The 136,638-nt window shown below is 44.4% G+C and overlaps 4 protein-coding genes and 2 long non-coding RNA genes across 11 annotated transcripts; 2 read left to right on the top strand and 4 right to left on the bottom strand.

The window, feature by feature from the left end:
• Window positions 1-22,055: 22,055 nt before the first annotated feature.
• On the bottom strand, window positions 22,056-22,812 carry LOC111853051 (uncharacterized). Its single transcript, XR_002840377.2, has 2 exons — window positions 22,439-22,812; window positions 22,056-22,206 (listed from the first exon to the last, which is right to left on the bottom strand). It is a non-coding gene; the product is annotated as an uncharacterized lncRNA (long non-coding RNA).
• A 21,525-nt stretch (window positions 22,813-44,337) lies between these two features.
• On the top strand, window positions 44,338-48,141 carry LOC140582999 (uncharacterized). Its single transcript, XR_011985792.1, has 2 exons — window positions 44,338-46,728; window positions 47,772-48,141. It is a non-coding gene; the product is annotated as an uncharacterized lncRNA (long non-coding RNA).
• Window positions 48,142-71,465: 23,324 nt separating this feature from the next.
• Window positions 71,466-79,217, top strand: fabp2 (fatty acid binding protein 2, intestinal). Of its 2 annotated transcripts, none has more exons than XM_023829729.2 (4): window positions 71,466-71,564; window positions 77,997-78,169; window positions 78,366-78,473; window positions 78,989-79,217. In XM_023829729.2, the coding sequence occupies exons 2-4, from the start codon at window positions 78,005-78,007 to the stop codon at window positions 79,037-79,039; spliced, it is 324 nt and encodes a 107-aa protein (XP_023685497.1). In that variant the 5' UTR covers window positions 71,466-71,564; window positions 77,997-78,004; the 3' UTR covers window positions 79,040-79,217. The 2 variants fall into 2 exon arrangements, with proteins under 2 accessions (XP_023685497.1, XP_023685495.1); XM_023829727.2 differs by lacking the exon at window positions 71,466-71,564 and adding an exon at window positions 77,267-77,689.
• A 161-nt stretch (window positions 79,218-79,378) lies between these two features.
• Window positions 79,379-110,668, bottom strand: usp53b (ubiquitin specific peptidase 53b). 4 transcript variants are annotated; one of them, XM_023829724.2, is made up of 19 exons: window positions 110,639-110,668; window positions 109,213-109,555; window positions 106,458-106,787; window positions 104,976-105,559; window positions 103,829-103,921; window positions 103,427-103,561; window positions 99,767-99,880; window positions 97,905-97,987; window positions 97,700-97,805; window positions 96,462-96,608; window positions 95,197-95,346; window positions 93,800-93,968; window positions 91,181-91,327; window positions 86,487-87,141; window positions 86,026-86,093; window positions 82,520-82,598; window positions 81,475-82,253; window positions 81,177-81,271; window positions 79,379-80,651 (listed from the first exon to the last, which is right to left on the bottom strand). In XM_023829724.2, the coding sequence occupies exons 4-18, from the start codon at window positions 105,117-105,119 to the stop codon at window positions 81,195-81,197; spliced, it is 2,946 nt and encodes a 981-aa protein (XP_023685492.2). In that variant the 5' UTR covers window positions 105,120-105,559; window positions 106,458-106,787; window positions 109,213-109,555; window positions 110,639-110,668; the 3' UTR covers window positions 79,379-80,651; window positions 81,177-81,194. The 4 variants fall into 4 exon arrangements, with proteins under 4 accessions (XP_023685492.2, XP_023685494.2, XP_072563211.1 ...); XM_023829726.2 differs by having other exon boundaries at window positions 106,549-106,787; XM_072707110.1 differs by lacking the exon at window positions 110,639-110,668 and having other exon boundaries at window positions 109,213-109,678.
• A 1,493-nt stretch (window positions 110,669-112,161) lies between these two features.
• Window positions 112,162-119,955, bottom strand: myoz2b (myozenin 2b). 2 transcript variants are annotated; one of them, XM_023829526.2, is made up of 6 exons: window positions 119,914-119,955; window positions 118,367-118,483; window positions 117,292-117,458; window positions 116,319-116,445; window positions 114,331-114,514; window positions 112,162-113,497 (listed from the first exon to the last, which is right to left on the bottom strand). In XM_023829526.2, the coding sequence occupies exons 2-6, from the start codon at window positions 118,446-118,448 to the stop codon at window positions 113,272-113,274; spliced, it is 786 nt and encodes a 261-aa protein (XP_023685294.1). In that variant the 5' UTR covers window positions 118,449-118,483; window positions 119,914-119,955; the 3' UTR covers window positions 112,162-113,271. The 2 variants fall into 2 exon arrangements, with proteins under 2 accessions (XP_023685294.1, XP_023685295.1); XM_023829527.1 differs by lacking the exon at window positions 119,914-119,955 and adding an exon at window positions 119,770-119,907.
• A 3,586-nt stretch (window positions 119,956-123,541) lies between these two features.
• LOC111853121 (synaptopodin-2-like) lies at window positions 123,542-136,341 on the bottom strand. The gene is made up of 4 exons (XM_023829723.2): window positions 136,155-136,341; window positions 135,432-136,033; window positions 131,775-133,810; window positions 123,542-126,677 (listed from the first exon to the last, which is right to left on the bottom strand). Exons 1-4 carry the CDS (start codon window positions 136,208-136,210, stop codon window positions 126,234-126,236), a joined length of 3,138 nt encoding a protein of 1,045 aa, XP_023685491.2. The 5' UTR covers window positions 136,211-136,341; the 3' UTR covers window positions 123,542-126,233.
• Window positions 136,342-136,638: the final 297 nt, after the last annotated feature.

Raw genomic sequence — 136,638 nt, 5'->3', positions numbered from 1 at the left:
TCGGAAATCGGAAGCCCCATGTGAGTCGCTTGTAAGCTACCGTAACGTGCTCTCTCTGCCCGATTGACACATTTCAGATTTTTCGGCCTACGGAAGGCCGCCAATTGTGGGTTACACAATTCTTGTAGCGGTAAAATGGTGTGTCGGGTAGCATGAGTTATTTGGGTGGTATTTCTTAATTTGTGGTGGTGTGGAATGTCAGTCAAAGCCGTTCCGAGTGGCTGTAATGTGACTGCTCACTTCGGCGCACTGCCAGTTAATACTGTACGGAAACCTTCACGATGTACTTCCCCATGAACTGACATAACCGCTACCTTGTGCCTCCGGTAGAAACGGTCTCGGGGAGGGATATTGTGGGCTTCCGAGGGGGGATCAAGCTTCAGGCTGTAACGATGGGGAAAAACTCATATATTGTGTGTTTTCGGCCTCCGAAGATAGAAAAGAGAAAGGTCATTATGGTCGGGGCTTATGTGTGCTGTATAATTTACTTTGAGCAAATGGCGCCAGTCGCTGATCGGTACCTGTTTCTGATTGGTCGAGCCAGCCATTGACTGACAGCACACGGTAATCCCGCCCCTCACCAGCATGTGTGTGAGCTCAGATCATCTACACCCACTATAGCTATCTATTGCCGCCGGGAAGCCGTAAAGGCTCCCGGTGACATCCGGGGGTGCAGCACAAAGTTATATCACTGCCTTGCTGACACCGTTCATCCAGAACAACTTACAAATTGGGTCGTTATTCCAGGGGAATTTTCCAGGTGCCGCCACAGCCAGGCAGTCAAGGAACAACGACTCCGCGGGATGCCCCCTACCCCCCCCCCAGCCCCCTCCCCCCCCCCGGTCTCGTCGAGGCGAGGTGAGCCGTACGCCGGGGTGCCCGGCTCGGTCCCTGCTGTGCCGCGCGGCCGTGGCGGATGACGGTATCCGGGAACAGGGATCACCGGCATTGTCACCTGTCACCTTCCGCGCTGTGCCGGTTCTGTTAGGTTCCCAGGCAGTGCTGTGGACGGACTCGCACCGTGCTCTGGTGACTCACACCGCTCCCGGAGTCTTCTATAGAGGCACCCTGCCGGGTGTGGTACAGGGCCCCAGCGTAGTTACTCAGCCCCCCCAGCGAAGAAAAGCCTCCACGCGTCCCACCCCAAATGCGATCGTATCTTGTGAGCCAGCATTATTGTGTTTTATGAGGACATTTATTTCGAAATTGTTGCATTTTTTTTCAGAATATTAATTTCAAGATTGTAGTGGTTGCCCAGTGGTGCCCCCCCCACAGCCCAGAAACACACTAAGGTGAATCAGAGTTACCAAATTGCCCATAGAGGTGCATCTGTGTGAATGTCGTGTGTGTGTCTGCCCTGCGATGAATTGATACCTTAGCCCTGGCTTGTTCCCTGTCTTGCGCCTGTAGTTTTCAGGCTCTGGACCCCTGAGACACTGTGTAGGACAAGCAGGATGGATGGATGAATGAATGAATGAATCTCAATATTGTTGTGTTTTTTTCTGTAAAAGACATTGCAGTTTTCAGATTCTCTAAATTCTAGAAGCGGAAATTTCGCTTTCAGCGAGAATCCGCAACAGAGGCTCGTCAGACTTCTTTTTTAAAACCTTTTTCTTTTCTCTTTTTTTCTGTGTTTGGAGCCTCTGCATAAGTGAATTCCTCCCAGGTGGTGGCGTCATCCTAAAGGACTCGTTCAGCCCTGTCCCCTGCGTGACAGATGCATAATGACATTTTTGGTATACATTTCTGTGCCTCTGAATCATATGCCCTGACGGGAGGCGGCGGGAAACTGAAGGAGAATATTTTAGCCCTAAAAATGTAGGAGCAGGCAAGGAACTAAAAACCTAGCCCCCCCACCCCCCGACCCTCGCTATCCACTAGTTTGCTGTCCTCGGAGTAGGAGTTGACAGCTTCACAAGAAGATGCGACATTAGGTGGCCAGGAACAGAGGCACCCTCTGCAGACCTGATAGGGAAGAGAATTTAAACAGGAACATGTTCACTCTCACCGCGCATGTATGGTCTTCGAATTATCAGTATTTTTGTGAAGCTTTTTGAAATATTTTTAACATTCTGCAAATTTGATGTTCAGATGAATTTCAGTGGCAATGAACAGGTAAATTAAGCAGGGAGACCCACACACACACCAAAGTGTGGTGTGTAAATTTGCACATCAGATGTCATTTTTTTTCTTCTACATAACCCATCACCGGAGCCTCCTGGTGTGTCTCTGCTACCATGCTGTCTTCTGGAACGATTTGGCATACGGGGCTATCGATGCCGTCACGACCACTTAGAGACAAATGTTGGACATGACGAGTTTTGTTTGTTTATTACTTACCTTTCGATTAGCTGTCCCTTCAGGTTCAGCATAGCCTGGGTCAGATGATGTAACATCTTATTTAATGCCATCCGGGGGGGGGGGGACTGCTCAGCCTGGATGTGTGGGTGACTTGCCGGCAACCCCCACCCCGCCAAACTCCAGAAGCGGATACAGACTGATCCCCATCCGATGAACGAATCGCGGATCTGGAGAGGAGATCCCAAGGTCAGCTGATCGCGCTCATTTGCATCTGCACGCCCGTCTCTGTTTCAGGTAATTAAGTGCAAAATTCACCATTACATGCAGTACTGTCTGCTTCCTGTGGAGCGCGTCGTGTTTCAAGTCTGATGGAGACCCATTTTTCTTTGGAGGAGTACAGCATAAGATGATATCCATCCATCTTCACTGCTAACCATGGTCAGTATTTTTTTTTTGTCTTAATGTTTTTTTTAACTAAGTGGGGGATCCCAGGACCCTGATGAGGAGGTTCGATGGGGGTATATGTAAGGAATCGTGAAGAAAGACGCTAAATCTCCATCGATGGAATCATTGGGGTGTTCCACCCCGTGCATGAGCGTGAAGCCCAGCGTTTGGCTTCAGGAAGCCATCTCCACCTCCAAATACGAAAGCAGATTCCAAGGGAAAAAAAAATACATTGAATTCTGAATCGCAAAATGAGGTCGTCCCGCTGCCGATGCCGCAAAGCATTATGGGACAGGGGCACCTTGCCACGGAATTCCCCCCCCCCCCCCCCAGCTGTTCCGTCTTCCTGTGACGATGCTTTCTCCTTAGCCCATAGCTGAGGACCTGTGAAAACAGCACGGTGATAAAGCACCGACTGATTGCAGCTGAGAAAGTTGCAGCAGACGTAACCTGGCCCCAAGACTTTCTTTGTACTTATTTATAATTGAGGATCCCCCCCCCCCCCCCCAACCCTCGGAAACCCGCCAGCGATGGCCCGGTGCTGTCACCTCACGGCTTTTCCCCGTCTTCGTGTCCCACGCTATGTCGTGGGAGGCTGTTGCCGTCCTCATGCCTGTGCATACAGTACCTCCATGACGTGTAGTCTGGAGAATGGCTTCATTATTTCCAGTTTCGGGTGCGTCCATTTGGACTCTCGCTCTCAGACCACATGCCTAATTTCCCCCTAAGACATTTGGGGCGACATCCCATCCGCACAAATATTTGAACAATTAAGCACCGGCATCGTGAGTAAAATGTGAGCCCGGGGTGGAGGACAGAGATCTCGCATGGAGTAAAGGTTTCCGCAGTTGAGAGTCATCGCAAAAGCTGTCACGCTGGATGGTACTTCATGGTTTCAGCTTACGCAGTCACACAGGGAAGTGAAATCTTGCGGTGAGATCACATACTCATTCACTTGCACTTTTTGTCTTTCTGAAATTAATTTGCCAGTCTAATGGTGGAGCTGAATGCAAGATCATTCGGTCTTTTGTGCATGGGCAGTGCACTCATTTTCAGTGTGTGTTTTTGTGTGTATGTGTGTGTATACTTTATATGTCCTGTGCTTCCGTAGTAGACTGTGGATGGATAGATTGGGAGAGTGGATGGATGGATGGATGGATTGTGAGAGAGGATAGATAGATAGATGGATGGATGGATGGATGGATTGTGAGAGAGGATAGATAGATGGATGGATGGATGGATGGATTGTGAGAGAGGATAGATAGATAGATAGATGGATCGATGGATGTATGGATAGGGAGAGGGGTTGGATGGATGGATGGATGGATGGGGAGAGAGGATAGATGTGTGGATAGGGAGAGGGGTTGGATGGATGGATGGGGAGAGAGGATAGATGTGTGGATAGGGAGAGGGGCTGGATGGATGGATGGGTGAATAGGGAGAGATGATGGATGATGGATGGATGGATAGGGAGAGATGATGGATGGATGGGGAGAGAGGATGGATGGATGGATTGGGAGAGAGGATGGATGGATAGATGGAGATAGAGATGATTGATGGATGGATGGATGGATAGATGGAGAGAGAGATGATTGATGGATGGATGGATGGATGGAGAGAGATGATGGATGGATGGGAAGAGAGGTTGATGGATGGATAGGGAGAGAGGTTGAATGGATGGATGGATGGATGGATAGGGAGAGAGGTTGGATGGATGGATGGATGGATGGATAGGGAGAGAGTAACACTTCACCGGTCTGTTACCTGTGTAGCTGCCCCTATGTGGGTTTACATTGGATCTTAATCTTCTAAGCACTGAGACAGGTAGGAGAGGGAGGGCTGGCATGCTGACTGCGGGAAGGGAGCGCAGCCGGCAGCCGTCTGCATCACGCAGCCACTGGCAGCACCTGACGTTGCATAAGGGCCTGTGGTGAAATGTTCAGGCTATTCCTGCCCACATGCTGCGTTCAGGAGTGTTTTCTTCCTATCTCAGAACAAAGAGATCAGTGGATTTTTAATGGCATCCCTGTTGAAGCACAGTGTACAACAACAGCACTTTAAATATAGTCAGTATTAGGTATTCATGCTTTTGATGTGAATCTCTGAAGACTAGCACCCTGTAACAAGTTTTAATGAATCATCAAAAGACAAAATCAGCATATTTTTAACTGGACATTCATATCCTTTTTAGTACAGAATCATCAACTTAAATTCCAGTTAAGTGAATTTGTTTGTGTGTGTGTACATATATAAATAATAAAGGCCTGCAGATTTGTTCAGTACATTTGGAGAAAAAATGGCTCGATATCTCATTTACAAATGGAAACCTCTTGTACATAATAAATTTTAAGGGTCAATGGGCCCAAAGTGCCTCAGTGCTGCTCTTCAGGGCGAAGTGGCTTCGATACTTTGCAGGTAAATTCACAAGTGCCTTCCCTTTTATTAAAGGACTCAGTGTTTTTTTTTTTTTTAATTACTGCTGACATAGAACAATACAGGTATTAGTGCCTAATGACACGTGGACCCGCTGTCAAGATCCGGCAATTTTCACTAATCTGAAAGAAAAAAAACGTGGTTGCTGAGGGAACATTTTAGTAGCCGGCCGGTTACTCGTTCTTTGAGGTTGGATTGAATGCTGTTTGTTTCTTATTGGTTAAGCAGTAAATGCAGATAGGGTGGGGCCTGGGGGGGGGGGGGGGCGGGGTTGAAGCACCTGCCTGTTTTGCCCAAACTATTTAATGTGAATTTGTACTTACTGACCCTTTTTAAAACTTTCAGCACCTGCCCCTTAGAAAGTCTGTGCACAGCCCTGCTCAGAACCGTCACCTTTAGGGGAAGGAGAGCAGAGCTGCCTGTCTGAGAATAAAAACAGGCCGAGTTCTGCATCTCGCCCGGCGGTGTTTGCCCAAGAGCAGCAGGGTGAGCCGGGCGAGTCACAATGTCATCAAGACGGCAGAAGGACAGACGGCAGTAGGACAGCCGTCAACGCTGGTTCGCTCCTCGCCTCGGGTTGCAGCGCAGGGCGAATCTACAGGCCAGCCGGCGCTTTTGGAGCCACGGGAGAGTCGCCGATCCGCTCCGAGCCGGCGACGTCACTGCCGAGACCCCTTCCCAGAAGGCCGCTGGGTCTGCCGCTGGCTCCTGACGGCCCCTGACGAGGAGGAGGAGGCAGGGGAGGCTGTAGATGCTCCCTTATACACGCACCTCCCTTCCGTCACCATCCCGGGCATCGTACGGGCATAGAGGAGGCGGGCAGAGAAAAGAGCATCCAGGATTGTCAGGATGGGTCCATCCTACAGTATGCAGGTGTCCACTGCATTACCGTCAGAACAACACATGCATGTATAAAATATTCCATTTTCCATATCTGCTTACCCAAAGCAGGCTCGCAGCCCTATATATAGGTATAAATCCTCATTGCATCACTGGCTTGGGGTACAGGTGGAAAGAATGGAAAAAATAATCATCGCCATGACATTTTGAAGTGGTGTTCACAATAAAGTAACCACTACAAGCTTTTTTGGACTATTTAAACGTAGCTGCAGTTTCGATGATGCACACAATATCTAAAATACTTTTTGAGCTATATAATGTCAGCTCACTGGGCGGGAGCTGAGAGCTACCAGTTGATCTCAGATCCCCCAGAGTTTTTTAGTTATTCGTTTTCCATGAAATGACAGGGTTTCGTTTCCTTTCCTATATTTTGTTTTGCCTTTTATTCAGTATTTATTTTCACCATTATTACCCATTTATTTGTCAGTTACTGACACTCTTACTCAATTCTTTGTTATTTGCTCTGGAGAAACTATTAAGGGAATGATGTGAAGGTATATATGTTAGTTTATAGGATCTAGTGAGTATACTGAGCATCTTTATTTGCAGAGTAAAGATTTAAAAAAATATATATATATATTTAAATTATATAGCTGTGGACAATGATCCTTTGATGTTGAAATTAACTGCAAAAAAAAAAAAACGGTGTGGCTTGTTGCAGTCTCGTGGCTACGGTCTATGGCAGCCCCCCTGCCACCTCCCAGCTGCCTCTGGCCAGTACTAGGCCTTGCGCAGTGAAGCAGGGAGCCAGAGGTGTGGAGGCTCAGTATGGTGGGAGCTGCCAAAGGCTCGGCATTCACCTTTCATCTTCACTGAAGCCACATGCCAGGGCCTTACAGCAGCACCAACACCAGCAGCACTACATAGCTAAGATGCATGTTAGCAATGTTAACCTCATCGTTAGCGTTAGCCGTGTTAGCCTGATCAGCAACATTAGCCATGTTAGCCTCATCAGCAGTGCTAACAACGTTAGCCTCATCAGCAGCGTTAGCCGCATTAGCCTCATCAGCAGCATTGGCCGCGTTAGCCTCATCAGCACCGTTAGCCATGTTAGCCTAATCAGCAGCGTTAGCCATGTTAACCTCATCAGTAGTGTTAGCCATGTTAGCCTCATGAGCAGTGTTAGCCATATTAGCTCAATCAGCAGCGTTAGCCACATTAGCCGCGTCGCCCGCATTAGCCGATGCTAACGTGTCTGATATCAATAGCACTGAAAACCATCCATCACAAACCTTTGAACCTAGGCAAGCTATTATCTGTGACAAGAGAAGCTGTTAGCACCTTCATATATGTATTTTTATAATGACCATTATTATATAATGACGTTATAGGATAATCCTTTAAGAATTATTGTTGGTGTTGACAAGTCAAAAGGTTTACTTATTCACTAAAGTTTGGAACTAGAAGATGTTTTATTCAGCATGTATGGTACTATATAGCTGTACATAGTCACGAGTAAACTCCTGATTGCTCCCACAATGCAGTGGGACATGACCCGAGTTGGGAGGGTGACATCCCCTAGGTCACAAGGTCATTCATGCAGCATCTGTGCCATGGGAGGTGTGCCTCGGGATGTAAATGCAATTCTCTGCTATGGCCTCAGCCACCAGAATTAAACCCAACCAATAATTGGATTAGATTAGATTAGATTAGGTCTAATAGTAAGATTTCAAGTTCTCAAACCAGTTGATATACACGTGTATGTACACGCACACTAGGATGACAGGCTAGCATCCTATACAGGGGGTCCCCTGCTTTAAGCTCTCTGCTGTAAATGATGTACAGCATCTGATGTAAATCTAGAAACCCTCTTTCACCCTTGGTCTCTTATACGTTGGCTGTTTACTAGCAGCTGCAGACTACACACAATGGGAATTCTACGTTATTCCTTTATTTATCGCAATGAAATGAAAGGCAGAACTAGCCCTGGTCTGTCATAGCTATCTGCCATCTTCATATCTCATACCATATCTATTTAATATCCTAACAGCGAACATGGGGCGGATTTTATTAAATTTGCTGTTTCACCTACAACATTTCACCCACACGAACGCCGACGATCATCTGTATTCGCAATAACAAAAACTGGCATGAACGGTCATGATGGCGACCGATGACGTGGGCGATGCAGGTTCCCGGCTACCGTCAAGCCACACAGCGAGCGGCGTGAATCACGCCGGTGGCCCATAACGCGGGTTTTACGAATCGCGGTCCTGGCGGGCCCAGCCCTGCCATGTCGACTGCGATCTCGCTATGGGGGCGACTTGGACGGGAGCCGCGGAGCAGCGCGTTAATCAAAGTGCACCGGAGCGAGGAAATTAAAGCTGCAGCCAGGGCCCCCCCGAGCCCTGCCGGAAGCCAGGGGAGGGACGGGCTCCAGCAAGGTGTGAGACAGGCAGAGAGAAGCCCTATAATCCGGCAGCATTAAAATTACATGGTTGAGAAAGTTAATATGGAGGAACAAAACCAGATAGAGTTGCACAACAGATGATGTTGCATAGCGGGACTGAAATGAAATTCTGTGTTCTGTGATACGATGGTGTTAAATCACCGTCTACGCGAGATACAGAGTCAATGGCAGCATTGACACCATCGTACGGCACCAGCCATTCGCGCATTCATATGGTAGAATGAGATAAGTACGTTTTTATGATAAATAAGGGAGGAGCTGGATAGCTTGACTTTTTTGAGTTCACTGCTGTTGCTCTGAGGTTATTTGGTTTGTTGGGAGATGTGTGCGGCTCTGTTGGTAGGAAGACTGTCCCTCTGATCAGAAGGTCGCTGGTTCACAACCCAGGATCAACACCTGCCTTCATTATCATGCCCTTGCACAAGGCTGTTATCCCCTATTACACCAGAGACCGTCTGACTCTACTTTCCCAGTAGCACATCACTTTCAGATAAACGCATCACCTCAGTGAATATGTGTATCAGAATCAGGCCTTAAAAAGTGCTGTAAACACCTTCCTCAAATCACAACTGCATGCCGGTTCTTCAGATTTCTTAAACTACAGGGCAGTTTGACAGACGTTCAGTCACTTCACTTTTAGTATCCTGACTGAGAACAATTTATGAGGTTTCTGTTCAAGTCCTATCCATCGTAGAGCTAAAACAGATCATTTCAGCTGCCTGACCATCTCTGTTTACTGCTATAACACCATTTGTTAAACGATTTTCATATAAATCACTAAAAACATAATAAGATTTTATGAGACCTACTAACTACTTATGCGTCTCTTCAAATAATATGATTAGATAATAAAAGCAAAATCTTCACGTGTAGATGATAGGCTTCCATAGCTTATGGGGGGTACAGGGGGCCGCTGAGGGTGGAGATGCAGCTGCAGAACCTTGTAAAGTATGACAGTGTCCTCTTATGTTTGGGGATTAACCGTGACAGAGGGAGGAAGCGGCCAGGACAGAGTGTGCAGCCTGATAAACTCCCCCGTGAGCTGGGAGCCGCTACCAGCCAGTCCAGCGACGGAGCCGCTCTCCGTTTGGATACATTAAGATTAATGAGTTCCCAAAATGCCATCCCTCTTCACCGCTGTGTAGAGCTTTGAGCGTATCTGAGCTCCGTCAAACTGCAGGAAATTTGCCTGGAGACAGGACTGGGGGGGGTGGGGGGGTACATGGGTGAAGGTGCCTACTGGGATATTCCGTTCCTTTCCGCGCGCGCGAGATCGCTCTGGGGACAGGGATGTCAAGCCGTGCGGTACGGCGCGGCACCGTAGCGTTTCCGCGTGAAGCGAGGAAACTGCTTACTGCTGACTTAGCTAGTCCTCAAAAAAACAGAAAGCAACAACAAAAATCAACAACATGCTATATTGTGATGAAGAACGGTGCATTTTTCTCTGTCACAATCTGGCGAGTTTTGTGGTGATTTCCTGCAGTAGGATTATATAAATACCACATGTTATATTGTCAGTGAAATGATTGGTAAATAATTTGTATTTGTAGAGTCTGATTTTAAAATAACCCTGCCGGAGCATTCCTTAATTAGTGAAAACTCCCAAGTTCACGTTCTCTTATTGCATTGTGCTGGTCTCCACAGTTTCCATGTCATTGAGCACCTTGTACGTTGGCCTTGAAGAGTTAAAGTCAATCGGTGCCATTGACCTGCCTCTTGGGTGTCTGATACCGATGAAACGGTTCTGTTACAGTGATCAGGCCTGAATGCAAAGCCTTGCATATACGGTGTGCTTCCAAAATCTACCAGTCTGCTTACAGCAATTCCGTTTTGTGAGAATACTTTAAAAATTGTTCCTATAAGGAAAAGTAGTGTGAATGAGTGCAGTAAAAATAGCCAGAAAGAAATAATATAATTTTTCCAGTGGGAATTTTCTCAGCTCACTGTCAATTCATGTCCTTTGTATTTTTGGAGACTCTTATTCAACGTTTCTTTTTTTTTTTTTTTGTCTTTATATTATGTACTGGGGCTATTCAGTTATGGTCCTGTGGGACCTGTTCCTGAGGTTTTTATTCTAACCAGAAGCGGGGCTTTGTGATCCATCTAATCGCTCTGATCCAATCAAAACTGCTCCTGTTCTGAGCTCACAGTCTGGACTCTGACGTCTGGGGCCATGATTAGACAGGCCTGTTAAAACTGTCGGAGTACTGCAGTGTATGTTTTGCATCGCACAGCATAAGAGATGCATTTCAATAGTAGAATAAAAATGATTTATACTTTATGATGTCATACTGATATTGACAATGATTCAATAATATGATGTGTTATGGTATTTAAGGTACCAGGAGGTTCACTGCCACTCCAGTCATCACCTGGAAGGGTTAATAGGAATTGTGTCCGTCCGTCCCCCGTCCCCCCCCCCACCCCGGAAATGGAGACCAGTAAATAGAACAGGGATCTTGTTATATAGTTGGTAATAATGACAGGGACGGTTCTTCACGCAATCCCATAATTACCAATTAACAGCAGCTCGCAAATGAAGCATTCACAGTGGCAACTGGACTCCCGCGCACGTGCTCAGTGTTGGTGCGGCGATGTAAGCGACAGAAATATCGCCCCCTAACTGTCACCTTCGAGAACGCGACGCTGTCTGGATACTACAGGTCTGAGCAGGACTGAACTCTCCCTGCCGTCTCTGCGGCCGAGACGAGCGTGCTAGCTGGAAGAAGACAGATAAGCCTGGACCCAGATAAGAACCACAGAAGGAAACGACAGTATATAGTGGTCTCACAGTATGGATGAACTTTTGCAATGTGTCTAATTGGGCTGTCTTAGCTGTTTATTACCTCATCTTATGTTTCTGGAAGACTGCAGCCCACTGGATAACACATATATATATATATATATATATATATATATATATATATATATATATATATTTGTCCTACACTGACGTCATAAAAATTTGGTGATCCGGTCCTCAGTCGCTGAGCCCCTAAAGGTGAGATGTTGACGAAAAACAGAGGGACGTGTCCAACCTCACATCACTGCAGCACTGGCGAGATGCGGGTTCTCAAAGATACTCCAGGATACTCCAGGATACTCCAGATACACCATCTCGCACGAGTAGGTCACTTTGGACCTCGGCTTGGCAGCGCTGTTTACGTGAAGCCAATTAAAATCAATAACCAATCAGGAAGGCGAGAGGCCCGACTGAGGGAGATAAACGCGCGACTCGTCCACACCGTGCTGTTGTCTTTCAGAATCATCTCTCTAATATGCTTCTAGATTGTCTTTGTGACAATGAGAACGGTCCATGTGCATTTTTTTTTTCCTCTCCTCATAGTACTTTTTCCATTTTCGGCTTCAGTGAACTTGAAATTAAAGGAACTGATTGGTAAATGATATGCTGCGCAGGTTTCTTTTCAATGCGAAGAAAATTACAGCAAGTCTGATGCCACTTGGCGATCGGTGCTTTATTTTCATTAACCTACACGAGTGCAAAAAAAAAAATAAATAGCAGCCCCTAGAATGGCGGCAGTACCAACCCAACTTTAGAAATCTCACCGCACGCTTCAGCTTAAGCAACTTACAGAAACGGCAGAGTCTTCACGATTCTGCGGACCCGAGGAGGGAGGATTTGAATGTGCTTAACTGAGCGCGATGCATGAGTTGAAGAGCAATGGGTTTTTCTCTCTCTCTCTCTCTCTCTCGCTTTGAGGACAGACAGTAATGCTGAGTTTGGGATTTGCCGTGAGGCCTTGGGGTCTTCCTGGAGATGTTGAATTGGCACACAAACACGGCTCGCCCACGCGTGACTGCGCCTCCGATGGGGGAGCCCCATATCTCCACCCAGTCCCTTCATGTATAAATATGCCCAGGATGCGCATTTATTTCCAACGGAAATCAGCCGGTTTGAGGCCGTCGCGGTTCCCCATTCAATATCACCATCACGCTTCCACCAAGTGTCCTCATTTCAAAGGAAGTTAAATATTAGTTCAACTCAATATCCCAATCAAAACGGAAAAACTTATATGCTTTGCTGTTCCATTACTTCAGTGTTTTCATATAGTTCTGGCAATGTTCGATAGATATTGCAAGGAAATTTAGCGAACAAGACAAAATACAGCTTGCATATAACACAGAATTAAACAAATTACAGGGACCCTTTATCGAATGGATCATTTTCCGACTGTTAATATCCACTTAAAAAGAATTAAAATATGGACGTATGTCAATATGTGTACAGATAGAAAATGTTAAAAATTGCAGAATTTGATGGTAATTGACGGTTAACTTTGATGTCTTTCTAAATGACTTTAAGGCTAAATTTTAGCACAATGCTATCTGAGACGATACTTTTCCCCATTTGCGGCTTTTTCTTCCTCTTGACTGCGCTGGAACCCGGGTTCTCCTCTCAGTCCCTCCCTCACTCCCTCCCTCGCTGGCCCTCGCTGTATGCTACTCAGCCTCATACCGCAGAGCCAGCCCTGTGCCAATGATCACTTGTTCAAATCCCCACCTTCTTCACGAGGAGCACGAGGATATTGTTGCCGTGATACGACCCCTCCAGTAGGTGACTCCTCTAATGGCACCAAGTTCGAGAGAAAAAAAAAAACACACCCTTAACATTTACTACCCTCACGGTTTCCATAGCAACACTCTCATCCCATTCTCTCCTCGGAAGACAATTCATTCCCGGAAAAAGGATTCCCAGTGAGAAACCGGTAGTTCAGGTACTGTGTTTTAATACTGCTGTGAAAATTTCATGGCTAGTAAATAATTCTATAGTCTAGTTTCATGGTACAAAACAAGCACGGTAAACATCTTTCGGTAATCATTCAAAATGCAGAATCAAAGAAATGCCCCTAATATTCCTATAACCAGCTAAGAAAGGTTTTTTTCCTACAGAACTAAAGTGCACCTCTCCAACAATGATTGTACTGGCTTTTCATGTTTTGGTTGTATCCAGCAATATAGCATAAAATAATGTTGGTCCTAGAAAATACTAGCAGAACTTTATGCTTCTGGTTTCCATAAAAAAAGGTTGTACATTTAAACCCACAAAAAAAAAAAAGATTTTTGCAGAGTAAATATTAATGTTGCTGGAGGTAGACATTATCAAACAAAAAAAAGAATATATTTTTTCTGTGATTTGCTAGCACAGTTGAAATTCATCCATCTATCTTTTTGCTACTGATCTTGGATTGAACCCTGCTGATCAGGATTTTGGTATGGTGGGGTGGGGGGGGGGGCTGTACCCTGTCCTAGATAGCATAGAGTACAAGGCTGAGGTACACAACGGATGAAATACCAGTCCATCACAAGACATGTACACTCACACAGTAAAGTCAATTTAATTAGCCTAAAAGGATATTTTTAGACCGCAGGAATCCCCAGAGGAAGCCTACAAACTCCACATAAACAGAGCAGAAGTGGGATTTAAACCCGTCCCATGCTGGTGAGGTGTTTTGAGCCACCCTGCCTCCCTACAGAAATGTCAGACTAAAATAATCACATTTCTGCTGAGCACACTTATACAGTAATGAAGAGCAATTCATGAAGCCCACTAATGCACAGCCTTTGTTAATAAAGACTCAGTATTGACTAGTAAATTAATATTACTAAATGGGGAACAATTAAGCAACAAAAACAATATATAGAAGTTATTTACTACACTGGGAAAAGAAATAATGAAGATGAGTTTTCTATAATGCAATAATCTTCGCCACAGATGCTCATTCTGATACCCACAGTTCAGAGTGATAACACATATCAGCTTTTTTCATGAAATCTGAACGATTCCTTTCTGTTTGATGCAAGTCAGTTTTAAAATGTCCTTGGAGATACGAGGCTATCCTTCTTAAAGAGAATAGGCCTGACATCAGCGTGAAGATTGAGTGAGTGGAGAAGTCCAGCCGCTGCTTACCCATCGCTCCTGTGTGTTTTCCCAGCTGGCCATTTGGACAGGAATTGCTTACACAAGTGGAAAAAAAAGAGCTGTTCTCTCCAAAACCCTGCTGTGCTTGATTCAGCGTTTAGCTCTCTGCTATTGCTGGAAACATCCGGATCTTCGTCTTCATATCGGCCTTTGCATTGTTCACACAACATATAAGTCAAAAATGTATTTTATGTGAAGAAAAATAGACACAAATGCTGTTTCTCAACTATTGGAGCACATGTTGCATTTTACAAGGTAATGTTACATTCATAAGAATGCTGCTTTACTACAGTAACTATTCACTAAAATTTATACGCCAACCATTGTGCCATTTTAGTCTCTGTCAAGTTTGAGGGAGAGTGGTGTAGCTCACAGATATTGAGTCACTCACTGACTTCACCTGTGACATATTACTGGTTACACAAGTTTGGGGTCAGTTTTCCCGGCCCCCAGACCCCTTTGTAAGCATATTTCAAATCAATTTTATTCATTTACATCAGGAACTGCAGTACTTTTCAGCATATACAGTACTGTGAAAAAGCATTATGCAGTCAAAGAAAATTAGGTATAAATGATCTTCATGTTGGTGTAAAACTGAGATATAATGTCTGCCGAAGTGAATCAGATTTCATCACAGTATTTCCTGTGACCATCCAATACACCCATATATTTGCCGACCCGACCACTAACGCACCATGTTTAGCTAATCAATACCTCACTGAGTTATTTAACTAATGAAGTCAATTAAGTGAGCTGGCAGAGAAATTTAGCGCACCTGGAATGGCTTTGAGGAGGCATTTCCAAATCAAAGCAATGTTCTTGTAGCCACAAAATTAAGATACCTGTAACTTTTTGGCGAACAGGAGATACTCATGTTATTTTTTATCGTATTTATTTTGTCGATCATTTGCATATATTCTAATGTTAAATTGTGCTTTTTTTCTGAGCAAATATTCACTTACTACTCAGATTAATGTGTTTTAACATTTTTACACAGTACTGTATTTCAACTGGAGACTTTATTACAGCTGACTAATTATTAATGATGTGATGGATATGTTTTCCTCTTATATAGAACCTCACAGACTTTATTTGCTAAACATCCATCCATCACCTCTACATATTTGTTAGTGATCATCTAAATTGAGAAAAGGAGAGGTCATAATACTGGACCTTGAGGGACCCCTATTTATAGACAACCTAGTGGAGACAGAACCAGGCTTTCCTGGCTGAGTTCGGGAAATTGAAGGATTCAGTCACAGGCCAAGTCAAAAGCTGAAATTGTATAAGAACACAGTTTAATACATTGCTGTTACCGTATCACAATTACCATTTTAGTACTCTTTTACTGCATTTCCCTCCTACGACATGGTGTCACATCTGAATGCATGTTTTATTCATATAGAAACAGGAGAACATGAGTGTTAAAGACCTACTCGAGCTACAGGTTATGACTCATTACAGAATGATGACAGTTCTCAGAAGACACTGTAAAGTTTCATTTTTTACACCCACTTTTATCTAAAGTTCTTCTTCCCCAGTGGTCTCTCATAGCCAGCGATCCACCTTAAAGGGAAAGCATGCTGTTTTCTTTTTTTTTTTTTTACACAAAAAGCTACACAGGATTGTGAAATAGATGGAGGAGCAGCTATCAATCCAGAGGATGCCACCGGCCACCTGCCCGTCTCCGTCACACCTCAAGGGACATGATCTGTGCCTGAGATACAAACTCCTGGTCATAAATGGAGCATCGCAAGGCTATAATTTGAGGTGTGAACTGAGCTGTACACCTATAATGAGTACTTTTACCCTGTTTCCACTCGTGAAGCACTTATGTACTCTGAACCTTTCTCCTTTTTTCATTTCCTTTTTAAAAATCCTTTTTTTAAATGTCTGTAAGATACTTTGAGCTGATTGCTGAAATAGTGATTTTTTTTTTCCATATGTATAATGAATGTTGCGATTGCGACTTCTGGACAGTTTCTCGTTTTGATGATTTGTATTGCTAGAATTACAATAGACATCATGATTCCCTAAACCAGCCGGTTGATTTTGTTGATTCCAGCTGGATGTCTCGATCTGAGATGAACGGTTTGGCTTCTTGTAAATAGCAATCCAATGTGGACCAAGCAGCATTTCCCCCACGTGGCCGAAATGTGTATATTTGCATTTGAAACTTTTCTTGAGGTTTCATTGACTTCCAGATTTTCGGATATTTGGAATCCATGCAAAAATGAAGGTTTGCATCCATGTAATATTGAGAATCTATAAAACTGACAGCATTCCTATCATCTCACCCCCCAGTGGCTCACTATTAAAACTGCTTTACTAATTGCATTATGTATCTGCAGACCATAGCATAACTATGTTTTGCATGATATTTAACAACATATTTCTTTGCTACTTTTGCAAACACAACTTTCATTTCATACAGAAACAAAACAGAAAAACCTTAAATAAGAATAACATGGAGTATCTTATATTTTATAATGAATGGAATGTAGATTTATGCAATTACAGTATAAATGGAGTACTTTTTTGATGCAAATGGATTTAATCAGACTATTTTTTTTTGATTGTACACAGCATTGAAGCAGGATGAAAGCTAAAAAATGAAATTGATTGTCAGGTTGCAAAACAATGCCACACAATGGAAACATTGCCCCTGTTCACTTTCGATTATGCACTTAATGTCACTGGGCAGAAATGTACCCAAACGACACTCGGTGATAATTTTCTCTCATTCCTACCGAGTCACTGAGCAAGAAGGATCACTAACAAAGCACAGATACCTCTAATGTTATTAGATTATTCATTGCGCACCATATAACTTTAAGATCTATGCTGAAAATGCCCTCAGTAAAGATAATAAACACAGGCATGACATTTGATCAGACAAACAGCTATGGAATGAGAGGAATTAATGGTTTAAAAGGGGGTGGGGCCAATCAATTTGTATTTTAGTTATATAGTTTTGTTATATAACATTTTGTAGTTACAGTATATGCACACACATACTGTGTGTGTCTGTGTGTGTCTATATATATATATATATATATATATATATATATATTGGGAAAACAGAAGAATAGTCTTCCTGTAGTGCAAGCTAAAACCTTGGGTTCCTTTACATCAGAGCTAGATAAGATTTTAACAACTCTGAGCTATTAGTTAAGTTCTCCAAAAACGAGCTTGATGGGCCGAAAGGCCTCCTCTCATTTGTAAATCTCTTGTGTTCTTATGGCACTGAATATTGCCATCATTAGTAGCATATGTTAGTTATATACACTCACAGAAACATACATACATACATACATACATACATATGCGATTAGACAGCCTCACAAATGATGTCATGGTCACAGGTCCAAATCTCACTCTGAAAGCCCTTCTCAGTGTCCGCCACCTGGATGACACTGAGCGTTACTGTCATTAGTAGGTGAGTGGCCCACTTAAGAGGTGCTTTTGTCAACTGTAAACAAGCTATTTTGGTAAAATGCAAAATTGCACAATTATGCAGTCATTTGCTAAGTTCATTCATTATACTTCTGTCAACAGATGAAACCTTTTTTTTTTTTTTAAAATGAAATCACTGCAAATGCAAAATAAACAAATGCAACACATGGAACATTATGCCTGTGACGATGGGATTCTAAAATGCTGTTCATCAAAGGGTTAGTTTCTGAGTATGTTTCCTTATTGTATTGCTTTAGGTTATAAACACATTACTGTTTTAAAGAACATACCTGGGAAATTAACACGGCATTGAATTGCAAATGATTGTGGGTTTTATCCCAAGAGATGGCGTGATGCCACTCACTGGACAGGCATCATACTCAGGTATGTTTTGATAGCTCTGAAATTTCACTTATGGGATTTCATCATTGAAAACAGGCTTTCTTATCTTTGACTGTCTAATTATTATATTCCTTCCCTGGTGCCTGAAACCTCCCCTTGTTTGCCTCATTAATATGTAAGAACTACATCCTTTTTAAATCCAAGTGCTACAAAATCTCCTTAATAATTACAAAACCCAAACACAGACGTCGTGTATATCAACTGATATGGAAACACATAAAAAGCGAGAAATTCAGTTACTGTGCCCACAATGGAATCTAACCGAAGGTTATTCTCATTTTCTCTTGATTTGTGTATCTGACGCGATGTCTCCAGGCCCTGTAGCCAACGTTTGGGGGAACTCCACCGGCCACATGCTTCTGGCGGTTAAAGCATGGCATTTCCGAACACGGCGCACTGCAGAAAGCCAGCGCCAGGCTTTTCGGTGTCTGCGGGGGCTGAGATTACATTTCTATCATTTGTTTTCTATTTAATGCTGGACCTGGGGGCAGACCATAGGATCAGTGATCATGTCCTCACTGTCCCCTTGATTTCCCTCGAGTCCAGCCGACTTGGCACTCCCAGAAAACATTGCATTCCTCTCATTTTTAATGCATGAAATTCACAATGCTAATATAACACACAGCAGCTTCTGTAATAGTGTATACTGTATATATTCATACTGAAAACATGCACTAGTGTGTTTTTAGGACTGCAACAGCAGTAACAACCAATAAAAAACAGTATTAATTCACATTAATATACATTTATGCACTACATGGGCGTTTTTATATTAAACTCCACCTTCGTTAGTGACTGGAAGGCTTAAGGAAGACCGAGTACCTACCGTCTACAAATTTCCACTCTTGGTTCCAAGGATCTTATATCGGATCACACTGTTCAAACCAGAGGATGTGAGTGAGTCTGAGATGATTTTTTTTTCCAGGGAATGTAATTCACAATGATCCAAGTGAACCTGCAATTAAGGCAGTTTACTGGTGCAATCGTAGTCGCTGTGGACAAAAGATGTGTAATTTTTGTCAGATGTGTGTATAAATTGCTGACTGCCAGGCCGGGTCTTAAAAGCTCTCTCTTAGAGACGACAGATTGCTTCGTTGATGGAGGGGCCCGCTCGTGCTCTCTAAGGGTGGTTGCCATGGCAAGGTAAACTGGCCCACTGCTGAGTTTCGCGGATTTCATTTTGGGAAAAGGAACCTCGACTCTCCCTACCTCATTCTTGGCCATCATGGGCAGGATGGGTGATGAAGACGGATATATTCCACTCATGTTCATGCCCACCACATGGCCACTAGCGCATTTTAGCCCCTGATAATATCACTGGATGCTACATAACAAGCTATATTCCTCTATTGGCATTGTGTACTTCACGGCACAATAGTGTAAAAACATGACCAAGTAGATTCAAATTTCCTGCCGCAAACCATCAGAAGCGTATGCTCTGTAGAATCGGTATGAAAATGCTAACCATCCAATCAATGTAAGCTAAAAATAAACAAAAGCTAAAGGATAATCAGGTTCCGTTCAGTCCATGAATTTATATCAGGTGTGGTTTTGTTTTGTCACTTCTGCAGGTATGTGATTAATTCTGTGGATCAAATTCAAACCAAACTCCCCTTCTCGTCACATACACTGGGGAGAGGAGTCTATCTCGCACAGATTAATATGACTTTCCTCTGGTAATCTGCGCGGAGCCTCCTTGGCAAATTAACAATAGTCTGTCTGGACATAAAATTAAGTTCCGTCTGCTAGCTTATGATTCACACATCTCCTGCACTCTTTCCGAAATGCGTAGGTTCCATTGTGCCCCATTTGGCCGCCTTGCCTACCTCGAAACGATATTACTCCGTGTGTTTAAAACTCCCCTCGTACCCGAAGCTACTGTTGCAGTCAAGGTGCACAAAACATTCCAGATATTAAACAACTTTTCAGGCCTGCAGGTGTTTTGAATGTGGAAAGTTGTGCTTTGTTGATTACATTATCGAGCGCATGCAGTGTATGACTTTTAACCGGTGACCCTTTGCTGTTAAAGTTTGAAAGCTGAGGAACTTGGTGACCACAGCTTGACAACAGACTCCACAACTCAAGCTGGTAAGCATTTGTGGAACCAGAATTGTGACCAAACGTTGGATAGGGGAGAAGCAGCGTTTTACTCACGACATTTTCAGCGACGTCGAATACTGCGAGCCCGCCGGGGGCAAAGCAACACCAAGCTGATGGGCAGTGTCTCCATGACGATTGATTTGCACCCACAGGTTGACTAAGAGCCAGCTGGTCCTGATTAGACTCCTGGCCCCTTTAGGCTGTAAGCAGAGTCAACATGATGCTTGGGGGGGGGGGGGGTTTGGGTTAGATTATTATTATTATGGTATGGATGGTAGCGATGGTGCTAGCAATATTGAAACCAAACCTACGCCCCCAAATTATTATTATTGTTAACCATCCACCCGTCCATCCATCCATTCTCTATACCCGCTTGTGCCATGCAGGGTAGCAGGGGTCTAGAGCCTATTCCAGAAGCTACTGGCGCAAGGTAGGAAATATCCCAGGATAGGGCACCAGCCCATTATTAATAATAATAATAATAATAATTAATAGTTACATTGGGGCATAGGACGGGCATAAAGAAGATAACGATCCACTTGCAATTTTGTGACAAAAAGGGGGCAATGACAGACCAAGGAACAGGCACTTAAATACACTGAGCACAATGATTAACAAGGGGCAGGAGTGGTTATACTACACTAGGGGCAATAAGGAGCAGGTTATCCAATAAATTAATCAATTAAGGCACAGGACAACAGGTGGAATAAATTACAGACAAAGGAACTAGTGAACATTGTAAAATACTGAGGGTACACACTAGGAAGGACTAGGAAGCCAAACACAAGCAGAACAGAATTAAACCAGACGCAAGTTGGATAAACTAAAACAGGGAAGCAAAGATAACTAATAAACTCTAGGAAAAACAGAAAACCAATAAACAAACAAAACATGTGAAGCTGGTTCCAGGGCAGCCTCAAACCCAACACTGGCAGGTTGTCAGCCCATTTAGCTATGCAGGGAGCAAGGGCGACACACTAGGGACTAAGACAGAAGGAACAGCTTGGGCAGCGACACCTACTGACTAAACAGAGAATGAACACATAGGACAGGGATGGACAGGCACTAATCATATGTTATTATTATTATTATTATTATTATTATTTGTTTGCATGGAATTTTTCATATGTTGTGTGTATTTGCAGACTCACGTTGAATTTGTTTTTTTTCCCCCGAGTAAATATTTCTCTCAAACTACAAACTCTGCTGAATGTTCTTGCACAAACATTTTGAAATCTGAAGTCAGGCTATTGTCCTTGCTTTATGATTATTTACAATTTTGTTTTGTCTGCTTCAGTGCAAGCAGAAACATGATCACTAGAATTCTCTGTTTAATGCAGCTTCTGCAAACTATTTTTTTCTGTCTTCTTAAACCAGTCAGCATTTTTGTGATTCCTAAGCAATAATGTTTAGTAGTAGCAGTTTCTTCATATGTGGCTTAGAATTTCCTTCATATCAGTACTGATGTGACTGACGCTGAAAAGGAAATTAGAGGAAGATAAATATTATTAGAACATTTACACCGCAGACTGTCAACATTATTACATGAGATTATTTAGGGGAAGGGGAGTGATTAACTGTCTGTGAGTTGACAGTAAAGGGGATTAAAAACATAGCAGTATAGCCAAGCTGCATTTTCAAATTTCAGAGATGACAGGACTCATAAAAGCCAATGTATCATAAACATTTACTGAAGTATTCTTTTAACAATCACCATCCATCTTCCAATGACGTATCCTGCTCGGGGTCTTGGGAGGACCTGGACCCAGTATCAGGCAAGATAGGGCACCAGGAAGTCACCTTGCTGGACACGTGAAGCCTGAATGAGCAGAAATGTATGGCGATAATGAGGTGCTGTTTATTGTAACATGCATTGCACAAATGCATAATTTCAGGCTATGCAACAATGTCTATATTCCACTGTTTAAAAGAATTGCAGCCTTGTATTGCAAGAATAGATGGTACCACTTTGCAAGAATAATCATAGAAGTAATTCTAATTATGGTTGTAATATAGCAACGATACTAGGAAAGAGATGATTAAATCTGTACCCTTTTAAAATGAGTACGCGGCAGGCTTCTCATCTTGCAGCACGTCGCCGTCGGTAATTGCATCACTATTAGTTTGCACTATTGCTTTCCGCATGTCTCGCGGTGTCTCTAAGCGCCCGCGTGCCTGTGTTATAAACACGTTTGTTTTCCGTAAGCACGCTCCGCCAGCCATTCGTTTCACCCGACGACTTCCGCGCTGACAGCTCGTTCCCAGGTGCCACGTCTGGAAAAGCGGGTACACATCCAAAAAGACGGCAGGTCGGACCCGGTACATCGCAGGCAGAAGCCTGTGCAGTCAGCGCGCCTCCCGATTCGGAAGCACATTGGAGATTAGACCTGCACCCTTTAGTCAATCCGCTCCTCTATTACCAAGGCTTATATCAGACTCGGGATAGATCTGTTAATTATTTCAGCTACTAGAGTTGCAATAGTCTTTATTTACCACCTCCCACTCAGAGGCTGGTATGCACACTTCTGTCTCTGGAAAACCACTAATAAATATGCAGACATTGCAAATGATGCTTCCATTTTGTACAATTATATTTACTTTCATAGAGATCTGTTTTCTTCTGTCATCCTCCTGCATATGTGCCAGAATCATTTATTTACAGGAGTAAATTACCCAGATATGTGGTGCCCCCCCAGCCCATGCTGATACCATAATGGCCCAAAACCCATAAAGTCTGTGTTCCTGTCCACTCTAGTTCTGTTACACTATCCACATGACGTTTCGCAGGCCTCTGTTGGCCGCAAACAGCCACTATACCGGGCAATGGGGGGGTCCTGCAGTAACTTAGTGGGGGTCCCAGACACAACAAAGAACAGACCAGTCCCTGCCAATTAGAACATCCTTCTGGTCCCAATAAGTCACCATTAGCACTGAAATCCTGAAGGGGGCGTCTCACTCATGCATGTCTGTCATCACAGCGGCGCCGACCTGTTTACCTGAGGGAGGGGCGACGCTGTGAACAGAACTCGGCTGACCGATGAGAATCTGACGGGACGCGTAGCAGTCTTCGGCACGGGAGCGACGCTTCTGTTAGGGACCCAAGGTGACGGAAAACAAAATAGATTGAAAGGAGGTGATGGAGCTGAAATGGCAGACTGTGATGGGGGTGGTGACATCACAGAGGCTGGGAGAGTCAGAAGCTGAAACGAAGGGAGGGCCTTACAAGCTCGTCTCCTGGCTGCCTGTACGCTGCTGTCTGAAAGCTCTTTTTAATTTAATATTAACGCATATATTTCTCATTTGCTGACTCCTTCTGCCAGTAAATGAAACAAACACACGTGTAGATGGGCTCCCTCTCCTCCCTCCGCTCCTCATCACAGCCTAGCTGTTGTCGGGACTCGTCGCATCGTGTGATGTCGTGAAACAGGCCCGTCTGTCTGCCAGAGGCAGCGCCCTTACAAGAACTGAGCAGCGACTAAATCATCACAAATTGGATCTTTAGCGAGAAATGTTTGTTTGCAAATTGCTACGTCATGAAGCGCTACTGGATTCATTTTTAGTTTTCCTTTGTTTTGTCTGTCTTTTCACAGCAAAAATATATCATGTATACATAATGTTTTACTGTCCGCAATGGTTTGGTGCCCGGTCCTGGGTTGTTCTCTGCTTTGCACCCATTGATTCTGTGATAGTCTCTGGACCACCCCAACCCTGCAGAGGACAAGTGGGAACAGAATATGGATGGATGGTTTTAACAATATTGCAAATGAAAAAGTAACATTTTACTCAGTTTGCCGAAAGGTCTAAAGAACACCAATGGAGAGCTAACTGTGTTTCCATCTCAAGGTGCCGATAAACCTGTTAACAGCAACTGCAAGTTCAAGGAAAGCTTGTGTTTATATTATGTTTCATGACCACGCCCCCTTTGATTGGCCCTACCCACATCTCAGACCACACCCTTTGACTGACCACGCCCACATCTCGAACCGCGCCCCTTTTATTTGCCCTGCCCACATCTCAGACCACACCCCCTTCGATTGGCCCTGCCCACATCTCAGACCACATCCCTTTGACTGGCCACGCCTACGTCTCGCCCCCCACGCCCCTTTGATTTGCCCTGCCCACATCTCAGACCACACCCCCTTCGATTGGCCCTGCCCATATCTCACACCACGCCCCCTTTGATTGGCCCTGCCCACATCTCAGACCACACCCACTACAGGCACTTAAAAAACGGATTGGCAGTGCTCCACTTTCACATCAGGCAACACATGACGGCCACATGACTCTCTTCCTCCGAGGGATGTGGAGACATGCTCGCCTGTGAGGAGCATCTGAATGGAACATGACAGCCTAGCCAACGTCCTCCCCGCAGACACGACGCCCCGCGTCTGGCACTTCGCATCTGCCGGCTATGTGCTTGACGTTAGCATAATTCATCAAAGCTCTCCACACTGGACCATGTCGACCGTTAGGGCTTAACATCCGTGTGTGTTCGGTCAGGACCAGGAGCCCCCCGGATCTGTCTTGTCTCGTGGAGATCTGGCTCGATGGTCTAGAGGCTCAGTTCCACCATTGGGGGGGGGCGTCAAAGTGTTCTTCGCTCTTCGTCATGACGGTTTTCCTCAGGTTTTGTTTTGATGACCCGTCTAACTCTCTGTGGACTCGTTCACGTAGTCCCCGCGCTTGTGAAAGTGCGTATGTGAAATGTGAGTCCAGAAGCAGACACACTTATACGGCATGTGTAGATATATAGATATATATCTAGACGCGATATGTGTGCAGATGCAGAACATACTTACAATTACGCGATAAGGAATCTTTTGAGAATTTTGCAATTATGTAATGCAATAAAAGAATTTTCATTTTGTTCACTTAAACGCATTTGCGCTTAATATGCCAACATTGCAATAATGACAATGCAAGCAGTCTTTAGGTTTCTAGCAATTCAGACCAAAAGTAGGTCATCTTTTGAATCCATTTTCCAATGTGAATATGTACCGACACGTAAGTAATAAGTGACAAGACTGGGTGAGTGTGTCGCCCCCTCATGTAAGATGGACCATACATACTTTGACTGCCAATCTTAATCCTGTGTAGGTTAAGATTCTGAAAGATAAGATATTCTTTACTATAATTCCCTTCGTCTAGCTAAAAGAAATCCCTTAACCTACAGCATGCTAAACTCAGGCTGCAAATTCGGCCACAAACTGCTTGCTCTTGCCGTCTACGAACGAAAATCGCGAAATGCTTCCCGGATTCATTTTGAGACCTGTGGAGCAATTATGTTACTGTGATGTATGGTAAGGCACACAAAGCGCTAATCCGTCACCCCTAACTGCTTACCTACTTGGTAAGCCTGAAGTATCTCAGCTGAAGCAAAGGGGCAGGGCCACCTAGGATGGGATGCCAGTCTATTACAGGGAACGCACTCCGGGCAATTTACAGCCACAGATTCACCTAAAGGCACAATTTTTGATTGCAGAATGAAGCCCGGGTGATGGCAGGGAACGAGGGGAGAATATGCTAATTCCACATTCAGACATAGCAGGGGGCGGAGATTGAACTGATAAATTTTGGGGTGTGGGGCCGCTACGCTAACACCTGAACCCCCCCTCTATGCTATAGATGATGCTTTTATTTATATACTCTATAACTGTCAGAATGTTTCCTTGCTATATGCTATCAGACTCCTCCACAGATCCCGCCCCTACTTGTAATCAATCGATCAAAACAGTGTAACATATGCAGTGTTTAATTGTTTACAGTACATTTGCATCCACACAGAGCCCTGATAATCTATTAGCACATTATAATTGCACACTGCATCTGTTGTAGGTTTTGCACTGTATGTATGGATGCATGTTTTTGCCATTGTATTCAGTGGCGGAGCCAGAAGATTTTCAGTGGGGGGGCCAGGGTCGAGCAGAGGTCATTTTGAGGCGGCACATAAACCTAAATATGAACATTAGGCACCTAGAAAATAAGGGAATATTTAAGGTACCCAAACGCTATAACGCCACATTGTAATTCAGGCAGTGGTGGATTTATCAGATACACATTTAATGTATCAATTTCTTGCAGTTAAGGTAACAAACTTACACTAAGTTCAAGATTCTCAAACTTCTGCATTACTCCTGTTGTAAGAGGACACGTTTAGCTCAGCCGTACCATGAGCTCCTTCTGTACCACTGTATCGTCGGGGTCACAGACAAACAGTTATGTATTAAAAGGAGTTTTTAAAATCAAAGTCTGGTTTAACCATGAAAATGCAAATACAACGGGGGGGGGGAGGGCAGTAGGGTGGGCAGGTTTCAGTCTAGGGTTCAGTCGAGGGTCACCCCTTGCCACCCCCCAGCTCCACGGATGATTGCGCTACTGAAACTTATACAAACCTCCTTACCTGTTAAATACCTTGCTTTTACTCCTCTACGTTGTGTGTTTTATGTCTTGTATTTTTTCTCCGCCTGTAAATGTTCCCTATTGTCACATCGCTAACAGTAGCAAGCTGAGCCAGAAAAAAATTCCCCGGCCTCGGCCGTGCGGCAATTACGATTCTGATTTTATTTGCCGTCCACCTGCAAACTAAAATTATCTACTTATTAAAAATGCCGCATTTCTTAGCAGATTCTTGTCAAAGCTGTTTAACGCGCCAAGCGGCCCGCCCAGAATGAGTCCCACCACAGACGCCGAACCTCTTGATTTCACATTTTCACAACAGACGCGGATGAAATCTGCCAATTTAAATAATTCACCGCTGTTAGTAATATTAGCGAAAGGCGTCCGGCCGCTCCCGCCGCACGCTGAACCGCCTCGGGCTGCTCTGCACTTAGCTAGCTGCTCGCTCTCGGAGACGGAGCAGTTTAATCAGAAAAGACACATAAACACAGGGGACCTGGAGGGTTTAGTATTCTCAGGGTCGACACGACTGATTCAGTACAGTTTTTTTTCCTCGTTCTTTTATTCCTGTGAAGACGGCCTGTCCTGCCTTGTTACGGCGAAATGTTCCGAACCGAAGCGCACAGCCGCTCGCTCCTCTGACTGCGTCTGACACCCCCTGTCCCACCCGGGGAGGCATCACAGCAGTGCTGAGGGGCTCCTGGACCAAAACACCCCCATGGTGAGGGCTTGGGGTCAGGAGATCAATGGGTGCCGGTGGGGGTCACAGGTAGACCCGTGGAGTAACACCGTCTCGCTCTACTGATGCGCCTTGACGGTGTAGGGGCCCGCCAGCCTTAAAATGGCAGGCCGAGGAGCATGAAGACACACGTGCACACAGACACAGCTCGGAGTGTGAACCTGCACACAAAATAGCTTCCTTTGTGACCAGGTCGCGCGATATATGGAAACCATTCCGTAGAAACTCCGAAGGAAGGATACAGCCATCGTTTACCGTGTAATTAATAAGACAAACTGAACAAATAAAAAACGATCCGGTGGCATTTATAGAATTAGTGTGTTTATGACCTTGATTCAAGTTCATTTTCAGTGTATATATATGGGGGCGGAGCCAGGCACCTTGGGGGGCGGAGCCATGCAGCTGGGGGGGCTCTGATCTGGCCCAGAAGGGGGCGGAGCCATGCAGTTGGGGTGCCCCTGATCTGGCCTAGATGGGGGCGGAGCCAGGCACCTGTGGGGCCCCTTTTTGGGCTCAGATGGGGGCGGAGCCAGGCACCTGTAGGGCCCCTTTTTGGGCTCAGATGGGGGCGGAGCCAGGCACCTGTGGGGCCCCTTCTTGGGCTCAGATGGGGGCGGAGCCAGGCACCTGTGGGGCCCCTTTTTGGGCTCAGATGGGGGCGGAGCCAGGCACCTGTGGGGCCCCTTCTTGAGCTCAGATGATGGCCTTTCCTCTCTCTGCAGTCTGTAGCACTCTCACCTGCAAGCCTCAATGTGCTTTTTATTCATTCACACGAATCACGTTATCCAGGTAACAGCGACAGGCTTTTTTTTTTTTCTTTTTTCTTTTTCAAGCGAGATATGGAATCCACTTCGGGCAGGGAAGTGCTGATTACATTCAGGACTGACAGATGATGGATAGCGACCCCTGGAGGATCCGCGACCCCCGCCAGGCCCCCGGCTCCCTGCTCCCGGCATAGCTATCGATCTGTGGCTCTCGCGCATCCCCCGTCGACCCGGAATGAGGCGCTAAGCATTTACACGGGTCCTCTAACGGAACCAGAGATATGGATCAGACCTCCTGAATGGTGGAAGATGTTTTCTGAGGGGTTATAAGGTTGCAGCCGCTGTTCAGGGCCGCCGGCCGCGCCTGCGTGAGCCCTCTGCCTTTTTTTCTTTGCCTTTCCTTGTTTGTTATTTCCCAATTTTTTTCTCTCAAAAATGACATTCTCTCCTACACAAAGGAATCCTGTCATTACCTTATAAACGTGCAACAGGGTGACTTTAGGTAAAGACCAGACTATTCAGCTAAAGCACAATGCGGCACCAGAATGTGCCGAATGCATCTATTGGGACAGAATGAAAATTACTCCATGTGATTATTTTTAAACACTGTGGTATTTTTAAAAGTAGCTATCGCCTGCGATATGCACAGTACTGCTGAGGTCCGACCTTGGTTGCATGAAGATGTCTGCAGATTTTCTATGTCAGTGTTTCCCAACCTGGTCCTCGGGGACCCCAAGAGAGTCCATGTTTTTGCTCCCTCCCAAGTTAGGGAACTGGGTGGGAGCACAAATGTTGACTGTCTGCCAGTGAGTTGGGAGGAAGCAAAAACGTGGGCCGTTTGGGGGTCCCTGAGAACCGGACTGAGGAGCACTGTGCTATGCAGCGAGAGACCAATGAAATTTGTTAATTTTGGTCATGGGACCAGAGGGCCGAGATAATGTCCAGGGTCTCCTTGCTCTGGCACCTTCAAGTCACCAGTCCATCCCCATAATGTGCAACCAAGGGCTACCAGCCAAGTGTGCTAGTCTCAATGAATTTACACTCGCCCATAATGTATAATGTAATTTTTCAAGCATAAAGGGTGGATGAGGGAAAAATGGATGCATTAAATCTAATTAGTTTTCAATTTCTTTTCAATCTAGTTTCCCGATGTCTCTTCTTCACTCTGAAGAATCTAATGCCGATTCATGTTGATTGGCTAACTGGAGAGAGAGGTAAGGAGCATGCGCTGATTACATCACACGACAGGGATGAGACCCAAGGGCAGCCGTGCAGTCTGTGATACCGCAGCACCACCGAATGACGTTGGAGCACCAATCCTGCCACCAACCCCCAAATTATTCCCTGGAAGCTGACCTGCTTGCAGGGCTGGATGTAGATCAACATCATGCCCAGGATGAAGCAATTGCAGGTTAAGGGCCTTGCTCAAGGGCCCAACAAAGTGGGATCTCTCCTGGTATTCATAGTATTCAAACCAGCAACCTTCCGATTGCTAGTACAGATCCCTAGCCTCAGAGCCACCACTCCGCTAACTGGGACGAACCTGAAACTGGGATTGGCTAAGGAGACCCTACACACGTCATCACCCCGGGGAATCTTTAGACAGGCTGCGTTCTACCTACCTGTGCCGAGAGACGAATGCACAACATAATGTGGTTTTATGTTGCAGCCCGACAATTTCTTTTTGCTAGTTACCAGGTTAGTGTAATTTTTAGCACTTGCCCTTCGTCTAAATGACTCGCCTCAGGGGAGCAGATGAGCCTAATCTCCAGCCCTGCATGTGACACCTCCACGTTCGCGTCCGTGCCGCGTGGTTTGAGGCCTTCCCCGCTCTGATCTCCATCCCCAGGCGGGGCAGAGCTGACCCCCGGCTGACCTCTGCCTTCCCTGACGCCCAGGCTCCTTCCGGAACCTTCTCCCACTCTCGCTCTTTCCCTCTCCGCTTTCCACCTGCTCCCGTCTGTAAAAAAAAAAAAAGAAACAGCCGCTTCGCTGTTCGCCTGCGGGCAAAATCAGCCACCCAGCAGCCTGCTCTGCCACTCAGGATGTCGATGTACCAGAACATATGTCTGCTGCACATATTTATAATCCCCGCATAGCCGCTGCATAGCTAATGAAAGAAACTTTTAAGCCATTATTGCATTGCGTACTGAGAGAATCTAGTTCACCTGTCACTTGTATTAAATGTACACTTTTCTCTTAGCTTGTTATTCACTGTGACAGGAAAGGGTGCGGAGAAGATGTAATTATTATTTAAATAAGGGGCCTGCCAAGCCTCCAGGGTTTGGGATTCTCAAAAAAACGCTTCTACCTCCAGCAGGTGTGTATACAGGGGCGGGGCCACCGGGCCGCTGGTCTCAGCTGAAACCTGATTGGCCCCTGGAGTGCACCCTCCCCTGTCACTCATTGATTCAAAACATATCATTGGCCCCTTTGTATGCATTATGACCCCCGTCTTAAAAAATTGTGGAATAACCCCTGACCCCTAGTGTCCAATCTATTGATTGCGTGTATCAGTGGTATATGCATTTATGTTTATGTGTAATTCTTTAGAATTTTCAATATGTAAAGAATCAAAAGGACAGTGAGATTACCTGCAGGCAGTAATATTTCATCATTTACCTACGCTGCATCCAGAGGAAGTCCCTGTGCAGTTCCTGACTCATTTCAGGAGTGCAGATCTTCCAGCTGTGACCTATCTTCCATCTCCGCTTATTGATATATGTTTTCCTATGTGGGGCGGGGGAGGGGCAGTCGGTACGAACATCCGGATAGTTGGGTGCACTGGCAGTGTACTGACATTTGCACTGGAGGTAGCGGGGGGGTGTTCCTACTAAATATACAGAGAATAGCAGCTGATGAATGAGCCCCTAGTGGGAGCACAGCTCTTTAATGGTCACATGACACCTCGGCCTGCTAGGCAGCAGGAGCTCGGCATTCGGGGGCCATTTTGACGACGTGCCGCAAGACTGCGATCTGGCACCACAGAGGCGAGGATGCGCCGTTTAACCATGTCTGTAGGTCCGGACCCAGAAGCTGTCTCATACGGACCCGGACCGATAGCCAAAACAGAAAGTTATGATTTAAAACCTGACAGGCGCTTCTATTTTAACCGGCACAGCTTTTGTAGTCTTTTCGGTAATGGTTTAGCACTAGAGCCGCCGTTTCCCACGCTAATGAACGTCAAACGCCTTTGACCGCCAAGCAAGACGTAGTTCGGCGTTTGCAGCCCTTTGTTTGCACTAATGTGCCATTAGTGTTAATAGCAGCAGCGAAGCTAACACCCAACCAAAATGCCGTAATGTTCCTAATATAGTGGCTGCTCTGTACTGAAATCGTAAAGCTGAAAAGTTTTCAAACACAGTATGTATTATATACTGTAACATGTAGGATAGATAGACGTAGTTTATTGGTGATTTCATGTTCGTTGAAACTTCCATAATGTTGCATAGAACTAATAGGCTACTTTTATATATATATTTCACTAAATAGTTAGACATTATGATCTTCCGGACCTTTGCTTCAAGAAATTTTCTCTAACTGGACCTATTTAAATTTTAGTTGAATATCCCTCCTAGAGGATGCACGGAGTAGGGCTTGAGGAGCAGCCGCTCACTAGGGGCCAAACGTGACCCCATCGCCTGGCTCTCCGTTTTCCCCGAGCTCCCAGACGTGCCAGCTGGCACCTGCAGGCTGACTGCCGACGACAGGGCACTCCGAGCTGGCATGGGGCATAGGAAGTGGGGGCGGAGCTACTGCAGATGTGGGCGTGGCCAGACCTTTCAGGGTGCAAACCCCAGGGTTCAGACCGCAGCATCGCTGTTCAGATGCTTGGACAATCGTCAGCTGAGTTGGCAGAGTGTTTGTGTAGTTAAAGGTTCCTGGTTTGATCCCGGAGTCCAGCTCTCTGAGCAACTGATCGGCGACAGTATGCGGCTTAACGGATGTGGCCACTATGCCTGTTACCGGAAGGCTGAAGAGTTCTTAAGGGCCTATTATAATGCAAAGACACCAAATTTAATATTTTTTCCCAGGGGAAACTATCGGCCATCTGTATCTCCTATATAATGCACATATAATTGAATACCTAGGACAGGGTTACTCTGAGCGAAGGGCCTGTCTCCAGACGCAGAAGAGCATGGGAGGCCCAGGACACGATGACGGTCCGTCACATGGCACATACAACCACAAACTGTCCACACACAGAGCCTTTGTGGGATTTGAACCCACAACTGTGTCACCCTCCTTAGGGATAATCTGAGGAAAATAGTGTCCCTATTAATTTCATTCATATTAGTCAATGAATAATTATTTGACACAACATAAGGTTTAAATGTATTTAAATCATTTTTATACTAATAATTACTTACATATTTAAAGAAGGTCTCCTGTAAATTGCTTTCCTATTCCAGTTTATTTTTTATAAGTAACAGCTGCTTCAGTGTGACAGAGTGAAATATAAATGACATGTTGGCAACGGACGATTTCAAAATGAGACGTACGTAAATAAGATGTAAAATATGGAGGGAACGAAGAAGATTAGCATTTCCGTACGCTGTGTTTTTCATGCTGCTGAAATCCATTGCAAATTCATAAGTAACACTTTGCCATATTAGTAAAAGGTGATACCTGCAAAAAAATTTGCAAATAACAATACAGTAATCACTGTTTTTCATTTATATATTTTTCCAGCTATACTCAGTGGTCGAGCTGTAAAAATATTTCAAGGGGGGTAGTGGCATGCGGGGGTTTTCTGATGAGAAGGGGGATTGTCCGGTCCAGATTAAAATGTCTTTCGGTTTGGAGTTCGCCAGTTCAGTACCTCCAATATAGTGGGCATGGCTACATACTGTATAACAATTTAGGAGGACGGTATATTTTCAAAGTGGATGGTTTTGGGGGTCTCGTGCTGTGTGATGGATGGATGTTTTTGCTTTTCATTTAAATTACTTTTCAACAGAGATTCCATGTATAAAGTGTATGAGGTATAATGACGTTTGTTAGATTACTCGGAGCAGCTGTCCTGACAGGCAGCCGGATGGATGGAGTTGTGGAGCGGTTCGGGGTCCTAAATCCACCGGGTGACCTGCGCCTCCTGCCAGGCTGACACGTGCCCTTTTAGGAAGCGCCCTCTCTTAAGCACATTAAACACCTTCTGTTTGGATGCCATTGACCTGAAAGTCCGCTCTCATTGGCTGGGATTCAGGAGCTGCCTGGTTCTGCGTGTGATTGGGTGGTGGTACCTGCACCAGGACACCTGGCACTTCCACTACACACTCTATTGACTTTTTTTCAGGTAGTCATTTCCTGTACTTTACTTCTCCTTCGTATGTCGGATAGATATAGACATTTGGAACCTAGAGGGAGCAGAAGATTATGGAAAGTGAAATAACTGTTAAGGGATGATGGCAGATATAATACTAAATCCTTCTCTGTAAACACTTAACGAGGAGCCATGCTGAATAAAAAGATGGATTATGCTGTTAGCACCTCCTAGCATTTCCACCTTCATGACGTCCCCCCGGTCTTCTAAGGGAGTGTCTCACACGTGTCAGAATTAATGGACTGCGACGCGTCAGAAGGAGGGGACCTGATGCATGGAGAGGACTCAGTGACCCAAAGAGCTCATCCACGGTGGAGTATTGACATCGAACCCTTAACAATCAGGGCAAGAAGACATGGGTGGAGTTTATTTACAACTCGCCGCGGACTGAAGACGAGAGGAAGGGATGTTTGAGAGCGTATCTGAACCTGCACATTCGCCTGCAAGTTTTCCTACCCATGTGTGGTCCAGTAATATCATCCTGGTCACATGACTGTAGATCAGGGGTGGGCAATCTATTCTAGAAAGGGCCACTGTATATGCGGGTTTTTCTGCAACTCCCTAATTAGATTACTAATTAGAGGACTGTTTGGCTGAAGAGTCCTCGCACCTGGGTTTGAACAGCTGACCTACTGGTTATCCCAAAAACCTGCACACGCACCGGCCCTTTGCGGATAAGATTGCCCACCCCTGCTCTAGATCAACCAATGGCGTACTGGCCCCACACAGACAAGATTAAAAAGTCCATATTTATGGTTTATGAATTAGCTGCAGCTAGAGTGCTCAAATGCTAAAGTTCAAGTCATAAATAGTTCTTTAAAATGTGATAGAGACATGTATATATTAGCTACCACAGTTTAATCAAAAATGTGGGCAATCTATAGTAAAAAATCCAGGAATAGCGACCTAAAACATGCAGCAGGTTCGCTAATACACCAGCTTCAGACTGACAGCAATTATCTGCTTGCTAATTGTCATCGAGGAGGACAACTGCGCAATACAATTTGACCACGACGTTGTGGGGACCGTCGGTGGCTTTCGCCCCAGGTCCGGATAAAGATAACATCCCCGCCGCCTCAGAACTACTCAGCTGTCTGCTTGCCATTGATTGCTCTGTCTACAGCAATTAAGCACGATGGGATTATTTGATCGACTGACCCCTTTACCTGACCTGGAAAAAGCCCCCCCTCCCAGTGTGTTTGCACAAACAACATCAGGGCCGCGTTTCCCACTGCTGGTCGGGGTAAATCTCCTGCCCCGACAAACTGGGGTCATAAAGACCCATCTTCCTGATGGACGAGGGTTCATTTCACATTTCACTTTGGCTCCTCTGTAACTTGTGTGCTGGTCCCCTATATTTTCCATTGGCATGTGTTCTTAATGAGCTGTGGTGGCAGTTGGCACTATTGCCTCATACCTCTGGAGGGTTCGATTCCCCGCCCTGGCTCTATGTGTGTGGCGTTTACACGTTCTTCCAATGCTGTTGTGGGATTTGTTGGGGGTCCTCTGGTTTGCCGAACTATCTGTAGCTGGGTGTGACTGAGGTTCATGCCCTGTGATGGAGTGACACACAATACTGCCCTAATCCCTGCCTTGGCCTGCAACTTCTGGGATGGGTTCCTGACCCTCTGTAGGACAGGTGGTGTTGAATGATTGTGTTGTTAATGAAATGCAAGACATGACTGAAATGAGTCACACATTAATTTGGATTTTTTTAGCTAATATGAAGCTGTATCTATCTATCTATCTATCTATCTATCTATCTATCTATCTATCTATCTATCTATGTGGCCTTTATTTTAATAATGATGGGTCTTTCAGTTAAATAGTCTAAGCACTGTTACAGCCATTAGGGACAGTGCATCCACACGGACGTTGTGTTGAGTATCAGGGGAGATGGAACAGGAAGACAGGAAGCCTCTCTGGAGGAGACATCGACTGTGATCTCATCTCCGCATGGGGCTTTGTCACATGCACTGGGCCTAAAAAATCTTTTCACTTTGCTTAACACAGTCCACGCCCAGATGGTTGCTCTGTCGTGTGCTGGGAGGTGTAAATGGTTCTGTTTATATGCATGTATGTGTGAAATCCTCCACGGTAAACGGCGCAGCGTGGTCTCGCATTGTCTGAGTCTGTGAAGCCACGCCGAAGTCAAAAGGCCGAACCGCTTCGCCGTGATTCCACATCCCGATTCGCAGCTGAAGCCGTAGGGCGGGGCTCTTCAAATCTGACCCTGGGTTCCAAATCCAGGCCTTATTTTCAGTTCATCCAGGAACTTGGTGTAATAATACCTGACACTGATTGGCCAGAGGCTTCACACCTGACTCACAGGTAAAGGAGGGCTGGAAAATCAGCAGCCACTCAGCCATCAGGAACCGTGATTGGAATAGCTCTGCTGTTGGGTCTGCACCCCATTAGGTACAGCGAGAGTGTTTCAGTTCTCAATCTGCAACTCCTGGCCAGATGTTCCTGTACAGGTTGTTTAGGGCAACCATGTCTGCTCATATGCCGTATCTCAGCAAAGGTGTGCTTTGGTTTCCAAAGCGGAATGGAGACCAGGTACTCCCAAAACTCAAAGTATGTTACTCCCGGAGTTCCCCGATGGGCTTTGACAGCTGTCGGCACTCTGCAATCCGTCTTGGGGCACCAAAGGCTGTAAAACCCCTCACCTCAGGCTCTGGAGCTCGGATTGACAGCAGCGCACTGCCTGTTTGTAGCATCTGGGATGTGACGCATTAGCCATGCTTCAGTTGTACCACATTCATTTTGCACATCATTCTCTAGTAATTTGGAGATGTGATGTCATACATAATTCTTACTCTTGATGTCTGTGTGTGTGAGTGTGTATATATATATACACAGGTTCTGGTTCTAACCGACATACCACAATGCTTACGCTTCCCTGAGGCGATAATTGGTTACTGATGCAAGATTTTTACATTTCTAGCAAGTAACTTCTGTAAATAGCTTGAGAATAAAAGCCTTTTTAAATGTGCGGAGGAGGCATGAAAATCTGTTAAAAACAAAACCCTTTGTTATGTGACTTTCTGCTTGTGACATATGCAAAAGCACAATTACGACCAGAATTTAGTTTGCTTCCAAAAAACGGCAGGCAGCACGGAGAGCCAGCGGCGGCGGCGGCGCTGGGAGACCCCGGCTTTGTCACTGACGTGCGCTTTGTGGACTGCGGACTCCATCCGAGTCACGCAGAGCCTTTAGGGCATCGTCAGTACACACCGACGTGGTCACGTGATTCGGCTCTGCTGTCAAAGTAATGTGTGCATCACAAATGAGGATTTCCTTACTTGGATTTGGCTAGCCATCCACGCGAATGGAAACACTGCGTCTTTCCGAAAGAGGTCAACATTCACATTTCCCTGCCATATTTCTCGTTCCAAGTCGTTTCCCGTTAAGTATTTTCGACTTTCCGAGGACTAACTCAACCTAACCTTCATTATAAAAGCTCACCTCACACATGCAGCGATGTCTTAGGTGGTTTAATGGTATCCAGCCGGAAAGATGCAGTTTCTGCCAGCAAAATCTCAGCAATGGCCTGTAAAGTGACTACCTGTCTTGGGGTATGGGGACAACTTAACAACCTCCCATTACGAGAGACTATGGTGGCAGCCGACACAACGACTGGCGCTAAACAGCAACTTCGGCGAGACTATGGACGAGCACAGTCTCCATTAATGAGATGACTCCGACTCCGAGATGAGTCAGTAAAGGAGTTCAGTACCTTCTCAGGAAACTTGTTACGCTGCCAATTAAGAAATTAGCTAATTTTTAAGTGTAAGCCGTCCTCCGCGCCTACGTCCTTTCAGTCTACTCTTTCACAGGGTGTCAGTGATTTTAGTCTCTCCATTTAAGTGAAAAAAGCGCAGCATTTAATTAACTTGCATAACATCCTCAAATTACCGATATTCCTTCTTAACAGTCATTTTATGCCTTTATGAAAAAATAGCTACGTTCAGCTTGATACATGTACTGTTTTTAGGTATCCTCACCGAATGACTGCCATTAATATAAGATGATCAGTATTTTATTCCTTGTTTGAGAAAAAGAATGCTCTTACATATGTTTGTTTATTGTATTATTTAATTGGTTTTTTTTATAAATAAGCGTGCACAATTAAAGTATGTTTTTTTCCTTGTTTTTAGCTGAACATATATCTAAACATCCTCCTTAATGTAATCCCATTTTAATTAGAAAGGAGTAGCATGCATCCAAAACTCACAATCTTTACTCCCCGTGGTGATGCCACACTGGCAAGGAATCAATCACCAAGGCGCCTGTTGCCATGGAAACAGCTCCCGCTCCGCAAAATAAGCGGTAAATGATTGCTTGTGTGACACATTGTTCGCAGAGTGTGGAAAGTTTTTTATCGCTCCCTGCTCTAACTATGCAAGAGAGTTAAATTAAAAGCTGCCAAACAGTAAATAAATCTCAATCAGAAGACGTGAGGTACAAAATCAGTCCCGAAGCAGGAAGGGAAGAAACGATATTCATGTGACAGATGAAAGATGAAGACGACCAGTCCATGGCAAGAAATGTCAGCAGGTACTGGGAATGTGATTTCTGCTGGAAAAAGTGTAAGGCATAAATACGCAGTAATAATAACATGAATCACCCCAGATACCAAGAAAATAGTCTAATATGCATTAAGCAGTTATCTTTAAACCAAGATTCACAACAACTATTGAGAGGTTATAAGTAATAATGATAACATTGATACTTCAAGTGCTTTGCGTTCACCCTTTTTTATATACTATTTTATTCAAATGTATAAATGTAATTCACATGATTTAAAACCCAATGTCTGATTTGACCGCTTGTTAGTCATGTGATCTGACATTCAGTGACACTCAACATAGGAATTCCACCTTTGTGCATAATTAACCCTGATTTGTTTTTCTTTTTTTTTGCATGTTATACGTGTGTTTTATACATAGAGCAGTGTTTCCCAACCCGGTCCTCATGGACCTGTAGAAAGTCCACGTTTTGGTCCCTCCCAGCTCCAGGACCAAAAATGTGGACCGTTTGTAGGTCTCCAAGGAAGCAGGGGAACACTAGTACAGAGAGATCAGATTCAACCATTGTGACCCTTATTCTGATATAATCGATCTGTCACGCCCAGCTCGTCCGATCCTCGTGTGTGCCACGCCCACCTCGTTACCTCGTGTGAATTCCCGATTGTCATCACCTGTTTCCTGTTCCTCTTGGCTTGTCCTGTGTATTTAGTCCGTGTCCACGTCCGTATACACCAGATCTGTCATTGACGTTTCGTGATGTTTAGTGCTCGTTTTGTCTTGAGTGTCTCCTATCCCGTGAATAAACCCCGTTTGCCCGTATCACCGGCTCTGCTCACCTACTTCCCCGTTCGCCTGTCTGCACACAGCGTAACACGAGCATTATGGGAAACGACATCATTTATTTACAATGTGAATTAAAAGAAAAAGCTTTTTTTTGTATGTTGTTTTGAGAATCTACACACAAATGTAGATGCCAAAAGACTAATTATATTCAAGCGACAATGGCCTTCAATATGGCAGTATTTGGATTTCTAGGGTTTATAACTATGCTTGTATCATAAAATTTACCAATATTTATGAAGTATTACGGGGAAGAAAATACCACAACAGTATTATAAAAGATAAAAATTATGGGAAGTTTACAGTGATGGCTGGGTAAGGATTAGTATTGTGTAGTGAAGTATAGTAGAAAAATATTACATATGCTTAAAGAAACCACACGGTTTTTGTACCCAAAAGCCCCACAATCATACAGCTGGGAATAATTTAAATTGTGGCTTTTATGCAGTTTGCTTGATTGTTTGTTTGCTTGCTTGCTTGTTTGTTCAGGTCTAACAACAGCCAACCAAAAAACCCCAATTCATAACCATCCCTAAAAAATCATCATAATCTCATCAGCAACAAACAAGGAGATTTATATCCCTGCTTTGTTTCAACCTAAGAAAAAAAATACTTATTTGGAGATTCTAGAGACATGTCTAAATCACTATAACACTCGATAACAATGTACTTTATTCACAGTATAACGATTCTAGGTTTATAAAATTTGGTAATTCATCTTTAGATAATATTGCCATTTCTTAATGAGTGCACAAAGATAAAAAAATGGATTAATCGTTCAAATGACTACTCTACAAATCATGGAAATACTAAAAAAAATTAAAAATGTGCATCAAATTATTTTTAGATTGTAATTTTCATCTCATTTATAGTTAACAAGCTTTCACACCAAACACGACTAACCCAGAGTACAGAAGGCTGCATTTTATGACATGTGCGTTAAGTAAATGTATCATGTGTGTCTGTGCGCAAGAGCAGATTAAAACTCAACAATGACCAGTCGCCTGCCACAGGTTTCACGCCGAATTAAATCTCTGTCATAACAAGCGCGACATGGTCACATAATGTGTCAGACAGCAGACGGAGAGAGAAGCATTTTTTTTTTTATTTAGATTTTCTTTAGATTGATGAGACCGGGGAAGTTACATTATCGTTTTTTTAAAGCCCAATCACCTATTTTAGTTTTTGCAAACTGTTTTCTTTTAAAGCTGTGTAGTGAAAATCGTTCTCTAGGGAGGGTAAGTGAAAGAGGACCCTTAATTGATTACTTCCTCGAAAGAGCAAGTAAAAATCTGTAGAGAGAGCCATTCTCTTGCTAGGTACATCTATTATTTATGATGAAGGCCTTAAAAATGGATTCTGCCTAAATGATGTACCATTCCGGTTTAATACAGGTTAGCCAATAGCATTGAGAGAGGTACACTGTGTGATGGTAAGGGCATAGAAGAGCCCCATTCAGTTAAAAATAAATCTGATTATTTGTGTTATTGTTAAGAAGGTCTGGAGGAGCCTGATACACTTGTGCTCTGTCACAGACATCATCCACCTTCACGCTACTTCCCCTGGTGTGGGTCACAGTAGCAGCGTGTTGAGTAGGTCAGACCTAACCCCTCTTCCCAAGGCTATCGCTGTCTACTGAGTGATGCCCCAGTCCCTTGAGTGTGTCTCGTGTCTTCATGCAGTGGAACAGCTCTGATCTAAGTAACAACACGTTATTGATCCCTATGGGGAAGTTCTCCTTTCACCTACCCCGTCTTGCTCACCATGACATACATCGCATGTAGGTGAGAACAAGCTTGGCGGTGAAGGGCAGGCCACCTGCACCAGAGCACATGGAGGTGGGCGTTAAGGGCCTTGCTCAAGGGTCCGCAAACACGACTATTCTGCCAAGGCTGGGCTCAAACCGGCGACCTTCCAACGACAGGCACACGCTGAGCCAAACGCTGCCCCAAGGTCCTACAGAATGCCCTGACCAACTCGGCTGATCTTCTCGATCTGAAGGAGCAGTCGCTCTATTTCTGGGCCCCTCAGGATCTCTGAACTCCTCACCTTGTCGCGGACAGTGAGTCCAGGGACCCTGCAGAGAAATATGATGTTCCTGGTTGGACTCAAATCCTCATTCTTTTGGTCATTATCCACAGCAGAAGACCACAGGTGAGGGCAGGGCCATCAGGAAGGTGAAAAGCAGACATGATACAGGCTGTTGGTTTAAACCACGGCGTGCTTGTACTCCGTCGAGGTGAGACTGCTGCGAGAGCAAAGATCTCACTAATTTGTCGGAGATTTCTGAAGCCAAGCTGCCAAAATAAGCTCCACAAAAATACACTTTTTGTGGGTGAACACTGGGGCTGTGAATGACATCTATTATGGCGACACATTATTTCCGGCCTCTGTAGTGTGAGATCTCCCTGACCTTTATCGTAAGGCTCCCCTGCGTCGCAAGGTAAACTGGCTTCATGAGGGTCATCAGTGTGTCACCACATGGCAGAGTCACAGCTCAGGCTTCATTTTCTCCTTGGCTGAAGCTTGGTGATGCAGCCTCTCTCATTTCTATCCTCCCCTCATCCTCAGCTTGAGAAATATTTCTGGCCTTCATGGAAGTTATATTGTCTGTCAAGGCATCTCTCCTGTCAATTAAACTGGCCTGAAAACTCTCTGCATCAAAGGCTACTGGGCAACGTCTGGATTCTCCACAATTCCAAATTCTCCTGTTCACATAATACTCTACGCCACCGCTGATCACCGCATGGCCAAAAAATCCCGCCTAGACGCGTCACGATTGCAACAAACCAGGTTGCAACCGATTCATCTTAAGTCAAGCTTCTTCTTTAAATGAATCTAATAAACACCTTTTCTGCGGGGGTCGACCTGTGTTTGCCAGGTATATCCCATGTGAATCTTCCTTCTTATATAACAATAAATAAATGAATTAAACATAAATAGACATGGATAAATATACCGGCTTACATAAACATTCTGGCTCAATAAATAGAAATAAATAAAACCTGTTTATGCCTATGCACTGCCCTCCGAGATCTAGGAGATTAATTAAGTGGTCTGTGTTGCGTCCTTCCTGAGGGTTAATTGGAGTGCGAGGGGCCTTATATTCTTCAGGCTCATCCTATGGGAGCCATTGACTGCTTTGCTGACTGGGGGGGGCGGCTGGCCCAGTATCCGCATGCAGTGTGGCTCTTGTGCCACTGTCACGTCGTTCTCAGTGTTTCCTTGTGAGTCACTCCTCTGTCAACATTGGGGGGGGGGGGCTGAGCTTGGCTGGCTACGCTGTAGATGAGCAAGGCTACACCCGGTCCCTCACAAAACGCCACATCCGCGTGCGCCGACCGCCAATATCCAGGCGAGAATCGTGCCATCGGTGCTGATCCCATACGGACTGCCCACCTCCCCCCCCACCCCCGCCCCCAAGACAACATTGGCACTGAGCGTCGATCCTCCAGCATTCTGTAGCCCAGAGAACCGCACGGTTCTCCTTTAATAAATCAATCAGCATCAATCAGCCAACAGGTCCCATGGCAACAAACTGACACGCAGGACAAACAGGATGTGAGGCAAGGAGGACAACTGAGGTCGTTACATTGCAGGGAGCTGCTGTGCTTTATGATTTGAGTCATGACTGATACCGTCTGGAGAGGGACAATGGGTTTCCATAACATGTGCACTGTTTAGAGAATTATACCACGGCATTAATTCTCAAATCTGTTATAAATTGTAATTTATTGTGTTGTAGCCATTTTTTCCTCACTGGAACAATGTAAAGAACAAAGCAAACATGGGATTGTAAATAATAATAAGTCAGATAAGGTTATTAAATAACAAGGTTCTTTATGCTGTTCTTAAAGCTTTTGGGATTGCCAGGGTAGGCATGAAAGTTACGTCACGGCTGGAAGCGAGGTGGTAGATTTTGAATTTGGTTGGGCAAATGGGCCACTTTATGGTCAAGTTATATCCCGTTGATTGTTCATTTTGAAATAATTTTGGTTGAAACAATAGCATAAATATGTTTATACAAATATTGTCTATTGAACTGCGTGCAAAAATGACCACGGGCTCTGCCTTTCTGCAGCTTTTGTTTTGATTAAAAGGCCGATACGTATTGTAAACATTTATTGTAACTAACATTACTAAAAATTCCAGAATAATTCTGTTCGAAATTAATGGAAACAAATACACAATTTTTTATTTATTGGTGGAAGAAAGTAGTTTTACTAATCAGTGTTTTCCGCTCGTAAGCATGAAAATAATGCCTTTAGGCATCCAAATGAACAGTAACTGTGGTATAAGCGTGCATAAGCTGTGCATTAACCCTTACAAATGATCCTTTTATACTTCATGATATTCAGTCGGTGTAGCTAACCAGGAAGTCGGCCATTTTATTTTATTGTTTTGGTTTTAGTAGAATGAAGAGTTCTGCAACGAAAGCCATGTTTGCTCATCTGCATTGTGCACTGACTCCATTCCTTCATTTCACTCAGTTGTTTCCTTATTTCACGGGCTGAATCTGGGCTTTTTGGAGATACTTTGCATGTGTGAGATAAGCCCAGCTGACGTCCCCTCTGCAATGCATTAACCCAGCTCCGGAGGGCCCTGGTGTTCAGCAGGAACCTTCCGGCAGCCGCGAGGACGGTTCGCTCGGGGCTGATAACGGCGCCGTGCCGACTCCTGCCAAAGCGAGCGGGGCTCGGATTCCGCTGGGCCGGTCGGGGCTTGGGAGGGGGTCGTGACAGCGGAGGGGCAGAGGTGTCTCTACATCCCCGGCACGCGCTAAATAAAGCTCGATAAACCTCTTTACGGCTCCGCGTACATCCTTCCTGTCCGACGGAGCTGAGAGGAGCACGCTCTCTCTTGTCCTCCGGTGTGTCGGGCGAGCGCCTTGCCGGCTGCACAGACAAAGGCTCCCCGAAAGGGAGTGTATGAATATTCTGCATGAGTAATGCTGCACAGGCTTATTTTTGACACAGCCGGTTTCCGGGGGGAAATGGGAACGCTTATAATGTAGGAGAGCCATCTGTTATCTGTGGCTGCTGCTCGAGAGTAGCCCAGAAGCACACCAGGCAGACTCGACACTCCCCTACAAATTGAATACGCTTTTTTAATTCTCCCCGTTTCTCTGAATAGCGGCTAATCAGGCACGTGTTGGACTGAGGGCGGTCGGCCCTCTGTGCCATCAGCACACTTCAAGCCGGCGCTGACCGCATTGCTGGGAAATTGCGGGAATCAGGGAGGTTTCGGAATTTCGGCTCAAGCTCGGAGGTTATATTCGGGGGGGGGGGGGGGGGGGATTTTATTTTTCGCATGCAAAGATTTGTCTTTGTACACATTCATCAGTCTCTTACCCACATAGCAGACAGGTCTGGCCCAGATCTGGCGTCAAGCCGGCATTGCTGGCTGAGTTCTGGCATGGCAAGTGGTATGTCAACCAGATATGGGCCAGGTCTGGCAATGATGGCACTGTTTACATTATGGCATGCCAGATGTGGCCCGATTGTGGTTTGGTCTATGTGGCCCAGGCACATAGAAGACAGGTCTGGCCCAGATCTGGCGTCAAGCCGGCACTGCTGCCCAGTTAGCAAGCACATGTGGGCCGATTCTCGCTGAGTTGTGGCACATTCGGTTCACTGTCAGCAACGGTAAAAAATTGCGGGCCGATTGTGGGCCTAGCACGGCGACGATTCTGGCTGACTGTCGGCATTTTTAATCTGGGCCAGAACCATTCTGAGCACGGCGAGCGATTCTGGCTGACTGTCGGCATTTTTAATCTGGGCCAGAACCGTTCTGAGCACGGCGAGCGTTTCTGGCTGACTGTCGGCATTTTTAATCTGGGCCAGAACCGTTCTGAGCGCGGCGAGCGTTTCTGGCTGACTGTCGGCATTTTTAATCTGGGCCAGAACCGTTCTGAGCGCGGCGAACGATTCTGGCTGACAGTCGGCATTTTTAATCTGGGCCAGAACCGTTCTGAGCGCGGCGAGCGTTTCTGGCTGACTGTCGGCATTTTTAATCTGGGCCAGAACCGTTCTGAGCGCGGCGAGCGTTTCTGGCTGACTGTCGGCATTTTTAATCTGGGCCAGAACCGTTCTGAGCGCGGCGAACGATTCTGGCTGACAGTCGGCATTTTGCGTGTCGGACGACTTTGGCTGACAGTCATCCATTTCAGCATTGGTAACATGATTTGTGTCGTACCTAGCCCTCACCTGGCGTAAAATTCTGGCCTGATGTCAGATAAATATTCTCAAAAAAATTCGAACCAGAACTAGTCTTAACATGGAAGATCATTCTGACTACAGTCTATAGGAGGGGTCACCAACATGGTGCCCGTGGGCACCAGGGCGCCCCCAAGGACCACATGAGTTGCCCACGGTGACTGTTCTAAAAATAGCACAACTCACCATTGAGCATGGCGTCTAAAATTTAATTTTATCCTGTTGATATTCTTCTTTAATCACATTTGCATTTATATAGATTTGAAAATGGCAATATCTAAAAGAAAGCATTTAAAACGCTTTTATTATACATGATTTAAGAAAAATGTATCAAACTGGTAGCCCTTCATAAGGCTCAGTACCCGTGAAGTAGCTCCCAGTTTCAAAAAGGTGACCCCTGGTCTTAGTCTATAAGAACATAAGAAATTTACAAACGAGAGGAGGCCATTCGGCCCATCAAGCTCGTTTGGGGAGAACTTAACTAATAGCTCAGAGTTGTTAAAATCTTATCTAGCTCGGATTTAAAGGAACCCATGGTTTTAGCTTCCGTTACACTAGCAGGAAGAATATTCCATACTCTAACTACACGCTGTGTAAAGAAGGGCTTCCTCAAATTTGTTTTAACATGTTCTCCCGCTAATTTCCACTTATGGCCACGAGTTCTAATATTTAGACTAATACTGAAATAGTCATTTGGCTGAACAGCATCCAGACCCGTTAGAATCTTATAGACCTGAATCATATCCCCCCTTAGTCTCCTTTGCTCAAGGCTAAACAGATTCACTTCCGCTAACCTCTCCTCATAAGACATTCCTCTAAGACCAGGAATCATTCTCGTTGCACCTTTTCTAAGGCAATATATATGAGGTTCTCATTTCATTATGTTGTATATGTAAATCTGCAAGATGTCACCTGGGTCTGTTCGAGCATTGGTAATGCTTTGTCCCATACCTGACCCTCATCTGGCATAAAATTGTGGCTGAAGGCTCTGTTCTCTATTATATCATAACCACTGTCTGTTTGGGATAAAGCCTATACTAAAGATCATGAGAAACACAATAAAGGGCCAATGGCTGACATACAAAAAGACTCCAAGCACCAGCTGTTGACATAGTACAGTCCCACTGATATGATAATTTTTTTGTTTAACATTGGAAAACCATTAAAACTTATTGGATATTTTTTGTTAACTACGGTATATCGTCAATCATTATTTTTCATCTGACATGTTTACTTAAAAAAGGAAAAGTAAAAACAAATGAAAACATTAATTTATCTTCTCTAAAATCTTGTCTTTTAAAAATATAAACCCGTTTGGAATACTTTGTGTATAGGGCTTTTCTATTGACCGTTCGGTATTTGATCATCTACGCTGAACAACCAATCCTGAAATAAGTGGGCGTTAACGTTTCAGTTTAGACCAATCAATGTCCTTTAGACGTCACTGCAACTTCCCCGGACTTTGAGGCTGTTGACGGCGTCGATCGACTTTAGATGGCTGATTCAGTTTGAATAATAACGAGCGAATTGTGGTAAGTGAAATATTTCAGTTACTTTTAAAGTTCCATTTAACCTTTTTAGTCAGAGATTTTAGCTTAAGATTCTGTCGGAACGGTATGTTGGGAATGATCGTTCATTTTAAAAAGTCGGTTCAAACAAGTCACACGCCTTGACATAATATTAAATACAGGGCTCTCGAGTTTAAATCAGATGTTTAACGTTAGATTACATCTGCAGAGCTCTCAAGTCTCACGTATTGTGTGTGGGACACACGCATTTAACACAACAATCTACCACGCCAAACGACATTTCTCTGTCTGAGAAGTGATAAAGCTCGCGCCACAGCTAATCCAAACCTGCACCTTCTATTTTTTTCTTTTCATGGGGAACATGTCACTTCAGTCCACTGCTCCTTTGTTGCTGGTGATATCTGAAACTTGTTTGGTTAAAAATGAGCACCGCAAGTTCCAATTTACGACTTTGTGCATTTAATTCCTAGTGATGGAAATATATCCTTATATATATATATAAGGATATATTTCCATCACTAGGAATTAAATGCACATATATATATGCGTCTAATTGATCAATCGACAGATTTATCAGTTATGCATGATCATAAGTTGGTAAAGTTGTGTGTCATATTAAAGTCACAGTAAAAAAAAAACAGGGATGAAATTCATATGGAACAATCATATATTCTGTGCAGTATTGGATGTAGCAGCCTTCTGGACAGTTACAGTTCAGCAATGAGTGTTTTTTATGTCAGATCAGAACAGATATTACATTTCAGATTGCATACATATATGCATACAACTTTGACGTGTTGTGAATTAAATGGTGAAATTAACAACCCTGTTTAAATATTGTTTACTTGTTCATGATATTCTGTCATGGACATAATGATTCATATCTCCTTATTTGTGTACTACTGTATGTGTTTTGGAATTGTTTTATACTATAAATGTTGGGTGCTGTCTTGATCTTGATGGTATGATTTATGTTCTATGTCTTAGAAGCAGGTGGCATTAATAGTTTTGTGTTGTGTGTTGTGGCTGCAAAATTCCTTAACTAGGAGTGCAACGGACCAGGAGGCAGAGAAAAACATTCAAAGATGGCTTCAGTTGGCACCTGACAGGGATGGAGGAATGAAGGAACATGCAAAAAGGGCAAATGACACTTAATTCCATTGTTTGTGATGTATTTACTTGTTTTGTATTTGGATTTTTTTGTGTGTGTTTTTGACCACCCAAATTTCACATTTTATTAACCAGTTTTACAGGGCCGTGTTCTTAGATATTTTGTATGTTGTGAAGTGCTTTAAACGCCTCATCTGTCTGTTGATGTTACAAAGTAAAGTGTAATTAAATATCAATCAGTGGTTTGTTGAAAAGCATTTATATGTTGTTTATAGTAAAAGTAAAAATAAACTTTATTGATATCAATTGTGTATCCATTGTGCTTTATGATGTCACTGGGCCTGTTATAGCCCAAATCAGGTAGAACCATGTCTGGGCCATCACTGGGCCTGTTATGGCCCAAATCAGAAAATCCATGTCTGGGCCGTCACTGGGCCTGTTGTAGCCCAAATCAGGTAGAACCATGTCTGGGCCATCACTGGGCCTGTTATGGCCCAAATCAGAAAATCCATGTCTGGGCCGTCACTGGGCCTGTTATGGCCCAAATCAGGAAGAACCATGTCTGGGCCATCACTGGGCCTGTTATGGCCCAAATCAGAAAATCCATGTCTGGGCCGTCACTGGGCCTGTTGTAGCCCAAATCAGGAAGAACCATGTCTGGGCCGTCACTGGGCCTGTTATGGCCCAAATAAGAAAATCCAGGTCTGGGCCGTCACAGGGCCGTCATTCTTTGCGGTATCTGGGCCAAAGGAAAATGAATAGTGTGGGCCAGATCTGGCCCAAAAGAATTTTGCTATCTGGGTATCTGGTCCTTTGTTTGGGATCCAAGTACATCAGAGATTAGAAGCTATCTGTGTGGGGGGAAAAAAATAGGCATTGACTACTTATATCACTGGAAATAATTTCACACTCTAATAGTCTGAAGGATATAGATGTGAGCAAATATCCCGGGAAGGTAAGGTTACATAAAGCATGTAGCTGCCACTTCTAAACATGACAATTTCCTCAGAAAATAGCTTCAATAATGGCCTGAAATGACTGCTTTGCTGTGTGACATTATCTCCAAGGCTTCTGTCTCTGTCCCCTATTTGCATGTTAACAGAAAAACATTCTGATGGGCAACAGGACACATTCTCCTGTGCGCTGCAAAGAAAACTCACGTTCCAGCCAAAGAGAGTGTGTCACGCTCTTCAGTAAATATTACAGCCGTAAACACGGCAAGCCATGTAAGAAATTCAGCCATATATTAAGTGACAAATGCAATTAGGAAATGTATCCACCTATCGTCAGTACTGCCTTATCACTGTGGGATTACTGTGTGCCAGGAACATATCCCAGAATGCACTGGGCATAAAGCAGGGGACACTTTCGACAAGATAAATTAAGTAATACATGTCTCATGTAAACCCAGCATAGAAAAACATACTTCACACTCTGTACCTTTCGCCCGGTGACTTCAAAGCGGCTCAGATCACAGCGCAAAGTGCCAAAAAAAGCCAGAAAGTCCCAACATATTTGGGTCAACCACCGATATCAAAAGCAAAGTGTGGGGATTGAGTCATTTCCAATAACATCTCTCACAAAGTCTCCAGCAGTCCAAGTGTATAAGACTGCTAAAGTTTCACAGCACCACGAATCCTCACAGTATATAAAAAGTCAGTTCAAGGCTTGAACATCTATACAATCATTGCACTATTTCCATCGTAATCCGTGATCCACCTCTTGTCAAAGCAAGTCCTTATCTGCATAACATATTTCGTACATGGGCGACCTAAACGGGAAACCAGGCTGCCAATTGACTCATCCACATGAATCAAGAATGGACGACTGCCAGAATGCACTTCGGTCAGTGTTATTGGTGTGCACATCTCTGCAATCATTGGTGTGCACATCTCTGCAATCATTGGTGTGCACATCTCTGCAATCATTGGTGTGCACATCTCTGCAATCATTGGTGATGCAGCAGTGAAGACTGTGCAGCCTAAGCCTGACCTGGTCTCCCAAATTCTGCAGAAGGGAGCCATGTTTTGGCATCACAAGCCTGCTGCAACTGGATCGGCTGATGGGAAACTGACCGGGTACCGTCAGATGACATGAAGAAATGAATATTCAACATTTTCATTTCATTTTTTGCACATTTTTTTTTCTACCATAGTTGCCAACAACGCAGTCTGAAACAACATTTAGAAACATCACAAAAAGGAAACTTCCAGGCACATAGACACATAGTAACATTTCCGGCTTGTACCCCTGCCCCCCCCCCCATCTGAAATTTGTTTGTTAGAAGCAGCAAGTTATGAAAATGATGAGTTTGAATCTGTGGGCCTGCGTAGTATATATATTCATTTTAGCCAAGACAATGATAAATGCATAAGGATATTAAGCTGGAAGATCACAGATGCTGCAAAATATTGCCCGGACCTCCATGCAAACTGTGGCCCAAACCCACAGAATGGACTGAGCTGAAACAGATTGTGGAGAGTTGTATCTTTTATCTATTAGTATTGTCTGCAGTCCTTAGAGTCCAGAGATTACTAATCAAACCCAGACTGGAAATCAGTATGTGTGTGTGTGTGTGTGTGTGTATATATATATATACGTATATATACACAGATGCTCCTCTACTTACGAACTTTCAACTTACGAACTTTCAGATATATGAACTAAGAGGACTGTAAGTCCAAATAATGTTCGTTGGGCTTCCATTTCCTGTGTGCAACATAATTTTTTTTTCTTGTGCACCAGTTCCGCCTAGTATGACTTCTGGCCGCTACTCCCGCCGCGCAGCAGCGTAGCGTGCGGACTCCCAGCATCCTAGTCCTTTATACTTGCGTATACCCTTAAAATGATATTGAATAACAACTTGCGAACATTTCAAGTTACGAACTGCTGTTTGGAACATAACTCATTCGTAAGTAGAAGAGCGTCTGTATATTTATATATACATATATACACACATACATACATACATACATACATACATATACACAAGAGCATATAAAGAGTTATCATCAGTTTAGATTCCAAAAAGCGCCCTGTGTTACGGCACTTTGTGTAGCTGTAGCGCACGCGAGAATAGTGAGCGCCATCAGTTCAAGATGCACCTCCTTTGATCTCGCTGCTGCTGATGTGTAGATGTGAGTTTTCCCACCGTGAGATGGAGTCAGGAGCTGTGAGTCTCCTCATCGGCCTGCGGGAGGCTGAGCAGAACTGCCCCGTCAGCACATTTAAACAAGCGCCCTCCTGGGGGAGAGCTGATGCAGCTGTTAGTGTATGTATGTATATTAACAAAATGTAGTCCATCTGCTTAAACACCAGGAATTACTTACACACACACACACACACACATATATATATATATGTATATATATATATATATGTGTGTGTGTGTGTGTGTGTGTGTGTGTGTGTGTGTATATATATATATACACATACATATATACATATGTATGTATGTATTTATGTCTGTGTATGTGTCTGTTCATCTGTATACATGTGTGCGTACATGCCTATATATATGTGTGTGTGTGTGTGTGTGTGTGTGTGTGTATAGACAGTGTATGTTAAAGAAGCTCTTGTGTAATCCTGGGTGTTTGCATTGTATGTGTGTGTGTGTGTGTGTGTGTATAGACTGTTATGTTAAAGAACCTCTAGTGAAATCCTGGGTGTTTCCATTGTATGTGGTATAAAACAGGAGCTTATCAGGCACCGAAGTTAATTATATTCCCATTAAAATATGCTAAATCTGACGCCTTTTCTCCTTTTAATTTAGAATTTGATTTGTTGGTAAATGGGCCATGACACTTTTCATTAGAATAGAGATGGCACACGTCAAAGATCAATTAATACTATATTAACGTAGAGTAACGTGTGATATTATACTATAATGTACTGTGGAAACACATAATGGAGGGACTGAACTGTAGCTGTGTTAGCGAAAGCTGTTTGTGCATGCGCTGTTTATCTTAACATATCCATTCATCCATCCATCCATCCATCCAGTCTTAACATATCCATCCATCCAGTCTTAACATATCCATCCATCCATCCATCAAGTCTTAACATATCCATCCATCCATCCAGTCTTAACATATCCATCCATCCAGTCTTAACATATCCATCCATCCAGTCTTAACATATCCATCCATCCATCAAGTCTTAACATATCCATCCATCCATCCATCCATCCAGTCTTAACATATCCATCCAGTCTTAACATATCCATCCATCCATCCATCAAGTCTTAACATATCCATCCATCCATCCATCCATCCAGTCTTAACATATCCATCCATCCATCCATCCATCCAGTCTTAACATATCCATCCATCTATCCATCCATCCAGTCTTAACATATCCATCCATCCATCCATCCATCCATCCATCCATCCAGTCTTAACATATTCATCCATCCAGTCTTAACATATCCATCCATCCATCCATCAAGTCTTAACATATCCATCCATCTATCCATCCATCCAGTCTTAACATATCCATCCATCCATCCATCCAGTCTTAACATATCCATCCATCCATCCATCCAGTCTTAACATATCCATCCATCCATCCATCCAGTCTTAACATATCCATCCATAAAATTACCCAGTATAGGCTATGAGGTCCATGTTCACATACATAAATGGTAACATGGTGCTTCATTCTTAGTATGTCTCTGCACACACTTTCAGTCAGACTGACTAACTAGGCTTATAGGACATTTATCCGTTTGAAAGGATGAGAGTTTCAGTGCTTTGAAGCAGCAGTGAAGCTTAAACTGGCAACATTTAGTCCCTAATCCAAGTTTCTACCAGCCGGAGAGCCGTTAGACAGCAGTAAGGAATGTATTACAGCTGGGAAGCACCGAATGGCCCAGGCCGTAGCTGCCAAACTGCATTTCAATATTCAGGCACTTGCATTTTATATAAAGTTCAAATTTATCTAGTTATTATTATTATTACTATTAATCGCATGACAAAAATGATTTATTTCCTTTTTTCAATGCAAAATTTACACTTTGAACTGTTAAATCCATTCAGAGCACTTACATGTTCAAAGAAAAAAAAAATACATGCACACACACTCACTCACGTGTGCGTACACACACACACACACACACACGCACAAATCCATTTTTAGCCAGAAGATATGCTGGGATTTGGTGAAAATTAGCATTTAAATTAAAGTGTGTGCTGAGATAGAAAGTCATCGCGTTTATGAAATCCCTGGTGCCCTGCGGCGTGTTTTACAACGCAGATATACAACAGCGCACAAGGGCATGTCACAGCTGATTGACAAGCTTGTTCTGGTTTACAATTGGCTTTGGAGAGATGCCATTTTGTCCTTCTTTAGTCACTATAAGCAGCCTTTTAGAGGTCTAATAATATATATATATATATATATATATATATATATATATATATACTGTATATATATACTGTATATGTATATATATATATATGAGGGTTATGTAATATTTTACAATACACATTGAGTGCAGTCCACAAATTGTAAAAATAGAAATTATATAACATGATTTTCCTGCAAAATGACCTGTCCCAGGGCTAATTTAATAATGATGTAACGCCCCATCTTGATTGAGATTTAATTGTCTCTGCACCGCCTGGTAACCTTAATAGAGGCCAGATCACCCTTTCTGGCATGGGATGTCATGAAATATGGCCACACATACAACGTGTGTTTGCCAAAACGTTACCACATGGATTTGTTGTCCAACCTTGAAATAACTAGATAATGCAAAGATGGACGTGGCTTTTTCTGTTGTTGTTGTGATCGCCTTGTTCAGAGTGGTTTAATTTCAGTAAAAACATAAACAGACAGGATCAGATTAAAGATGTGAATGTTCACGTTTGTCTTACCACTTTCACTCTGCTGGTTTGCCTGCTTAGTAAAGCAAAGCTTATGTATTGCTAATAGAATTTGACCATAAAGCCACTGACCATTGTGGATACACACACACACACACACACACACATGTAGGGTAAACATATCCTTATGGGGACCGCTCATTCATTTCAATGGGAAAATGCTAACGCTAACTATGACAACCGTAACCCCCGCCCAGCCCTAACCATAACCATAAGTAACCTAACAAAATACAAGAGTTTTTGCATTTTTAGTTTTTTCATAGCAGTCACCGATTTTTATAAAATAGAGTTTTCCCTTATGGGGACCAGGAAACCGGTCCCCATAAGGGAAAAAAAAACAGATATTTATCACGTTATGGGGACATTATGTCCCCATAAGGATAGGTAAACCCGCTCACACACACACACATATATATATACACACAAATATCACACATAGCTATATACAAAGTCCGACAATTCCTGAAGACATTTTAACACACTGTAAATATTAATGAATGTTGGCTATGGATTGAAATCCCAGTTGACAATGTTCTTAAATTAACTGTAATCACCAGCACCTGACAGCCCCAGTGGCACTATGGGTAAGGCCCTAGTCTCCTAAGTTGTGGGTTTGAGTCCCATCTGGGCTGTGATTGATTATGGGCAGCATTCTGCTCCTGGGGGTTAGCTCTCTGCCCGGATGGTTGGATGGTCACTGGTGTAGATCTTGTAGTTGATGAAGTGATTTCACCCTTTGAGCCAAGCCCATAACCCCAGACCATGTTGCTCTGGATATAAGTCTCAGCGAAATAAATCACATCCCTTATTATTTGCATAATCTGTTACAACAAAGGTTCACCTTCACCATAGAAACTGTTGGCACTTGGAGTAAATTATATATTACATTGAATTTTTACAGTCCTGTAACATGGGAACAGCTGTGATTATGAGATCTGCATCAAGGACTGAAAGTTCGAATAGCCATGTCGCCTGAGTGAGCAGGCACAATCTGGATGCTTACGTAACCGATTTGTATAAAAGCAATTTATTAAGCAAAGAACATTATGTCACACTCGAGGTTCCCATGTGAAAAATTGTTACCCCCTTACACTCAATAGCTGGTTATGCCACCTTTAACGGGAATGACTCTGACTGACTGAAAGGCGCTTCATAGGCGGCATATAGTTTTAAAAAAGGGTTCAAAGTTTGAATTCCCCCTGTATGAAAACCTTTGCTGTGCCCTTCCTCAACCTATCGACCATAAAGTACAAGGTTGCCTCTCCTGACAAACACCGTTATTCTCAAGACGACTTTAAAAGCGAGATAAGTAGCGCTGAGCCTCAAAGTAAATGAATTAGCATTCAGCTTGATTCCTTAACCCAGTTTGCTTAGATAAATTGAGATTTAATTTATTAGACTTTCTGCCAGGACATGCGAATTCGCCTCCTCGGATTTCGACGTTACTTTGACACAAAAACAATATAAATAATGTAAATGCGAATGCATTATTAATGTCTCAGCCCCGAGAAGGAACACCTGTAAGACACGAGAACTGTCAGATCGCCTCACTCACGCAGAATTTCAATGTATGCGGGAGAGGGAAGGAAATCACAGCTGTCACCTTAAAATCAAACACAATCCAAGACACACTGATGAAGAAAACACACATAACGCTCCTTTTCTAGGGCGTCATGGTGGCATGATGCTTATTACCGCTGCCTCACACCTCTGGGACCTGGGAATAGAGTTTCCGCCGTGGCTCCATGTGCGTAGTGTTTGCATGATCTCCCCGTGTCATTGTGGGGATTCCCCTGGGTATACCGGTTTACGCCAGCCTGGGTTGTTCCCTGCATTGTGCCCATAGCTTCCATTACAGGCCCCGGACCCCCTGCACCCATGCATAGCAGAAGCGGCTACAGGGGATGGATGGAGAGATGGATGGATGGATGAAAGGCTTGTTTGCTCATTTTCTGCTGATGCAGTCAGACAAAAGCACAACTTGTAAGGAGCAGAAAGTTTGTGTCACTGCCGGGAATTGACAGCCTAAGTACACTTATAAATCAGCATCAGGATGAAGGTGAACTTTATAGTCCAATTCCACTGAAATATGTGCTTATAATACACACACACACATTATATATATGTAATGGATGCTGTACTGTAGATTATAGTTATAGATTAGATTATTAGAAGAGAAGAGGGGTGCACAAAATGCTTCTCTTAGTAACCCTAACCCTCAGACTAGCTGGGACATCAGCACTGGGATGAGAAGGGGGGGGGGGCATTATGTGGATTATTATATTCTTATTTTGCAGAACAAATTAACTGAGCAAGCTTCCATTTATTCAGGAGTGAAGACACAGCACCGGTCTGGGTTCATTTATATCTGCACCGCAGGGATCGTATTACACATTAACGGTTAATCTCCTTCACCGTGAACACGATGCACAGGTGAAGCCGGATGAGGATCGAGCTATTTTTATGACCGAGTCATATCTCCTGCCTGTAACTCCAAGGAGCCCTCGTACCAGAGGAATAAATCTTATGAAGGTCTTAGCAGCAATTTAAAGGACAACATAGACCCCCCCCACCCCCAGTCTAGTGATTAGAAACCTCGTACCCATAACTATTCCACAAAACTAATTAAATGAACTACATTATACTGTGAACCGGTGCATGCAGATGTAGTACTTTCTAAGTTTGCATTGATCGCTCATTAACATCAGACAGCCTCATTTACATCGTGCAGAATTCAAGCTTAAAACTTTGTCATATACACTATCGCACATTGTGCAGTAGTGTCGTAAAATGGCTTTCCATCTCTCCACAATCGTGCTTGAAAGGAAATATGCAATACAAAAAACATCAAAATAGCGTAAAATGGTAAGAATAAATAAGATTAAAGTAACGATAAACTGAATGAAATATAATAAATAAAAATGGAGTAGAAAAAATCAACATATGGTGCCCGGCGTCCAGATCAAGGCACAGGCAAACTAGGCAGCTGCCTAGGGTTCGATCAGCACAAGGGAGGGGCCGAGAGAGTGATACAAACACCACACTCACACACCACACTACATGCACACACACACCAAACACTCACCACAAGCACACACCACACGCACATACACACAACACAGACCACATTTGCATGGTGGCCATGTGCCCCATCCCAACTCTTGTCCCATCTCGCCGAGTTTCTTTAGAAGCTCTGTAGGGTCACACTGGACATTAGCATTTCGCTCACATGTTCAGCTCTCCTTCTCTGACCATCATTCAACATGTCTTGTGAAAGCCCAACCCATTTGATTAATTGGCTTTACAGAATATCAAACAACAACAACAACAACAATAATAATAATAATAATAATAATAATAATAATAAACTCCTTCATTTATTAACCTTTATTTTACCAAGGGGGTATTCCATGAAAGTAGATAAAGAAAGCCAGATTTCCCCGAAAAAGTAAGATTCAAATTAGCGCCATCTCTAAACTGAGCCTCAAATCGTTCCACTAACGCAGTTCAGCTCTAACTATAATCAAGGCTCATACAGTACAAGACAGACTTGCATAGTCTCACTTAGAGCGCACACCCAAGATATTTAAGAGCGGTGTTTTATTTTCCGCTGCAGAACAAACGCTGCTGATGGAGCTGTATGAAAAGTACAAAGATATAATCGCTAAAAAAAAGTCAATACCGTGGCCATAAATACAGCCAGGGAGTTGGCTTAGCAAAAAATTGCAGACAGATTAAATGCGTAAGTTATGTTAATGTTACAAGTGCCTAGTACGGTGGTACAATGGTTTATGCTGTCGCCTTATAACGCGAATTAAGATCCTTGTTCGAACGGGATAACCTTCTGGGTTACCTTCACGTGTCGTTCTTACTGTATAATGTTATTCTGTATTATTTTATCTCCGTAAAATACTTTAAATCACATCCGTGTGACATGTTCTCCACAAATAACAGTATCTTGTCTTTGCCATTTAGTAATAAACTTTCAAAGTAGACTGTGACTAAACAAAATATAAAAATATCTTTCTGTTCATATTATTTTAACGGATTTTTTTTTTTCAGTTTCAGTCATTGCATTTCATGTTTACCCTTGTAATATGGGTACGCTTTTGTCTTTATTTTGGAATTAATTGGAATACTGAGGCGTGATTTTTATAGGCTTAATTTATTATATTTATTACATGAAATGAGTAGTAAAATCGCGGAATTTCGTCCAATGAACGATGGTTTTGGGAATCTGTTCCCACACGTCGGACGTTCTTTGAGACAACGCTTAACTAAGCGAGACAGTAGCTGTGGCCTGTACTACGTACGAATCGGGGTTGCTGGGTAACTTGTCGGATTTAAGGTACCATAATTTAAATGGACTTCATATTCGTTCACTTACATTTTGCCCAGAGGCAGGTTACCTTAAATCCGACAAGTTACCTCGATAAGCCAGTAACCCCGCTTCGTAGTACAGGCCACAGGTCCGAATCAAACTTGTTCACTCACGTAAGTTACCGTAGTAGCTCAGCGGGGATTCATTTAAGACGCGTTGATGGAACGGAATTCCCCCTTAAATTAGCTAGACTTGTCGAAATTAGTCAGACTTTCCCTTAATCCTGCTTAGTGGAACACGAAGGCAAAGCATTAAAAACAGTTTCTTATTTAAAATGGTAGTCCGGCGTAATACATTGACTAATAGGTATTTCCCTCAACAGCCTTTTCCAGTGTGTAGTTCATAATAGTTCTAGCTAAACTATGCTTTTAGCTATTTTAGCAATTACTTAAAGTTCATTATAATTAGGTAACTCCTTTATTTAATCAATATTTTTTTATCTAAACTATACAACCAAATAAGTAATTATACATTATATAATCTAAGTAAATTTGCTCATATGATGAATAAAATTTTGTTTCCTTTGTGTTTCCATGTAATTTTATCAGCTAACGGCGGATTGTTATAATACTACTACTATAAGTAATTGGACTTTATTGGTTTTTGATAATAGATTTTGACAAGTTAAGCCTTATGTACAATGTTATGTTAATAATAAGCTATATAAAAATAAAAACAGGGGGTTTCAGTGTTTATATGTTTGCCTGTATAGGCATGGTTAAACGACACACAAGAACTGATGAAATTGAGAGTGGCAGTTATAATTACAGATTTTAGATTAACTAACTGTAACCAGAGTTATAGAATATATTGGTAAATAATGGCTTGTAAACAATGTGCATGTTATGGGTTTTATTTCATTTATATAATATACTCTTCCAAAGCAAATTCTGGATTTCACTTTGCTTTCCATTAAATATCAATCAGGATGTAATGAAACCTAATTGCTGTGTGTAATAATTCATACTGCAGATATTCATTCACCCACACCGTTTTCCCGGAAGACGCCTCTTTGCTGCCCCCGAAGGCACTAGAGGGTACTGTGTGGAAGGCTTTCCAAATCACAGTTACAGCTCTATTGATAAATAATTTGTGGGTTTTACCCAAATTTCCAGCAGCATAATTTCCTTAGTAGTGCGGAGTGGGGAGGGATTTCAGACTTTTTTGGGAGGGCTGGGTCATTTAGGAATGGATTTTTAGCTGTATTATGGAGCACCTAATGATACCCCCTTTGCAATTTGTTTATTATTTATCACCTAATTATCATTGAGATTGATCATTAGAAAATTAATAAGGCGGTAAATGACAGGTTCTTGGGAATCATCTTGTTATTGCTTCCTTGTCTTGTAAGGTCTTCTGATCTCTGATGCTCAGCTTCACTGTTAATTACCACGATCCGGCAGAAGGTCGCTTAGCATTTTTTATGTTTTTTTTTTTTTTTGGGGGGGAGGCTTGCCTCACACTTTCCATCTTACACAAAACACTCAGCATTTCATGCTACTATTGAGGCACTGCTGTTTGGCACATGGTCTTTCCCATCAGAATCATTCAGTTACCTGTGATCTTTTTTTTCTTCTTTCGATTCATTCACGCAGTGTTGAGTAAATTGGGTTTCTGGAGTGTGGGCTGGAGTTCAGGCAGCAAAATGAACACAAACGCCATCAGGGTGTATTGCATTACCCGCTATCTTTCTATGTGTCATATAGTATTGTTGCGGGTCTTCAAGTCAACCTTCAAACAAGTGGTCTTTGTTTTCAAGCTCCTGTATCCTTGAGATTCCATGGATCCAACACGTCCAACCAGGAGACGCGATGCATGGGATCCTCAGACCACAACACCTCCTCATTGGACCTCGTAAATCATTCATCAAGCTTTGATCTGCACTCTCACAGTTGAGAATAACACAGCGAAACGGCGCATAAAAATCATGACCGTTCAACTGCTTGTCCTTCTAAGGATCCTGCAAGGCTGGTAAATAAATACTGTATTAGTACACAATAAACAATCAGCCAGATAAAGGCGATCCAAGGCTGTGAGTAGCTTGTGCGTGAATGATTCAGGGACATGAACCTCTGCATTGTGATTGCTGTCAGACACCGAAAGGACTCTCGTATTGTATGATCAGCTGGGAGGTAGCTACTGTATGTGGTGTTTGGTTGATCCATCTTTATGGTGCCACATGCATAGATATAATCATATAAGATGTAAATATTTCAGATGTAATGGGATCTGATATTTCTAATGAGTTCTTACCTGATGAGTACTTCATGGAAAAAGTGTCTCATAGCAAGCTTGGTGCTGTCGAACTGGAGAGTCATACAACCGTTACAGAGGGATTGTTTTGCTTGGTCTTTAATTGACGTGGAAAGATATTTCTCAAGGCTGGACTCCTTGTTCAGTGCATGTTAATGGAGTCCATCCATCAATATGAATTTGATAAATATTGTATTATACAGTATAGCAAATGTATATTTATATTTATACAGCAGAAATGAGTTTGATATTGATTAAGTGGTTGAGTCAACTGCCAATCAATAAAATATTTGAGTGATTCTAATAGATACAGCTACCATTTATTAGTCGGTTGTCTTTGAAAGTATTTAAAGAGTGTTATACTGCCAGAGGATCATTTTCACTGCAGTGTTAACCAGCAGCATTTGAAGTGATTTATCTGCAGAGAGCCGCAGCTCACTCATGGGAGAGAGAGAGAGAGAGAGGTGACATCTGGCACACTGTAAAAAGCAGCATTTCGTGTTTCATTTGATCATTAAATTTGGCGGTAACAGCTCACGCCCGTCGATGCCGGCTCATCCGCTCTGCAGCGTGCGTCGCCGACAGCTACCTCGGGGGAGACGGTGTGACCGGTCCCGCTGTGGGCCGTGTGCTTAATTCCCTGTGCTACCTCCCTCCAGATTCTCCCCATCGCAGGGGAAGGGCGCGTTTATCGTCCAACACTGAGAGACCTGTCAGTGTCGATGCCACTGTGCAATTAAGCTGCCGTGTAATACGAAGGCGGCTGACATCGTCAGCATGCTGGGACCGCGGGTGGAAGACCACACTGCAGGTTCATGACCACACTGCAGGTTCATGACCACACTGCAGGTTCATGACCTCACGCTCAGCCTCCTGTTACGCACCACAGCTAGATCCTTTGTACCTCATCTGAAACTATTTACTTTTTGATTATTCATCCATCCCACCAGTGATCCATCTGTCTTCAAATCGTTCCACCGGGTGAGGGTGGCAGTCTTTTTGATCACGCGTTTCTAAAAAAAAAAAAAGAAAAAAATGTAAAAATCCGAATTTTATCATTTCCCATTTTGCAAACACGTCCGTTTCCATGACGAAGACATGCTACCCTTCCGTGGAGGTTTGCTGGTGATATAAATCTTTTAAAAAAGCAGGGATACATTTTTAATAGACACTGCAGGTTCAGGATTGCCTGAGTCACCCTAAAGAAAGATTTGAGGGGGGGGGGGTGCATTTGGATTTGAAGTGTTCTGCTCCAGTGATGTGAGGTGAGGGGGCGATGAGCTCAGCTCTTCATCTCGGTTAGGGTCCACCACCGCACCGGTAGAGGTCCAAGATAAATCCGCAGAGGAGAAAGAGCCCAGCAGAGAGACAGATGATGATTTCGGGTTTATGAACGTACAGATTTCCTAGGCGAGACGGACGGTGTTCCTCACATCCAGTTTCTGAAACAGCCCTGACACGGTTGGTTATCTATGCTGTAATTCCATCCAGCTGCAGTCCGTCAGTGCTTCCTGTCCATAGGACAGGGTCAGTGTCTACCCCCCCCACCCCGTAATGACCGCCAGTGCCCCCCCCCCCCCAGAAATAATCAACCTATGATGCTAAAGAATAACGACTGATAATTTTTACTAATTCCTTCACCAACCACGAGCCAGCAGTCCACAACCCCCAGTCCGTCGCCCCCCTCCCCATCCCCTCCAGCCATCAAATTGGTTCTGGCATCAACACTGTCATGGACCATCACATGCCAGGGCCCCAAGTGAGAATGTAGTGGCCAGAGTGAAACGCCAAGTATCTGACGCATTCAGTGTGGAACAACAAGGAGTGGATGCAGGGGACGTGCGTGTCATTAAAACAGCCTCTCTGCTATCATTTTTGCCTTGGGGGGTGGGGGCTCTGTAATTTCCGTTCTGTTCACTGGGAGCCAGGCCAGTCGCTGTGTTTCACCAGATAGGACAATGTGACCTTTGAATCCGAAGTACAATTACACCCAGAAAAATTACGAGATCTAGCTTTGAACCCTGGTGGTCTTTTTAAGAAGATCTTAGGTACGGCCGACTAAATTACTTCAGGAAACATGTTAGGGGCATTTTCTGGCGAAATGAGATCACAGGTGCCTCCGGTTTTAAAGGTTCGAGGCTCGCTGTTGGGAAGGTGTAGTTACGCTGTCATTGTGCTGTGGCTACATTCAACCTTCCTACCTCAAAACACGCTCGCACAAATAGTCACCTTAAATGGCTGACATCCCGTCAATCAGGATATGTAAATGGTGGCTTGCAAAGTGTTTTAAGAGGCAATCTGTGTAAGTAACACAGCAGGGAGACCCCCATGGAATATGGCAGGAGTCTGCTCGTCATTTACATATTAATCCACACCAGTGAGAAATTCAAGAGCCACGTTTTTAATTAGAGCATGATCAAGTGCTTTGGAAAAGAAGGTGCTGCCTTTCAACACAGCTAATTAGGTCTCGAAACGGGCGCGGGAACGTGATAAGCTGTAATGAATTTCAATCTTCATATCCGGCAGGTCAGAAAAAGAAAACTGATTTTATTTACAGTAGGAGGGGGGCCCAGCCCGATTTACACTTTTAGACATTTAAAAGAGGGGCCATCTTTGCTGGTAAAATTCAATCCAGGTTCTCAGGTGATGGACGGAGTCTGTTTCTTGCAGATGGGATGACAACCTTCGGGTCATTAGTCTGTGTTTATAAATCCCACTTTTCATGAAAAGTCATTATTACCTAATAAATAAGGCATAATGATTTTAAATAATTATACACAATGTACTATAAATAACCTCATTAGGTATTTGAACATGTATAGCGCCTTATTTATTTCAGTCGTTAGTAGGGCCCTTTGAACTGGAACTCCTGGGGGGGCCCACGCTAACGTCAGTCAGAGTACGGTCTCTGGCCTTAATTGTTCTTCCAGCCCTTTGGCTGAAGAGCTTCAGCTTCATATTGAGGTCGTCGGGATTTTTTACCTCCTACCAGAAAAGCATTTCACTTGATAAACAGCGGTTCGCTGTAGTCCGGCAATGCTTGTGATGCATTATGTTTGGCTTGGAGACCACCGCTGGGAATTGCACCTGGCCAGTAGGTCAGAGCTGTTGATCCCTTTTTAGGACATCATAAGCTGTGAAATATAGGGGGGGGGGGGGGGGGTGGTGGCACGGTGCCCAGATTGGCTTTTGAGGTGCCCTGTGCTCTCTGGTTTGGGTTAACAGGTCTAAAACTGTGGTCAGAATATTATTACAAACTCCACCCAGTTATGCAAGTCTCAGCAACCTAGTTGATGCCCAGAGTTTAACTGGGTATAATATAAATTTCACAAAGTAAAGCTGTCACAGAGCTAGTGTGTTTATCATTAGTAGACTTCTGTGCAAAGAGCTGCTGCGAAGGGAGGCTTGTGTCTTCTGGGGCGGACGTTTGAAACACATCGTTGTGTCATTAATAAGTCTCAGGAGTACGGCATGGTGATATATTCCTCATGCAAGACGCAGAGATGGTTCCATTAAACCAGCAAGGAGCATAATTACCTCTGTTTAAAGGCTTGAAGTGTGTCATTGGAGCAAAGAACAAAATGACGCCTTCCACCGGGACAGGGACAACGCAATTGTAAATATTCTTTTCAATTTGCATGAAAAGAAACCAAAGATGGGGTTGTCTGGATATTCTCCGCAGTTTCTGAAGGATGGCATGAAACAGCCTATTTCACAGCATCAGTTACTCTCAGGCCTTGTTGATCCTTAGTATTTCATTGCTTGTATTTAGTATTAATTTTAATTACTGATTTCAGTGGAATGTGGTAAAAACCTAACAAAGATTACATGCACATACCAACCTTAATTGTTATTTATTATTATTTTTTAAATCTATAAGCCTATTGACTGGTAGCCATTATGACATGTAATGTTCAAGTACAGTTGGCAATGGAAGCTTTCATCTTCTCTTCTAAGACGGCCATAAAAGGCAAAATAAAAATCTGAGTATAATACAGTAGTGAATCATACTCCTCTGTGTGAACCCCGACTCCCCCCCCCCCCACACCCCTCCTTGACGTCAAAAGCATGAAGGCGATAACAGAAACTTTCATTTACTTGTACCAGTGAAATAAACAAAGCATAACACGCAACGATGTTTATAATCAGCGGAAGCCAGCTAACATGGGTGACCCTGACGACCTTTTAATTCCGCACCGGACTTCGACAACAGGCATTCAATGAAGACTCTTTGAAGCTTATGTAAACCCGACTGGCCGAGGTTCTATGGACGGTATTTCTCATCCTTAATTTGCCAGCCTTGGGACCAACCACGGATGTTCTAAGATGTGATAAGGTGTCTCAGGTCTACGCAGACTGAGCACAGACCAATAAGAGGAGCTCAGTGGGCATATTTCTGCAAGGCAAATCATTTATTTTAAATACTCTTATTGGACTTTGAGTATTTTTTTTTCGGCACACTTTGATCACAAGATCAAAGTGTGCCACTGTTAGGTTATAATTCATCACCTTATATGTGGCTAAAATGTTATTTCACATATAAACACACTTTGTTTCAAGAGTTTTAATCAATAATATGTCCTCCTGAATGCATTAAACATGCGACATACATGCAGAGTAATAATCCATCCATGCAGAGTAATAATCTATAACTGCGTTCTACCCAGCTTCAGCTATCATGGCGTACCAGTACTTCTTAAAAACTATACTAGTAGTCACTAAAGAGGCTCGTAAACACTTGTCTTTCCCCACTGAAATCACACCATAGCCTCCTTAATCAACACGTCTAAATAATCAGCGGCAGGCAGAACTGATTTCCCTCAGCTTCTCAACCCGTCAAGTTTTTTGTGAACGTATAATAATTGCAAATTGAGTAACTGAAATAGTTTTCACGTTTCACATATTCCTGTCACAAACATCTTGCTGTTTTATACAATATAATGGATACACTGATATATCATGTTATATGTATACTCTTTGAAAGTTATGTGTCATGTTTTTTTTGGAGGGGGGAGGGGGGGTATGAACTCTTAAGGTACATATTCATAAAAGAAAGTTAAAAATCATTTAGGCCTAACCACATGTTGCAAACATAGTATCTCTGAACTGCATGGAACTAATCAGTGTCTAAGTTACTACTGTCTAAAATCACAAGGTGAACAGCAGTATTATCAAACGTAACAGCTGAACAATGGCAGATTGACCACTGTACATTCCGCTAAAATATTACTCCTTTTCTCTACAAGAATTATGACAGACTTCAAATCTGAGACAATGTGGATCTTTAGATTGTCTCACAAATATTCTGTAAACAGAATTAGCCTATCCCACAGATTATTGTAACCATTCATTTGTGAGTGATAATTGTCGACAGTGTTTAAATTATCAGAAGCACCTGCAAAAACAAGCAAGCAACGAGATCTTGTGAAAAGTGTAAAAAAGAGGATGGTACATTAAACAGTGAACAGCTAGGAGAGATCATTAATCGCTTAACGTCGAACATGAAGCACGATATGCACCAGTAATTAAATATACACCAGTGAGATCGCACAATTAATACACAGTGAAAAATATAATATGGTCAAATTCTGAAAAAAAAAACCAATGGTGTATGCAAAGTATTTAGAAAGTATTTTAGTTTAATTACAAAGCAGACAGTGGCTTGTTATTCTGGAACAGATATTCTGTCATCACCCAGTATGACTTAACCTTCATGACCAGCTGAGGCCAAAGAGATTTGATAGGCCTACCTGTCAAACCTACAGCCAGAAGGGACATGACACATTGAAGACGGACCGATCTTAAGTGGGGAAAAAATGATGAAGATTTTCGTTTTTTTCCAACGAATCTCCTTTTCCAGTCACTCCCCATGCAGCATTTCCGCTGAAACGAGTAAGAAACGACGTACAAAATGCGGCAACTACAAAACAAGTATATCCCCTTAAAAGGCGACATAAATTCCTGTCACAGGCTGATTGCTTTTGCGACGTTTCGACAGGAGCGCACCTTCAAACCGGCTCCTGCTGATTACAGTGATGCTGATGGTGAAAGAGCAGCACGGATGACTTGGTGCATGCTATGATGAAGACTTTATTTATGTCTTTATCTTTTTTTGTGGCATGCCTACTGATTTCTAAGACTCTGCTGTGTTTCCCGTCTCACAGCCTGGGGCGTTGAAGCCCTGTAACACATGCAGTGAGACTGACAAGAAGCCATTAAAAGATCCATTAACTATTTAGCATACAGTGCCACTGACTGTAATTATAAATATGTTACGTAACGAACTTTCCCCGCTTCTAAAATATTTCTAACGTGAATACATTATCGGGCACTAACAAATGTAAATTGATAAAATGTGCAAAACTTTCCTGTGAGCGCGAGATGAAATTAAAAAGAAAAAGATTAAGATAAAAAAAAACTTAATAAAAGGGGGAAAAGTAAATTTCCGAAAACTGGGAAGCTTTACAAAGAATCTGTATAGCACAGAATTAAACTAAAAATTCAAGGTTTTAAAAGTGCACTAGATGGACGAGGTTTTCAGTTCGCCTGTGTGTTTGCTGCCACCTGCTGTTCGTTTTAAAAACTTCTCAATTAAAAATGTACTCATTAAGTTTATTATTGCGTTACACATGCTAAAATAATCAGCACTATCAAAACTCTTATTTTGGAGAGGTGTGTATTGTAAGAAACCAATTAGTCCAACTGCTGTTGTGTTTTTTATGTTTCATTTTTAAAGAAAAGCTAGCCGTTAGAAATGAAACTCAATTATGGCACTTAATTTTACTTCTGAGCAACATGATTTAAACTACTGCAACCCCAGTGCGGTTTGTTTTATAAGCAGCCTTTTCCAAAAGCTCAGCAGTCTGGCGCGGGTCACTTTATCATTATCAGAGGATATAAACGTGATATTTAGGCTAATATAAGAATGACGAGGTGAAATAGGCAGCAGATAAATCTTATTGGGATTTCTAGAAGTATGATCGTCAGGGTCAATCGTATAGGCAACATAGGAGGCCGCCTAGGGCGCCACCTTCTAAGGGGGCGCCGACTAGCCAGCCAATTTCACTTTGCTTCAAGCAGGGGGCGCCAACGGTGATGCTCGCCTAGGGCGCCACACCGGCTAGCGCTGGTACTGACGACCGTTCACTTTGTGAGGGAAAGCAGGCTGAGATGCAGACGTCAGTGCCACTGTGGTATTCGCTTGAACCGTCGTGTCTGATCCATCGCTACTGAGACCAGCCGAGGGGACAAGGTGACACCCCGTGGCAGGGGCTGCTGTCGGGGTCAGTGGGCTGTCACTTCCGGCGTCACCCACGCTGCTCTTCTGCTTTTCTCTGGGCGATGCGAGGTGTTAATGTCACTTCACTTTCGCAATGGAGTGGGATTCCACCCCAACCCCCCCGCCCCCTCCCCCCCCCCCCACACACACACACACACACAAACACGGGCACACACACGCACCCAACCTCTGAACAAAACAAGCCCAGATATATGATTTCCTCATATACTTTGTACAGTGTACGAGCTGTTTTGTAAATCGTTAAAATGTTCTGGGTTTTTAGATTGTGATCTTAAACGCCTTCAGGAGAGAATTAATCAGTTTCGGTTTTGAATAACAGTCGAGATAAAATTAAATACTTGCATTGCATCACCCATTTTTACTAAAAAGAACACCGAACTGCAAAAATGGTTGTTTTTCATATTGGCCTATATATCCAAATATTCAAAGTTTGCTCTCATTTTCATATAGATGCGAAATGCACTGAATGTAGAAGTGAACACTGGGTTTGCATGCTCTTGATACGTGTGATATATGCCCTGTTTTTTTTATTCATGTATTTAAGTTTTTGTTTCTTTATTGCACAAACTTTCAGTTAGTCATTAGTATAGACCTAGGCTTATATAAGTCTCTCCGGTGCTCTGTCGGCTCTCGTTAACGGCGTCTCTATAGGCATGCAGCACAAGGTCCGTGCGTTTGGGAAAGCGGGGCAGCTCCGCCTTGTCTGGTACAGGACGGCCGACCATAACACAGATTTCTTTCTGCCTCGCTAGTATCGGGTTTCATCCCTCCTCATTGTAGTTCTGTCGGCCAGCTGCCCACAAAAGTCTCGAATGATGCGCCGACATTCCCATCTATGCTTCTGACGGCGTTGTGCGCTGCGGTGCTGTTGTAATTCAGACGGTCACTGAAGTATAGCACATCAATAATTGAAAATAGTCAATCAGCGTTTAATTAAGACTTGCGTTTATGACAGATTGAAATTCTACCTTTAGGGCAAATAGTGATTAAAAACATCCCGTTTGACGCACTGGAGAAAGCTTCTTTTTAAATATTTATTTAGGTAGCATAATTGGTGCAAGATCACTTGTTTTGCTCCGTTGTGTGAGATCCATTCTCCGCCTCTGTCAGGCTGGCATATTTAAATCCAAGCTGACTGTTATCAGTCTGTGTTTTTTAATTATAACTTGTTTATTTGAACCTTTTCTACCTCCTCAGTATTAATCTTACTATCACGGAAGTACCACCTCTTATGTACAAATATAACAGATTTAGGATTTATTTGATAAAGTTACCCCATATTCTTACCATACTTATACTTTATGACGCCAACATGCTTGGTAGTAGCTATTGAGCTGTCGCTGATTTGCTGCCTCTGTTGGAGGAGACCAAGGTTCGAGTTTGGCCATAGCTGCTCGTACCACACTGAGACTAACTTGCCTGGCAGCCCGACACATGGGAAACGGAACCTTTTATAGCGGTAGCAGAAAGCTTGACATGATATCATGCAGGCAGTGGACAGTGTGGCATTTGCAAAAGTATTGACCCGTTGATGATAGGGTTACACAGATATACAGTAGAGGTAGACTCTCAAATTGCTCAAATGTAGCTTGTTGATAATGTCATTGAGAAACTTCCAAACTTACTACTTAAGACCAAAGAGAATTATCTCATGGTTCCTCCACCATCTTTGAAAATGTACCCGTATACCTTAGTACAAGCCAGTATGGCGTAAGGCATTGGTTCTCCGACTGTGGTACGTGTTCCAGCAGTGGTACTCGGAGTGCCCCCTAGTGGTATGTCAGAAGACTGGTAATTTTAATTTTTTTTAAAATAATAAATAAAAACGATAGATATTGAAACTTGAAATCAATAGAAAATGATTTGCTATAACAATATTTGTTCTTAATTGTTTTTAAGGTGATTATGATATTTTTTAATGTTGCCCAATACTGCATTTTCCACAGATACATATTTACACTTGGCTGCTTTGGTTTGACCCAAAGTGGTAATTTGTCCAAAAAACATAATTTTAACGTCATTTTCTTATTGCTGTGATGTGCGTCAGAAAAGGAGAGCTGATTAGTCCAGACTGCTGGTGTCCAAACAAACAATATCGGCTCAGTGCAGAAGATCTCCTTCTGGAATGAGGAGATAGCACAAGGCAGGCTGCAGTAGAGAAAGAGCAGATGCATGTCACAGAGAGGCTCCCCCTGCAGGAGGGGCAGGGTAGAGCATGCAGCTGGAAGGCGCTGTTATCGCCTGTCTGGTGGACAGCTGATTATAGCATAAGTCAGGATCTGTCCACTTACAGTACCAGTCAAAAGTCTGGACACACCTACTGAAAATCATTCAAGATAGCAACCCTAAACACACCTCTAGGTTATGTAGTATGATCTTGTGAAGAAGGAAAGACATGGAGTGCTCTGACAGATGGCCTGGCCCCCACAACCCCCCCGACCTAAACCCTAGCTGTTTAGGGATGAGTCGGATCGAAGAGTAAGAGCAAGGTAGCCAACTTGTTCCCAAAATGTGTGGAAACTCCTTCAGGACTGTTGGAGAAGCATTCCAAGGAGGGTGTTCCATCAAACAGGATTTTTCAGTTAGCTGGGTTATTTAAGCTAGGAGTCATGATTGTACAATGAGAGTTTAGGTAAGGGACATTCCTATTGGACAATCATGACTTCTAGCTTAAGTTAACCCAGCTAACTTAGAAATCTTGCTACACCCCATTTGGAATAGTCGAAAACTTGATAAAATTTTGAGGTGTTGAACATTATTATTTCACATGTATTACTAAAATTGCCTTGAGGCCTTTTATTATAAGATTAATAACATAGCTAAAACAGAGACAAATATGAGTGAAACAGGTGTGCCCATACTTTTGACTGGCAATGTACATTGCGTGCATTGTACATTACCAATTTTTACAGTCAAGCCAGTCCTGTAAAGATGACAGTTAATTTTCACCAAAGACTGATTTCTGGCATGGATTCGGTGGAAAAGCTTGCAGATTTTTGACAGTTCCTGAACTTTCTCACCAGACGCATCTCAAGCCTGGGGCACTGGGGGTTGAAGCCCTGAATTAATCCAAACAAGCCCCCAAATGATTGGAATAGCTCAAAACCTTTGACATTTTGAGAATCCCACACAACAGTGCTAGTAAATTTCCCCAAAACTTACTTAGTGCTGCCAGGGTCATAACTACAACGGGAGAAAATTCAGTATGATGACCCTCGGATGGGTTAGGGCTTTGGGATAAGACCCAGAAGTCTTAAGATACCAACGAGACCCCTGTGTTTCACTGAGAAATCAAAATAGCAAGTGCGCCCTGAAGTACAGAAGCCTTACTTGGGAGTGAATTTGTCTTCCTGATTGAACTACTATTGTCTGTAGATATGGCAGCAGTCTGATAAATGGTTATAAATATTTATTATCTTTTTATACTTTAAATCCTCATCGGTTATTAAACATTAATTCAGTAAAGTTTACATTACCATAAGGGCAATATGAGTACTTCATAGTTCTTTGGCTTTAGTTAAGTTTAAGGTAGTTTTTTTAAATACAATTTTAAGGAGATTTTTTTAATAATAAATTTATCTGTACAACCATTCTTGTTCCTTTTCACCTAGAAAGAAGATTAAAGTAAAACTGGGTGGGTAGTCTAAAAGGAAATGTAAAAATTCTGGGGTAAAAGTTCAGACTTTTAAGCTACTAGCTCATGAACACTTCTTCGTCATAAACCAAGGTGGCAGTATTGAGCCAGACCTTCGCAGCGATTGGCTCACACACACATGCGCCCAGGAACGTACACATTTCGCAGAGGCTGCCGTCCGGAGGCACACACGCGCTCGCGTCATTGCATCACCGCTCTCGCGTGTCAGCTGGTCCGGAATCAACGGGCAGGTTATCGGGGAGAGATAATGACCAGGTACTCGGAAAAAAGCCATAAAACAGGGAGGAGGGGATTTATGGAGCTTTTGTGGAAAAGTACCGCGATTCGTGCTGTACACTCTGTGCCTTTTGGAAGGTGCATGGAGCAGAAATGCTGCATTTACTAAATAACATGCCCGTCATTTGTACATATATTCATATCACATGCATAGACGCTGCATCTTTAATCGTCATTCCAATACAGGGTCGATTCTTGGATTTGACCTCAGAAGAAATATACGCCATATACGCCCCAATTAATAAAATTTGCCAAGTGGGACGAATGAAATATATACAAAAAAAAAATGGGACAAATTGCTAAATGGTTTTAGAATGATAATTTTCAGAGGGTATAAGACTAAAAGCAGGATCTTGCGGACAGAGACTCCTGATCTCCATTAGGAAGGCTGATGATGTAGCTTTAAGGCTGAAGCCAATAAGGCTGATAATGTAGCTTTAAGGCTGAAGCTAATAAAGCTGATAATGTAGCTTTAAGGCTGAAGCCACTATCTTTGTGTCTCCACATCCCTCCCTAACATATTTGGGCATTTACCAACAGGAATCAGTTTTCCATCTTTTCAATATAAACATATAAATATGTTTTTTTTATTTTATTTTAATGATTGAAACTGTATGATTGAAAGTCGTCACACTACATCAGCTATTCCAAAAGCTGAAATTACACTGTAAATAATGCAATTTCAGTTCCCATCTTTCTGTTCTGTTGAAGGCTCTGCTTTTCCATTGCCTTACATGCATCTCCTAACCATGCAGGCTGACAGTGAATTCTCAGTGAAAGATCTTGGTGTTGAAATGTCGCCTTCGGTCTCCCAGTTTCACTAAGAGATTCCCTCTCTCGCAGACTTGAATGTCTGTTACTCCAGAGCTAATGCTTTGAGCTGTAGATCCTAACTAAACTGATAAGAGGCTCTGTGTCTGCATGCTGTATCTCTGACTCTTGTGTTCAATTGTGTCTTGTCCAAATGTCACTGACAAACGGAAATGAGTGAGGACAGGTCGGGGCTCTGATGCGTCTGTTCAGCACTCTGGGTGGTACTGTGCGGCCCAGCCGATTACGACTCTCTGCCCCTGATCGGTAGGTTGCTGGTTTGAATCCCGTGGCCGGCAGACTGATACCGCCATTTGGCCCCTGACCGAAGCCCTTCACCCTCAGCTCCGGGGCTGCTGCTGGCTGGATGGCCCTGTGCTGTGACCCCCCAAGCTTGCCCTCACCCGTCTGTATGGTTCTCACGGAGAGCAGGATGTAGTAAAGAGAATTAACCCACAAGGATGAGTAAAGTATCACTGTTTGAATCACTCATGCTCAGGAATATTTTTCCAAGAGGTAATCATAGACGCTGCTCAAATTTAAGCTGTGAAATGTGATATGGACATCGATGTCCCAGGCAGGGGCGCCGTAAGGGGGAGGAAAGCTAGGACGATTCCAAGGGCCCCTGAGTGACAGGGGCCCTAAAAAATTAGGAAAATAACTGGATTGGTTTGGACTGGGGGGCCTAATATGATATGCTTTCATGGGGCCCAAAATCTCTAGCAGCGCCCCTGGTCCCAGGCTCCTCTCATCGCCAGGCAAACGGTCAACAATATTGGTAACAAATTCTGTGAATGCCACACATTCATAACACATGACAATGCAATCATAAAGCATTATACACATGCCTATAAATATTTATAAAAAGGCATACATTATAGCTATGTTTATTATGCATTATGAATGCTTTATGAAGCTCTCATCTATCATGCACAATAGATATCTTCCAAATGCAGCACAAAGCATCCTTAATGATTATACCTACTATTATAATGCATTATGAAGGTATCTTTAGTGCATTATAGATGAGAGCTTCATTGAATCTTATGAAGTATTATAATCACTATAATGCCTTATGACAGTCATTAGAAGATGGTGTAATGCTTTATTATTATACTGAACATTGTAATGCATTATGAAGGTAGCTACTGTGCATTATAGATGAGAGCTTCATTGGAGCTTCTGAAGTATTTTAATCAACACTGTAATGCCTTACGATGGTCAGTAGAAGATGCTGTAATGGTCTATTAATTATACCAGCCTTTATAATGCATTACGAAAGTATCCATAATGCATTATAGATGAGAGCTTTACATGAAGTGTTACCACAATATGTTCAAAGCTGCTCTGTAATGTCCATCAAGCACCATTGGTGACTTCATTGCAGGGTGGAAAATTAGTGTCTCTCCTGGTAATCTTGATCCAAACTCACTTCCTAATCTTTGGAAAAACCAAGATCTCAATGTTATTGTGAGTTTACGGCAAGTTGTTGAAAATGCGTGGTTCTCCAACCACCTCTAACACTCCTGTGAGTCCATCTTCCTTTACGGTTAGGCGAGTTTGAGCTACGGTGAGGAAACAGACAGTACAGGTTATAACATGCCTCAAAATATAACAACACCTCTGTCCCAGGGTGGTACAGTGGCAAGACTGTGAGGCAAGGAGACATGAAACCAGACAAAGATTATTTAGAAATTTACTTCAGTGAATTGCTAATGTGTGTGTATATGTGGTTTATGTACATATTACATTGTGGGGACCCAATTGTCCCCACAATGTCATAAAAACCTGCTATTTTGACCTTGTGGGGACATTTTTCCGGTAGGGGTTAAACTTGTATAGTTGGGATTAGGTTTATGTCCATATAATTGAATGTGAAGTCCCCACAAAGATATAGAAACCTCATCGCTCTCTCTCTCTCTCTCGCTCTCTCTCTGTATGTGTTGAATTACACAGATGACAATGGAGATATGACTGAATACTTTGTATTTAGTTCTTTGTAATACGATTCCAGTGGTTACATTTATCTTAAAGCCCTGTGCAGTGCTCCAGTTTCCTGAATAAAAAAATGCATTTTTGTAAATGAAATATTCACAAACTAGCACACTTCTGTGCTGCTTGGTGAGAATGTCCACATGAGCTATTTCACGGAGAATAGTTTCGAATATGAATATCAGCAGCTCATAACACACTGAACCCGCAAAATTGCTGCAGGGAGATGAAATTGATTGTAATTGAACTGGAAATGATTCAAGTCCGCCATTATCGAGTGTGTATATTTAGCTTTGTCAGTGTGTTTAACGGTGAGTGCCAGAGAGAGAGAGCGATAAAGAAAGAAAGAGAGAGATATTGACTATCACCACCTTCTTCTGCGTTACACTCTGTAATGTAGAGATCTTATCGTATGCAGAGAAATCTTATCATTTCATCCAATGCAACTAGAAGTGGAATTATACTAAAGAAAAGATAATTTCACGCTCAAATATATACAGTACCAGTCTAAAGTCTGGACACACCTGGACACAATCAATGGTTTTTCAACAAGAAAATGACCCTAAGCTCATGTTAGGGTTATGTAAGGTCTGTACTATAGTGTGAACAAGGACAGAGATGCTGAGATAGATGAGCTGGTCCCCACAATCCCCTGATTTAAACCCTACAGAGCTGGATTGGGATGAGTTCAATCGATGAGTAAAAGCAGTTTCTGTGGAAACTCCTTCAGGACTGAAGGAGAACATTCCAGCAGGCTACATCTGGAAGCTGGTTGAAAGAATGCCAAGGGTCTGCAACGCCGACAAAAGGGGGCTGTTTTGGAGAGTGTACAAGTCGAGATGTTGATCACTTCTCTTGGTCGTAAAAGCAGGTGTGCGCAGATCTTTGACTGCCATTTTAAATGCACGTTTCTGTCTGCGTTAAAGCAATTGGCAATTTTCATCTAGCCATTTTGAAGGTGCAAGGAAAAAATTATGCAATAGATGCAAAAGTTGCAGGTTTTTTCATCCATCTTTCCATTTCACATACTTTCGAATGGCTCACAACCAACCAATGCAAACCAATGCAGTGACAGCGGAAACCCACAAAATCGGAAGCCTTCTAGCAGAAAGGCACAGAAATATTTATTTGTTTTTGTTTCCTTTAAATTTTATAACACGCAATGCTGTTCAGAAGTGCAGAAGGACAACATTATAACAAGCATCCTGTGTTTCACAGGACGCTTGTGTTTCTGGTTTCAATGCGTGCTTCACACTTTCAAAGGTCACAATCTATTTTAATCGTAAGCTCTTGAGCTGTCATAGCGGAGTGAATAGTGATAATCCCAAGTCAAGTTCAGTGAAAAGGTTATTCCAGGCTGGCAGCAGATCTGCAAGACTCCCCTGACCTGGCAAGAACGATAAGGCAGCACCACGTATCTGGTTTGACTGGATTCATTACATCTGGCTCTGGGTCTTCTGTGAGGCACTGCCTGCAGGACTAATATTAATTAAAGTAACATTTCTGTCTCATTCTCCTGTCAGCTGTACCTCATTTTCATTTTTGAATGATTGTGTTACTGAGTCTTAATGCACTGCAAAGACTAATACATTCTGTGAGCATTTACCTTAATTTGTTTTCTAATTCCTGCTGAAAGGTTTCCGGCTCTGAATGATAATGGTGCTTTTTAAGTGTAAGGCACCATGACAGAGTAACTGTCTGATGTTCTTGTGAAAGAGACGGGTGGTTTCTGGCTAGCCGCAGACAGACATTCGTTTTGTTACTTAACCATGAGTATTGGTTAGCTGAGGACAGACACTCATTCCTAGTGAACCATTGGTCTCGGCCAGCTGAAGATAGGTGGTAATTGTAGCGAGCTGCGGATTTTGGCTAGCTGGAGAAGGAAACTCGTCCTTAGTGGGTTGTGGGTTTGGGTGAGCGTGGTGACCAGTGTCTTTAAGTAGCTTACTGGACAATTTTACACTTTTTAAAGGTGTTGACTGAAGGGTTGTCCGTCGGAAGGCAAGCTGGCATCAAAAACTTTGCGTGAAAAAAACAGCTGCAGTTTTGTGAAGTTTTGGTGTATTAACCCCTGAAAACTGAGTGTTTTATTACATAAAACATTACACACCATGGGCATGAAAGAAGCATCAAACTTTGGTGTCATCATTTTCTTATCATAGGGTCCCTCTAAATAGTACTGCAACACAAAATATCTGACTAAACCACTATGGAAATGCTGCAGATCATAAAGTGGGAATCGCTTCTTTACAGTGTGGTCAATACAAACATAATCTGGTGGAAATCTTTGCGTGATGTAGGTCATCTCTATAAGCATTTACTTTTTAACTTACAATTCCAAAGGTCTTTGATAACACGGTGACATTGTGGAAAGATTATGGTACAAATAATCTCTTACAGTAAAATTGGCAATGGGCTATGTCGCCGATCTTCTTAGGGTCAGCGAGTCAAAGGTCAACAACCCGGCATTGACTCTGTGACGACTGACCTCGTTAAACCCACGCTTCCATGACCTTTCAGATTACAAGTCAAAATCAGCAAACCAAGTATGTAATTGTAATTTATATTTAGTTCCTATTTCTGGCAAATGAAACAAGCTGGATGTGCTTAAAACTGCTTTTCAGAACTGCACATCTGTGGCATTCATGGGATTTATAAAAGAGGAATTATACTCTCACGTGTGTGTGTGTGTCTGTGTGTGTGTGTGTGTGTGTGGGAGAGGAGGTGCTAAGGAAGCCACTTTCACAATGACTTCCCTTTTCTGGAGTGGCTGTAAAAGTGTTTTCCGTTCCGCAGGGAACTTAGAAATGTCAACGTCTCTTGTGTCTTAAGACCATGTGACACTTTAAAGAAACAGCGTACATTCCCTGAATGCAGTTCAGTTCTGTCTGGGCATAAAAGGATACGCGGCACGCAAAGTGCCTGCGAGGGCAATTCGATTCCTCCGAGAGACGGCGTAGCGCCTGTACGTGAAAATGAGGGACCTTCGAGCCGTCGTTATGCGCGGGGGACCTCGGCGCTGCTCACGTCATAAGTGGCAAGAAGAGAGACGGCCCCAAAAGAGCGTGCGGCCGGGGCGTTTCGTCACCGCGGCCAGGAGCAGATCCGTTCTAAACGAGCTTTAAACAGCCACATCAGCAGGCAGATAATAGGATCTGATAAGAGGATGCGATAACGGCTAACGCGGTTTAAAAGGACGCGCTCTGACACTCAGAGGCTACTGACACGCGCAGCCATGACGTTCGACGGCACCTGGAAAGTCGATCACAACGAGAACTATGACAAATTCATGGAGCAGATGGGTAAGGAGATGCACTCGGGGAAGGCTTTGTGATCAGTTGTCGAGGGGTCCCTGATACGTAGATCACCACGACGTCATAACAGGAAGTTGCACTGTAGGGCTACATTAATCACTGCTATTTGGGATTAAGCTACGTTCTATTGCAATATACAATCTCATATAACAGTCTATGTATCAAATGTCATACGAATGAAAAAAACACACGCTTGCAGTTCACTGGTGCAGAAAAGTGAAAACTCACGCACTGCTTTGTGGATCCGTCTGAGGGTGTCCAGAAGTGACACTGGGTTTCTGGGTGTCCGTCACAGGCATCAGTATGGTGAAGAGGAAATTGGCTGCACACGATAACCTGAAGATCACCATCCAGCATAATGGAGATAAGTTCCATGTGAAGGAGATCAGTACATTCCGTACGCTGGAGATCGACTTCACCCTGGGGGTCACCTTCGAGTACAGCCTAGCAGATGGGACCGAGCTTTCGGTAAGCAAACCTTTACGTTCACGGCCATTCAGCCAGGGTCATGGTGACCGTGACCTAAGCATCACGAGGCCCCGATGTACCTGAACCGAGATCGATCCTCTCGGTCAGAATCCCTGCGTTCCGATAAGTTGTTTCACATAATCGTGTCAGACTTTCCACAGCGGATCTGTTGCTGATCCTCTCGGTCGCTTCACAGGGCTCCTGGATTCTGGAAGGTGAGACACTGAAAGGAAAATTCACCAGGAAGGACAACGGAAAAGAGCTGCTCACCACGAGAGTGATCTGCGGGGACGAACTCGTGCAGGTGGGCATCAGGATCTGGGTCAGACTTTGGCTTAAGCTCCCAGTGTGTCACCAGTAGTGTGCACTGCCTGGATCCAGTTCCTTACATTAAAAGCTGGGGAGAATCCCTCACGGACTCAACTACCGTGGTGCACCGCTGGTATTTTTCGGCCAGGCGATTGAATGAGATTTGTGGTTCATCTGGTAGCGTCGCGGACTCACACATCCAGGACTGTAGGCTTGATACACCGTCTAGCTCTCTGTACAAAGCACACACATTTTCCCTCAGGTAGTTCCACTGCAGGTCAGCTGGCTGGCTATCTTAACTGCCCATTGGGTGAGTGAATAGTACTTAGTTATGGAAAGATGTCTGTCCCCAGGATGTTACCCTGCCCCATAGAATAGGCTTGGAGTCACTGTGACCCTGTTTGGGTTATCGGGTGCCACTAGGGTACATTTCAGGTAGATGGAATACAAAATGCCACTAATCATATCAAAGGACTCATTTTTAAATCAATGCCTATTTTCTTTTTTCAGACCTACAGCTATGATGGAGTGGATGCCAAAAGGATTTTCAAAAGGGGTTAAGACTTAGAATTTAGTTTTTTTTTTTTATTATAACATGAGACAAACTTTGTTTGTGGGCTTACAATTGTGTGGTGTTTCATTGTCCTAAAAATAAAATGGTTCATTGTTCCACGCCGGACAGTATTTGTTACTGGAAAATGAATGAAGTAATGAATGAATAAACCATAAAATGTGTAAATGCCTGTATTTGTTTCTGGCAGCTCCGATATTTTGTCTTATCGATTACTTACCAAGTGAATTCCGTAAGTTCGAAGGTACCTTTACAAGATTCCTTCGAGAGTAAAAATATTCTTGTCATAATATGCTATGCTAAGTAAAGAAAAATCTATTACACCACACTTACATGTTGAATAAAATTCAGTTTATCAAACAATATAAATAAACAATATAAAAGCATTTCCGAGTATATGTACATGATTTTACAAGTTATGGTACAAATTAGATTTTAATTTATTGTACATGGAAAAAGTAAAGGCACAGGATATTTAATGTACAAGGTACATATTTAAGAAAAAAGAGATAAAGAGAATTCATGCCTGAGCACTTTTTATAATGCAACACAAAAGCGCAAATGACAGAAAGTAAAAAAGGTGCAGCGTTTCATTAAAGTCCAGCCTGGAAAATACTTCAAATTCTCTTTCTTATTTAGGACACAGATTATGGCATCTTCGATTTCTGTGCAAATCCTTCTGAATACTGAGTAAAATCTGTGTTTATGCAAAAAGCAAGACCTACATTTACAGAGAAGAGCCTTACACTACAGTATATTTTATTAGGGTGTGAAAAAAAATAACTTAATGCTCTACTATACTTCAAGAATACTCTGGGAAATGAGGAGAAACCAAAACAGAGAGCATACAGAAAGGGATCATTAGTGGGATCATGCTGACCATTCCATTGTCCACTCCCTGAGGAGTGTGAATTACGCAACAAGAATATAGATTTTAGAGACTGCGTACTTTTCGTCAAACTTTGCCGTTGTTACTGCTGTTTGCTTGCATTGCAGCTCTTTAAACGAAACGCCCAAAGGCGATGGTAAAATGTGCTTATTTTCGGCTGTTTAGCTTAATCCCCCACGACCCGCCAGCCGGAGTACTTTACAATACAATTCGTTAACCCTCTAGTAATGTGTAGCTAGATCCTGCAAATAATTCATCTCATTATGGCTCTTCGAGAAGAATCTCACTGCTTCCTGTGACTGACACAGCAAATATCTGTTGTTAGTTACTTAAACGACAGCTTAAAGTGCGGGTAAACCTTAAAAACAAAGCGCGAGTCACAGCTAGCCCTGATCCAGAGTGTTTTGTTTACTAGGCTTAGAAAAAAAAATCGTCTTGAGCTTGGCTTTTTCCATTTTTGGTTGAAAACGTAACAAACCCAAAGATGCATAACAAAGTGCCTTGCCTCTCCTCTCCCCCCTCCTCCCCCTGACGTAACACCTTGCCGCAGGGGCTGTATGTTCTGCTCCACGCGCGACCTGCAGCTTCGCAGAGGTCGTCCGCTATTACGCGAAACCGTAGAAAGCTTTTATTTCATCCCCTTTGGCCTCCAGTTCGGCACGTGGTTCTCCGCGCCACGCCTCCGAGAAACGTGAATGCGAAAGACTTTATCTCTGAGGGATTACAGAAGGACATTCATTACCTTCTGATGCTGCGTTTAAAACGTTACGCCACGCAGTACGGAAACTAAGCAGAGTGTACAAGAAGTTGTAAATGCAGCATGAGCAAAAAAATCACACAGACAGCAAGAAAATGTTATTATGCACTTAGATTGTCACTCAGATTATTTGTCAGACCTGCTCATTAGCCAAATCAACCTGATGCTCTGTGGCTATGTTGAATACATAGAGAATCACTCATAGAGATTCAGATACTGCGTGGTTGAGTATGATATGTGATTTAAGAGATTTCGATTGTAGTGTGATTGTTGTTTCTAGTGTCTCAGAACCAGCCGCCATTCTGGGATTATAAAATACTACAAGTGCAAAAATAACAGCTCAGTATGACAGTAGTATACCGGACGGCTTCTCTAAATGCAGAACTTGTCTACCCTTAAAGCAGTTCTGGAGACAGGAGAGGATCGTCTGTTAGACCTTTGAAGGGACACTAACTTAGCAGGCAGAAATTTGTTGACTTACCAGTCAGTGTGTTTCTCGTCACAAGAAGCCATGCTCATCCAGCCCTCTAGGGGTCACCGCGTTCCATTTTATGGTGGGTTTGCTGATAGAAAAGCCTGAAACACAGCGGTCATAGATATAAAGAAACAGGCGACAGTCTGAGGCCATGGGGAGGCTGTTGATGTCAGTGATGTCAGTGCACGCAGTAGCACTTCTTCACCGATGCAAATCAGAATCGCGTGACCATGAGGTTAACACGGCCTCGTAAACACAACTGCACTGGCAAAGGCTGTAGACGAGCCACTGAGGTGATCATTACCTGTTTCAGGCTTAGCTATAGGTAGGTTTGAGGACAGAACGGTCTCTGCTGGAACAGGATGGCTGGTGTCAGCAGAGTCACCGCGGTCGCGGCCCCCGGGGTCAGCAGCGGGCTTCCAGTGGGGCCTCCGGTGGTACCGTAGCCGGTACGTGTCCGTCATGCAGTTGTCCACGGAAAAATAGGTGGTGAGCGAGACTTTAGGGTCACGGCAAAGCGCGGGTATTTCCATCCTCTCCTGGTCGGGCGAGGTCGCCGTGGAGACGGACTTCTGTGCGGTGAACCCGGCGAGTTGTTGCCGTGAGACGGGTTCCGGTGCGGCGTGCGAGTGGACCTGGGGGGTTTTGGCCGGGGGACGGGGGCTGGTTTGCGATGGCTCCTGCAGCAGCCTGGGTCGATACCCTGTCCGGCCGTCCTCAGGAAACGGGGCTTGCTGGCGGCTACGCCGCCCAGGAAGCGGAGGCGAGGATGCCAGCCAGCAGAGAGGCTGGCTCTGCTCGCCAGGCCAGAGGCGGAAGGTGCGACAGGGCACTGGGCTCGGGCGGGGCGACTCTGGAGGCGCCGCCTCGCTGTTGCTGGAGCGGTAGGCGCTGTCCTCCTGCTCGGACGCCGGGCCCGTCAGCTCGTCCGAGCTGTTCCACTCCGAGCTGCTGGTCTTGGACAGCTGCTGCGTCAGGGGGCTCCTGTCTGTCACTTCACGCGGTGTCACATCCAGAGATGCAGACTCACCACCGGAGCCACTGGCCCTTTCTGGGCTCCTGGGAGAGACACTGGACTTTCTCCTGCCAACACAAACCGCGAGGAATCAGTAATCTCCCCCAGTTCTCATAGACTGATACTTCTAGGGCTTATATCCATCTGAGGGAACAGCTTGATGTATGTGAAGCTCATTAACAGAATAAAAACATGTGGCTGATATTCTAAAATGAACAAACAATGAAGACTGCTAGTGGCTGAGTAGTGGGCACATTTTTATAGTCATGATTATAATTTCAAATAAATTGACACCAACGTAAATAAGTTTCTGACTTTTTTTCTTTTTTTTTACCTTAAACTTGGACTAAACCGGCTGACGTGGGCATCTTGAAGGTGGCAATCTGTTCTTTTAGTTTTCATCTGATGTCCCCCTTTAAAGGAAATCCATACACATTTATATGTCAGTGATGTTGACTAATATTCCTGGCTAGGAAGCATAGATGCTCACAGATGTATGCAGGTTCTGAATGATGCGATGTGTGATGGGCATACAATCACACTACAGACCCCTCCCCTCGAGCACTCTGCTCCGCTCACGTGGGAACAGAGAGCTTCCGTCTTCTTGAATCCGTCATGCCCCCCTACGTTTTTCATTTTCAAACATGCCTAAAATTAAAATACTGAATTTGCAATACAGCACAGCTGACTGAAGGAGCCGCTGCGTGTCAGAGGAATGAAAGATGACGGCAGGGAAGCAGAAACGAGCTCTTAGATCATGCAGCCTTTGGTGCTGAGCGGCGAGGAATCCTGCCTCGGTACTCTGTCAGCTTTATAAATAAATATTTAAAGCTCCTGTTGCAGTTGCTTCCTGTTAGTTGGAGGTTAAAAGTTGAACAGACGGATTGGATGTGCGTAAAGGGTTAGAAAAACTTTGTGCCACTGAAAACTGAAATCCATTTTCACAAGCATGACGTACAGGAGAACTTGGGAACAGAGGTGGATAGTTCAGGTCCAGAAAGTAAAAATCCAGACCAGGATTTTGCATCCACCAACCAGTTCAGTACTCTGTGACTCTACTTAACCCTGGCTACCCTGCACATTTAAGGTGTAAAACACTCCCAGCCATTACTGGTTTAGGTGTTCATTGGTTACCATCATCACCTGTATGCAGAGATGGGTCCAGAGAGTACAAGTCCAGACTAAGATTTTGTTTCAGCCAACCAGCTCTTTATACTCAACTGGTTGGTTGAAGCAAAATCCTGGTCTGGATTTTTACGCTCTGCCTTTATAAAGCATTTTGAATTGCCATGTGTCTGAATTGTGCTATATAAATAAACTTGCCTGGCCTTGACTCTGGCCCTGAATTACCCACCTCTGCCTGTGTGGCACTGAAAGCTGATCTGAGCAGCAGCTATAAGGTGACCCGCATCGACAGAGCTGTCAGCGTATCGACACGGCCGACAGTAGTCCCCAGCCGCCCTTCTTCGGTGCTCAAACGCACCCCCCCCCCCCCCCTCGCTGGCCAGGCAGACAGTTGGGGAAAGCAAATTATGTAATAATGCTATCAGCCCCCCCCCCCCACAAACATCCCAGAAAAATCCAGTGAAGCGCAACTGTTTAGGAGAACAAAACCATTCCAGGGAGTTTCCGGGGGGGGTATGGTTACTGCCTACGATATCTGACACGTGGGGGCCGTGAGGGTGAGATCATACCTTCCTCAACTCCTGGTGGAAACAGACCAGCAGCGGGCAGGAGAGATCAGCCAGGAGTGAAATTAAGTTTCAGCGTTATTAATTGTTTCCACTACTGGGACAAATTCTGAATCCTTATCATTTACATCTGAAGCTCACAGCTTGTTATAATAATGGGTCAACATTTCTACTTGGCTAAACTTCCCATTAAGGATCCCCTTGACACAAGTGATGTGCAAATTCCTGTGGCACAAACTGATCCATTAATTAGACCAGGAAAACAAACCCACTCTGCGATTTGTTGGGTTCATGCACAAATTCTGGCGGGAGTTATACTTAATGTTTTTTTGACCTAGCCGCCCTTCGCTAAAAAAAGATACTTTCACTCTAAGCCAAGCGTTTGAAGGCTTAACTCCGTGTTACATATCGCACCATTTCCTTTCTGAAAGAGCCAGATTTATCTGAAAAGAGAGATAGAAACAGGAAGAAAAGAAGATGAGTCAGAGAGAGGGAGGTCGAGAAGAAAGGGAGAGTGAGAAGAGAGGCAGAAAGAGGGAGAAAGTGAAAGAGAGAGAGTGAAAGAGATAAAGGGAGAATGCCACTGGTTTGGTGCAGAGATCCATTCCACTGGCGATCAGCAAGGGGGCAGCAGAGAGCAGCTCTCAGAGTCAAGGCATGTCATGGCTGCTGGGCCAACACGCCAATCGGGCCACACGCTGGATTCCTACTCGATATAAATAGGCATATCCCCCCCCCCCACTGCCCTCCCCTCCACTGACCCAGAGGTCCATGCAAGGATAAAAGCTGCAAGCTGCCCTCTGGGAATTTTGGCTCTGGGTTCACAGGGGTCCTAAATATGGCCGGTGCTGCTGGAAACGCACAGGCTGGGGCTGGCGTCACGGAGAGCAGGGAGGGCCGTTACCGCGCTCGCGATCAAGCCCGACGCCCGGGGATCACAGGGCGGCGAATTAGACGAGGGCGAGGAGGGAGGCGGGCTGAGCCGACGGGACGTCCCGCAGAGAGATTACAGCTGCAGTGCGATTTTAAATCAGCTTTTTGGCTTGTCTTTTAAAAGGGATTAAAACTGGACCAAAGAGGACCTCCGCAAGCTGTACAAATGCCCGATAAGATTCAGAATACCAGCAGAGTGTTCCTTATGTTACACACATAGGCCATCCCAGATGTGACCAGATGTGAGCTTTTGCCGAATTAGGGAGGATAGGAATATAGGAATAGCTCTTATAAACAAGATGTTTCTTTTAAAATCTAGAACTGAAATTTATTATTAAGTTGATTTCTGTCCCAGAAAGGAGGGTTTATGTTACGTGACAGCTGATTGGTTGGATACACAGACTGATCACGTGACCATCCAATCACATACCGGGTGCCAGGTTACTTTTGCCTAATCCCCTCTGCCCTGGGCTTTGCGAGTACAAGTACAGTCTGGCTGCCATCAGCTTTTCACTCCCTCAGCCCAGCCCCCCAGAAACCGTGACCGGGATAGTGGTTAGAGATTAATCTAGTCTTGTATAGGTTTTGCCCCCCCCCCCCCACATGACTCGCCAAATCCCTGAATGATGCAGGTATTTTAGTATCCAAAGGGTCAGTGCATCACCAGTATTTGTTGCTAATTCGCAGTGAGTGTCTATCAGATGCAAATCGAAAACACTAATGAAACGAACATTTCTCTCTACCTACGTCTAATAATAGCTGCAAGCGATCAGGCATTACCTAAATAACAAACAAAAACAATTTAAACAAAGGTTAAGTAATACTCTACGGAAAACGCAGGGAAAGACAAAACTTTCAGATATCTGTGATCTATGAATATTTACAGTCCCTATTTCATTTGATCTGAACCTGAGTTAGATAAACAGTTCAGCCAGCAGCAACATTTTAAATAGTATACTGCGTCTTTTGTTGCTATGTTACTAAAACTCAGCTAACCTATTTTTATAAGCATGAAAGTAAGAGAAAATTAGAGGTTTCACTGAATTAGCCCAGTTAACTCTTTGCTGACGAACACGCTGTGTCTCTTCGGTAAGTAGCCTCAGGCGCTTAAAAACGAGCTCTGGCTGTCCCTCCCCCCCCCGCTATGAATGTGATGAGAATCACGGCGGCCGAGGGATCTCGCCAAAGCGAGCCGTACGGACTCTGGGCGTCTTACCAGGCAGTGTGGGAGAAGGCAGGATGTCCGTCTTCGCTTGCTCTGCTCTGCTGTGACAGCCCCCGCCCCTGAAAGGAAGAGTTCCCAGTCCGCTGAGACGAAACTAAACATGACACAATGGGGGCCCGCGCTGTGCCTGCTCTGAAGCCAGGAGGCGCTAGTGTGCGGGTCGGCAGTTTGGGAGGGTGGTCTGTCTCTCAGTGTATGTGCCAGTCCATAGATGAGCAGGCTCTCATCCTTCTGAGATGGGGATGGACGCCTCTACTGCAATCCATATACTTCATATTTTAAAGCCCAATTCGTTCTGGACTGAAATAATGACGTTACCCATTGCTGTGTCCAGACAGGGGTCACCAACAGGCCAACCATTTGCTGAAATGCCCATGGAGCAAAGTTAGACAGAAGACGTATGAAACATGGAGAAAAGTCCCAGGAAGTTCTGGGGAGTTCCTGACTCTTACCTTGGCGGCTGGTCCTCAGTGACCCCAGCCAGCTCATTGGGCGTGAAGCTCTCCACGCCCGGAGAGTCGGGGTTTGTGGAGCCGCTGCTCAGCCTGTCGCTGCTCTCATACCCGGACTCGGTGCGCTGGATTGCCCAGGAACTGCCCCGCAGTTTGGGGTTGGCCCTCCCTTCTGGGCCTTCCTTGTCCGGACCGGTCCTGCTCTCCGACTCCAGAGAGCTGTGGCTTGCGGTTTCCTGCCTCTGCTCGTCCTCGTAGATGGTCATGAGGCAGTTGGGCCGGCGCTCGTCCTTGGCGCGGGGCCGCTCCCGCTCGCAGTGTACCACGGCCGGGCCGGGAAGCCGGCGCTGTGGCCGGTGCTGCTGCTGCTGGCGCCGCTCCAGTTCGCTCAGCACGCTGTCCACATTCAGCACCTCCCGCACCGGCCTCCAGGGTCGGCTCCGGGCGTGGCCTTTCTCACCCTCGCACTTCCGGCCGTGGCCACCGGGAGGTGCTCCGTGGATGTGGGACTCGCTGGGCTGGCCCTGGTGCTGTGTCCTCTCAAGACGAGGGCCCCCTTTGGCCTGAATGCCATGTGACCTGGGCCCGGCTTGCTGGTGCCCCGCATTCTCCGGGGGGGAGGTGCAGCGGGGGTGAATCTTCTCGGAGAAGGCATCTAAATGTGATCGCAGCAGAGGATGTCGTTATGAAACTGAGTTATCGGGAAGCTTCTTTTTATTTTATTTAGCTTTACATTACGTTAAATTTTCACTTGAGATCCAGTTTAATTTGAGTTTTTCTGAATCATTTTATTATTTTTTTTGTTTTAAAGTTATATTTCATTTTAATGATTTTTTTAGTTTCAGTTTACATTCTAGTAATTTTATTTCAAAGGACAGACGTCAAGTTCAATATGTCTAATCTTTAGAGAATTATTCATGAATACACAATGCAAGTAATGCCCTCAAACTGGGCAAAATGTGTTTCGAGTGTTATTAACGGTAATTAAATATAAATCATTACTTTAAGTATTTAAGTACACAATAAGTACTGAATAAGTACTGAATGTTTATTATTTATTATGTTTTGGAAGCAATATTTATAGTTTTTGTTAGTTATGGTTTTTTATTTTATGTTTCCGTCTTATTTTATGTCAGCCTACAAAAACGTTTTCTTACGGTCCATGTTTTCTTTAACGGTAATTACCCTGACACACAGTGTTTCATACATCCGTAAAAAAAAATCTGCCCCAAGGTTCACAGATTTGGCAGGAAGTGTGGAGTCCATTGCCCAGGGCCACAAAGCTGGGGACACTCTGGACGGGACAGCAGTCTGCCAAGGGGCAGACACTCGCACACTAACACACATTCACGGGGAAGCGACCCTAGCAGGGACAGTAAACGAGAATGCCCTGGGGATACGGGGGAATTCCGTATAATCAGTCAAACGCACAGCCCTGGAGGTGGAGGTCAACCTCTAGCTACCAATTTATACTGTAAATCCATTCATCTCCCATATCAATTTATCCAGTATAGGGTCCCAGTGCCATACAGCAGTTTCACACTTAAATAACCTTGAGAATTGAACGCTAAGCCTCGGCACTGAAATTAGCTACCTGAACCAGCCATTCCGGGATCTCTAGGTGCGTTTAGCGTTAGCGCCTGCCTACGTTTGCCTGTGTCATGTCTGTCCGCGGGGCAGCGCCATGCCAGCCCGCAATGCCAAGTGGACCTGGCACACAGCGTCACATCCCCCCACATGCCGCTGTGCGGCTAATAGCCGCTGCGCGGGGGGGCGGGCAGTCGCGCGTGTGACAGCGGGCGCACAGACGCATACGGGCACCGGACTGGCTGTCGGGGGGCCTCTCCTTGCCTCGTCATGATCTCCTCTCCGCTGGCCTCCTGCTAGCCACCCGGGGGTTCAGCGAGAGCCTGTCAAGGTCGCGATGAATCACAGTTGGCACTTGGTGGGAGGAGGTTGGGGGGGGGGGGGGGGCACCCTAAGACGGAGCAGGGTGTAGTCACACTGTCGAGGCTCGTGCCATCCCCTCGCGCCTGCTCCTCTTCCTCTGACCCACCATGGCGTCAAACTAAATCACCAATCAAGCATTTCTGTAGATTCAAGGCATCTGCCATCAGTATTTCAATAGTGGAAGCAAAAATCTCTTCGCCAAACTTCAAAAGTCAAGTCTAGTCAAGTCAAATGGGCTTTATTGTACCATCCATATACAGGTGTATGGTGGATTGAAGCAGCGTTCCACCCAGGACCATGGTGTAACATCCAGCAGCAGTGACCGGGGGGATGGTTTTCACGGTACTTAAAGTGCAAAAATAGGGTTGGTGCGGGTCATTTATGGATTAGTTACATCAGCAGTTCGTTAATGCGGGCAGGCAGTTAACGCGCTGCAAGGCAGGATTTCGTCGACGTTACTGGGTTTTACCGCACACCCAGATCCTGGAGCAGAGCCCTGACTGATGCCAGCTGACGTTTAGCGCACATATTTATAGCCCCGTCAGAAGTCCTCGGAGCACAGGGCCCTTTGGCGCCAATTCGCAGTTAATCAGATTAACGGGAGCAGTCCGGGAAAACACGTCCGAGAGCCAAATCGGAGAAACGACGACGATCCGCGAAAGCGTCTCGCCGACGTGTGACTAAACAGACCTGCCTTGTGACTGAGCTCTTTTATTCAGCATCGGATGAGGCTCCCGTCCGCCAGCCTTGAATCACACCGACACCACGTATGCGGGCAAAGGGGGCGGTTACCTTTGCTGCGACATGGTAGCTCCGCCCAGATCAGACACTTCCCATTACAACTCACTGGCTATGCTCCACCCTCTCATCTCATCGACACCTTCCAGCACTTTCCCCATAATCAAAAACAGCACCTCTAGATGGCACAGTGGTATGGTGACTCAGTGACTTCATACCTCCTGGGTTGTAGATTTGGTTCCTGCTCCTGTATCGGTATATGATATCTGAATATTCTCACTATCTTTGTGTCCCTCTTGATGATCTGGCTTCCACTGTCCAACAAAACATGAATCGTCAAACTGGTGTTTCTACAATCACTGCAACCCAGTGGAAGAGGGATAATGCATTGCTGAAGATGATATTTCTTTTAAAAATGCAGCTATATTATACCTCACAAGTTACTCGCAGATTTGACATTTTACATGCACACACTGGTCCCGGTGTGTTACTGGTCGGGAAAAGCTGACTTTCGGCACACTGTACTGTCAGAATATAGGACGAGTTCTCCGCAGGATGTGACCTGGTCCTGACAGCTCATGTCAAGGTGAGGTTGTGTCAGAGGAGCATCTCCATGGCAACAGGACAAACGCGGTCCGGGGTGCTTTGTGGCAGCTAGCATCAGGGTGGTCATGTGTCACAAGTAATTTGCTTCTGTTGCTTCCCTCCCAAATGTTGGGTTATGTAGGGGCATGGGCTATGGGACACCCAGGACAGAGGGGCATTATTACGGGTAAGCTCACGTAAGATTCAAACTTAGCCAAAATCCGTAACGTTAAAACACCGAAGGTCAACCAAGTGGCATCCATACTGAGCCAAAATCCGTAACGTTAAAACACCGAAGGTCAAAAATGTGCCATCCTTACTGAGCCAAAATCCGTAACGTTAAAACACCGAAGGTCAACCAAGTGGCATCCATACTGAGCCAAAATCCGTAACGTTAAAACACCGAAGGTCAAAAATGTGCCATCCTTACTGAGCCAAAATCCGTAACGTTAAAACACCGAAGGTCAACCAAGTGGCATCCATACTGAGCCAAAATCCGTAACGTTAAAACACCGAAGGTCAAAAATGTGCCATCCTTACTGAGCCAAAATCCGTAACGTTAAAACACCGAAGGTCAACCAAGTGGCATCCATACTGAGCCAAAATCCGTAACGTTAAAACACTGAAGGTCAAAAATGTGCCATCCATACTGAGCCAAAATCCGTAACGTTAAAACACCGAAGGTCAAAAATGTGCCATCCATACTGAGCCAAAATCCGTAACGTTAAAACGCCGAAGGTCAAAAATGTGCCATCCATACTGAACCAAAATCTGTAACGTTAAAACACCGAAGGTCAAAAATGTGCCATCCATACTGAACCAAAATCTGTAACGTTAAAACACCGAAGGTCAACCAAGTGGCATCCAGACCGAGGCGAAATCCATAAATGTAAAATTCCAAAAGTAAAGCGTACTATAAAAAGTGCTTAACAAGGTATACAGACCAGATCGGTTTTGCTGAGATATGAATTATGTGACCACTGTGATGGACTGGTATCCCGTCCAGGATGTACCTGTACCTTGTACCCTATGCTGCCTGGGACAGGCTTCCAGGCCCCCCCGGGATCCTGTACTGGATAATGAGTTGGAAGATGGATGGATGAATGAGATACACAAAAAAACTGCAATGCACAGAGCAAATATTTTCTGATGTTACACTCTATATATCACAATAGTAGCAGAGCCGTAGTTCGTTCTCTGATTTGCATTTGATTCTCTGACACAGGTCCTTAGACAAAACTGCTGAGGATCTTCCTATAGGTGATCATGGACGTCCAGCGACCTGTGCTAACGTTCTTCTCTCTTCAGATAATATGCGCTAGCGTAGTGTGCTGCGCATTCCTGTCCTGCGTGCACTGTAAAAAAAATAAAAAACCCACCTTGACCTGACCATCACGAACATCCCTACAGGTGGCTCGTACCTCGCTGGGCCAGGGAGTCTAGTCTTCTCGGCCCCCTTGTGAGCTCCTTCCTCTGAGGGTGTGGCGTCCGTACCTCCCCCGGCCTCTGAGTACACTCCTTGGGACCCTCCCTTAGTTTTCTTTTGGGACTAGTGGGAGGAGCTTTCGCTGCAGGACAGAGGGGGCCGTTAATTCTCAGACGGGCCTTTCTTCGGTCATCCTTGACCCCGCTAAACGCTCCTCGCATGCAGTAGATGATGAGCAGGCCCCTTCACACCCAGGCGGTGTAAATATGTGACACGCCGGTTTTCCGGAAACCCCCGGAGGTGTCCGCTGCAGCAACAGGAACGGTGAAACCTAATTCCGCTCACCTCGTTTCATCCCAGTTAGAACATTCTTTGCGAAAATAAAAAAAAACCTTTCAAAGCCAGCAGGGGGCCACCTCAGTGTGGCCAGTAATTTCCTTTCTCGTTAAGGCACATGTGTAATCGCACTCTTAATATTCCGGTGGCCGTAATTAACATGTCAAATAATATACCTCCAGAGCTTTATTAATGAAATTTAAAGGAGGTAAATTGCAATTTCTTATAACCTAATTGATAGGTGAGATTAGAGTATATTATATATAATAGAGGTATATAAACACAGGCAAGCCCCAGGATTTGAATGATTTAACCAATAACACTGCATGATGATTCATAAAGAGTGTAAATTAAAGGTTCTCTCTGTGGTATCAGGCCTGTGCCTGCCTGCTAGCAGCTCTGATTTGCAGCACCCCTCAGTGAACAGCAGGGGGCTCACACGAGGGGACGCACATCCAGAAAGGCCAGGCTTTCATGTATATAGTCGCTCAGTGACGTGCTGAAGACCTGCTGACTGACCCTCGCCCGCATTTAGCCGGGGCGGACAGCTACCCCACGGCTCCTAGCTACTCAAAAGACCCCCCCCCCCCCCCACAGGCGCACCCTGAAATAAATTCATGCAGTGCCTTTGGGCACAGAAATGGTTCCTTCCCGACCATACGCAATTCAAACCGTTTTTAATTACACCGATTTTAATTGCTTCTGTGACTACTTGTGAGGTTCCGATTAATTTTAATCGCACCCGTCACATCGTTGTTGGAGTTTTACGCAGAGCTTCCCGGGGACGGAATGAGCTGAAACGAGGTAGACTGCGCTGGCATCGATAAGGAGCCTGACCACCGCGTGTCCTGGAAAGACTCCAGGCTCCTATTCTCTTAATTAAGAAGGGACAGCGAGATGTACTGAGCTGGGGGTGTTTTTTTTCTTTTTTTCTTTCCTTCTTTGGTCATAAGTAATGATCTGCTCTGCTACTGAGTGCGCTGTTTTAACATATTCATTAAGCGGACAGTTCTAGTCCCGCATATTTCTGTGAGTGACATTGACGGTAAAGGTGGGGGGGGTGGTCCCTGCCGCAGGGAGCTGGAAGCCAGGGCAATCCGGAGCGTGTGTGGGTGTGTGCGTGTATCGGGTGGGGGGGGGGGGCAGCTCAGCCAGCAGCTGGTTATCAAAATATAGAAGGCAGAGTGAGTCATTCACTTAAGTTACTTGGAAAAACATTCATCTGCTGTCATTAAGCACTGCTTGTCCCGTTATAACAGATTTGTACATAAGAGTTTTGCTAAATAAATCACAATAACCAGCGGTGCACCTGAAAACAACACATTATTACATTATCAATCAGTAATTCGCCTAACAGACTCTTAAGATGCACAGGGGCTTTGAAGAGCTGTACTCCGTGAAATTTCCCTTAGCCGAAAGGGGGCCTATTCTCGTTGAAAGAGAGAAATTTGTTTCCTGTTTTCTATCTATAAACCGGCCAACCCCTCCCCGAGAAAGCTGAGGTGGATCGGGGGTATGTGAGGACAACGGTAGGGTTTTACCTTCAGCAGAACATTAGCTTAAGGAGCTGATGTCGCTTCCAAGGTGCTGATATTGTTTCTCTCAACAGGGCCGCCAGTAGCCAAGCGGCTAAAGCTAACATAATCCCCCAGCGAAAGATATGTTAGGCATGGAATCAGAACTGCCAGTCACTTCAATTAATTGCTGGCAAAGCGGAGAACCCAGTAGCACCGCTAACTTGTTGAAAGGAATCCACAGGTTCTCATCTGTAGATCAGACCCCTGTCTAAAGAACTTGAATTGTGTCTGTAAGCACACTGATGGGAAAATATATTCAAGTGTAAAATGTCAACGTGCAAATGAAAGTGAAAGTTCAACTGGGATTCTTTGAAATTAAAGAACTTGGCCAATGAAAGACAATGGAAAGGACTGTCATTCGAATGTTTCATGGCCATTAATCTTCGAGCTTCCCAGAGAAGATGAGATGGTTCGGTATTTCTGACAAACTTTAACGGGAAACTCAGATAACATCAATCGCTACTTGCATACAGTTTCGGTCTTTTAAGTATGATGAATCGCCGACTGTATGCTACTTCACAGAAGGGTCAGACACAAACAGGACTGGATGCAGGGACCCAGACTTGTGGCCCCCCCGTAATGCACCGTGACTGTTTGTGCACCTTAGCACAGTGGATTTCTTAGCTAGGTTACTGTAACTGCAGCTAGAGACCAAGACGACACTTTCAACTTTCAAGGAGCCGAACAGGAGGTTCACTCACCCATAGCTTCTCCATTGACGGGGAGTTTGCGGTGGGACCAGAGGGTGGTCTGTCGGGGGGCGTCCTCCGTAGAGACGGCTCCGCCTTCGGGGTTGGCATAGAACAGAAGGAGTGGCTGGAAGTGACCTCGGATACATTTAGAAACCACGTCTTTCCACTTGGAGCCGACCTACAAAGCCAAGGACACTTATGATGACTCAAAATACACACAAGTGTATTTAAGTGTATTTAAAAGTCTTAGGCAATCAAAGAAAATGTTTAAAGCTATTTATCTGGTTAGTAAGTGTATATCTGCATCAGAACAAACGGTGCGCAGATTAAAAGCAACACAATACAAACTAATAAGAATTTCTTGATGCATGGATAGATGAGCTCGGCATCAGATCCCAAAACACTCCTCAACCATTCCACCAGCTCATTTAATTAATCCATTTAATTAGTCAAATAACTCAATGATGTATTGATTTGCAGAACAAGGTCTGCTAGTAGTTGAGTCAAAAAAATACAAAAGTGCATCGAATGGTTACGGCAAATATTGGGGTGACCGTAGGTGATGTGTCGAAATGGCTCAGCTGACACACTTTGGCAGGCAAAACAAAGACGTGGAGATAAACATTGTTTTCTTTGACTGCCTAAGTCTTACACCCAACAACGTACGTCACATCAAACCAACACTTTCAATGCCTAAAAGCACCAAAAAAATTATCCTGCAAACAATACTAATTACTCACCCAAAAGTGACATATTCTTTAAGTGTTACTGAGCTTGTAAGATGAATATATTTGCAATATTAATGCCTCACGCTCATTCTACCAGATCTTTTCTGTCTGCCAGATTGCTGAAAACATCCATATATCAGAACTGCTTATCCAGCCCAGGGTTGCAGAAGAGCCTGGAATCTGTCCCGGGAAGCTCAAAGTAGGAGCCAGGGAACACTCTGAACATTTTCGGGACACCAATTAACATAACCACATGTTTTTGGACTGCAGGAGGAGAGCTACATCACCGGGCTACGAACCCAGGAACACGGGGAGAACATGTGGTGCTGCAGTTATAAAAACGTGTTAATCGTGATTGACCTAAGCAGTGAACACAGAGATTAAAGCCCAGCATAAAGTGGTAAACATGCTGCACATGCAGTTCAATCTAATAGCACCGGGCTCTAATCTAAAATGCACAGAACATACCCCTACACTTCACTGTAGTCATTTGTTCTTGTCAGCTCTTGTCAATTGCATTAGATTATGTTAGGTAATGGGTTTTGCTTTTCTAAGGCATTTTAAAGGGCAGTTGAAGAACACGTGTACTACCATAACAATGATTCGCAGCGATTCATGGGTATGCCCTTCGGTTTCTGAAAGGCACCACCTCACCCCCCCCGACTGTCTCACACCCACCTCCTTCACCGTGGCGTCATCGAAGAAGACCCATCGGGATGTTTTGGTGTGGTGGGCAAAGGCGCAGTAGTGTCTACTGGAGTAGCAGATCATTCCCACAAGGAGAAGCTCGGTCCGCCTGCCGTTCTCGTCCGCCACGCGCCAGAAAAGCTGCGAGGGAGATCAGGCCAGTTAACGAGGGTTCTTCTTACCAACACTGTGCCCCTGAGCTGTGTGCAGGAGAACCAGGGAGATCACGTCGCACCAAATCCCAAGCTGATGGGCGTCAGGGCTAAGCTTCATGTCTTACGGAATAGTCTTTAATTGGATTTGTTCCACAAACGGGCACATGCATGAGAATTATGCTGGGAGCTGTTTCGGAAGGACCCAAAAGAGATCCACTGGAGAATTTTCAGACAGCACTCCCATGAGTGCATTCGAGCATAGCGGATGATGGAAAGGATCAAGTGGAATCAGGAAATAAAGGCTACCAAGGCAGCAGAGGTTTTACTGAGAAATTAGTCACCCTGGGGTTTTGCCTCAGGATGAGAGTTCAAGCTACACTCTGCGGGGATGTGTGTAAGATAGCATGTTCTCCCAGTGCTGTTCTGGGTTTCATATTGCCGGTTAGTTTGACTAATTGGTATAAACTGCCCCAGGTGTGTGAGTGAGTATCCTGGCATCCCATCCACGATGCCCCCCAGCCCTGCATCCTCCGCAGCCTGGGTCAGGCCGGTCAATTCCCTGGGCAGATGGACAAATCACCCTACAGCCTAGACAAACAAACATTCAAAGGAGTATTTTTACTCAAAGAAACACAACAAACAACCAAAAGTACAAATATATACAGCCTCACATCCAGTTACCTGATCGAGCCGCTGTTCGTATCTAACTTGTACTGTAATTCAGTATATAGATGTGATGGACGGCTACAGTATCATGGTAACAGTCCCAAATGTGAGCGTATTTAAGCTAAGAGTCTAACATATAATCCAACTGCAACCAACACAGTTTACAAATAAAAGAGGTTAATTACAATTACAAGGAACAATGGGAGTCCCCATTTTCTTGGATATAAAATTTTTTAGGGGGTTGTATTCAAACCCTTGTAACCTGACTTTTTACCTTGCTGGTGAACATGAGTTTCTTTTCCGTTCTTTCCCATTTCTGATATACTGGTTGTCTCTCTATGCTCCTCCCCCACGTGTGACACGCCCTTCACACCATCAGCACACGCCCACGTGAGACAGGACGAGAAAGGGCCCGCAGATTAGTCCTCCGCTTACTTCACAGAGGCTCAGATGAGGCCCCAGTGATCGTATGACGTCCTCCGTCAGGTCGGACTGCTCGGTGTCCCACACGAAGCCGATGGTGACGATGTCCGGGCAGTTCATCAGCACACGGCGGATTCTGATGCTCTGTCCACAGTTGCTCTGACGTTCAAAAGGGGGGGAAAAAACCATACAAAGGGTAACAATACAAATGGTCACATGTCCTCTCGTGTGGTAAATCTGCATGATGATGTCACAGGGGGATATTTTCGGCATCCAATGGCTACTAGGTGGGCAAGGACGACATCTTTAAGATTAAGGTTCCCGGGGAAATTCTTTAAGTGGTTGGTTTTAATGCACATACAGGCTATAAGGATCCTACTTAAGAAAGCCTGGCTCGAAAAGATGAAAGACAATCTCTGGAACTGATTTATACTGTAATGTAATATTCAAAACACAAAATACTGCATGCAAAAGGCAGGGAAAAAGTGTACTGGTATATTTCAACGGTGCCTTAGAATATCCGTAATACAAACATCTCTCTTCTGATCTGATCATCACAGTAAAAGTGAATTTGCACACCGATCCGTAGCTCCTGGTTACATTTTGCCCGTATCCCACTCCTGGATTTGCGAGCGGGTTACAGTCAGGACGCCATAGCAGCAGGAATGCCTGGCGATACTTTATGTTCCAGCAAGGTGCTCCGCTCCGGGCTATCGCGAGGGTCTCGTGGCGCTGGTACTGCCTCGCGGGCCGACCCGCTAAGTGTTGGCGCCAGACAGTGGTATCAGAGCAGCATGCTCCGGTTGCCAAGGGAGACGGCTGACTGTTATATATAGCAACACACGACGGGCCAGCTTTCCCTACAGGGAGCTTTTGCGTCGTCAGATCGCAGCTATGGCAAAAGAGCTTGATGCTGCTCTCAGCTAGGCCTAAACCCTCCAATTACGAACCGCTTCTTGTGTTTCCGCTGCCGGGCTCTATGACGCTGGGCAGGTTGGCGGGAGGATATGTAAACAGTCGGCTGAATAAGGTCAGTATGGAAACGGGGTATTGAGCTCAGCCCAGAGGGCCAGCAGGAGTCTATAGCACTCAGGCACTGAACCAAAAGCCATCCATGTTTATAAAAGAAGAGTTTGGTCAGTCCATGGAACTGATCTAAAAAGGTAAAACAGGCCAGTGTGTGACTGCTGAGAACACTGAAAATCTCTAACGGAGGTGAAGGACTTTGCGTGTGCGGGTCAGCGATTTACCGGGCAGTTCCTGAGGTCCCCGGTGGTGCTGGCCGCCTGGAGCAGCTCCCCAAATGTGTCGGGCCGGAGTCTCTCGCTCTTCTCCAGCACACACTCCACCTGCTGGCTGGGAGGCCGGAATGCAGAGAGAGCGGTGTGCGTGTGGCTGTCGCCGAGGCCAGCGGTACATAGGGGGCAGCGCGACAGGAGGGGAAACGAGGCCTACCAGAGGGCTGTGGTAGAGACGTAGTGCACCAGCTCCGTGAACGGCAGCGGGTCCGAGGACGCCCCGCAGCTGCGGCACACGGACTGATGGGGACCGTCGAAAGATAAAGGTGCGTTATTGCATGCTGGGAACAGCAGGGAACAGGAGGTTTACAAGGGGGAGGTGTCTCAGCGGGTTAGGTTGCGTGCCGGTGATTGGATGGTTGCCGGTTCAGATGGCGCTTACGAACTATTGGGGTCGTGTCCCCCTCAGTATTTAATTTGGCTTCATTCATCCACACGATGATCAGACCTTTACATATAAATCATTACATTGTCAATATCAAACTCTCTCCTATACCATTGAGCAGAGTGATTTCACAGTTGAGTCCCTTAGCGTGGCCCTTAACCCTCATCCCTGCTGGGACCGTCTGACCCTGCTTTTTCAATTGTACGTCGCTTTGGATACAAGTATCTGCTGAGTAAATAAAATGTAAAGGTACATCCATTTTAGTACAAAACTTCCCATAAACTTCCCATAACAATAATAAACCTTAATCGTCAAGCATCATTCCCTTTATAACCTTGAGTGATAACAGCTCTTTATTTGTTAGAATTTGACATGCCTGAAATATTTTATCCAAAGCAATTTAAAATTATTCATATTATTCAGATTAAATAATTGGATCACACGTTCTACCCAGTTCTGCACTTGCACCCATTCATGGCCTACGGTCGCGCTCAGAGGAGGAGTTTGAGTGCCATTTCATTGTTTGCAGAATGACCACAAAAACCATTTGTTTTGCATAAGGACAGTGACTGATGACTCGAGATGGGAGTGCGCTCACAGTGTATATGTAAACCACTTGAGTTGGACATGTGCTGTTTGCATTTTAGCACATGTGCCACTTGACATTATTTAGTTTCAGTTTCATTGCAGTCTTCTCACGTAGACTGTTTCAGTCGGCAAATGCTATAATGTTGCCACTGTGGTCTAAGATTCAGGGCACATTGACTAGTGACTCTTTGAATTAGGTGTGTGAATGACTCGGAATATACCAACATCGCGGGAATTGTGCACCTTCCCTGGAGTCATTCATGTTAATGTTTTCCTCAGTTATCTAAAGAGCCCCTTTTTTGTTCATGTTTATGTTTGTGTGTGTGTGTGTGTGTGTGTGTGTGTGTGTGTGTGGTGACCCTGTACCTGTCATGTCCCCATCACTCTTGAAAAGAAACTCCCATGGCCCCAGAACCCGCCGTTCCCTGCCAACCTCCCCTATAATGTCATTCTGTTAACCATCCAGAGTGATTCTCTCCCTCTCGCTGTCTCTCCCACTCTCTCAAACATACACTGCCTCTATTAGATACATGTATAGTCTATCCCTGTGACCTTGTACTGCATAAATGAAAGATTGATGAAGAGTTGCTATAAATACGAATATGAAGGCAGAAAATAAACAAATTTCAATAATTAAAAATACATGTTAGACACGACAGCAGAAAGACAAAAAAATCATTATAATCCTCAGGAATTTTGCCTCGGAATATGTCTACGTGCTGTGCAGCATCACAATATATGGATACATAAAAATGAACTAAAATTTCACTCTACAATATTTTAATCTATGTATATCTTTTAATCTATCGTCTATGACTGGTCTTGACATTTGGCCTATGGTCTATTCTCAGTGTATTTGGTCTATTTTCCATAGTCTATGACATTTCATTGGCATTTTAAGTTTGAAAAAATCAGAAATAATTGTTTTTCATATTCTTAGCCAATAAAACAGCATTTTATGTCACAATTATCAATCCAAGTCATACACATACTACATCTGGACAGTTAATTAATGCACAAAGACCGGTCCCCTGTTGTAATCGTACCTGTTCATAGAGAGTCATGGCAAACTTCTGATGCGTGATGCAGGACTTTGATGTACAGGTTTCCATTCCAATGTCAGAAACGATGTGTAAGTGAATCCTCTCAAGAATGTTCTCCTAAAACACAATAATAAACACAACAATATGATGAGCAGATTTTGACGCTATTTCACCAAAACAGTTTTTACACTCAGATTAGCAAAATGTATCCAGTTGCTTTTTTGTTTGTGACAAAGATCTATTTTCCATCATCTTGGATTGAATACTGATTATCCAATAAAAGGGATTATGAAACATTCCATTTTGAAAGCATGACCTGAGGTAGCAATTTGGCTAGCAAACTGTAAATCCAGGTCATTTTAAAATGCATTTATTGTACAGCCGTGTCCAAAAGTTTTGAGAATGACACAAATGTTAATTTTCATAAAGTCTGCTGCCTCAGTTTTTAAGATGGCAATTTGCATAAACTCCAGAATGTTATGAAGAGTGATCAGATGAATTGCAATTAATTGCAAAGTCCCTCTTTGCTATGAAAATGAACTTAATCCCAAAAAACCCATTGCATTCACATGCAAGGATATTTCTGCTAGTGATATTGTACCTAAATCAACCATTTACTGGATTATCAAGAACTTCAAGGAGAGAGGTTCAGTTGTTCTGAAGAAGGCTTCAGGGCGCCCAAGAAAGTCTAGCAAGTGCCAGGACCGCCTCCTAAAGTTGATTCAGCTGCAGGATTGGGGCACCACCAGTGCAGAGCTCACTCAGGACTGACAGCAGGCAGGTGTAAGTGCATCTGCACGCAAAGTGAGGTGAAGACTTGGAGGATGGACTTGTTTCAAGAAGGGCAGCAAAGAAGCCGCTTCTCTCCAAGAAAACACATCAGGGACAGATTGATATTCTGCAAAAGGTACAGGGATTGGACTGCTGAGGACTGGGGTGACGTCATTTTCTCTGATGAATCCCCTTTCCGATTGTTTGGGGCATCCGGAAAAAAGACTGTCCAAACTAAAAAAAGGATTGTGGACAAATAAAAACCCACAAATTCTGACAAACTTCAAGCATTGATTATGCAAATATGGGCTGCCATCAGTCAGGATTTGGCCCAGAATTTGATTGACAGCATCCCAGGGGGAATTGCAGAGGTCTTGAAAAAGAAGGGCCAACACTGCAAACATTGACTCTTTGCATAAACTTAATGTAATTGTCAATAAAAACCTTTGACACTTGTGAAATGCTTGTAATTATACTTCAGTATCCTATAGAAACATGACAAAAAGATCTACAAACGCTGAAGCAGCAAATTTTTTGAAAACCAATGCTTGTCATAATCAAAACTTTTGGCCACGGCTATAAATGCATTTAATTACATTAGCTGGGAATTTCTCAGTTACCCAAATAAATACTTCGGCACCAAAAAGATTAATAATCTGCTCTAGAAATGAAGCAGGGTGGAAATAAATTAGCAAGCGAAAACAGGTCTCCTTTCTCAAATGCAAAGAACAACCTCATCAAGCCTGCGCAGAACTTGTGATTGTCCCTCACGGCTCCCTGTAGCCTAAGAAATAGCTTAAGCTACGCTTTCCAGAAAAGGAGTGGTATCCAGAGCTCTGTGCATTCAGCCAACTGCGTTGCCAGGGAGCTAAACCTGCTTAGTAAGTCATTCTGAATGCGCTTCGCTTTGGGTCTGAAGAGAAGAGCCGTAATGATCAGACAGATGTTCCTGATGCCTGCACTTCGTTCTAAACACATGATGGCAGACTGTCAGATTGCCAGAGCTTCCCTGTGATTTAGTTACTTACTTTCTGTCTTAGTTACTGTAAGGGAGATGTCTAGAAGGAGGGGTTTCCATAATAAGATATGCCCCCTAGAAGCATATACTGGAATGAATGCTCAAGGGAGATGGAGACATTTTGCAGTGTTTGTTTTATCTTCCTCTACTTTAATCCTGATATTTATGCATAAGAATCCCTAAATCCTTCCTGAATTGAAGCTGCTGAGAATGGAGGATTCTCCAGACCATACACAATATAAACACAATGATGTTCTGCCACGGATGCTCATCTAGGACTGCTGGCAGTCTCGTCGCGACCTGTCTCCCCCACGCGGGTCATTATCTACCTCTCCGCCACGTGGTCCCTGACTTTTATCTTGAATCCAATAATGATTCACTCTGTGCTGATTAGCTCAAGCCAATAGAGCAGCTATTCCGGCTGAAATAATCATCAGCTTGCGGCTCGAGGCCGGTCCATGACCCCGAATCTCGACGTACTGCAAAGGCGACGAACGCTCCACATCACCGGCGTGAAGACGACAAAGCCAGACTTCCTTAAAGCCACCTGTTATCTTCAAAACATATCCTGCTACCACGGCAGTAAGAAAACGCACGGCTCAACAAAAGCTCTATGCTAACATTCTTCTCCTAACATCATTACCATAAAGCCGTCATCAAATCGTTGTAGGATTTAAATACTATCTCGGCTCTGACATTTTAATTTTCAAGACCGATCTGATGGTCTCGTTCCAAAAGATCCTGGAGTAGTTTTTAACAAAGAGTATTAGTTATATTGAAAAAGGCCGGTGTTTTACCAGTGGGTTAACCCAAACAAATGTCAGTGAGATTTAGGGTTTCTGTTCTGTGATTCATTTAAGTGATGTCAAAGCTACAATAAAAAAGACTAAGACTACTTTTGTTTTGTCATAATGGGAAATGAAATGATGGGGATTACTGCAACGATGCACCCAGCTGAATAGTTCCATGCAGGTCAGTCGATAATACTCAATGAGTATTTATTGACAGTCCCCTAAAACACACTCAGCCTCTGCAGATTAAACCAATATTGTTTTTTTTTTTATATAAAGCAGGCCTGTTTCCAGCAGCAGAGCAACAGATCGGCAACAGTGATGATACAATTTGTCTGCGTGCAAGATCCCCACAAGTTTCCCGTGAGAAAATACTTTATACCCTGTTCAAAAAATTGTGTAATTGCAATGGTGGCTTCCAATATGGTTTGGATAGACAGATCAGAACAATTGAATAACGGGAAGACCTACATCTGCAGACTAGATGTCCTCGAAAAAAAACCAAACAGCATAGCTTTAAAGTTACCATGGAAACCGTAGCAAAAAAATGTCACCTGTCCTTGTCAGAGATAAAGGTTTGAAAGAAACAGGTGCCACATATAGGGTGGGCTCTAAAAGAATCTGTGATACTTTCTTTGCCACATTGTTAGTGATTTCTGTCTAAGACAAGTACAAGGCACTACATTTAATTAAACAAATTACATAAACAATTGGTCTCCGATTCAATACTTCCATGGTAACCCCAATACCAAACTTTGATGAAGAAGTTTATTACCATTGTGAATGCTTACTTGGGATCTTTGGAGGGATCATTAAAAACAAAGTGTTCAGTTAGTGCCGTTATAGTAGCTTTGTACTTGTGCCTTCACAGGGTTGGTAGGAGCGACGGAGAGGAGCTGCAACATGGCGATTGCATAACACGCAGTGATAACCATCGCTAGTCCCGGCCAGAACACTCCATCTCACAAGTGGGCCGCCCTCTGGCTGAGACTGCCCTGAACCAGTACGACCCAGCTCCCCAGACCGGCTGCCGAGGGGCAGTGTTGGGCTTGCTGGCTGGCGCCGCGGGAGAGACGGACTCACAAAGCACTCGGCCGCGTCGTCCATTAGGCCCAGCTGGAAGCGCCGCTCGTCCTTGAAGGTCTCAGCCAGGGCATGGCGCAGGTTGTCCGAGGGGAGCGCCCTCTCCCGACTGTGCTGGAACTGCGTGAAGATGCTCTGGGGGGGACCATGAGGCACTCGAGTCAGCTTCATAAGCCAATTACCGACGGGCTTCCAGATGGCTCTCTGGATTCGGCCAATAGAATCAATCCTCACATCACCGGCTGATGACTGAGCTGGAATCTGTGTGCACTGGAGCACTAGTCATCAAGCCCTGGCACATACATTACCATTAAACTCAAGTAACAGCACAACATAACCCTCACTGGATGGATACCAAACAAACGACGCTACAGCTCAAAAACGGAAGAGATGTTTACATACCTTCAACGCACAAAATATGCAGGCATCCCCAAGACAGAAGTGTCCTGGGAGTTGTCTCAAACTCCGCCTAAAGATGTCCAGCTGCCATAACACCTGCAGGTGTGGCAGGAGTGAACACTATGTTAGTGTCCTTGTCACAGAATCTGTGGACAAATTTAGCCCCGTCGTCGTGCTTCTCCATGGAGACACACAGGTGTACATGCATTCATTCATTCGTTGCCTGCGCTTATTACTGAAAACGGTATTCATGTCACAGACAGGTATCGCCACAGGAAGTCCTAAATCCCCGTGGACGATTCTTAGAAATGAACGCTAAGCTGATTGCCACGCTTCCATCACGTTTAGCCCAAATAAAGCTCGACGTATCAGTGGAGGAGCTCAAATAAAGGCTGACCTTTTGTGGAGGACGGAGGGTGGAGAAATGGCACGATTTGCCCTTGAGTACTGCTTGACAAACTTTCGACTCAGTCGCACAGCCTGAGGTTAAGATCAGCACAGCGGGGCGATGCTTCATTTCACGACGCAGGACTGACGAGCTCCGCCGGCCATGGATGCCTCACTGCGACCAGTTATGGCTTACAGCCTCGAATATAGACGCACTTTCCTGCCTATAATTTCCAATCATTTTTCAGCAACCCTGACCACCTCTTTTATGCTACACAAAATGTAGGCTTCCTCCTAAAATAAGGATCGTGGCCACCAGGTAGGAGGACCTCTTACGTATTCCAGATTAACCTCTGATGTCAGTGGAAAAGTATCCCACTGCATCGTGACAGACGGCCCATAATCACCTACGGTCTCAGCATCGTCAAGTTGGATCATAAGCACCATGAAAAAAATGGATCCCTACGGCGAACAGCATGCGCAACCGAAATCCTTCTAGAAAATCCTTTCTGCAGTTTCCTCTCATACATTTTTTCTATTTGCCGGGGGATTTTGTAGTGTATCCCTCAAATGCAACCTATCCTTCAAAACCAAGGCACTGGCCCTATCTAGAGGGCTTTTAGGCCTATTGTTGTTATGGTCAGTCGATCTCTGTTGTTGTCGTGATGAATTTCTACATGTTCGGGTTGCTGTGAGACAAGGCAGCAAGGGGAGAGTGAGAACAAAGAAGACAATCAGCCCTTGGATGGTGAGGCAGACCTACCTGCACAGCACTGTTGAGAAAGCAGCTGTTCTGCCCAGGCTCATTGAGCAGACCCTTGGTGAGAGCCAACGACACCATACTTCCTGGCTGGTAGGATTTGCCGATGTCGCTCACTGGCTTCTTGAAGAGCTTGACCCATGCCATGAGAGAGTATCCCTGGTGGGGGCAGAGTCAATGGCCGGCGCAAACAGGCCGGTCTGTTGGTATGTCTGGGCCGGGCGTTGAGGGGGACATTAGCAAAGAGGATCCAAGGAAGGTTTGTGACAGATTACCAGTATCCACCCCTCCCTCTCTGGAGGGGCCACGAGGTCTGCTGGTGGCGGTGAACTTTAGCAGCCAAGAATAGCTACAGCAGGTCTGGGTGGCGGCTCCGGGGCTCAAGACCACGGCTGTGTGTCACCCAGAGGCTCCATCCCAAATGTCGGTCCCCCTCCCACGTCTTCCTGTGTCCAGCCACATAGGAAAGGGGCTGTGGGCTTGTACAGACATTGCACTGCATCCCTCTGAACCAGGGGGTGTCAGCGAGGGTCATGTCCAGGCTTCGGCCTGGCAGCCTTGAGCATTTTACTTCGATAGCCCTGGATCTACCGAAAAAAAAGGACAAATCGATGAACATGCAAGTAACCGTGCAAAAGTAGCATCCTACTCAACAGTGTTCTCCTTCTCTAATTTAATTAAGCAACAGCTTAATCAGATTATACATTAGGTCCACTTTGTTAGCTGTAATTACGTAGCATAAATCTTCAAACAGTCACACCTCAACCTGATACACACGTCGTTATGAATACCAACTTCATCCTTTCAACTGGCACTAGATACACGTGACCTTCTATTCATTCGTGCCCTATTAGTGCAGCAGTGTCTATGACCCCATGAGCCCAGAACGTCTGCATCTGTAGGCAGGGGCGCCGCTAGAGATTTTGGGCCCCATGAAAGCATATCATATTAGGCCCCCCAGTCCAAACCAATCCAGTTATTTTCCTAATTTTTTAGGGCCCCTGTCACTCAGGGGCCCTTGGAATCGTCCTAGCTTTCCTCCCCCTTACGGCGCCCCTGTCTGTAGGACGTCAGTCCATCGCAGAGCACACGCTCCCATGCATATTCACAGGGAGAACCTAAGCAGCACTGAACCCAGAGCTTTGGCAGCTCGTGTCCATCTACAGCGGCCTTTTAATTCAAAAAACGCAGCCAAACAAAAAGGATATAATGGTGTTAGAGCATCGAATCCAAAGCAATGGCCCGTATTCATTACGTGACAGTGACAGCTCGGGTCCATTACATAACCCTATATAATTACATTATTTCCCTAATCGGTAAGTGTTATTCAGTCCACATAGGGCTTTTTCCATCCAAGCTGCAGGATATCGTCGTTGACGCAATTACGGCTAAGCGTGTAGCCCAAGGGCACAGGAAGGGGGGCCCTCAGAGGAATCGAACCCGCAGCCTTTTGGTCACAATCCAGATGTTTAACTACAATATTACCTGCTGCGTGTTTTGATGAGGTCACATTTCAATCATCCGTCCCCTGCCAGTCAATAAAGGACATCGCCTGGCATGCCGTAATCTCACTCACTTCGGGAGGAGAGTTTTGGACGAGGTTCCCGGCTAAAACGTCGTGTCACCCTTTGCCCAAAACTGCTGAGTTGAAAATTAGCGATGCCCGGGAAGAGCGCCAGATCGAAATATCGCCGAGTTGCTTTCGGCCGCTCCTCCGGACTCGGCCAACACAATCAGTCAAGGCTGCGCTGCAATTTCTCTCTGATGTCTGAGTCAGAGATCCATGAATCACTTCAGAGCCGTAGCGAGTTAGACCTGTAACAACAGGGTAATAAAGGTAATATGAAAGACTAAGCTAAACAGCCGTTTGCATCTCATTTCCAAATTGGCAAACATAAAATGCATAACCTGATCTCCACACTGGTGAACGATCCCGGGGCCGGTGGTGCAGTGGTGTGTTACACGATGCCCGGACACTTTTCAGGGTTTCCATTCGAGGTTATATGGGTCACTTTGGGTGATAAACACCTGCTAGCCCCGTTCACGTCACCAGCAGCCTCTGAAGGTTAATTTTGGTGTGTAATGGAATTAGTCAAGGGGTATTAAGCAAATTATAATAAGTATCTAAAAGGGTGTCCCATATGCTATGGAGGAGCCCTTGTGGGCCCATGACCCAGAGATTTTAGCGATGCGGTGATGTTTACCTAGTGATGCAGGGTAAAGGAACCACGTGCTTTGCACCTAATAATAATAATAATAATAATAATAGAAATAACCACCAGCTGTGCCCAATCAGTTATACAAAAGCTATATACTTCATGCATTGTTCCATCCATCCATGCATCTTCTAACGGCTTTTCCTGGTTAGGGTCTCACGAAGGTCTGGAGCCAATCTCAGGCAGAACAGGAGGAAATCCTAGTGCACACCCCGGATGGGTATGGGCTCTCGTAGCGGCAAATGGAGGCACGCTATCAACAAAAAATGAAACTCTCGGAGCGATGGCGTTTTAAGAAAAAAATTGGGGCAGCAGCGGGTTAGTAAGACATTAAACTGTTATTCTGTCACGCCTTTCATCTCCGTCTGCTGGCGTGTAAGACCTTCCTGAAGAGGGTGCATGTTACACAGAGAGTGTCAGTGCTGCTTCTGAGTAAGACCCACAGACTTAGCTCTGCATCCAAACATATGCCAGCTAGCTACATTCATTAGCCTGTGTCCTTGTTTTGTCGCTAGAAACAAATGGAAAAGCTCTTTCTATGTGACAAAATCCAGCATAACGGGCAAAAACCTCTTTTGAAGGAAGTAATGAATTGATTTTATTACTCCTAGTACTGCTAAATCGCTGAATATAATAGGCCCAGTAATGTCTGACAACAACAAGAATAACAACAATAATAATAATAATTATAATAATAACAATGTAACAGGCAGATTACACAAATGTCCAGTTCAAGCTGTTTCTTCAGCATGCAGCATTCTTGGTTGTCTAAATATTAAAAATGAAAGGTCCAAAAGTGTTTATGCTAAAAACAAAGACGCATCAACCATCAGATGGAGCATCCGTCACTATTTCGGCCAACAAACGCCAGTGATCAGTGTAAAAAGACACACATTTGGCTCTACACGTTTACTAATACTTTACACTTTTTGTACTACACCCCTTTAATATTCTGACAATATACCAAGAAGTGGGGCGTTTCAGAGCAACTTGCAGGTTTTAAAAAATATATAATAATCCAAACACATTTATCTCGGTATTTTACTATTTCATCTTACTACGCAGATATGGATATTTCCAGCACGCACAGACGTACGTCAGTATCACGATATAGTCTAATATATGAGAGCTTTGTATTTTTTTTTTCAATTATCATTTTATGCTGCATTGTAATAAATATAGAGCTATTATCTTCGTATTGTAAACAGAATAAAATACTACCGATTTGTCATTCAAGATTATTTTATTTCACTTCACAAAACAACGTATTCGTTTACTTTGATTTAAGATTGTCAAAACCTCAAATTAAATGATCAGACATACGATATAAAAAAAACGTGAAAAGTACCTTAATCACTTACTGTACAGAGCTGAACGCTGGACATCAGCACCAGCTCTAGAGCATTTTGGTGTATATGATATACTACGCTTATGACCAACTGCTGTATACTTCCATTAAATATTATAAGACTGATAATATTATATGTAAATAAATACCACAGTAAACAGCTAGAAAACGATTAATAAGAGTCCATAGGACGGACCTACACACTCACTCCAATTGATAAGGTACATTACACCTGTTAACATATACTTCATGATCGGTCTCCAGTTAATCGGCTATAGTACTAGTATTCAGGGGATGATACTAGTATTGGTTTTACTAGATGTAGTCGAACTAAATCGGCTGGTGAAAAAGTTTACGACGTAAAAGCGAGGCGCACTCACCGCTCACCGCCGAGCCAACGGGGCTGTGCGGTATTTTCCGACGGCTTCGGCTGCACTTCTCCCGGTGACACGGACAGAAAGTCCCGGCGCGTTTGTACCAAATTCAGATCGGAAAAAATCGGGAGCTTCGCATTAAATAAAGTAATAATAAAAAATTAAAAGCATTAAATAGTGAGACTCTTTTCCGATTTTGCCCGAAAGAGCAGCAGGGGCTTTTGCTTTCAATCTGCACCTGTGATTTTCACGGTGTGACAGGAGGAGAAGCCGCAAAAGCGACGCTCGTCGACGCTCCGTACCTGAGTGACGATCCGCATGATGTGACGATTGATCGGCAGGTTTTCGGGACTCGCGTCCTTAGCGTCGCTTTATTACGGGCTGTGCGGACAGGCGCTGCGCCGCGCTCCGGAGTCGCTGCTGGGTGAGTGATGTTTCGGGGGCTGCCGATGAGGTCAAACCCCGCCTCCGGAGTACAGTATGCTGCAGTCCCTCACCGGGCAGCCGTTATATTCACCGGCCATACTGTAGAAAGGCTTCCTCCCAGTCGTTTCACTGATCGCCCAGGTAGGACAGCCCGTTCTCCCGGAGCAGGGCGCCCATCCCGCTCCGCCGCTCCGCAGCTGGCAGATGTCGCTGGGAACCCTGCGCCATATTTGCGGCGTTTACCTCTAATCATCCGTGCTCGGTGATTAATAGGTGCAAATCAGGCAAATAACGTTATATAAGACACGCATTACGGCAGCGATTTTCATACAGATGCGGACACGGATGAGAGTAAAGCAGAAACTAAAACGCCTTTATCACAGAATTATTGTTAATATATTACTATTTCTTTCATATTGTGGCAGCGCGGTTAATAAGAGCCCACATGTTTAAAAGGCCTTTAAATATACAGCGTTTTATTGTTTTAGTGTCACTTTGCAGAGTAAATTTTGAACAGTAGGAATAAAGCGTATTGATTAATGAAACAGTGATTCCTTTCATATGGAACAAATCTCTAGCACAAATACCTGCATAACACTATTATTATTATTATTATTATTATTATTAGTTGCAGTATACTTTAATAGTTATATTATTAATCATCACTCTTGTTTTGTTTATCAGAAATGCACTTTCTGAGATATTATTACACAGCACACTACCTGATTATGAATAAAAGTAGTTCTGACATACAATGTAGGCCTATATGTATTTTTTTTTTTTGGGGGGGGGGGGGGGGGGGTGATACTCTGTGTAACAAGTTGACTAGCTTTATGCAATTCCACTGTTTCCCCGTCTTATTATTTAATCAATCAATGACATGTTTATTTTTAAATACTCCTACTTCTCTGCAGGGCATAATAATAGTATAGTAATAATTAAGTAGCCTACTGCGGGGGTGATACAGCACGTGCCTGTAAAATATCCTCGATAGGTTCCCAGCTGACCCGCTTCACATATTTCTCCTCCAGCGTATCATTAATCTCGGTTTTAAACAACTGTAACGAGTATCAACAATTTACGCGTGGTGCCAGTCAACTCGCAGGTTTCATCTATAGTTTGGCGACGGGGTTTTATGTGGATAACTAATGAAGGCTATCATTTATTCTCGGGATCATTTGTTTCAAATTGATCTTCTCATTAAACTGGGGGATTAAGAGTATTGCAGCTGCTGATGCTCTCATCCCTGTCCCTTCTAAAAAGAGATCCGTAAAGGATGATTCACTAGGCAGCCGTACTCACCGTGGACGGCGTGGCTCCTTTGAACATCTGTGGATCCGAGCTGCGGGTCAAAACTTCTCAACTTTGAAATAATTCTGGTGAATCGCTGAAGCGTCGCTGTGCCCCGCTGCACCGATTAATTTGTTATAATAGCAAATCTACTTGCTCTAGAAGCCTGCCAGTCTCGCTGGCTGTGTGCAGAGACTGTGTGATACCTCCACTATAAAATACATTATGCAAATTCGCCAAATGAGAACTTTTAATTAGTACGGTGCAAAATTTTTTTTTACTGCAAATGTAGGAAAGTTAATTACATAAACATGCATGTCTATTCATCCATCCATCCATCCTTCCATCTGTCCATCAATTTATTAATGCAATATCAATATGTTTTTTTATTTTGATTCCAAGCTGAAGACAGATGTCATAAAAAAAAAACAGGTGAACATGTGGCTGTTAGTGGAAATGGTGAGACTTGTGAAAACACGACTTAGATACAATCTATGATTCTGTGACCCAAAAACCAGCAATCAGTTGGAGCTTGATGAGACCGAAAGTTCCCTGACCTCGATGGACCCCATGCACAGCCAAATCTGTTTCCAGATGCATGTTACCCTGAAGGCCATTTGAAGGAGACCGAGGCGATGTCTCAGGGACTTCCAGAGATCGCTAGGTCTGTATATGTTTCCCGTAATTAGTTCTTCCTCATGGTCAAACGACCAATGTACATGTCAAGAAAACCATAAAAAGCATTAAAAATAATATCTGTAAGCCAATTAAACAGAATAATTGCAAAGCCTAACAATGTAAAAACAAGGCTTGATGTAACAAAGCCCCAAATAAGCTTGATGGGCCGAATGGTCTCCTCTCGTTTGTAAATATCTTATGTTCTATGCGCTATGTCAAGTTACACTCCCTGCAAACTCACTGTGTCTGGCAGTCTGATAATGATGGTTGTTGCATTTAGTTACTTGCCAGCGGTAACCTTTCCATGCTAACCTGGGATTCTGGAGCATCTGTTTCCCCTTGGTCGATTGGTTGAGCCGTTCAACTCGACCAATCGTGTACAGTGCCACATCCGTTCCGTCGGTTTATATAAACTGCAGCGCTGCCTTGCGGTGTAATGAAGAGGAATGAGGCGACAAGCAACGTTTGAGCTCACCTTCCTCTATCCTCGCATTCACCTTGTGTCCTATTGATGTCCAATGCAACACTGTGACCTCACAACTCCAGGGCAAGGGGCTTAAAATCCCAGCTCTCCTCTGTATACTTGTGTGGAGCTTCCATATTGTATGGATCTTCTCCATCAGTCCAAAAAAAACCAAAAAAAAAAACTGCAGCAATTAATTGACTTCTGTCAACAGTAGACTGATAATGAAGTTGACCTTCTCACGGGAAGATTGTCTTCGTGTCAATGCACTTGTGTGAAAACGTTTAAACACTTTGGAAACGGGCAGTCATCTCCCATGGGACTGTTCTTTACGGTCATGGTTTTAAAGTCTGTGATCAGTGTGTGCTGGGAAAAAGACATCAGACTTCGACAGTGCCGTTTGCCGACAAAGTTTATTTTCACAGCATATCTAGAGAGAAAATTTATGCATAGCCCATTTCACATGACCCCCAGTGTCGCGCTGGTGCCCTAGAGGCGAAATAAATAGAAGCAGATGAAAAATTCAAATTCAGATTTAAAACTCATAATGTGAATCACGTTATGGTGCCAGCCAGTCTTGTTTATACTTACTGATTGTTTTTTTCTCTATTCCCTACAAGCGATCAGTGTTAACATCCATTAACTCACTGCGTTTGGAGCTTGGATGGAGATAAACAGCTTTTTATTGTTTAATGTTGTTGATTTTTAGCATGCATTTGTTTTTTGCTTACCAATGTAGCAATGTTTATTTTCTGTATATATGTAATAAAGAGCACTTTGGTACCAGTTCCAGTCTTTATAGGTCTAATCAGATCCACCTATATCTATGTTCAAGGCACAATTCACGTTCGTGAAAGACGTATAGTGAACTAGCTTATGCCATAAATGAACACTGCACACTCAGGTCCATAAAGTACAAATCCATACCAAGCTTTTGTTTCAACCAATCAGTTGAGTACTCTGTGACTGTGACTCTTTATACTCACCTGGTTGGTTGAAATAAAACCTTGGTCTGGATTTGTACTTCCTGAACCTGAACTTTCCACCTCTGTGTTCAGTGTATGGGTCTTTATATGTAATCTGTGGGTCTGTGTGTATATTCTATTGTAAAGCTAAAACCAGCGATAAAATAGTACTAACTGCCGAAGTCACACAGCATTCAACAACTGGACAAACATTCATCTTCTACAATAAAATATAAACTAACAGTTTAGCCTGTTGGTTTTGAAGCTTTAACTGTATCAATTCGTATTTACAAGTCAGCCTGATATTTGACTGAATAAAAATTTAGCTCATGTAATTTAGCTATTTTGTTGAATTACTCTGAATTTAAGATCTAAAGTATACAATCATTCCCCTGATAAAGCTCACCATCCAGAAGACATGAAATGATAGCATGCTGATCTGGTCACATCCCAGTAGGTGGCGCACATCATGAACTGGCATGGCTTTCACACGGCCTGCCTTTGTGGTTACATGAAATCGTCCTCTGCAGTCACGCAGTTCAGAGATCGTCGGATTCGGGGATGGCCACGGGCTCCAGAGGCACGGTGGGTATGATCAGGGGGACGCCGTCAGAAATCCAGCCCTGTGCCGTCCTGTTGAAGGTTGGCCGCTTGCTTCTGGGGTCCTGGAGCTCGGGGTACTTGGGGAGACTCAGATCCATGTCGGGCAGCTTGAACGTGATCCCTCTGGGGGCTTTGTCGAAACCCCCGAATGGAGTGGCTACCCTGGATGAGGGAAGAGCAGATCGCCGTCAAACCCGGGACCGCGGCTCGAAGCGGCACACTCCCGTTAAAAATGCGATAATAGCGCAGTGCTGCACTGGTCTTTGAACACCCACACAACAGGACAGCTTCATTTCCACATCCCTCAAAGCAAGAGGTGAGACGCAAAGCGAGTCAGTCACTGGGGTCCATAGCCCATCCTGGAGGCTACAGGCGCAAAGCATGGAGCAACCAAGGATGGGGCACCAACCCGTTTGCGAGCCACACACACCATTCGCTCACACAAGTCCCCCCTACGGGCAGTCTGATAACTCCAATTCACCTCAGCATGTTTTTGGACTGTGGGAGGAATTTTAGTCCCAGAAGATAGAAATCCAGACCAATTTCTTGTTTCAACCAACCAGCTGACTATAAAGAGTCACAGAGTAGTCACCTGGTTGATAGAAAGAAAATCTTGGTCTGGATTTGTAGCTTCTAGACTTGATATGCCCAACACTGGAAACCAGAATACGCAGAGGAAACCCCACAATGGTATGGGGAGGACATGCAAACTCCACACACATGACACTCGAACCCTGGTCCCGAAGTTGGTGCTACCAGGGAATGAGACTGTGCATTTGGTCTTGAAGCCAAAACATGGAAATTTCCATGCTGAATAAATAAGTACAACTGCATGTATCTGAAAGGAATTACACGGTTTCTCTGGGAGAGTAGTTCTTGCTGTAGCCCAGTGTTTTCCAACCTTCCTTGCATCCTTGGGAACCCACAGATGGTGCATGTCCTCCCAGGGAGGGAGCAAAAACGTGGACCGTCTATGGCTGGAATGGGTGTCATACCTATTAAAGCTCTTGTAGTCTGGCATCTCTGGCTGGGGCTCAGGGACCGGCATCTGGGCGTGTAGCGTTTCGGCCAAAGCGGGGTCGTGGATGATTGCCTGCTCCCAGGGGGACTGGTACGACTTGGGGACAGCTGTGGTGTTAAATTTCTCAGGAGGAACATCCTTCAAGGGGCCGCCGTAACCTACGAGCCGGGCCGTTCATCCGTGACCGTCAGACGCTGTCGACACGCTACCACTCACGCGACACCTGTGTTTCACCCTCGAGCTCCGTAAACATGACCTTGGCGTGACTCAAGGCCAGTCCATGCCCCCTAAGCCCAAATCCCAGGCTCTTTTTTAACTCCACTGTTGGCTTGTAAGATAAGACAAGATTAAACTTTCTTATTGTGCCAAGGCATAGTCTCGCCATGCAAGATTAAAACAAAAATCAGAGTTTAAAAATACCAAGTATAAAATCAAAATAATAATAATAATAACGATAATGATAATGCAATTTTAAAGACATATAAAAACAGTTTAAAAGATGGCATTTGTAAGATGATAAGTAGCTAAAGGAGGTGTGTTTAAGGGTGCATCCAAGGCACTATATAAATATAGAAAAATACAGGATAACATATATGCAAAAGAATCAAACAGATCATTAAATAAATACTATTAAGATCAGAGTCCAAGATCGACGGGAAAAGCAGCTATGATCTAGAGCTGGAGTCCCACCCTGTGAGATTCCCTGCCATGTAGTGATGCACTCTGTCCAAATCTAGGAGGATGCACTCTGTTCTCTGCCAGGTACAGTATATCTAGGGGCAAAAGGAAGGTCTTATCTAGCCCTTGAGATAAAACGGGCTGCTTGTGTATTGTGTACAGTGTATTCTGGCCCGAGGAAAACATGGCCTTTTACAACAAACACGCAGCTGGTGACCTGCATCCTGCCCGCAGTCATGCGAGTCCCTATCCTGACCTTATTTCGTTATTACCTACAGAAAAACAACAACAGAAGCGCAAGAGCCGAAGGCCATGCCGGCGTGAGGGATTTGCCGGAGAGAGCGTCTTTTCATCTAGATGCCTGTCACAGCCTGTATTTATAGCCTCCTGCAATGGGAATGAACTCTGACTTTCTATGTCTTAAGGAAATTGAGTTCTTATGGGGGGGGGGGGAGGGGGGGGTTGCAGGCTGCAAGACTAACAGGCTCAGCAAATTAATAGAGAAAAGTGCCGGTTACAGACTGCCCCTAACAATAATCCGCTAAGCACTGAACCACGCTGTGAGTCATCTGCACGTTGGTCCCATCCGCTGGAATTTACCGCCATTTCTGAAAGAGCAGTGCTGGCTACTGACTACTAGCTGTTAGTTCCGCTTCCTTTTTGAAGGTTTTTTTATCCAGTAGCCTGATCCTCTGGGACCTTTGGATACTGGGGTTAAGTTGGGATCGTACAGTACAGACGGCTGACCGGACTGGTCGCGATTACCACGTCCCCTGTGGGAATCAGGCCTGAAATAACATATCGTAAGCTTGCCTTCATCTCCTAATGTGCAAAGAGGAGGCTGGTTAAGAGGATTGTGGGGAACACACAAGTCTATCGTGTTAAACCAATCCTAGGGGTAGATCTCGGACGGGCTGCTCGTGGCGGCCGTAAGCGGCGGTGCTGGCCATATCCAATAGGGGATAGGCTACAGGGGGCTGATTATTTACATCTTCCTTTCGGAGGCCGCCCAGTAGGGGTATGTATATCGCGCGACCGGGTTTGCTTGACAGTTCACTCTCTGCTAACCGTAAAATTCATTGCCTTGCACTTTTCGCAGATGTCAGCAGAAATTTGAAATATAGGATTTGGGTCTGTGCCCTGCGGTGACTATTTCAGGCAGAAACCCTGGGGACAGGAGTGTGGGAAGCCATTGGGTTGTATCGTACAATCGGGCTGAAGGCTCTGCCAGGGGCCGCGCAGCAGGGGGTCGCCTGCAGGGGGCAGGGTGGCGATGGCACCTACCAGGGGCGATGTTGTTGGGGTGCGGAGGGGACCTTGGATCGGGCGCGTTTGCTGGCGTCTTCGCACCCGGACCGCTTCCGTCGCCTTTGCCCTCCTCGTTTTCACGGCTCTGGCCCTGGACGCCATTCTGGGAAGAGGGAACACCCCCGTCGGAAAATCCCGGAACCTTCCCAGCGTGGCCAGGCCGGGAAATCGGAATTTACTGCCGATATTAGCGCCGGCTCGCACGTTAACGATTCCGTTTTATTAGCGCGACTCTTATGGAAGACGTGAAGCAGCTCATGTACATAAAAAATAAATAAGCCTCGTCGTGAAAAGGCTCGCATATAATTAGAAGGAGAGCTTTTTAAAGAGTGACTTACAGCCAGATCCGCCCCCCCTCCGCCCAAGGCCCCCCCCCATAATTATTTGGCTTAACAGACATGACATAAGGAAATGAACTCCGGGCAATTATCCAGCTGAAACAATTACATACAGTGCTGGGGGCAGTCACCCCCGGACACATATTTCCCAAGCTGCAAAAATCTGGTTACTGGCACTGTAGTTTACATGGGGAGGGTTTAGGGCACAGAATTAACAGTGACCCCCCTAACTTTGTGCGTCACGGTCGATCGCATACAGTAGCAGTACGGAACGACGTGACAGGCTAAAGAAAGTGCCAGAATTGGCTGAAATCGTCGGAGCCTAACGGGGAGACTTCGTCATCACCGAGGAGACGGCCAGGGGCCGAGGCGTGTGGCAACGATGCCGTCGGACTGACGTCGTCAGATCTGCTTGCTCCGTCAATCTCTTCCCACCCCCGGGAGTCTAGCTTTCCGAACGAAACTGGCGGGACACACGAACACCCGCCACCGCTGACAAATTTGCGGAGCTGGTATCAAAACTGGGAATGCCGTCCGCATATGGGAGGCTACCCCAGTTGCGCAATACCCCCCTCCCAGACACGAGGAACCGGAGCCTGAGCCTGCCTTACATCGAGTTGCGCATTGGCCTCGTTCTGGATGCTCTCAAAGGTGTACTTGTCGGACCTCCTCTGCCGCATCTTGAAGAGGCGCGATCCCTTGTTGGACAGCAGTGACAGCTCCTCCAGCATGATGTCCTTGGGCGTGCTGAGCTTCTTCCCCAGGTCCATGGCATTGCCTGGGGGTGGGGGTCGGGGGGGGGGGGGGGGGGGGGGGGCCAGTACAGTGAGCTTCCTCGCCATTCCAAAATCAGCCCCTACCCTTGCCACTGATATGAAATATTTCAGCAACACCCTGATCTTCAAGAGACAATGTAAAATGCAAAGGTCCCCTAAGACTTAGAAAACATATCGGAAAATAGAAAACATATCGGAAAAACAGGACTCTAGTTTCCGTAGGCAGGGAGACTTTTCGAAATTCAGTCCTTTTTAGAGACCGCCAATGACCTAAAGTCACGCTTCATGACTATATGTTACAGTAGCAGGAATCAAAACTCACTCAGTCCTCATGTGATCCTACATTAAAACTTTCTTTAAATTTTCTAAAACTCACAGAAAAAGCACCTACTTACAAACTCGACTGAAAGAGTTTTAGAAATTTGCTCTTCAGCTGAGCCTGTTTAAAGGACATTTTAAAGTCCATGCTGACTCTACCCATATTCTCCTGATTTCAACAACAACAAGCTAATCTTCATTGTAACATACTTGTTCAGCTATCGCCTTTCTGACGCAACAAACACTATCTGCAATCAAAGTAACTTTGACAATTATTTATTTAGACGATGTATAAATATTGAAACGGTATTCCTATGGATTTCCTTGTACTTTGTATAGCCCGCGGAGGTCTCAGCGACATCCCGAGTGGTAAAGGGCATCCAAGTCTTCAGCTGTTGCGGATTTGCGTGCCTTCACAGTGGGACACAAACAGTTGTCTCTACCCCTGACCAGAAATAGCTGTCTCAGAAGGACGACTACAAAAGGATCAGATGCCATAGGTCACGCTATTAGGGTATTTATGGCACACGGCAGGGATGGCCTCTAGCGCCCTGAGCCCAAGGTGTGTGGGGGTTCGAGGGCCGCGTCATACCGTCGTAAGCGCGGACCTCTTGGCATATAGCCGCAGCCTGCATCTTCTTCTCCCTGGTTGTCATCATGGTGACTCGTGACATGACAGCGTCAGACGGCAGGCACGTGTACCCCGGGACTGGAACACACAAAGGACGTTGGATGCACGGCTTGCTCCGCCCACTCGGGCGTGCTTCACATCAGGCCTTCTTTCTCCCCTGCTGATTGGACGCTGGTCGCCGCCAAGGCGGAGAGTGTCGAGTGGGAGCGAAATATTGGGTTGGTTTAAAGGACAGAGTTAGTAGCTTATTTTAAATGAGCTCCACGAGCTGGTGAGCTGTGCCCGTTGAGGATGTCAGGTGTCGTGAAGGGTTTGCGATTCACGCTGTTCGATGCCAGTATCACCCACCGCACTGAGAACATGCTTACGGTCACATTTCTCCATTGTGCATTAATTCTGAGCACTCCAGTCAAAAACCGTGCTGATCTCAGGTGTTCTAGCGGACACCGGCCTCCTATAGAGCTTTTTCTCCTCTTATTCTCCCCAATCTCTCAGATCCTGTGTGGGGATCTTCGTGTCTGTATGCCGAGCCTTGTGCTGGAACGCAGCAGCGCTATCATACGAGCACCAGTTCCCTCATTACTGGCTCCTGTTCGACCAGGGCGCCCCCCCGTCCCCGACGCTTTTTAATTTAGCCTGGATGCCCCAGTGCTGCGTCTCATGGCGTATCTAATGAGCTGCGAGGGAGCGCTGCAGGACTCACTCGTCGTCGCAAGAAGAAGAACACTCCTTCGTGTCACAATGCACAGGAAGCGCAGCGACGGATTGTCCGACACAATTTCCTCGGGGTACGCCGACCCCCCCTCCCCCCCCCCCCTAGCTGAAGGAGAATAACAGAGAAACTGCCAGACGATTGGACAGCCAACGCACGCACTTCAGGAAACTACTGAGAAAAACACCCCAGGGTGCCGTGCAATCACATAAGATTTTAAGAGATGGGACACGCACGTCCATCACGACGGCCTCCCCGCAACTCGCAGACCTCAATGCGCCCTTCTGTCTGTCCTTTACTGCACGTGTTCAGGCTCCCATTTACTTAGTTCAGAATGGCCATTGACTCCGTAACACCTACTGTCAGTTCCATTCAAGTGTTAACCTGTACAGTTAAAAGCAAAGCGTGGCATTTTAACGAACAGAACTTCACAGCATGCACCCAGAACACAATGAAAATGCATTTTTTTGAGCCAGTCATCAAAGCTATATATAAATAACAAAAATAACTTTTTCTACCCAGAATTAGGAACCTGAACCCTTTGTGTTGTTATTGTCCTCGTTAATGAAAGCACAAAAAATGTATCTCACATTTGCATTCTGTAATTTAAAAAACCATTCTAATGAACAGATATTTAGCTGCTCCGGGTCACCTGAGGCACTGTGAAGGACGCGGTAATGCTGTGCACGCCATCCAACTCTGTGAGAGCTACAATGCTTGCTTGTGGCGGTAAGTTACGTGAGGATTTCCATGCAGAAGCAGAATCAGCGTCGCCACAGAGGGAATAAAGTCCTACCTGTGTTAGCACTGCGTTCCTCTTGCACGCCGTGTATCCTTGAAAGCAGAGAGCTCGAGGGGGGGGGGGGGGTCAACCCAGGTAGTCGTTCTGTGTGGATCCTCACGCTCCCCAGGACTAAAGCAAACTGGGGGGGAGGGGGGGGGGTAGGACGTTCGAGTGTCTGTTGTTGCTGGTATGTGGCTCACATCAGCTGCCTAAATATAGAGCCCCCCAAACTCTCTGAGCAGCCACACAAGCTTAGCGGATGTGTGTGGATGTTAGTGTATTCGCATGCGTGAGAGCAGGTCAGCGGTCAAGGTTTATCATGGCTGCTATATCTATAAGCGTGTGTGTCTAGGTCCCTGGACTTGCCGATATAGAAACAGGTGCATCCAGATCATGGATTACACCACAGCCTGCTATGGGGATCTATACATTGGCAGGTTCTTGGGTGGTGGGACCAAACATTCCGAGGCCCGATTCTCAGCCCAGTTAAGTGTTGGTGCCAGGGGCAGGTGGGGACAAAGCTGAAGAGGCGGGGCTTATTCAGGGTGACATGGGCGGAGCCTTATCCCAGCTTGATGTGGAATGACACAGCGGACCAAGGTCAACCCCCCAACAAACACAGGCCACTCTTGCATAACCCGTCGCTACTTATCTGACAGTTACCACTTCATCACTCCTTCTTTTTTGGGGAGTGGGATCCGGAAGCCGTGACACGGGGCATGCGGCGGGCCATTACCATAGCAGCAGACCCATGCCGAATGTTTGCATGTAGCGAGATTTCCCATCCTGCCCGGAGATATGAGGGGAATGTACACTGGAGACAAAGAGCAGGGTTCCTGACTCGGTTACAATGCCGCTCTTAGCAATCCGTCATGTCACGATGAAATAAACGCCACTATTTATAATTTAAGTGCGTCCAATTTTCGGATCTTTTCAACAATTTGTTCTGTCACCACGGCAGTGTTTACAGCTATTAAATTGACTTTATTTATTTAGCTTATTGACAGATATAAGGATTTATAGTGTAATTTCAGTGTAATATAATAATGCATGAAGTGTGTTACATTCCGCTACCTAGCTGAAGTGTATATAATTACTGTCGCTAAACTGTTCCGATGCTATTTTAGCGCAGCACTCTGATACGTGCCTCACGTTACACTGTAACAAACTCCTGACTGAGACATAGGACAATGGCCTGAGGCTCGAACCCGAAAGAGCAGCATAAACCATAAGACATAAGACACATTAAGCTAACCGATTGAAAAGACCAGTATAAAATATATTACATCATTCTAGGCATGCATTTTATATTAGTATCTAAAGAGCAAACAAATCTGTGAAGGCACATTTAAGATTAAACTGCAATATGGTGTCGTCTTCTGAAGTATGACCATTATGGAAATCATATTTAAATAAGATGCACGTGTTTATATAACAGGAGTGGGAGTGTTTGGACGGGTGAATTTTAATGTCAGTCGAGGATAGTTCAGCTTTACAGTGCCTATTCTGAAATTTATTAGAGAAGTGCATACTGAAATGATTTAGGTTTAGTTTCATAAAGATGAACTGCTTATCAGTTTAAAGTGAAATGTGCAGTGGAGATTGTCATAAATGACTATACGGGCACTGTTATGTGTTTGGAATAGCAATGGGGGAAAGCATTTAGCTTTGCGGGAGTGTTTGGAGTCGTTGGCATGGAAATTTTTATGCAAACACTAGCTAGTACATTTTGTAACTTGAATTCGGCAGCAGGGAATTGCCCCCAGCTGTCAGGGTGGGGAGTGTACATACCTAAACAGGACATCTTAAATTGTGAAGTAGAGGTAGGGATGGATCGTAGCTCTCAGCAGGTTCGGACACCGCGCCTGTGATCAGAAGGTCGCCGGTTCAAATCCTGTAGTTGGCCGAGTGATTTCACCGCTGGGCCCTGAGTAGGGCACTTAACCCCAGTTGCTCTGGGGACTATTTGACCGCGCTTTCTCAAAAAAATGTACGCTGCTTGGGATAAAAATGTACGCCACTTAGGATAAATTCTGCTAAAGAACTGTAAAAGAGGGGGGTGTGAATGGATTCAGAGCATAAGACTGTAAGCGGCTGATATCAAACCTGAAATCCTTTCCCACAAGTTTTGATTCGTGGATAATGAAGGTCCAAAAACTGCATGCAAAACTTCATTAAAATTCCACATAACACGTTCACAGTAGCTCATAACCCGCTTATATATTTCTGCAGTGATATTAGCATGTGATGGTTAGCATCTGTAGAAGTTTGCACTCACGGCTGCCCCTGGCACTTTTATTAATCTCCTTGGTAACCAGTTTAGATTATGTTTCTGCTTGCACTGTCATTAAAACTGTCACTTAACTTATGAGATCTCTCCGTCGAACAGGGATTATACCTCGCAGATGGGGTATTTTGGTTAGCAGATGCTTTCGTGGGCCAAAAATAACACACCGGTCACCCTTAACCTCAAAGTTAACGGCATCTTATTTTAATTTTTTCTATTTTCTATTTTTTTTTTTTGGTAGCTTATTTTAATTATTGCAATTCTCCAAATGTCCTCTGGGTGGACTTTTTTAAAAACACACACATCATGATATATGACCGGTTCTTCAGCATATCTTAGTCCGTATTTTTAAACAGCTCAATTTCGATAACGCTTCAAATTCAACGACCGATATTTTCAAATCAAATATAGCAACAACAATAATAATAATAATAATAATAATTATAATAATAATAATAATGCATTTTATTTATAGGTGCCTTTCAGGACACTCAAGGACACCTTACAACAGGGGCACCCAACTCCAGTCCTGGGGGGCCGGAGCCCTGCACATTTTTGGGTTTCCCCTCATTTAACACACCTGATTCAACTCCTTGTGCTAATTACCACACAGTTCTTGAGCTGCATCATTTGTGGTGGAACAGGGAAAGAACTAAGCTACACAGGGCTCCGGCCCCCCAGGACTGGAGTTGGGCACCCCTGCCTTACAACATACAGTACATTTCACTGATAAACCCAGTAGCTAAAATGGATATACTGCATCTATTAAGTGTAACAGGGCAAGTGTCGAATTCTGCAGTTCAGAACAGTGGTTAAAGGTGTTTGCTGTTCCATTGACATTTTCTTATCTTCTCAATCCCAGCCATTCATCGCTTAACAGCCTTTTGAACAGTGGGACGCTTTACACAATGTTAAAAAAAAATCGTTAGGGAAAGCTACAGGTGTCCCGGCTTTTCAAAGCTTCTCACAATAGCAGGATTAGCAAGAAGCTTTCACGACAAATAGCCAACATTTACATAAATCCAGCAGTAGCTAATTTTAACCAAATGTGATCAGTCTTCTAAATATAACTAGAAATCAAATATATCAAAGACTAGCTGTCCAAATTGGAAGACCAGTGGTATATTTTCAGAAATCATTACTAGGACTGCTGTTATGTTTTGAAATAAAGATTAAATATTAGCCGTTTGTAAATCGTCGATGTCTATTTGAAGAAATATCAAATTGTGGTTGTGTATAGCTCAATAGGTCAGAGATCTGCGGCGCTGTCAGGAGGATCGTGGGCTGAAATAGTCTGATGTCACGTAACTTTCCACACAACGTCACATAAATAACACAGCGGGGCACAATGAGTCTGTGAGCATGTCGTAAAATGTTTAATTGCATCACTCCTTTCAGACAGTGCAAAATGTGCTACATTCACAGCTATCTCCTTAATACTGTTTAGAAAAAGAAAAGTACTTTTATTTTTACCGCAATGAGTCATTTTAGTAAAATGTTATTACGTCATTTTGCTCTATATTTAGCAACAATTAAAATGGAGAGTATCAGTCAAAGGCCATTCGTTGTAAGTTTTTCATGCTTTCTGAATATTTTGGGCTGAGCCACGGCCGTAGACGAGCGGTCAGCGTCAACGTCCCTGGCGACCCGAAATCAGGTGGGACGGCTCACGCCGCAGAGCAGCGAAAACAGCCCAGGTAATAAATTGCAGACACAGACCTTTCATTAAATACCATGGAAACAGCACTAGAGACAGTAATTATTCTTGTCTTTTTCCATTCATAAAACATCACATAATTAATCAACTGTTTCAAATCATTACTTACTTATTACACACTTTAGAAATCACATAAAAATAGCAACACTATTTATGTGGAGCAGAAGAAGCTGCTGGTACGATATGGATTTAAAACCGAGCGTGTGCTTTTGTGAAAACTGTGGATAAAGTCGTATGAAAATGTATTTTTTGTTAAATAAAGTGAAAACACAGTGTCCTGTAAGTTGTTCTATTCATACAAATAGTGGCGGGAACGTAAGAAGGTCCGTGATATGATATGTACAGGTAAAATATGGATACTTAATGTCAATATGTGTACTAAACACAGGAGGCTGGTCCATTGAGGTATTCTTGAGATTCAGTTATGAAATGAGTAATAATTTTATTGTCATTTAGAAACACTTTTTCTCTCTTCTTTTGAAAATCAATCAGTATTGTAATATTGTAAAATGTATGATCTTCTTACATCCTCTGGTTTTTCAGCCACCAGCCACTATTCCAAAGTAATCTAGTAGTCCCACAATCACTGTCTCTGATTCAAATACATATTTACCCCGAAATTTCAAACTGTGTGAACACGTCTCATGCTTTTCTTTTCATAATTTACAAGCCATCGTGAGGTTACCAGTCACTGCAATTCATGACAAATAAAGTTAAAACTTACATAAGACTTAAAAGCGAAAGGACAAGTGCCAGGAAGCCTTTGCAGGCATAACTGTAGAAACTCTGAGAAAGACATCATTGGGTAACGCTTTACATTAACTGCACCTTCATGATGCTTTTATATTGCATTCATAAAACGTTCAGTGCACCTTCATAATGTATTCATGAAGTATTCATAAAACATTCATAAACATCATGTATGTATACCATAACATCCTAACATCCCTTTAACAGCTGTAATATACATGAATAACAAACATTATATAATAGTAACAAACACTATAATTGTATAATCATGTAATGTTTGTTATTAATATATATTAAAGCTGTTAAGGGATGTTAGGATGTCAAGGTGTACTTGCATGCTGCTTATGAATGTTCTATGAATGCATTATGAAGGGGCACTGAATGTTCTATGAATGCATTATGATGGTGCACTGAATGTTCTATGGATGCATTATGAAGGTGCATTGAATGTTCTATGAATGCATTATGAAGGTGCACTGAATGTTCTATGAATGCATTATGAAGGTGCACTGAATGTTCTATGAATGCATTATGAAGGGGCACTTAATGTAAAGTGTTACCCATCATCTGCCCCATCAGAAATTATGTATTTTTTTTCTGTAAGCCTCAAACGCAGTCTCAGAATTTCAGTCACGATCCTGAAGTGGTGCAGTCGACACAACTCTTAGGTGGGTGACATGTACTGTACACTTTCTACTCTAGCCTTCATCTCTCTGCTCAGTTCTTGTACATGTCTGACTGTCGCTCTATCCCTCTCTATCCCTGTGTAACTACAGTAAATGCTTTGTCACAAATTATTTTTTAATCTCTTTAAACTTTCTTCGTGCGTCTATTTCTGCTATTAACTTTCTCCGAGTCTCTTCCTGAGTTCATCTTCAACCCAATCCATCTTTCAAGCGCTCTTACGAGCATCAGTACACTTTGTCCTTGGAGTGAAATGGTTCATTTGTATAACTTCCTGTCATACAAGGGTCACAAAATGATGTTTTCTTCAGCTGAATGAAAAATGCTAATGTGACATGGGTGCATTGATCTTACGAGCCAAGCAGTGCATCACCAAGAGGTGTTCTTGGGGATTTTAGAATGCAGATGGTGTCCAAGGAAACGCCACATCAGGCTACCGTTAGAACATACAGCCACCCAGAATACTAATAAACCTTTACATGCACGGGATGTGAAAAGATGCTCATTATATCACGTGGCTGTAAGGAGTAGGTAGCTTGACCTGATCTTATTTTCGGTGGCATCCCTCTGTCTTCACGCCCACGTGATGTGACACTGTACGACGTGACAACGCTGAGCCCGTCGCTACGCCTATCACAGCATGTAGGCTGGAAAATCGTTCGCCTCACTTCTCCTATGCTTGCCTCAGAACATCAATTTTGATTTCATTCCTGGCAAGAAAATATCACGGTGTATCCGTCCTTCCTTGATGTGAAATGTCAATGTTTCTATAAATAGGGAATAGGGAAGGGATGATCGGCTAAAAATGTATCTGGTGTCTCCGAAGACTGAGACTCTGGTTTCCATCTTGTATATTGTATTTGAGGGGTTGATTGCTCTTAATTTTGTGCTGCCTTACTGTCTCCAGGCCGGGCCGCTTAATGGTCTGTAGACCGGCTGATAGACGGGCTTTCTGAGCCCAGAGCTCGACCCGCTGTACCTGGTGCTGTCTTCCGGTATAGACCGCTGGGACTGATACTGCCCAAAGGACGGCCTGTACTGGGCCGACGAGGCTGAGGGGGACAGCGGGCTCTTAGCTGGGGCGACAAAGGCTGGAGGTGCTGGGTAGAAGCCCTCACTTCTTCTCCGTTGCTCGGACGACCGGCTCAGGGAGCTTCTGCTGGTGGTCTCCCAAGGCCCAGCCGGCCTGGAGGTCGTCTCCTGCCACGAGGTCTGCCGTTCCAGGGGATCCCATGAGGGCTCGAACACTGGAGTGGAGGAGCTGGATTCAAAGCCCAGCCTGGAGGACATGGATGGCAGCCTTCTGGGGAGGCTGAGAGAGTAAGTCCTGCAGGAACCCTAAAAGAAACATTTTCCACATTGTTCTACGTGTTACACTGCTCACCTACGGCCCCGCCTGGTTTTCACCCAACCATATGCAGACGCTCCCCAGGTTACAGTGATCCATGTTACGATATTTCGACTTTACGATGGCCAAATGTGTTTCACCTTCAGTACATTATTCAATAAATTACATGAAATATTCAACATTTTATTATAAAATATGCTTTGCGTTAATGATGTTGCCCAACCGTAGGCAAATGTCCATGTTCTAAGCATGCTTAAGTAGGCTAGGCTAGGCTATGATGTTTGTTAGCTTATGTGTACTGTATTAAAATTCAAATTAAAAGCATTTTCGCCTTCGTCTATTTTTTTTTTTTTTTTTACTTCATTTACATTTTGTGTTTGGTGATCTTTACTATATTGGATGGTTTGTGTAAAATAACCCCAAGTTGTAATGTGTATATTATGTCCAAACCTATACTGTATGTGACAGACTCTTAATTAGCTGCAGTTCTGCTCAGGTGTGAGTTTGAATATTGACGTGTTGGTGTTGGATATTTCTTTTGATTTTACTTTCATCAGCACTGACGAATTAGCATAACAATCACATTAAACATAACTTTCGTGGTTAGTCAGCCCTGACATTTTGGGCTACATGAATTTACTTTTTGGAAGTTCCAGAAATGTCCCTCACTTAGGGTGATCAGATAATCCATGTAAGTGGGGACACTGTGAGCCACTTCAGGTTTTACAAACTGAAAGGCTCCTGTGCTCAGCTAAATTGTTCAGTTTTTCTTGCGCTTTGACTGGTTTGTTTCCTTGATTGAAAGGCTCATCCAACTGTTTCACATTAACATCAGTGACACATACATGATTAGAGGAGACTGACCAATCAGCACACAGCAAGAACCCAGTGCTTAAGAGAAATCCAGGCGTTTTTAATTGAAATGGTTGAAATGGTAGTTTGCAAAGTCTGTCTTAGCTCATAGTGTCCCTTCTGGCATGGATTAGATGGTCATCCTACCCTTGCATTGCACAGTTACAATGAAAGCCTTGGAGTTTCCTGATAAATAGAACATTTGCATAGCTGTTTGCAGCTTCATTATGTTTTGGATGTATTGTTTATAACCTATTATGGTTCCTGAATCAGAAAAATGTACAAACAAAATATTGATTTCTAATGTGGTAACACCTTAAATCTGAAGCATGCTAAGCAAACTGGGTGACTAATCTCCGTTTTCTGTGTGGAAAAAAAATCCCTTTCGCAAAACACAGGAGATCGGACGCATTAATGCTAGCGGAGCAGCGAGAGGTAAAGATTCCAGAATCGGTGTCACGTGATGTTGCTGGATAAGGTGCTGAATGTACATAATGTCAAGCCGCAATAGATTGCAGTGTTTTATGTGTGCGGCAGGCAGCTGGAATAGGGTGTCTGCTGCCACCATCTGGCGGACTAGTGTAAGGACTGCAACATTAGATGTTTCAGCCTGCTGTTTAAAAACCACAGCCAGCCCAGCAGGGAACGTTGTATCTGCCACTCTCTCGGTGAAGTGTACCATCTTCTCACTTTCAGATCTTAAGTGGTTTATTTTGGACCACTTCTGTTTAGTGGTTTCCATACAGTCGTGCCACTATTAGCCAAAAAAAAAACATATGTGCTATTAACACAATATAATTTAAATTATTTAAAGCCAGTTAGAGTTAGATTATTTGCTTAAAGAACTTCACTTTGAACTTTGTCCCTTTGATTTTATAAATTATTTAATATGATTACGCACATGCACTCATCTTCATCTGATCCCACTATGCGTCTGAAGATTAAACGCTGTCTAAATATAGTCACTGGTTCTAGCTTCTACTGAGCTCCCGCTGATATTAAATTCGAGCATCACGTCTTTAAAATAAGCTTCGGACTGCATGACGCAACAATGACATGCATGGAGACGAGTGCTAATGCTGAAAAAGATGACTCCTTAACTTCGAAGGAACGGTTTATCCAGAATTATAGCTCGTCACCACTGACTCACTGATTTAATCGAAATAAACATGTAACTGGAGCTGGAGAGAAGTGGTTAATTTCCATTTGTCTTTGCTCCGAGATCCTCTGGCAGAAATTCGTCGTATCAGATCCTGTCAGGCAGTGGCAGACTTTTAAATAAGGACAGCGTGGTTTGAAGATGTTGAGTATTCGGCTATTAATAGACGTTGGTTAGCTTCCTATCGCTATGCTTATTCACTACCCTAGTAAACTAAAGGGGTCAAAATATAACTTTGACTGCGTGTTAATGCTAACGGTGCCTGCTATGCGGTGCACGGAAGCAGATTTTGGGGCCTGACTGATATGGCCAGTAGCATGTCACATCAGCAAGCAGGTGAAAATATTTCAGTAAGTTAAAAAATGACAAATATCAGGGAACTGTTCATTTTCTAATCCAGGACTATTGAAATCACGGTCTCGAGGTCCGAGCCCTGTTGATTTCCCAGCTTTCCTTTAACTGTCAGTCAAGTGTGAAGCCTCTGGCCAATCAGAATCACTAATTATTAAAGTAACTCCATGGGAGAACTGAAAACAAGGCCTGGATTTGGAATCGAGGTCCAGATTTGAAGAGCCATGTTGTAATTCATCAGTAAGTGATCAAGATAAATGTATCTGTCTAATATATTTTATATGACTCCTGCCGGGCTTTGAAACTTATGATATTTAAATATGCAAATAAAATTATTTGAATCTTGTATTAATTATATTTTAAAGGCACTCAGTACAACAAAGAGAAAATGTGCAGTCAGTACATACCGGGATGTGAGCCACAGATAAAGAACCAATCAGACTGCTCCGTGTCAGGGTGAAAACAATGCATCGCTTAGCGTGAGATTCAAAGCAATCAGAGGGAAAAGGTGCACTGGCGGTGGAGATGTGAAAGCCTGGGAAGTCATGCAGGCCACCACACTGTGAATCGCACGCCAAACAGGAAAGTCGGAAATAAAGAGAGAGACGAGTGAAGGAGGTCTTTAATAGCACAGATTTGAAGCACGGTGAAAGGTAAACGGTGAGAGACACTTTGAAATAACAGGAAAAAACAAGACAATGACAGGCGACAAGAGTCTGCTACAGCTTCTCAGTACGCAGGGGGGTTACTGTCCCTGGGGCAGCTGTGCTTTGGTATCGGGGCTTAGCGTGTGTCGTGAAAACGCTGTGGAATGAACACTAGCAGAGTAGTATGTAGGCTGACAGACTGGTGTGGACGTGACGTGGCAGCGATGGAATCCAGTGAGAAGAGAGGGCGACCGCGACCAGAAATACGGGGGCAGAGTACGCCTCAGGTTGGGATGCTGTGCCTCTGGCGGAAGGTCGCTAGTTCAAACCCCAGAGTCAGCAGACTGATGTCATCGTCGCGTCCCTGAGAAAGGCCCTTAATCCCCTATTGCTTAGGGGACTGTCTGACCATGCTTTCTCAATCCTGTGCTGCTTTCGATAAAAGCGCCTGCCAAATAAGTCTATGGTAAAAAAAAATCATACTATAAAACTGACTGCAAAGATCGAAACGTTTGATTTTGATTCTGAGGAAGAGGATTTAAATATGGTTGAAATGTCAGTGGATTCACAAGAGGGTCTATTACGTCTCATGTAGCACAGATTTTAAACAGGGACATATTTTGAATAATTGGTACTGATTAAGAGCTAAATGATGCAAAATATCTCACATAACTAACATACCAAAAGACTGTTGGAAGCACTTGAAATTTCACTTCTGTTCTCTGTATGGGGTACAGTGAAGTTCATACATTTTTATGCATCAAGGGAACACAACCCTTTGAGGTCCATAACTGCATCCACTAACGCTCCCCTCAGTACATAGCCACAGCTACATCCCTATCACTAAGTCTCAGCTCCAAGCATCTTCTAAACGCCACCAATTATAATGTGAGCTTCTATACATGCTGTTCTGTAGCAATAAGAATGTCCTTGCTTCCAGTTCACTGCACGTAATGTGCAGTGTGAGGAAAAACAGCATTTGTAGTATAGACAGCAATCCCATCTTTTGTAATTACATTCTTATTTATTGTCACCCTTAGTAAAATTCAATAAACAATATCCCTACCTCTTTCGTTTTTTTAATCTGATTAACATTTACTTTCCCTTTATAAATCCTAACTCCCCTCAGACATTCCTACACTCACTCTCGCTGCAAAGTCATAAAAATCACAGTGGAGATCAATGCTTACAAATTACTACCGATAAACCCATCAAACAGTTATTGGGCTGACGCAAATAAATAACCACAAATAAATTACTTGTGCCTTTTTCTCATTTGCATCTTCCCCCTTTCTGTACAAAATATGAACTCCCTGCATTTCAGGCTCGAAGGATCAGTTAACTTATATTTTATCATTTTATTTTGCAACCATTCGCAGCTGATAGTATTACACAGCTGCAATGTTGACTAAGCTGAATTCTGCAGTAATGCTGAAAAAATACTTGATTAACACTACCCAGCTATCCAGCTGAAGGGTGGCCTTAAATCTATGCAATAATAAATTAATAATATTTATGTATCCTCAGAGCAATTTTTTTCCTTCCTTTTGTAAAGCTTGCTGCATATACCTAATACACAGGGTAGATACAAAAAATCAATTGTTGTTTTTGTATTGCACTAAAATCATTATTATTACATTCTTTTGCCAGGATAAAGCTGACTCTGAATGTTGGGTTTTGAGGTTCTTAGTAGCTTAATTAGGTTTACAAACACTGAAGTGCGTGTCACTTTGATTACAGCATTAGCTACAATCCGACATGCCCTATTGCCTCATGACTACTGGCTTCCACAACTTGGTCGCCGTAGCTGGCTGTTTTGCAGAGAACTTGGGTCGTGGAGCACCAAACTTGGCAGTTCCAGAGGCCGGCTGAGGTTTAGAGGGTTTTGAGAAGCTCAGGACCGCGGAGATGCCGGAAGCAGGCAGGTGCGAAGTGGCCGGAGTGTAGCTGTGAGGACCGTCATGCAAGGTGGGTGATAGAAGAAGCACTCCACTTTTCTGGTGGGGTTTTGGGGGAGGTTTTGGGGGGGTTTGGGGTTGCTTCAGTGCCTGGCAGGCAGAACGGGAAGGAACACTCACCGGTGCAGTGGGCTTTGATGCTTGGCCTGTAGGGGAAGGGACCTGAGTAGCAGAAGGGGTAGCTTTTTCTTCAACAGACGGACTATATGTGAAGAGGGAGGCATTCAGCTGGTACGGCTGATGTTTCATGACGTCCAAGGAATTAAGATTCTTGGGTGCTGGTTTCCCCTTCTCGGTGCTCTTAGGTTTAGGTGGTGCGCTGGAAGGTGGGGGTGACTTTACTGCTGCAGGGGGGTATGAGGGAGTCAGAAGGGGATTGTACGATGAAGGGGGTGGTGCTCGAACAATGGACGAATACTTCCAGGCACTTGGGAGTGAAGGGGAGGGTGACTGGGCCCGGGCCTTGTTCGCTTGCACCGTCTCCGAGTCCACCACAAACTTCTCCATGCGCGACTGTCTTTTGGCAAAGAGTTCAGCTCCTCTACCCCTCATAGTGGGCATGTCTGAGGCTGGGCTCATAGCCCTAGCTGAGGAGGCACCGCCAACTGAGGGAAACCTCGAGCCATAGGTGCTGGCAGAGAGGTGAGAAGCGACAGATTTGGCGGAGATGTAAGGCTGATTCCATGAATTCCTGAGCTGGTTTTGAGTCGGAGGCACAGTAGTCACTGGAGTACGTTGCTCAGCCCAAGGTGGCTGGGCTGTTGCTTGAGGCTGAGACATACCCCAGGGAGCAACACATGGAGGTGGTTGTACTTTGGGTTTGGGTGCAGCCCAGGCACTCACAGGTTGCTGGAGTGGCGGATGGAGCTCAGGGGGATTCCATGTAGTTGTGGTGGTGTGTTGTGTGGGACTTGCAGTAGGTGCAATGCCTGGTGCTGGAATACCACTATCCAAAGGTAGCTGGGTATTTTCTGTTAACCAAGGTGGAGAAGCAAGGTTAATGCTAGGCTTTGGGGCGACCGGTGGTGGATTCTTATGCTTGACGACCGGAGCTTGCAGGAAGTTGCAGGCCTCGGCACCTAGGCTAAGGAAGTCTTCTTCTACGCTCAAGTCAAAGCCAGCCCTCTTATCACCTTTCGGAAGGTTCAAAGAAGACATTGTGGAGGACTCTTTAGAACCAAAGGCCGTCTTGGCTGCACTTCTCTTTTTGGTATCATGCAACATCCCGGTCCTGATAGCCGGCACTGAGATGCGCTCGTCACGTGAAACTATCTGCTCCCTGTCAGTGGGTGACAGGACCTGAGGGCGTGTGGTCACAGGAACTGGAGGAGGAATTACTCTGAGTTTGCTGTCTGAATAGCCTGGTTGATCTAACACTGGGCTAGGGATGCCCACTGAAGGTGAAAAGGGGACAGGCACTCTGTTTGGGACTCCTGAGAAGGGCTGGGCTGTCCTATTAGGAACTTGGAACCTTTGCAAGTCGCTGGGCTGATAGTGAGACGTACCATTCATAGTCGGAGGGTACTGCGGAGGGTACTGTGGAGGGTACTGTGGAGCCTGGCGCTGCTGCATGGCCACTTCCACGTTGACCTCATGGGACTGGCTGTCAGGAGACTGCTTATAGGAGTATTCCGCGGCCTGACAGGACGGCATGTTTTCTGGCCCTGGTAGACCCTCCACCGGAATCCCCTTCTGCCTCATCTCCTCGTGTACGGCGGTGATCTCGTCGACCCTCTGCCTACGCCTGGCGAACATCAGGGCCCCTTTGCCCTTCGTCTCCGGCAGGTATTCCATCCCTACCTGATGGTCCAGCTTCTTGTCTAAGTCGGGCGGTGCGCTATCCTGGTCAAAGTTTACGCCGATCTTGCAGCCTGAGGCATTAGCGAAGGTCTCCCCGTCAAGTTGCAGCTCTCCGTTAGCTAGGAAGGTCACCTCGATTCTGTGGTAGTCTTCCTCGTCCTCAGACTCAGGCTCCTCCTTCCCAGTCCCGTAGCTGACCAGTGTGTACTTCTTGGCCCTCTCTCTGTGCTTCTCAAACATCAACGCCCCCTTGCTTTTGGGGTTGGGTGCAGCAGTAAGCAGTAGAGCAATCCGTTTACATTTAGACTTGGCCACCTTAGCCTGCTTCTCCAGCTGGCTCTCGCTGCGCCTGAATCCTGGGGTGGGGGGTGACAGGTGGGGGGAAGGGAAGACAAATCAGCTCAACATATAAATAATCATATCTTCATACTGTATGCAATTATAACACAGACATAATCTGAAGGGCTTCCCGAAGATGGAGCTGACTCAGAAATTGTGTGATAATATGCATTTCTCTCCCCAGATATAAAATACTTCTTTTTTTTCTCATTTTTTTTATATAAAGCAGATTCCATTTTCTTTACACCACTAAGAGCTTAAGGTTAGGTAAAAGTACCGGAAAGGTCGATTCGTATAGCATGCATACACTTCCGCAAAACTGAGTAGGAACCAACCAACAAATAGTATTTTTGTTAAATTTACTTGTTAAGTGAATTAATTTTTTATTTTGTAGATTTATTTTCATGCTAATCTATGGATGAATTGAAGAATTTGTTATTTCCCCTTATAAGCCACAAATGGTGAACCGGCATGAATCAGACAAGAGAGACTCTTTTGCTATATGAATAAAAGAGGCTATGAAATTGTATTATATTCATTTGCCAAAAGTATATTACATTGTGTTATGTTGATTCCCCAGGGAGACCAAGTACTATGCATGAAAAATGCATACAGACTTAAACACACACTAAAAAAAAACGTTAAAGCATAATAATTTTCCAGCTTGCGGTGCTTTGTTAACTAATCATAGTCCTAAGGTATATAAAAAGAGCGCCCGCTTCTGGTTCTCGGCCTCTAACCACATCTACAGAGAATCAATAAAGAGGCAGAATCTGTGAAGTGACATGCGGGTAAAAATAGCTCGGAGATTAGTAGCACTGCACCAAGACAAGCCCTTATCTGTAAGTCCCCTTCGCTTCTAATTCCCTAACCCTTGGAGGAAGAGAAGAAGCAGGTCATGTTCCCTGCATGCTAAATTAAACAGAGACACACACACACACAGCAACTCAAACAGCAATGAAGCTAATCAATATGTCTACATTTTATCAATAATTAATATAAAATATACAAACAAAATACAGCCCAACCCCCCACCCCAAACAGACCTCAGGGTCCAGAAGACTGCAGAAGTGGGGAGTTCACTTTTCACTGCGGTCAAGACGTGCGTTTTTTTAAGGGATCGGGTAACTGGCCAGAACCACACATGTTGGTGTCTGTCACACAGGGTTCTGCAGGCATCATCACCAGTGCGCCCCGCCGGCACTTCAGTCCTGAAGGGAGGGCAGCCATCCCTCACAGAGCCACCCCCCCCCAAGATAAGACCCACACCCATACAGAGGATTAAAAAAAAAAAAAAAAAAACAGGGCCAATGACTGTGAAAGGGCCTCATTCTCTGCCTTAGCCTCAACTCCAGGTAAATGCGCACTCAAAGTTCATGATGTCAGCCGCGATACGAAATTCCTCATCACAAATTCCTCATCATTAGGAAATAAAGGTTTTTGTTTCACTTATGCGCTCTGGCCACGGCAGAAAATGGAGGTGCTATTTTAAGTGCTGACCACAGAACACTCTGAGGAACCGAGGACCCAGCAACTGTCACCCTCCTGCCCATAGAACCGAAACTGCAATAAACTGACTGGAAAAGCACCAGAAGCAGACAGGTGCAGGCATGAGCGAGGGGGGATGGGGGTACTCACTGGCGAGCCTCGCCCGGTGCTTGTTGGGCTGTCCGAGGTCCCTCTCCGACTCTGAGTCCCACCGCTCTGCTGGCCCCGCACCTACTGCCGAGATTCCAAAGGAGACCGAGACAGGAGGCGCCTCTCTGTTCCCTCCTTCCTCTGGAGGATCGACCCACCCACTGGCCTTGGCCTCTCTCCTGGCCCCCACCTCCTCCCTATGCCAGCCCCCCCGAGGGAGCTGCAGGGTCACCCCTGCCTGGCCTAGGGAGCAGGAGGTGGAGTCCTGGAGTTGCCCCCCCCAACCCCGGTACTCTTGCTCTGAGTGGTAGATGTACAGGGACTGGATACTGCTAAGGGCACCCAGGTGGACGCCCCCCAACCCTAGGCTGCCGTTAGCCTCCCTCTGTGGCGGCTCCTCTGGTCGGTGGTCAGAGATGTAGAGCTCCACCATGGCTTTGGAGGAGACGCTGCCCTTGTGAGGAGCCTCAGGACCAGGGTACTTTCCATCCGTGGTCCAGGTCATCTGGCCGTCCTCCAGAAAGTTGACATCGCTCTCCTTCCTGCCATAGCGTGGTCCATCCCGAGACTCGGAGATGCATGGTTTCCCGGGAGGGTGCAACCTGTGTTGGGAGTGGGGGGTGGGGGGCAGGGGGGTGAGTGGAAAAAAATGACTACCATTCTAGCATTTTTTAGATGCTAGGGAATCAGCATCCGGTACTTTAAAAAGAGCTTATACTGGACCTTAAAAGGCAAAAGGCCCTCCGAAAAACACACGGGCAGCATCTCTCCAAAGACATGTCGAGCGATCCCCAAGCGGGCCCTCATAGCCAAGCCATAAGATGAGCGAGAGAAGAAAGCAGAAGGAGAGGAAGAGAGGGAGAGGAGAGGAGAGGAAGGCAGGAATGAAGCAGTCCTGGGAGGCAGAGAAGCCAAGACCAAATTGGACACCCAGCCTCAAGGGATGTTGACTCAGTTATTTACTACATATGGAGATACTACAAAAAATCCCTGTGCCTAATGCTCCTGTTACCCAGGGAGAGTAACGGAGAATTTGGCTGCAACGTAGGAAACGTCTGAGGAGGTATTCAGCAGCCCTGCAAGGACCATCTGCTGACTGAGAAATGTAAACCTGACACTTAAATGGATGCGTGGTGGGGCAACAAATGGAAATATTTATACTCGCAGGTCGTGTTTGTTTTGGGAGCATCTCTGCTCACTTTGTGAG

Source organism: Paramormyrops kingsleyae, chromosome 25 (genome assembly GCF_048594095.1).
Source record: "Paramormyrops kingsleyae isolate MSU_618 chromosome 25, PKINGS_0.4, whole genome shotgun sequence".
NCBI lineage: Eukaryota > Metazoa > Chordata > Actinopteri > Osteoglossiformes > Mormyridae > Paramormyrops > Paramormyrops kingsleyae.
Note: the sequence above shows the minus strand (reverse complement) of the source record. Positions and strands in the feature narration are given on the sequence as shown.

Excerpts from the sequence above, each read along its gene's own strand:
- usp53b (XM_023829724.2), bottom strand. The coding sequence starts at position 105,119 with ATGGCATGGGTCAAGCTCTTCAAGAAGCCAGTGAGCGACATCGGCAAA. Across the intron at positions 103,922-104,975 it reads TTCTCAACAGTGCTGTGCAG|GTGTTATGGCAGCTGGACAT; the intron begins GTAGGTCTGCCT and ends CCACACCTGCAG. Across the intron at positions 103,562-103,828 it reads GCATATTTTGTGCGTTGAAG|AGCATCTTCACGCAGTTCCA; the intron begins GTATGTAAACAT and ends GGTCCCCCCCAG.
- fabp2 (XM_023829727.2), top strand. The coding sequence starts at position 77,623 with ATGACGTTCGACGGCACCTGGAAAGTCGATCACAACGAGAACTATGAC. Across the intron at positions 78,170-78,365 it reads CAGATGGGACCGAGCTTTCG|GGCTCCTGGATTCTGGAAGG; the intron begins GTAAGCAAACCT and ends GTCGCTTCACAG. Across the intron at positions 78,474-78,988 it reads GCGGGGACGAACTCGTGCAG|ACCTACAGCTATGATGGAGT; the intron begins GTGGGCATCAGG and ends TTCTTTTTTCAG.
- myoz2b (XM_023829526.2), bottom strand. The coding sequence starts at position 118,448 with ATGTCACGAGTCACCATGATGACAACCAGGGAGAAGAAGATGCAGGCT. Across the intron at positions 117,459-118,366 it reads AGAGGTCCGCGCTTACGACG|GCAATGCCATGGACCTGGGG; the intron begins GTATGACGCGGC and ends CCCCACCCCCAG. Across the intron at positions 114,515-116,318 it reads CCCCAACAACATCGCCCCTG|GTTACGGCGGCCCCTTGAAG; the intron begins GTAGGTGCCATC and ends CCCGGCTCGTAG.
- LOC111853121 (XM_023829723.2), bottom strand. The coding sequence starts at position 136,210 with ATGTCTTTGGAGAGATGCTGCCCGTGTGTTTTTCGGAGGGCCTTTTGC. Across the intron at positions 136,034-136,154 it reads AGGGCCTTTTGCCTTTTAAG|GTTGCACCCTCCCGGGAAAC; the intron begins GTCCAGTATAAG and ends CTCCCAACACAG. Across the intron at positions 133,811-135,431 it reads GCACCGGGCGAGGCTCGCCA|GATTCAGGCGCAGCGAGAGC; the intron begins GTGAGTACCCCC and ends CCCCCACCCCAG.